This window comes from Podarcis cretensis (genome assembly GCF_951804945.1).
Source record: "Podarcis cretensis genome assembly, chromosome: 18".
Taxonomy (NCBI): Eukaryota; Metazoa; Chordata; class Lepidosauria; order Squamata; family Lacertidae; genus Podarcis; species Podarcis cretensis.
The window spans coordinates 8,630,731-8,753,014 of record NC_137188.1 but is presented as its reverse complement, the minus strand read 5'-3'; the positions used below and the strand labels follow the sequence as shown (position 1 = coordinate 8,753,014).

At 48.8% G+C, this 122,284-nt stretch overlaps 4 protein-coding genes and 1 long non-coding RNA gene across 7 annotated transcripts in view; all 5 read right to left on the bottom strand.

Annotated features, from left to right (window-relative positions):
• Positions 1 to 9,589: 9,589 nt before the first annotated feature.
• On the bottom strand, positions 9,590 to 12,101 carry LOC307207316. Its single transcript, XR_013834638.1, has 3 exons — positions 11,603 to 12,101; positions 10,578 to 10,675; positions 9,590 to 9,836 (listed from the first exon to the last, which is right to left on the bottom strand). It is a non-coding gene; the product is annotated as an uncharacterized lncRNA (long non-coding RNA).
• Positions 12,102 to 12,556: 455 nt separating this feature from the next.
• TIMM44 (translocase of inner mitochondrial membrane 44) lies at positions 12,557 to 41,812 on the bottom strand. The gene is made up of 13 exons (XM_079960776.1): positions 41,706 to 41,812; positions 39,047 to 39,151; positions 38,240 to 38,410; positions 35,637 to 35,717; positions 31,078 to 31,227; positions 28,893 to 29,032; positions 27,358 to 27,443; positions 25,990 to 26,082; positions 23,651 to 23,775; positions 21,596 to 21,646; positions 17,790 to 17,879; positions 15,695 to 15,805; positions 12,557 to 13,420 (listed from the first exon to the last, which is right to left on the bottom strand). Exons 1-13 carry the CDS (start codon positions 41,733 to 41,735, stop codon positions 13,301 to 13,303), a joined length of 1,353 nt encoding a protein of 450 aa, XP_079816902.1. The 5' UTR covers positions 41,736 to 41,812; the 3' UTR covers positions 12,557 to 13,300.
• A 4,357-nt stretch (positions 41,813 to 46,169) lies between these two features.
• HNRNPM (heterogeneous nuclear ribonucleoprotein M) lies at positions 46,170 to 72,844 on the bottom strand. Of its 2 annotated transcripts, XM_079960632.1 has the most exons (15): positions 72,679 to 72,844; positions 70,213 to 70,385; positions 66,704 to 66,756; positions 65,672 to 65,773; positions 64,574 to 64,774; positions 61,350 to 61,503; positions 59,769 to 59,818; positions 58,904 to 58,964; positions 57,343 to 57,444; positions 55,462 to 55,506; positions 54,319 to 54,393; positions 51,532 to 51,630; positions 49,502 to 50,304; positions 48,750 to 48,801; positions 46,170 to 46,856 (listed from the first exon to the last, which is right to left on the bottom strand). In XM_079960632.1, the coding sequence occupies exons 1-15, from the start codon at positions 72,807 to 72,809 to the stop codon at positions 46,693 to 46,695; spliced, it is 2,265 nt and encodes a 754-aa protein (XP_079816758.1). In that variant the 5' UTR covers positions 72,810 to 72,844; the 3' UTR covers positions 46,170 to 46,692. The 2 variants fall into 2 exon arrangements, with proteins under 2 accessions (XP_079816758.1, XP_079816757.1); XM_079960631.1 differs by lacking the exons at positions 66,704 to 66,756; positions 70,213 to 70,385; positions 72,679 to 72,844 and adding an exon at positions 65,881 to 66,386 and having other exon boundaries at positions 65,672 to 65,765.
• Positions 72,845 to 79,252: 6,408 nt separating this feature from the next.
• On the bottom strand, positions 79,253 to 96,276 carry MARCHF2 (membrane associated ring-CH-type finger 2). Of its 2 annotated transcripts, none has more exons than XM_079960947.1 (5): positions 96,066 to 96,276; positions 86,716 to 86,944; positions 81,386 to 81,581; positions 80,334 to 80,543; positions 79,253 to 79,804 (listed from the first exon to the last, which is right to left on the bottom strand). In XM_079960947.1, exons 2-5 carry the CDS (start codon positions 86,889 to 86,891, stop codon positions 79,646 to 79,648), a joined length of 741 nt encoding a protein of 246 aa, XP_079817073.1. In that variant the 5' UTR covers positions 86,892 to 86,944; positions 96,066 to 96,276; the 3' UTR covers positions 79,253 to 79,645. The 2 variants fall into 2 exon arrangements, with proteins under 2 accessions (XP_079817073.1, XP_079817074.1); XM_079960948.1 differs by lacking the exon at positions 96,066 to 96,276 and adding an exon at positions 89,948 to 90,046.
• A 3,633-nt stretch (positions 96,277 to 99,909) lies between these two features.
• RAB11B (RAB11B, member RAS oncogene family) overlaps positions 99,910 to 122,284 on the bottom strand; it is a 29,412-nt gene continuing 7,037 nt past the window's right edge. Inside the window, exons 2-5 of the mRNA XM_079960995.1 lie at positions 117,516 to 117,711; positions 112,438 to 112,631; positions 110,863 to 110,943; positions 99,910 to 104,995 (exon numbers count right to left, since the gene is read on the bottom strand). Of these exons, the coding sequence (XP_079817121.1) occupies positions 104,850 to 104,995; positions 110,863 to 110,943; positions 112,438 to 112,631; positions 117,516 to 117,711 (617 nt within the window). The 3' untranslated portion in view covers positions 99,910 to 104,849. The remainder of the gene's footprint in view (positions 104,996 to 110,862; positions 110,944 to 112,437; positions 112,632 to 117,515; positions 117,712 to 122,284) is intronic.

Genomic DNA, 122,284 nt, shown 5'->3' with positions numbered 1-122,284 from the left:
GTGGGGGTTACTTGCCCCACCCCTCCCCATTTTGTAATTCAAGTTGGCACCCCTGCTGCGTCAGAGTTCGGTCCTGCTCAGAGGTGACCCAGTGAAGTTGGCGGGCGTGGAGAAACTTGTGTCCATCCATAGAAGCCCCCCCAGTAAAATATTGGAAGGGACCAGTTCTCTCCCCCAACCCTCACCCAAGTTGATGGGCACTGCCATTCAAATGTTATGCGTAGGACTGATTCATAGCTGCCAACTTTTCCCTTTTCTTGCGAGGAATCCTATTCGGAATAAGGGAATTTCCCTTTTTTAAAAAAGGGAACAATTGACAGCTATGGACTGATTATGCAGGGCGGGGCTTCATTGTCCGCCCCCCACCTATACACACATGCCAAATCTTTCTTTTTAAAAAAATCTTCATTTTTTAACAAATTGGCCACTAGTTTAAACAAATTTAGCTTCCCTCCGCCGCCGCCCCCCCCCCAAATATTTCATTCAGGTTGCCACCCCTGCGTCCATCAATTCCACTGGGTCTCCCTACATACATTAAGCAAAATAGAAACATCGACACTCGACCCCACCCCATCTCACCCATCGTCCACCCCTCTCGCCCTTTTCTTCCTAATGTCTCAACAAAGGAAACTGATTTGTAAAAATGTTACATGGAAAAAAAACACAAGAGAGAGACATTACGCATACTTCTGCAAATCAGGAAAATCTTTAATAAAAATACAAAAGAATAAATAAATTCCACTGGGTCTACTCTGAGCAAAAACTTGCTCAGCCGCTTCTCTCGCTCAGCCCAGGCTCCCCTGCTCCGACTGGCAGCGTCCCCCTGCTACCTTCCCAAAAACTGGGTGTGCCCGGTGGGGCTGGCACCCGGCACCCCTCTCCCTCTCTTGGCACCCTGCTTGCTGCACCCGCCAGCCCGGACTTGGGTGGTCCCTCTCTGGGGGCGCCTTAGCCAAAGCCACAGAGCATCACCACTCACCTTTCCCTCTTCTTTCCCTCCCGGGAGGCGAGGATGCTGCGTGCGCCCACCTGGGCGCGGAAGGAGCGGGCAGGTGTCTCCGCGAGGCGCATCCCCGGCTCTTCAAGGCGCCCTTGCCGCCGCCGCCGCCCGGCCAGACCGCATCTCCTCCGGCTCCATCATCTGCAGAGGTGCTAGGCAGGATTTTTTTTTTCGCAGGTGCTAGGCAGGATTTTTGAATTCCACCCGGCCTTCCCCATTGGCCGCGGAGTTGCCAGGGGGCAGGGCAGGAAAAGGAGTGATGGAGGGGGGAGAGAGAGAGAGGGGGGAACATTGAGGGCTAGCAACTTGCCGGGAGAATAATAATATTTATTTTATTTATTTACTTACTTACTTACTTACTTACTTACTTACTTACTTACACCCCGCCCGTCTGGCTGGGCTTCCCCAGCCACTCTGGGCAGCTTCCAAAAAAAATTAAAATGCCGGGCAGAATCCGTGACCAGGGGAAGGAGACAGTGGAAGAGGACTGGAAGAAATTTAAAATATACCTTAAAAACTGTTGCAAAATCGAGGAATGCTAAGATGTCAAGGGGTAAGAAACAGAGAATTACAGCTGTAACTAAAAAACTAAAGGGAATTTAATGAAAGGGAATCAGGATAAATTGACCAAAGGGTTGCTAAAGAATTACCAAACAAGGATGCAGGGATGGGGAGGTATGGGGAAGTCGAAGGAAAGAAGGGTATGAAAATACAATTTTGAAGTTATATTTGTTTAAATGTTTTGTATGTTTTTGTTTTGTGTTTTGATTTTCTGTTTTGTGCTTTGTTTTTATTATGTGTTTGAAAAATGAATAAAAATTATTAAAAAAAAAACAAAAAAAATTAAAATGCTATAATACATCAAATATTATAAATGCGCTATCTCCGGACGTGTGGCTGGTTGGTTGATATGCAGATGAATAGAAACATTGAGAGGATTTGCAATCAGTGCCGGATTTACCAATAATAATAATAATAATAAATAATAATAATAATAAATGTATTTATACCCCGCCCTCCCCAGCCAGGGCAGCTAACAAGCAATAATAAAAACAAGTTGAAAGAATACAACTTAAGAACAAGATTAAAATACAACGTTAAAACATCGAAACATTAAAATGCAGCCTAAACAAGCTATAGCTTAGGGGCCCACACTCTTGGGGGCCCCCAAAAAAATTAAAGGGGAAAAAAACACTGAATGTGCATTTCCAAAATATAAGATAACAAATAAAATAAAACCTACAATTATTATTTCGTGTTATAGCACGTTTCAATCTTTGTAAAGTGTGTTTCTAAAGGAACTTTGGTTATTGCCAAATGCCAAGGTGTTTGAATTATTAAGTTTTGTTATGAATAAAAAATCATTTTAAGTTAGAGCTTAATAATGATTTTACTCTTAATATATCGTAAAGATAAAAGGTAAAGGGACCCCTGACCATTAGGTCCAGTCGTGGCCGACTCTGGGGTTGCGGCCCTCATCTCGCTTTATTGGCCGAGGGAGCCGGCGTACAGCTTCCGGGTCATGTGGCCAGCAGGACTAAGCCGCTTCTGGCGAACCAGAGCAGTGCATGGAAACGCCGTTTACCTTCCCGCCTGAGTGGTACCTATTTATCTACTTGCACTTTGATGTGCTTTCAAACTGCTAGGTTGGCAGGAGCTGGGACCGAGCAACGGGAGCTCACCCCGTCGCAGGGATTTGAACCGCCAACCTTAACCTGAAGCACTATTTCTGGATTAGCGGAGTCTGTAACCAGAAGCGCATTTAACCTGAAGTGTATGTAACTCGAGGTACCACTGTATACACCTTCATCAGCTGATTTTTAAGGGGTCGTGTAAGTTTGAAGAATTCGTATAAATGTATCCTGTCATTTTCTACGTTTCTCAGAGATAATAGCTAAGTGTGGGTTGATCAACGTGCATCTTGAGCTTTTCTGTGTGTTTTCTTGATTGCAGACACACAAACGGGTTTGAAATGGAATGTGTGAGAATCTGCCTTTGGTGTCTCTGCAGAGGGGACAGCATTTAGCCTCGCAAGCATAAAGGCTCTTCAATGGAAAGGGAGTAGTAGATCCTTTAGATCAGGGTGGCCAACTCTCAAGAGACTGTGATCTACTTTCAGAATTAAAAACTGGCAGTGATCTACCCCTGTTTTGGGGGGGGGGGTTCAGCTCTTTTTTAGGGAGGGAAAAAACCCTTTTTGTTGCTGTCATTAGACCATGGATAGCCAAACTAAGGCCCGGGGGCCGGATCCAGCCCAATCGCCTTCTAAATCCGGCCCATAGACGGTCCAGGAATCAGCGTGTTTTTACATGAGTAGAATGTGTCCTTTTATTTAAAATGCATCTCTGGGTTATTTGTGGGGCCTGCCTGGTGTTTTTACATGAGTAGAATGTGTCCTTTTATTTAAAACGCATCTCTGGGTTATTTGTGCGGCACAGGAATTCGTTCATTTTTTCCCTTCAAAATATAGTCCGTCCGCCCCCCCCCCCCCACAAGGTCTGAGTGACAGTGGGCCGGCCCCCTGCTTAAAAAGTTTGCTGACCCCTGCCTTAGACGCAAGAGACGTTAGCCCTACTCGGAACGGGACCTCTGAAATGAACGGGCATGACTGACTTAGGTCTACTCTGAGTAAGACAGAGTTGGACACAGCCCAGAAACTCTGTGGGGTTTCCTGACATGCCAATACCATATCTGCTCAAGATGCCAGCCAGCTCTCCTGTAACCCTGGTCCCCTGTGGCTGCCAGTCGCATCCTTATCCGTAGGCACAGCTGATTGGCTGGCCCCTTTGGCCCTGGAGGCGGTTGCCATGGAGACCCTCCTGCAGCATCCTCTGGACTCTGCTCCTAGGTCCATGGAGGAATGCAAAGATCCTCTCAGCTAGAACGCAGACACACCGGGAATTAATATGTAAGGCAACAGGCAAAACGAAACAATATGCTTTTAGGCATGTTTGGTTATTACAATGAGAAGGCAGTCTACTTAGCCAGTTCCCAGCTGAACTGAACTGGGCTGAACTGGGAACCACTGGTGAGCACCCAGGAGATGAAATTTAGGATGTTTGGTGCATGGAATCATAGAATTGCAGAATTGGAAAGCACCCAGCTCTGCAATTCTGTGATTCTATGACAAATATATCCCAGTGCTTAGATTTTTTTCCAAACACAGAATTGAAATCAGGGCCAGGGAACCTTTCTCAGTCCAGTCTGAGGGCCACTGTTCCCTCCAGGGGCCACTTAGCAATGGTGGGCGGGGCCAGTGGCCAAAGTGGGCGGGGCAACGAATGAAAATATGACCATTGTACACACGCCCCTCTCAGTCCTCTGTCCAGACAAGCGAGGGCTATTGCCAGAGTTTGATGGATTTATTTGATTTATCGAACAAAATCGCTATGCTGCTTAACCGAAAGAAAAACCTGTAAGCCGTTTCCAAAAACGTTAACATTATAAGGACAGGCATTTAAGAATGTCTGAAAGATGGTTGCAGTCAACAGTTGCCAAATAAATAAATAAAACACAACTAACCTTAAAATTCTGAGGGTACCTACTGAGAAGATCCATTTAAAAAAGCAACTGTACAAAAAGAAATTATTGAGAAAATAATAAATATTTAAGGGAAGGGTACCAAATTTTGTTTTGCTCATGCTGCCATATCACCAAAGTCTCTCCCAGTACAGATGTTGTGTGGACTTCCTGGTTGTTGTTGTTGATATTATTATTATTATTATTATTATTATTATTATTAATATACTGTCCTTCATCTGCAGATGTCAGGGCTGTTCACAACCAAGAAACACCATATAAAAGCACAAAATACATGATATCAACAGGAACAACAACAATGGGAAAAACCCAAACCAATTTATGGAAAAATGTGTATTTATTTATTTTTTGGTAATGTTTCGGAACATGAAGTTCAGCAGCAATGCCCAACCTTATCGTGCTTCTCTCAGCCTGCTGTGGCTGTGTTTCTTTACACTCCTTCATGTCTGGCTTATTTTGTTGATTCAGAAAATAAATAAAATAAAATATAAAATGCTTGCTTGCTTGCTTATCCCCACCCCCACCCCAAATATTTTTATTTGATTTTACAAGTATAAAATTATAACAATACAACCATATACATGGACATTTAAAGTTTCTTTTGAATATCAGGACTTCCCACCTTCCCCTCTGTGGGTCTTATTGTTAACCTTTTCTACTGCAGCTTTTTCAATAACCCCTATTTCATATAACTCCTTTATCTCCCTAGTACTTGCTACCAGGGCCAGATTTAGGTAAATGGTAATTTATGGACCTAATAGGTATCTAGAGCCATTTGCACCTAGCAAAACATGTATTTTATCAAAGTCATTGTTGAACTGAAATACAATTAAGAAGAAGTATATGAATAGTGAAATACAATTAAGAAGAAGTACGGTATATTAAGAGTGAAATTATTATTAAGCTCTAAGTTAAAACAATTTTTTATTCATAACGAAACTTAATAATGCCAACGCATTGGCATTTGGCAATAACAAAAGTTACTTTTGGGACGGGAGCTCATCCTGTCACGGGGATTCGAACCGCCGACCTTCTGATCGGCAAGTCCTAGGTTCTGTGGTTTAACCCACAGCGCCACCCGTGTACTGTGGTGCCAATAAAGGTGTTTGTTTGTTTGATGGAGGACCCACAAAAGGGAGGAGGGGAAGTCCAGTAAATTTTTCATGTTGCATGTTGGATATGTGAATGTCAGACTGTATTTTGAAAAACCAAATGAATAATTTGCTCTTTTTTTTATAAAAAGGACACAACTCCAGAAATTCACACTACTTGAGACAGCTGCTGCCAGTCAGAGCAGGGGCAATTGCCCCTGTGTCCCATCCACCCACTGCCTCCTGACATACAACTTTAAGCAAATTCCCAGCAAAAGTGCACGCAGCCGTATTTTCCTGGAGATGTCAGAAGGTCGTCTACAATCCACCGCACAAACCGCCTCCTTCTTTTTCAAGGTCGGAGTTGCAGTCCCCAGGGAATCTCTGTCCTCAGAGCTGAAAATTATGCATTTTTTTTTGTTGCTGCTGGTGGTGGTGTTGTTGTGAAGAGCAGAGCTGGGTGGCAGGCAGCCATCTGCCTTGCCAAGGGTTGTGTTTTAATGAGAATAAAAGGAGGGCGAAGTGAGAGACAACACTCTTTGTCGCCACGAAAGCTTTAAAGGGTGGCGGGGGGGGGGGTGGAATGATACATAATGTAAGCGAACTTCTCTGTCGCCTTGCAGGCAGGGACCCGATCCGGGGAAAGCAATGTCCCACCCTCTCTGACCTCACTTTCTTTTTTATACAGTTTTTTTATTGGTTTTACATTTAACATTTTTACTTTTAAACTTTTATCCATTTCAAACAAAATAAAATCTTCTTCCGAAGCTTCAGGCCTCCTTCACCTCCTCCATATTTAAAATAAAATTTTCTGCATTTTTCACCATTATCCATCTGTTATATGTCCATACAATGCTACCTCGGGTTAAGTACTTAATTCGTTCCAGAGGTCTGTTCTTAACCTGAAACTGTTCTTAACCTGAAGCACCACTTTAGCTAATGGGGCCTCCTGCTGCTCCTGCAGCACCGCTGGAGCCCGATTTCTGTTCTTATCCTGAAGCAAAGTTCTTAACCTGAAGCAGTATTTCTGGGTTAGCGGAGTGTGTAACCTGAAGCGTATGTAACCTGAGATACTACTGTACTTAGTTCCACATTACAAGTGTCATTACATTACATTACACTGTCTACAGTGGTCTTTTAAATAAATTAAGAATTTACTCCTGTCTTTTGAAAATGCTTCATCTTCCTGGTTTCTGATCTTCCCCGTCAACTTCGCCATCTCCACATACTCCGTCAGTTTAGTCTGCCATTCTTCTTTTGTTGGTACTTCTCCTTCCCTCCATCTCTAGGCTAGAAGCAACAAAATATTAAAAATACAATAAAACATCAATCATTAAAAACTTCACTGAACAGGGCTGCCTTCAGATGTCTTCTAAAAGTCAAGATAGTTGTTTTTTCCCTTGACATCTGATGGGAGGGTGTTCCACAGGGAGGGCACCACCACCAAGAAGGCCCTCTGTCTGGTTCCCTGTAGCTTCGCTTCTCGCAGGGAGGGAACCACCAGAAGGCCCTCGGCGCTGGACCTCAGCGTCCGGGCAGAATGATGGGGGTGGAGACGCTCCTTCAGGTATACTGGACCGAGGCCATTTAGGGCATGAAAGGTCAGCACCAACACTTTGAATTGTGCCCGGAAATGTCCTGGGAGCCAATGTAGTTCTTTCGTCGGCTACTCCCAGTCCCCAGTCTAGCTGCTGCAATATGGATTAGTTGTAGTTTCTGGGTCACCTTCAAAGGCAGCCCCACGTAGAGCGCATAGCAGTAGTTCAAGCGGGAGATAACCAGAGCATGCACCACTCTGGAGAGACAGTCTGTGGGCAGGTAGGGTCTCAGCCTGTGTACCAGATAGAGCTGGTAGACAGCCACCCTGGACACTGAATGGACCTGCGCCTCCATGGACAGCTGTGAGTCCAAAATGACTCCCAGGCTGCGCACCTGGTCCTTCAGGGGCACAGTTACCCCATTCAGGACCAGGGAGTCCCCCACACCCGCCTGCCCCCTGTGCCCCCAAAACAGCACTCTTTCTTGTCAGGATTCAACCTCAATCTGTTAGCCAGCATCCATCCTCCAACTGCCTCCAAACACTCACACAGGACCTTCACCGCCTTCACCGGTTCTGAGTTGAAAGAGAGGTAGAGCTGGGTATCATCCGCATTCTGATGAACACCCAGCCCTGCCACCTTCAGTTGGTGCTGGGAGAAAAACTCCCACCTGAAATCTTGGAGAGCCAAGTGTAAAAACAGATAAATTCTGCTGGCCGCTATGCAACTCAAAAATAGCTGCTTCCCAAGGTTTTAATCCTCCGACGGCATCCTCCAGAAGCTCTTCCCTCCTGTAAAACTTTGATTCCTGCTATCGATCATGAAATAGCGGTTGTTGATGCCCAGCAAGCCCGGGGGCCCCGCCAAATTGTTTTCTTCTGCAGCTTTGTTGCTCCCCCCCCCCCCCCCGGCTATTAAACACCATCCTTTCTCCACCCAGCCAGCCGAGTCATAAATATGTCAGTAACTTGCTGGACTTATTCTGCTCTCTTTTCCTGCTATCAGCAAAACGGGACACTTTCATGCAGGAAAGCAATTTGCTGAGTGTTTAAGGGACGGCTTCTCCCACTTGCCTGCCTTCCCCCCACCCCGCCCTTCCCCCAAAATCCCAGGCCTAACAGTTTGCCCTGGGAAGACCAGATGTCCTCTTCTGCCAACTTCCTTATTAAATCTTCATTTGATCGTCTGCCAGCTCCTCCGTGACATGCAAGCTGCCATGGCAATAGCTGCCCGCTGCTGGCATAAATTGTATGGACCTGTTACCAGAGAATCCTGGAGCTCATCGTGGGGGGGAAAGAGCATGGGTTCGGTCCAAAGGAGAGCCAAACACAGCTACATCTAGGGAGGGTGATAATCTGGGGGCGCTGACTCAGAGGGGCTGAACTCCTTTGAGGCCCTCAACATTTGCTAGCGGGGGAAGGAGCCTCCACAATGTTCGTCTGGGCATTGCATGTGACGTCGCCATCTTGTTGCGTGCAATGCCCAAGAATGTGGCGGCGCCTTCTCTTGTGAGCTGGAGGCTGCTTCCCTTCCATGGCAGGAGGCTCAGGAGCCACCGGGCATCATGCTCGACGTCGCACAAGACCCATGAATGTGACGTGCAACATCAGTCCCCCCCCCATCTCCCTCCTGAGTCGGCGCACCTAGTGATAATCCCGAGCGAGGGATAGATCATTCCGAAGGAGGGACAGGTGGATAATCCCAGTGTCATAGTGATAATCCCAAGCGAGGGATACATCATTCCGAAGGAGGGACAGGTGAATAATTCCAGTGTCATAGTGATAATCCCGAGTGAGGGATAGATCATTCCGAAGGAGGGACAGGTGGATAATCCCAGTGTCACAGTGATAATCACAAGCGAGGGATAGATCATTCAGAAGGAGGGACAGGTGAATGATTCCAGTGTCATAGTGATAATCCCGAGTGAGGGATACATCATTCAGAAGGAGAGATAGGTGGATAATTCCAGTGTCACAATGATAACCCCGAATGAGGGATAGATGATTCAGAAGGAGGGACAAGTGGATAATTCCAGTGTCATAGTGATAATCTCAAGCGAGGGATAGATCATTCAGAAGGAGGGACAGGTGGATAATTCCAGTGTCTTAAAAGTGAGGGAGAAAAATATTTCAAGATGCCGTGTATCATTTTCTGCTCATCTATCACGTCTCCTTTCTCACACTTTACATGGGGGGGGGGGGGTAAGAAGTGTCTTGCTTTTCTTCAAGAAGCAGATTCCATCTGCATAAAAAAAAACCTTTTTATGATTGTTCATTAAGCCCCTGAAAGACACGATCGCAAAAGAGGTATGATTCATCAGCTCGGAATGGGTGCCTCAGGAATTAATTAACTCCTTCTTTAATGCTCTCTGTATTTTTTCCAGCTGGATTAGGTAAACTACGATCCTGGCATTTTGCACCGATCTGCTGACTTTGTCAAGCTGCACCTTGCTGTTTTCTTAATGTCGCTTGTTAAAAACCTGTAATAATTAAGTGCAATGGGGAAAGAGGAGGGGGAATTTCTGCCTGGAAACTTTTAGTTTTCTGCAAATGTGGAAGACACACCCCAAGACCTTTTGACACCCGAGATGTACATTTTTTAAAGGACCCACCCTATTTTGGTGACTGCAAGTTGTTTTAAACTTTATTTTAGATTGTTGTAAACTACCTCATAGGGACGCAGGTGGCGCTGTGGGTTAAAGCCTCAGCGCCTAGGGCTTGCCGATCGAAAGGTCGGCGGTTCGAATCCCTGCGGCGGGGTGCGCTCCCGCTGCTCGGTCCCAGCGCCTGCCAACCTAGCAGTTCGAAAGCAGCTCCGGGTGCAAGTAGATAAATAGGGACCGCTTACCGGCGGGAAGGTAAACGGCGTTTCCGTGTGCGGCTCTGGCTCGCCAGAGCAGCGATGTCACGCTGGCCACGTGACCCGGAAGTGTCTCCGGACAGCGCTGGCCCCTGGCCTCTTGAGTGAGATGGGCGCACAACCCCAGAGTCTGGCAAGACTGGCCCGTACGGGCAGGGGTACCTTTACCTTTACCTTTAAACTACCTCATAAGGGAGACGGGTGGCGCTGTGGGTTAAAGCACAGAGCCTAGGACTTGCCGATCAGAAGGTCGGCGGTTCGAATCCCCACGACGCGGTGAGCTCCCGTTGCTCGGTCCCTGCTCCTGCCAACCTAGCAGCTCGAAAGCACACCAAAAGTGCAAGTAGATAAATAGGTACCGCTCCGGCAGGAAGGTAGACGGCGTTTCCGTGCGCTGCTCTGGTTCGCCAGAAGCGGCTTAGTCCTGCTGGCCACATGACCCGGAAGCTGTACGCCGGCTCCCTTGGCCAGTAAAGCGAGGTGAGCGCCACAACCCAAGTCGTCCGCGACTGGACCTAATGGTCAGGGGTCCCTTTACCTTTAAGCTACCTTAGGGTGAAGGGAAGGTACTAAAATCGCCATCCTCACCCAGCTCCCTTCTCCCTGTAGCACAGTGTTGCACAGTGGTTAGAGGGTCATGCTAGGACCTGGGAGACCAGTTAAAATCCCCACTTGGTCGTGAAGCTCACTGGCAGACCCTGGGCCTCTCAGGCTGGCCTACCTCAAAGAGTTGTTCTAGGGATTAAATGAGGAGGGGGAGAACCACATCTGCTACCGTTAAAGTCCTTAGAGGGAAAAGTGGGGTGTATATAATAATAAATTTTATTTATATCCCGCCCTCCCCAGCCGAAGCCGGGCTCAGGGCAGCGAACAACAATAAAATAGTACAACATTCTAAAATCATTTCATTCTAAAATTAATTCAAATCAAATTGATGGCAACCATTAGGCTAGAGTTCTGTGAAGATTGCCAAAGGAGGGAGTCGGGCTGTGCCCTGGCCAAAGGCCTGGTGGAACAGCTCTGTCTTGCAGGCCCTGCGGAAAGATGTCAAGTGCCGCAGGGCCCTAGTCTCTTGTGGCAGAGCGTTCCACCAGATCAGGGCCACAGCCAAAAAAGCCCTGGCTCTAGTCGAGGCCAGCCTAACCTCCCTGTGGCCTGGGACCTTCAGGATGTTTTTGTTTGAAGACCGTAAGGTCCTCCGTGGGACATACCAGGAGAGGCGGTCCCGTAGGTACGAGGGTCCTAGGCCGTATAGGGCTTTAAAGGTTAAAACCAGCACCTTAAACCTGATTCTGTACTCCACCGGGAGCCAGTGCAGCTGGTATAGCACCGGGTGAATGTGATCTCGCAGCGAGGACCCCGTAAGGAGTCTCGCTGTGGCATTCTGCACCCGCTGGAGTTTCTGGGTCAGTCTCAAGGGCAGCCCCATGTAGAGCGAGTTACAATAATCCAGTCTGGAGGTGACCGTATATAATTGCAATAAATGAATAAATGGAGGAGAGGAAAGTGAGACCAAGAAATGATAGAAAGGAGAAAGTGAGTGTGCAGGACAGGGGTGGGAAAATCTGAAAAACTTAAGTTTCTCTCCGTTTTCCAGTTTTCCCAACCTTAAGTTGTTTTCTACATTTCCACATCAGTTCGAGATTATTATTTTTTTAAAAAAAGTTTGCATCAAACCCACCATTGTTATTTTTTGCAAATTATTGTACGCAGTTTTGCCAAATTGTACTTTTTTTTTTGCAAAGGCAATCTCCTCTAACGCAAAGCGTCTTTGTATCGCTGGCTCAAATTGTCTGAAAATGGTATCACGATCTGAATGCCGTACTGGCGTCGGACCATTTCTCAGAATATATCACCCGGCTCTAGTCAGCAGAGCACAAGATTCATAGTTCCGGGGCTGTGGGTTTGAGATTCCTGCACTGTACGTCCTTTCCAACTCTACAGTTCTATGAACGTACCCCCACACCACCACCGAAAGAAAAAGCTCCAAAACTTTCAAAACCTCTTGGCAGGACCCCCACCCCGCTTCTAAAACGCCATGCCAGAATTGGGTACTTCTTGCCTGGCTGTAAAAAAAAGGTAAAGGACCCCTGGACGGTTAGGTCCAGTCAAAGGCGACTCTGGGGTTGTGGTGCTCATCTCGCTTTCAGGCCGAGGGAGCCGGCGTTTGTCCGCAGACAGTTTTCCGGGTCATGTGGCCAGCAGGACTAAACCGCTTCTGGCGCAACGGGACACCGTGACGGAAACCAGAGCGCACGGAAATGCCGTTTACCTTCCCGCCAGAGCGGCACCTATTTATCTACTTGCAGTGGTGTGCTTTCGAACTGCTAGGTTCGCTGGGACAGAGCAAGGGGAGCTCACCCCGTCGCGGGGATTCGAACCGCCAACCTTCGGATCGGCAAGCCCAAGAAGCTCAGTGGTTTAGACCGCTGCCTGTATGTGGAGGGAGCCCCATGGCAGGACAGCTGGTCAAGCTGCTCGTTCTGACCCCCCCCCCCAAACGCACAGAGACACTGGGACAAGCAAGCTGGATATACGTATTTAATTTACAGAGGTGGTAGAAGAATCTATTGCCATGATACCACTTGCCCAGATCAGGCCGAATCCGAGTGTTTGGGGCAGGCAGGGTGTGTGTGTGTCTTGGGGCTGAGGGCCGTCACAACCCCTCACAGCCGCAGCCCCCTCCCAACTGCTCCATGTGCCAAGCTTGCAGCGGAAGGACAACTGTGGGGGGGGAACAGGAGCCTCCATTCCCGAGAGCAGCAACCCAGGCTGAAAGACCTTCCCCTGCCCCATAGAGCCATTCCCTTTCCCCGCTCCACAGCCATAGTTCGGGCCTTCAACATCCACCTGCAAAAAACGATGGTATGGCAAACGAGCGTCTCTTTGGTTCTGCTGGCGGGCGGGCACCGCGCAGGCCAGGTTGCCACCTGAAGCGCAGGGGGAATGGGGACAACGAGCCGGGCTGCTCTGGCAAAGTGCACCTCGGACTCCTCAATGCCGCGATCCGAAGCGGGGGTCTTTCCTCGCTTGTCCTCCCCGAGAAACTCCCAAGAGTTTGGCACACGGCTCCAGTGTCAAGGAAACACCCCATGCCCGACTGCTGGCAGGGGGGCCCGCAAGTCGTTCCCCGCTGCCAGCCTTGGAGCCGGAACCCCCGCGTCCTCAGCAAAGCGGCGCCACACCCAAGTTGCCCTCCTGTCCGGCCTCCGTGCGAGGAAAGAAGCGCTCCTCCTGTGTTCTGGCAGAGGCGGGCAGAGGAGACGCCGAGCTCATAAGATCTGCTCAGTGCTTGATGCAGAAATGTCCAGCAGTCTCCAGGCAGCGTAAGGGTTGAGCTCGTCCGGGTCTCTGCAGAGGGCCCAAACGTACAGCATACGTAGAACTTTCTCCTGCAAAGGGGGGACGTTCAGAGTTACAGCCAGTTCACATCACGGCATGGGCACTAGGGTTATAACTTTTTGTCTCCCTCTCCCACCAAAACCCCACAATTTCCTGTATCATAAACACTGGGAAAGGGACTACCGTATTTTTCACTCTAAGGACGCACCAGATAATAGGATAATAGGATAATAGGGGGAGGAAAAAGGAAAAAAAAATTCTGAATCCCAGAAGCCAGAACAGCAAGAGGGATCTGGCTTCTGGGATAGCTGCTGGGATAGCTGGGATAGCTTTGTGCAAAGCCTCCGAGGGCACAGGGAGCCTTCATCCCCGTGCCCTGCAGAGGCTTCTGGGACAGCCTGCGAAACCTCCGGAGGGCAGCAGGATGAAGGACCCCGCTGCCCTGCGGAGGGTTTGCGCCACTAATCCCTAAGCTAGAACAGCGAGACGGAGCACTGCGCAGCGCTCCCTCTCCCTGTTCTGGCTTCTAGGGTAGCCCGTGAAGCCTCCCTCTCCCTGTTCTGGCTTTTGGCTTAGCCACGCAGCCTGCATTCGCTCCATAAGACACACACACACATTTCCCCTTACTTTTTAGGAGGGGAAAAGTGAGTCTTATAGAGCGGAAAATACCGTCATTCTTCTCAGTTGTGATAAAAGTCAATCCGGAATGAAAAGCTGGAATCGCCATGCATATAACTCATAAGTATTTTTTAAAACTTTATGGAACTGTTTAGAACTTTTGCAGCTGTCTGAGACTTCCTAAACCTGTATTGGGAGAATCACCGGAAGCAGGAGCCATCCGAACATTCCCAAGAAGTACAGTGGTGCCTCGCAAGACGAAAAGAATCCCTTCCGCGATTCTCTTCGTCTAGCGTTTTTTTCGTCTTGCGAAGCAAGCCCATTAGCGGCTTAGCGGATTAGCGCTATTAGCGGTTTAGCGGCTTTTAGTGATCAGCTGTTAAGCGGCTTATCAGCGGATCAGCTGATAAGCGGCTTAGCGGCTTAGGAAAAGGGGGGGGAAAGGGGAAAAAACCGGCAGGAACTCGCAAGACATTTTCGTGGTGCCTCGCAAGACGAAATTAATCCGTTCCGTGAGGCTCTTCGTATAGCGGTTTTTCCGTCTTGCGAAGCAAGCCCATTGACGGCTTAGCGGATTAGCGCTATTAGCGGTTTAGCGGCTTTTAGCAGATCAGCTGATAAGCGGCTTAGGGCTTAGGAAAAGGGGGGGAAAGGGAAAAAACCCCGCAGGAACTCGCAAGACATTTTCGTCTTGCAAAGCAAGCCCATAGGGAAATTCGTTTTGCGAAGCGCCTCCAAAACGGAAAACCCTTTCGTCTAGCGGGTTTTCCGTCTTGCGAGGCATTCGTCTTGCGGGGCACCACTGTATTGGCACCTCCTTCCCAAAGCCCGGGAAGCTTGTGCCCAACTCAGGGAGGAAGGTACGATGCTCACACGTGTAACATTGCCCTTGCAAGCTGGTGCCTCTAGCCTTAACTGTTCCCCCTAAAAAACAACAGGTGGGAAAGCGCACCTTGGTTTTGGAACACTTTGGTTTTGGAACAGACTTCCGGAACGGATTAAGTTTGAAAACCAAGGTACCACTGGAATCACACCTCTGTCAGGAGGGTTCTGTCTAGCCTAGCCCAGCAGGTTCATTCCTTTGCTTTTAGGCAAAAGTTCATCTACCTAAGCTGCAGGAACATGAGGCTGTAAAGAGGTTATAATCCTAATGGGCAGCACCCTGCTATTTGATAATACCGTACTTTTCTGTCTATAAGACGCCCCCATGTATAAGACTATTTCGGCGGACTCAAATTTAAGAAAATGGGGGGAGATGGCCCAGGATTGTTGAGCTTTGGGGGGGGCGGCTGCAAAAAATCGCTCACTCACATACGTCATAAAACCCATCTCCCATCTGTCCCATCACCGGCAGAAGCTGCCAATCACCCGCCCAACTGCCAGAGCGTCAACCAGTCAATAACACATACTGACGCAGCAACCAATAACACACACAACAGCCGCTGACAGCCGTGGCAGCAACCAATCAAACGTCCACCCTATGAACTGTCCATGTATAAGACGACCGCCACTTATTAGCATGCTTTTTAAAGAAAAAAACATAGCCTTATACACGGAAAAGTATGGTAATCAGAGTTGCTTTGGGAACCCGTCTGTCAGAAGAGGTCTGTCTAGCCTAGTCCAGCAGTTTGGATGCAACAGAAGGTTAAATAAAGGCAGCTAACAAGACCTGAGTGCGCAAGGCAAGTTGGGCAAATTTTACTCACCGGGTCTCCTTCCACGACTTCCCCTTTCTGGTTTTTGATCACCATGACTAACTGAGCTTGGAAAGTGATGATCAACACAGGTCCCTGCTCCATCATCTTGCCCATCGCAAGCTGCAAAGCGGAGAAAAACTTCAAGTTACTAGTCCATAGCGGTGCTGGGTAGCTCGGTCAATAGAGCGCAAGGCTCTTTTCCCCCCCAAATTTTTTTAATAAATTTTCAAAAATTCAAAACAAACATACAGACAAACAAACATACATACATACATCCCGTAACATTATTGAGTAACTTCCTCAAATCCGCTTGGCTGATTTCATTATATATCATTTGAACAGTTTTCCAAAATCAATTCTCTCAAAAACTTAACTTGATAACTTAACATCTTTCATTCTTTCTAATTTACCGTATTTTTGCTCTATAAGATGCACCTAGTTTTTGGAGGAGGAAAACAAGAAAAAAAATATTCTGAATCCCAGAAGCCAGAACAGCAAGAGGGACCGCTGCTTTCGCTGCACAGCGATCCCTCTTGTTGTTCTGGCTTCTGTGATAGCTGCGCAGCCTGCATTCGCTCCATAAGACGCACACCCATTTCCGCTTACTTTTCAGGAGGGAAAAGGTGAGTCTTATAGAGCAAAAAATACGGTAACTTTAAACATCTGAAATCTTATGCTTACATATTTAAATCCTAAGCCTATCTATTATTTGCAAGCTTTTCCATTTAAGTTATCTTTAACATATTTAGCTAAATAGGTAAAGGTAAAGGGACCCCTGACCATTAGGTCCAGTCGTGGCCGACTCTGGGGTTGCGGTGCTCATCTTGCTTTACTGGCCGTGGGAGCCGGCGTACAGCTTCCGGGTCATGTGGCCAGCAGGACTAGGCCACTTCTGGCAAACCAGAGAAGCACACGGAAACGACCTTTACCTTCCCGCCGGAGTGGTACCTATTTATCTACTTGCACTTTGACGTGCTTTTGAACTGCTAGGTGGGCAGGAGCAGGGACCGAGCAACGGGAGTTCACCCCGTCACTGCGGGGATTCGAACCGCCGACCTTCTGATCGGCAAGTCCTAGGCTCTGTGGTTTAACCCACAGTGCCACCCGCTAGTCAGGGTTAAATAAATAAATAATCTCAGGGTTGTGGGTTCGAGCCCCACATTGGGCAAAAGATTCCTGCATAGCAGGGGGTTCTACCGGACTACTGTTGGGAGCCAGAAGCAAGTGTAGCTCAGCGTATAAGAAAAAGCCATGGCGTCAGTGAAGTTAGCTCTTTATTCAAAGCAGGCAAGACAGTGCAGGCAACTGTTCCCAGTAGGTCTTGGCCGAATAGGTAAAAGGACTCCTGGACAGTTAAGTCCAGTCAAAGGCGACTCTGGGGTTGCAGCGCTCATCTTGCTTTCAGGTTGAGGGAGCAGGCGTTTGTTCGCAGACAGCTTTCCAGGTCATGTGGCCAGCAGGACTAAACCGCTTCTGGCGCAATGGAACACTGTGACAGAAACCAGAGTGCACGGAAACGCCGCTAACCTTCCCGCCGCAGCGGTACCTATTTATCTACTTGCACCGGTGTGCTTTCGAACTGCTAGGTTGGCAGGAGCTGGGACAGAGCAAAGGGAGCTCACCCCATCGCGGGGATTCGAACCGCCGACCTTGCGATCGGCAAGCCCAAGAGGCTCAGTGGTTTAGACGACAGAACCACCAGCATCCTAATGGCCTAATGGGGCAGTTGCGAGGCAAATGCACTCTTCCAGCTCTCCAGGCTCTGCTATTAAAGCTTTGCCGCTGGACAGGAGGGAGCGAAAGAAGAAGAAGAAGAGTTTGGATTTGATATCCTGCTTTATCACTACTCAAAGGAGTCTCAAAGCGGCTAACATTCTCCTTTTCCTTCCTGCCCCACAACAAACACTCTGTGAGGTGAGTGGGGCTGAGAGACTTCAGAGAAGTGCGACTGGCCCAAGGTCACCCAGCAGCTGCAGGTGGAGGAGCAGAGACGCGAACCCTGTTCACCAGATTACGAGTCCACCGCTCTTAACCTCTACACCACACTGGCCCTTTGACTGCCAGATGTTCCAGTCCAGGCCAAGAAAGAGGAGCAAGCACTCACGTCTACATTGTCGACGTCCAAAATCCTGGAGTGGAACTGAAGCCCCATCGCTTTCGCTTGCTGAATCGGGTGTGCCAGCTGGCTGTAAGTCTGAAAGAAGTTATTTCCATGGTATTGTTTATTAAATTTATATATATGACCCTTTCCTTCAAGGACCTCAAGGCGGCGCACTTGGGTCTCTCCCGCCCCCAATTGCCCATCGCTGGGCGATATCAGCTTTTCAACACTGTGGAACAGGCAGCATCAGCCCAGCAGTCACCAGGGCTGGAAAGAGGCAGCTGGTTTTTCCAGATCTACCCCCTTTCGCAATGGTTTCTTCCTGTAATGGCTGCAGCCAACCAACAAAAGGGAGACAACAGGGGAAACTAATTTGCCCGGTCTCTGATGATATCTTGATCTATCTGATCTCGCTCCCTCCTTCCATTGTTTCTGCTCAAAAATGGGTGCCACCAACCAGCAGGGCAGAAACAAGCAAGGAAAAACACGGAAGAAAGCAAATTGACTCTGCGGTGTTTATAGTAAAGTTTGGGGATAGTTCCTTGTGTGCGGATATATGAATTTTCGCGTCCTGAGCAGGAAGAGAGCGGGACCCATGTGCAGTGGTGTAGCCTGGGTTGCCAGTGCCCGGTACAGCGTAGGAGGAAAATGGGACTGAGTATGCATGCACATTTAACGGCCTAACGGCATCTGCGCCACGCAGATCGCGGCTGCAGAGGTTGTCAGTCTGCATTCCTTAGTGCAGAAAGTATTGATCTGATCTTTCCCATTCTACTTAATTCAAGAGGGTTCTGGAAGCTTATGTGAAAGGAACAAGCAGAAGGTTCGTGGTGTTTGGGTTATTCCTTCAGAGAAGCTGAGTACAGCTGGTTTAAACTGGTTCTGTTATCTCTTCTGTCAAGGTCATGCTGACTATGTCAGGCCAGAAGGAGACTGGGTTTCTCTTTCTCTTTCTTCTCCTTCTGGTGTGGTGTTCTGTACATAGGTAAAGGTAAAGGTACCCCTGCCCGTACGGGCCAGTCTTGACAGACTCTGGGGTTGTGCGCCCATCTCACTTAAGAGGCCAAGGGCCAGCACTGTCCGCAGACACTTCCGGGTCACGTGGCCAGCGTGACATCGCTGCTCTGGCCAGAGCCAGAGCCAGAGCCGCACACGGAAACGCCGTTTACCTTCCCGCTGGTAAGCGGTCCCTATTTATCTACTTGCACCCGGAGGTGCTTTCGAACTGCTAGGTTGGCAGGCGCTGGGACCGAGCAGCGGGAGCGCACCCCGCCGCAGGGATTCGAACCGCCGACCTTTCGATCGGCAAGCCCTAGGCGCTGCGGCTTTAACCCACAGCGCCACCTGCGTCCCTTGTTCTGTACATAGTATGCTTAATATTAAGGTTTTAGTCTTATAATAAGTTACTGTAAGTTTAAGTCTACTGCAACTGGATTTCTTATGGACAGGGCCAATCCTGAATGTATTGGATTTGTGACCATTATGGGCCTCGGCCCAGTATACCTGAAGGAGCGTCTCCACCCCCATCATTCTGCCCGGACGCTGAGGTCCAGCGCCGAGGGTTTTCCGGCGGTTCCCTCATTACGAAAAGCAAAGCTACAGGGAACCAGGCAGAGGGCCTTCTCGGTAGTGGCGCCCGCCCTGTGGAACACCCTCCCATCAGATGTCAAAGAGATAAACAACTACCTGACATTCAGAAGACATCTGAAGGCAGCCCTGTTCAGGGAAGTTTTTAATGTGTGACATCTTAGGGTATTTTTGGACTTTGTGGAAGCCGCCCAGTGTGGCTGGGGAAACCCAGCCAGATGGGTGGGGTATAAATAAATTATTATTATTATTATTATTATTATTATTATTATTATTATTATTTTAAATATTTATTAAGATTTTTTAAATACAAAAATGCAAAAGTGATAAACAATATAACATATATCGTAACGTATTATCAAAGCTTCTTTGGACTCCCTCACGTCTCCCGCTCCCACTTGCATCATTACAAAACTTTTTCCAGCAATTTATCAACTTATTTACATTCTTAAGTCTTATTCATTTAATTTAGTCTGATGATTCTGCAAAAGGTTTATATTTTCCTCAGTCTCATTTATCATCCAGATTACGTCTAATTTAGTGGTGCTCAATTGTTTATGATCTGGCATCCTTCTTAACATTCAACCAAATTACAGTGTTTTTGTAAATAAATCCTAAATTTCTTCCAATCTTCTTCAACCTTCTCTTCTCCCAGGTCTCGGATTCTGCCGGTCATCTCGGCTAGTTCCATATAGTCTATCAGTTGCATCTGCCACTCTTCCAGTGTGGGTAGATCTTGAGTTTTCCAGTGCTTAGCGATGAGTTTTCCAGTGCTTAGCGATGAGTATCCTTGCTGCCGTTGTTGCATACATAAAAAATGTTCGGTCCTTCTTTAACACCTTCTGGTCGACAATACCCAAAAGGAAGGCTTCTGGTTTCTTAGGGAAAGTATACTTAAATACCTTTTTCAACTCATTATATATCATTTCCCAGAAGGCCTTCACTCTAGGGCACGTCCACCAGAGGTGAAAGAATGTTCCTTCATTTCCTTTACACTTCCAGCATTTGTTATCAGACAAATGGTATATTTTGGCAAGTTTAACTGGGGTCATGTACCATCTATATATCATTTTCATTACATTTTCCTTCAAAGCATTACATGCAGTGAAGTTCAACCCAGTGGTCCACAACCTTTCCCAGTCCTCAAACATAATGTTATACCCAATATCCTGTGCCCACTTTATCATAGCCGATTTAACCATTTCATCTTGTGTGTTCCATTTTAACAGCAAGTTATACATTCTTGAAAGTACCTTAGTCTTAGGTTCTAACAATTCTGTTTCCAATTTCGATTTCTCCACCTGGAACCCTAACTTTTTGTCATTTTTAAAGACTTCTTTAATCTGAGCGTAATGTAACCAGTCTCGCACTTTATCCTATTATTATTATTATTATTATTATTATTATTATTATTATTATTTGCCTTCAGAGCAGTAAAGCTCTGCTGGGTGAAATACAATTGCCTCTAGTCTATTTTTGGGAATCCTGCACAACGTGTTTTAAGTTTTACTCTGCTAGCTATACGTCGGGGTTCTGCTCTGGATGAATACTGAGTAGAATTCCTTGACAGAGGTAAGAAAAGAAGAGTTGTTCTGTTCTCAGGAGACGTCCCTGGTTCACATGGAGAAGCCGTTTTCAATGGAACTCAGCTGTAAAGAGGCAGCGCCAGGTGTTGAATTTTTGCGCCCCTGACAATTCTGCACCTGAGGCAACTGCCCCGGGGGCCCGCCACCACGCTACGCCACTGCCCATGCACACGAAGTTAAAAAGAGCATCCCTGGATGTAATCTGGCAACCTACCGTATTTTTTGCTCTATAAGACTCACTATTTCCCTCCTAAAAAGTAAGGGGAAATGTATGTGCGTCTTATGGAGCGAATGCAGGCTGCGGAGCTATCCCAGAAGCCAGAACAGCAAGAGGGATTGCTGCTTTCGCTGCGCAGCGATCCCTCTTGCTGTTCTGGCTTCTGAGATTCAGAATATTTTTTTCCCTTGTTTTCCTCCTCCAAAAACTAGGTGCGTCTTGTGGTCTGGTGCGTCTTATAGAGCGAAAAATATGGTGCCTTCTTGTTGAGGCCAGCCAGGAGCCTTTGGGAAGCCTGCGAGAAAGGGGTCAGCTCTCATGTCCTTTTGGGACACTCCTGAATGTCAGGTTCGAAAGATCGCCAATCCCCACGAACCGCACCAGGACCAACCATGCCATCTCCCGGGGCAAACACTCACCGCCTCATAACACCAGTCCTTGAGGATGTCCAGGTCTCCGGTTATAATGGCCTAAAGAAAAGGAGGAGAGACAACAGAGCATCACACACAAGGAGCTGCGATCACAGAGGGACAAGCAGAAGGACAATGGAGAGTACACGAAGGGCCTAAGGGTTTTGTACGCTTGGAGTAGAGGGACTGCTTGGCATATAGAAGTTCCCAGGTTCAACACACACCCCAGAGAGAGCTGTGCCAGTCAGGGTAGACAATATTGAGTCACGTGGACCAATGCACCTGACTCTGTATGAGGCAGGTTCCAATATTCCTAAATCTAAAACTTTCCCCAAACTCTCTTCCTTGCACCCGAGTTCTAATAAAGAATCAGAGAACTGTAGAGTTGGGACACCAAGCCGCTGGGAGAGATCACGGAGGAGCTGGCAGACGATCAAATGAAGATTTAATAAGGAAGTTGGCAGAAGAGGACATCTGGTCTTCCCAGGGCAAACTGTTAGGCCTGGGATTTTTGGGGAAGGGCGGGGTGGGGGGAAGGCAGGCAAGTGGGAGAAGCCGTCCCTTAAACACTCAGCAAATTGCTTTCCTGCGTGAGAGTGTCCCGTTTTGCTGATAGCAGGAAAAGAGAGCAGAATAACTCAAGAGCAACATGGCAAAGTTCAGTAAGTTACTGACATATTTATGACTCGGCTGGCTGGGTGGAGAAAGGATGGTGTTTAATAGCCGGGGGGGGGGGGAGCAACAAAGCTGCAGAAGAAAACAATTTGGTGGGGCCCCCGGGCTTGCTGGGCATCAACAACCGCTATTTCATGATCGATAGCAGGAATCAAAGTTTTACAGGAGGAGCGCATGGAGGGAAGAGCTTCTGGAGGATGCCGTCGGAGGATTAAAACCTTGGGAAGCAGCTATTTTTGAGTTGCATAGCAGCCAGCAGAATTTATCTGTTTTTACACTTGGCTCTCCAAGATTTCAGGTGGGAGTTTTTCTCCCAGCACCAACTGAAGGTGGCAGGGCTGGGTGTTCATCAGAATGCGGATGATACCCAGCTCTACCTCTCTTTCAACTCAGAACCGGTGAAGGCGGTGAAGGTCCTGTGTGAGTTTCTGGAGGCGGTTGGAGGATGGATGGCGGCTAACGGATTGTGGTTGAATCCTGACAAGACAGAAGGACTGTTTTGGGGGGACAGGGGGCAGGCGGGTGTGGGGGACTCCCTGGTCCTGAATGGGGCAACTGTGCCCCTGAAGGACCAGGTGCGCAGCCTGGGAGTCATTTTGGACTCACAGTTGTCCATGGAGGCGCAGGTCAATTCTGTGTCCAGGGCAGCTGTCTACCAGCTCCATCTGGTACGCAGGCTGAGACCCTACCTGCCCACGGACTGTCTCTCCAGAGTGGTGCATGCTCTAGTTATCTCATGCTTGGACAATTCAAAGTGTTGGTGCTGACCTTTAAAGCCCTAAACGGCCTCGGTCCAGTATACCTGAAGGAGCGTCTCCACCCCCATCGTTCAGCCCGGACACTGAGATCTAGCTCCGAGGGCCTTCTGGCGGTTCCCTCATTGCAAGAAGTGAGGTTACAGGGAACCAGGCAGAGGGCCTTCTCGGTGGTGGCGCCCTCCCTGTGGAACGCCCTCCCATCAGATGTGAAGGAAATAAGTAGCTATCCTATCTTTAAAAGACATCTGAAGGCAGCCCTGTTCAGGGAAGTTTTTAATATTTAATGCTATACTGTTTTTAACACTTGATTGGGAGCCGCCCAGAGTGGCTGGGGAAACTCAGCCAGATGGGCGGGGTATAAATAATAAATTATTATTATTATTATTATTGATTCAATAAATAAATAAAAATGAATAGAGAAAGATCCTGCTTCATCCTTTTTCTGGACTTTGACACCTCCCTGAAAGCCATCAGTTGACTCTCTCTCTCTCTCTGCTGTGATGCCAGGGCCACTTCCCACATTGCCGCCTTTAAGCGAGCCACCCCCCCCACCCCCCCCCACCCCGCTGCTTGGGCACACAAGACACCCCCGCACCCCAGCCGCCTCTCCCCACCCGCACCCCAGACCTGCCTCTAGGATGTTGGGGATGATGTCGTCCTCACACTGCTTGAGGAACCGGTCCTTGTCGAAGTTTGGGTCGACGCGGAGGATCTCGGTCAGGACCCCCGACATTTCAGTCTTGGAGAACAGCCCGCCTGCCGATACAATCAGAGGCAACAGAGGGTTGGCATTTGGAGGGGATTCAGAGTGACGCTGGGGGGGGGGGTGAGAAACCCCCGGAGGATCTGACATCCTCGACTTTAAGCAAGGGCTTGGTTCCTGGGGCCAAAGGGATCGGCGAAGATGTTGGGATGCGTCCGGGGAGATGGGGGCATTTAGCAGGCCCCCCGGCTGGCTCCAGCCACTGGCCGGCAGCAGGGCGAACTCCAGTTTTCGGAACAGCATCAATCAACGACACAAGCCTCAGGGACCTTTAGAGACTTGGCATGCTCTTATCAGCAGTGTGAATAAATCTTCACAACGGAAGTGGCGGACAGAGACATGTGTAAGCATTATTTACAGGCGTTTATTCAGCATAAGAAGGGACGTGGGTGGTGCTGTGGGTTAAACCACAGAGCCTAGGACTTGCCGATCAGAAGGTCAGCGATTCGAATCCCTGCGACGGGGTAAGCTCCCGTTGCTTGGTCCCTGCTCCTGCCAACCTACCAGCTCGAAAGCACATCAAAGTGCAAGTAGATAAAAAGGTACCACTCCGGCGGGAAGGTAAACGTCGTTTCCGTGCACTGCTCTGGTTTGCCAGAAGCGGCTTAGTCCTGCTGGCCACATGACCCGGAATCTGTACGCCGGCTCCCTCGGCCAGTAAAGCGAGATGAGCGCCGCAACCCCAGAGTCGGCCACGACTGGACCTAATGGTCAGGGGTCCCTTTACCTTTATTAAGCATAGTTCAGGAACAAGGGAAAAAACATGTCTGCTTCCCTTCGTGTCCAAGCAAACAACCGGATAGCAAAAGCCATATACAAACGGAAGTTCCCAGCAAACTGTGCTGGAAGTGAACAGGCGTGTGACACACAACAGTCATGCCTGTTCCTTCTAAGGTGGAACAGAACTATATCCTAACAGAAGAATCACTCAGCGACCCAAAACTCTCAGCTTTGCTTCCCTATGTTGTGAAAAACCAAGGTGCTAGTCCTTAAGACCATGGGGTGGAGGGGAGAAACCCTGTGTGCAGCATCTGGAAGAAGCCAGAGAGGAGGAGGAGGAGGAGGAGGAGGAGGAGGAGGAGGAGGAGGAGGAGGAGGAGAAGAAGAAGAAGAAGAAGAAGAAGAAGAAGAAGAAGAAGAATTGTTGTTGTTGTTTGGAGTCTCAAAGCGGCTAACCTTCTCCTTTCCCTTCCTCCCCCACAACAAACACTCTGTGAGGTGAGTGAGGTTGAGAGACTTCAAAGAAGTGTGACTAGCCCAAGGTCACCCAGCAGCTGCATGTGGAGGAGCGGGGAAGCGAACCCTGTTCACCAGATTACGAGGCCACCGCTCTTAACCACTACACCACACTGGCTCTTTTGAGAGAGACCCAAGTGGGCTTCTTCCTACAGATGCCTAGACAACACTTCAACCGCTAAACCACAACGCGATACAGGCACCCCTCCACTGCACTTATGAGCAGTCGACCACATATAAGTGCACCACTGGGAAACAGATAAGATAGGTTTGAACCTATCTTAGGGAGAGAGCTCGAGAGTCCTCGTGGCTCACGCAGAGACTCTCCTGGAGTCCGGAGAGGACGTCAGTGAGGGCAGAGGAAGCCCCAAAGGGACTGGAAGCGCCCCAGGGCTTTGTTTACATTGCTCAGCCTCCCCGCCGTCTAGCAGCTGAAACGTGGGGTAGCGCAACAGCCGCGGCCTCCTTTCCACCCATCCGGCGGTCTCCAGTCAGCTCCAGAGCAGAGAGAGGGGGGTGGAGAGCCATTTTACCTTGTGAACCGCACGGAGACCTGAGGGCAAAGGTAAAAGGTAAAGGACCCCTGGACGGTTAAGTCCAGTCAAAGGCGACTCTGGGGTTGTGGCGCTCATCTCGCTTTCGGGCCGAGGGAGCCGGCGTTTGTCCACAGACAGCTTTCCGGGTCATGTGGCCAGCAGGAATAAAACGCTTCTGGCACAACGGGACACGGTGACGGAAACCAGAGAGCATGGAAACACCGTTTGCCTTCCTGCCGCAGCGGTATCTATTGATCTACTAGTTTTCGAACTACTGGTTCGCAAGAGCTGGGATGGAGCAACGGAAGCTCACCTCACCCCATCAAACCGCCGACTTTCCGATCGGCAAGCTCAGGGGTTTAGACCACAGCGCTACCCACGTCCCTATAGGGCCAGCCAGCAGCACTTGAAGGGGAAAGGCAAGGAGAGACTCACCGATGAAGTCTGTCATCTTGTCCGTCACAACGCGAGAGGCCCGGATGATGGCATTGTCGCTCTCGTCGTATTTCATTTTCATTTCAAAGAAACCTGCGGGGAGGGGGACAGAATCAGCAGCGGCCTCAGCCCCATTCCCTCCACACTCCCCCCCCCCAAAAAAATCCACTCTGCATGGGGGCATTCCTCCAGGTGAAGAGGCCCAATGAGGCCTGCCTTACTTGCTTAATTACTTACTTAGTTATTTCACACCCACCTGGCTGGGTTTCCCCAGCCAATCTGGGCAGCTCTCACAGAATATTAAAAACACGGTAAAACTTCCCTAAACTGGGCTGCCTTCAGATGTCTTCTAAAAGTCAGGTAGTTGTTTATTTCCTTGACATCTGATGGGAGGGCATTCCACAGGGCAGGTGCCACCACCGAGAAGGCCCTCTGCCTGGTTCCCTGTTACCTCACTTCTCTCAGGGAGGGAACCGCCAGAAGGCACTCGGAGCTGGACCTCCGTGTCCAGGATGGACAATGGGGGTGGAGACGCTCCTTCAAGTGTACTGGGCCATTTAGGGCTTTCAAGGTCAGCACCAACACTTTGAATTGTGCTGAGAAATGTACTGGGAGCCAATAGAGGCATAGCTGTCAACTTTCAGATTTGAAAACAAGGGATCAGCAGCCTCACCTGTCCCGGGGACAGTTTATGGGATATCTAACAATCCGGGATAGCAGCGGGAAGCAGTGGGAAACGGTGTTGGAACAAGGGAATCTCCCACAGGGAGGGCGCCACCACCGAGAAGGCCCTCTGCCTGGTTCCCTGCAACCTCACTTCTCGCAATGAGGGAACCCCCAGAAGGCCCTCGGTGCTGGACCTCGGTGTCCGGGCAGAACAATGGGGGTGGAGACGCTCCTTTAAGTATACTGGACCGAGGCCATTTTGGGCTTTAAAGGTCAACACCAACACTTTGAATTGTGCTGGGAAACGTACTGGGAGCCAATGTAGGTCTTTCAAGACCGGTGTTATATGGTCTCGGCAGCTGCCCCCAGTCACCAGTCTAGCTGCCGCATTCTGGATTAGTTGTAGTTTCCGGGTCACCTTCAAAGGTAGCCCCACGTAGAGTGCATTGCAGTAGTCCAAGCGGGAGATAACCAGAGCATGCACCACTCTGGAGAGACAGTCCAAGGGCAGGGAGGGTCTCATCCTGCGTACCAGATGGAGCTGGTAGGCAGCCGCCCTGGACACAGAATTAACCTGTGCCTTCATGGACAGCTGTGAGTCCCTCACGCATGGCACTGGGCCCTGCCTAACTCAGCCTGTATTTACAGGACCAGGCAGGGGAGAAGATGTGGGGAGGAGCTTTCCCTGCAGGCGCAGCTTACGGTTGAACACCACGTTGTTGTCCTTGAACTCCTTCCACTGCTGGTACCATTTGGAGTCCTTGTGGAGTACAACGCCCATCGCCTCCCTGGAAGAAAAGGAGGAGCCAATGAAGGGGAGGGAGGAATAAAAAAATAATGTTTTTTTCTTATTTTTAAATTTCCATGCCGCCCTACACCTGCAGGTCTCAGTGCGGTTCGTAGCATAAAAGCACAATGGAAAAACACACCGTGCATAGCAAAAATAAAAAAAAACCAGAGCAACCCAATAATCCCTTCCTTACTCCCAACACATTTTAAAAGGGGTATCGGATGTCAATCAGCCGGGTTAAAAAGGAATGCTTTTGCCTGGTGCCTTAAAGTGTATATCCTGCCAACCTAGCAGTTTGAAAGCACGTCAAAGTGCAAGTAGATAAATAGGTACCGCTCCGGCGGGAAGGTAAACGGCGTTTCCGTGCGCTGCTCTGGTTCGCCAGAAGCGGCTTAGTCCTGCTGGCCACATGACCCGGAAGCTGTACGCGGGCTCCCTCGGCCAGTAAAGCGAGACGAGCGCTTCAACCCCGGAGTTGGTCACGACTGGACCTAATGGTCACGGGTGCCTTTACCTTTATCTTTAAAAGTGTATAATGAGGGCACCAGGTGTGCCTCCCTGAGGAGCGAATTTCACAGACAGGGAGCCACCACATAAAAGACCCTGTTCTTGTGTTGCTGCCCTCCAGACCTCTCAATGAGGAGGCACACGGAGCAGGGCCCCTTACGACGATCGCAGGGTCTGTGTAGGTTCACAATATGTATTTTGTGTTTTAATATTGTGATTTTATGCTGTGAACCTGAGCCAGAGACTGGACCTGGGGCTTTCTCTACGCAAAGCACTTGAGCTTCTCCCCACCCCGAGAGGAGCTGCTTTTCAATAAAATAATAATAATAATAATAATAATAATAATAATAATAATAATAATAATAATTTATTATTTGTACCCCGCCCATCTGGCTGGGTTTCCCCAGCCACTCTGGGCGGCTTCCACAAATACCAAAAATACACTAATTTGTCATACATTAAAAACTTCCCTGAACAGGGCTGCCTTAAGATGTCTTCTGAATGTCAGGTAGTTGTTGTTCTCTTTGACATCTGGTGGGAGGGCGTTCCACAGGGCAGGTGCCACTACCGAGAAGGCCCTCTGCCTGGTTCCCTGTAGCTTTGCTTCTCGCAATGAGGGAACCACCAGAAGGCCCTCGGCGCTGGACCTCAGCGTCCGGGCAGAACGATGGGGGTGGAGACGCTCCTTCAACAAGTCACAGCCCCCGTCCATCTGTTTCAGCCTTGCCTACCACGACCAGCAGCAGCCATAACAGAGGGGCTCCTAGCAAAGACCGTGTCAGAGCGATCCTAGGGACCAGAGCTTGCCCCCGGTTTCCATCTGGGCTCCATCGACCCCCGTCCTCTACTGCACACTGCCGGGCTTCCGCCTTCAGGGAAGAAACTGGCAGCACCCAGACACCCCTGCAAACCGCACCCCCTCCTCCCAGCCATCACTCACTCGTTGGCTTCAAATATCCTCTCTTCCTTCAGCCTCTCGCCAGCAAATTCCGTCCGCTTCCGGAGCCTCTCCGGCCGCTTGTAAGGCCCCGTCTGGCCCAGGACACTCTCGTCGATCTCTTTCTTGACCGTCTCCACACCCTGGAAGAGCAAGAGGCGGTTACAGCGGAGAGGGCAGGAGTCCCGCAGACTCTGAGAGTGACTGGACAGATAACACCTGAGCTGACAAACCCAACCCTGGAGGGTGCATTTGTCCATTCCAACCACAACCGCCCTGGTGTTTCACTGTGTGGCCCGAAAAAGACCTTTTCTGCTTTGGTTGGCTTTAAAAAAATTACAGTGGTGCCTCGCAAGACGAAATTAATCCGTTCCGTGAGGCTCTTCGTATAGCGGTTTTTTTGTCTTGCGAAGCAAGCCCATTGACAGTTTAGCGGATTAGCGCTATTAGCAGTTTAGCGGCTTTTAGCGATCAGCTGTTAAGCGGCTTATCAGCGGATCAGCTGATAAGCGGCTTAGGAAAAGGGGGGGAGCGAAAAAAACCCGCAGGAACTCGCAAGACATTTTCGTCTTGCGATGCAAGTCCACAGGGAAATTCGTTTTGCGAAGCACCTCCAAAACGGAAAACCCTTTCGTCTAGCGGGTTTTCCGTCTTGCGAGGCGTTCGTCTTGCGGGGCACTACTGTAGATAGATCTGCATTTCTTTTCTTCTTCTTTTTAAATGATTGTTATTGATTTTTGCACAAATTTTCCAACTCCAAAACCACATAACAAATCTTTGGCTATCACAGCCTAAGACTTTCTTCAACCCCTTCTACTGGTTTTCTAAATTTCTTTCTAATTTTGCATTTTATTGCTATGCTTATTGCAGTGAACGCTCGGGTTGCAAACGTGATCCGTGCGGGATGCCGAACGCTAAAAAGCAAATATGCCTCTGTGTGATGTCTGCTAAAAGAGCGTTCCGCAGGGGGAAACTGAAGGTACTGTCTGTGGTGTAGGACAGCCAAGCCTCTCTGTAACAAGGGGGACAATTAACTCTGCTCTACAACTAATCCAAAATGCGGCAGCTAGACTGGTGACTTGAGGCAGCCGCCGGGACCACATAAAGGATCTTCGTTGGCTCCCAGTACATTTCAGAGCCCAATTTACAGTGTTGGTGCTGCCCTTTAAAGCCCTAAACGGCCCAGACCCTGTACCTGAAGAAGCGTCTCCACCCCCATCATCCAGCCCGGACACTAAGGTCCACCTCCAAGGGTCTTCTGGTAGTTCCCTCCCTGCGAGAAGCAAGGTTACAGGGAACCAGGCAGAGGGCCTTCTCAGTGGTGGCAACCTCACTGTGGAACACCCTCCCATCAGATGTCAGGGAAATAAACAACTGTCTGACACCTGAAGGCAACCCTGTTTAGGGAAGGTTTTAATGTTTGACGCTTTATCGTATTTTTTATATTCTGTTGGGAGCCATTATTATTCCAGGAGCGATTCTGCAGGCTCCAAGTTTAGGGACAGACATCTGAAGGCAGCACAGTTTAGGGAAGTTTTATCGTGTTTATAATATTCTGTTGAGAGCTGCCCAGAGTGGCTGGGGAAACCCAGCCATATGGGCGGGAAATAAGTAAGTAAGTAAGTAAGTAAGGCCTCTTCACCTGGAGGAATGCCCCCATGCAGAGTGGATATTTTTTGGGAGGTGTGGTTGGAATGGGGCTGAGGCCACTGCTGATTCTGTCCCCCTCCCCGCAGGGTTCTTTGAAATGAAAATGAAAATGAAAGCAGGACCTGCCTAAAAAACGGCCTGCTGTGTGAATGCAGGGAGCAATTTACTGCATTTTTCGCTCCATAAGATGCACCCGACCACAAGACGCACCTAGCTTTTAGAGGAGGAAAACAAGAAAAAAAAATATTCTGAATCAAATGTTGTTGGAAGAGACTTTGCGCGGCTATCGCTGAAGCCAGAACAGCAAGAGGGATTGCTGCACAGCCTGCATTCGCTCCGCAAGACGCACACACATTTCCCCTTACTTTTTAGGAGGGAAAAAGTGTGTCTTATAGAGCGAAAAATACGGTATCTTACAGCACACCTAATCGGCAGTCACGTTACCCATGCACTAAACGAGGGTATCTGTTAACACCAGGTATAGATGGCCTTACTTGGGAGTAAGGTGGCAGCCTGACACAGGGAAAGCTCAGCGTACCTGGGAAATGGCCTTGAACGCTGCTGTCCGTCCCAGCTTCTCTCCTCCTCGGGTGACCGATTCCGCGGACTGCTTCGCAGTTTTGGTGGCTTCTTCCATACCTTCCTTTATCTTCCGGCCGATATCGCTCTTACTGACTTCGTCGAGGCTCTGCAGCCAAAGGGAAAGAAGCCCTTAAACGAGGCATGCCCAAAGAGGGGGGCACAGGGGCACGAGCCCCATCAAACAGCAGCCTTCACCCTACTAATGATGAGCTCCCAAATATATACAGTGGTGCCTCGCAAGACGAAAATAATCCGTTCCGTGAGTCTCTTCGTCTAGCGGTTTTTTCATCTTGCGAAGCATCCCTATTAGCGGCTTAGCGGATTAGAAAAAGAGGGGGAAACAGCGAAAAAAATCGCAAGACTCGCAAGCCTTTTTCATCTTGCGAAGCAAGCCCATAGGGAAATTCGTCTTGCGAAGCGCCTCGAAAAACGGAAAACCCTTTCGTCTAGCGGGTTTTTCGTCTTGCGAGGCATTCGTCTTGCGGGGCACCACTGTATATAATTTTCCATCTTCTATATACTAGTACGCCACTGATATGCAAGACAGAAGAAGAAGAGTTTGGATTTGATATCCCGCTTTATTACCCTAAGGAGTCTCAAAGCAGCTAACAATCTTCTTTCCCTTCCTCCCCCACAACAAACACTCTGTGAGGTGAGTGAGGCTGAGAGACTTCAGAGAAGTGTGACCCAAAGTCACCCAGCAGCTGCATGTGGAGGAGCGGAGACGCGAACCCGGTTCCCCAGATTACGAGACTACCGCTCTTAACCACTACACCACACTGGCCTCTTTGAGAGGGAATCTGCAATGCCCAGGATCATCTGGGGGACATCATGTGCTTTAAATGCTCACTGGATGCACTTTAAATCATAGCATCCTAGAACTGTAGAGTTGTGAGGGACTCCCAAAGTCACACTTTATCACTATCCGAAGGAGTCTCAAAGCGGCTAACATTCTCCTTTCTCTTCCTCCCCCACAACAAACACCCTGTGAGGTGAGTGGGGCTGAGAGACTTCAGAGAAGTGTGACTGGCCCAAGGTCACCCAGCAGCTGCATGTGGAGGAGCGGAGACGCGAACCCGGTTCCCCAGATTACGAGACTACCGCTCTTAACCACTACACCACACAGGTAAGTAATTCCAGAAGCACAGGTTATTCACAGGTGTGCCAGTGACAATCGAGCGTCAACAAAAGCGAACAAATTTCGCCCCCCTGGGTGAACTGAAAAGAATGGCCACAAGTGAAACAGTTGAACCCAAGCATTACAGCAGCACTCAGACAATACATCTTTCTGCAGCTTAAGCATTAATCATAGTCCCAACGTTTGAGAAACGCAGGCGATGTACAGTGTTCCCAAATACACATCACAAAACTAGGCCAGGCAGCATCTGGTTTTCAGCATCGTGATACATCAGCAGCTAAAGATTTCAGATTAAAACTGCAAAATGGAAGGAAAGGAGGAGCTTTTTCTGCCTCCCCACTTCCAGCTACTCTCTGAAGACTGGAGAAGAGACCCTCTCAAGAATATTGGGGGGGGGGTGGGCAGGGGAAGGACTAGGCCAGGGGTCCGCAAACTTTTTCAGCAGGGGGCCGGTCCGCTGTCCCTCAGACCTTGTGGAGGGCCAGACTATATTTTGAAGGAAAAAATGAACGATTTCCTACGCCCCACAAATAACCCAGAGATGCATTTTAAATAAAAGCACACATTCTACTCATGTAAAAACATCAGGTAAAAGGTAAGGTAAAGGTACCCCTGCCCGTACGGGCCAGTCTTGACAGACTCTGGGGTTGTGCGCCCATCTCACTCAAGAGGCCAGGGGCCAGCGCTGTCCGGAGACACTTCCGGGTCACGTGGCCAGCGTGACAAAGCTGCATCTGGCGAGCCAGAGCCGCACACGGAAACGCCGTTTACCTTCCCGCTGGTATCTACCGGAGGTGCTTTCGAACTGCTAGGTTGGCAGGCGCTGGGACCGAGCAGCGGGAGCGCACCCCGCAGCAGGGATTCGAACCGCCGACCTTTCGATCGGCAAGTCCTAGGCGCTGAGGCTTTAACCCACAGCGCCACCTGCGTCCCCCCAAAAAAATCAGGTAGGCCCCGCAAATAACTAAGAGATGCATTTGAAATCAAATGACACATTCTACTCATGTAAAAACACACTGATTCCTGGACCATCCGTGGGCCGGATTTAGAAGGCGATTGGGCCGGACCCAGCGCCCAGGCCTTAGTTTGCCTACCTATGGAGCTAGACGGTGTGAAAAATGAACATAATATTTTAACTGCAGTTCATTCATTTTCAGCTTTGTATTCTTGTTATTAAAAAAGTGCACCTAGATGTTCCGTTGTTGCGCCCATAACCTAGGCTTTAAGGTGCAATTTAGCTCCTAGCTTTCATATATCAGTTTCTAACGCTGCCGCCCGCCTCTCTGCTGAGCAAGGCAATTGCAGCCAGCAATACATCATGGCTTTCCGACTGCTGCCAGCACAGATTGGAGTGAGATACGGTGTCCTTGCAGAAGCCAGGGAGCTGCAACATATCACTAGTTCAGTCTGAAACCAGTACAGTGGTACCTCGGGTTAAGAACTTAATTCGTCCCGGAGGTCCATTCTTAACCTGAAACTGTTCTTAACCTGAAGCACCACTTTAGCTAATGGGGCTTCCTGCTGCCTCCGCGCCACCAAAGCACGATTTCTGTTCTCATCCTGAAGCAAAGTTCTTCACCCAAGGTACTATTTCTGGGTTAGCGGAGTCTGTAACCTGAAGCGTATGTAACCTGAAGTGTATGTAACCTGAAGCATATGTAACCTGAGGTACCACTGTATTGCGGTTTGACCGTCATACCAGTTTCAGGCAATTAATTGCAATACCACCCAGCTCTACACAAAACATATTCTGAGCAGCATATGAAAATCACTTGCTTGTGCTCATTTTACTTCAAACGTCAATTTATTCCTCCTGCAATCTGCCACAGCCTTTACAGCCAGCATCCTCAGCTAGCCAAAAGACTACATCCAAGCACAACAGGGATCCAACACAGTGCTTGAGCAGCGAGTCGATTTAATATTTGTTTCTGCTTTTCCCCCAACAACCAATGCTGGGCTCAAAGCGGCTCACAATAATCACAATACCGCCAAACGAACAACAAAAATGCAGCCGCTGCAATACCAAGCACGACAGCATAGAAATCAAACAAGAAATCCATTGAAACAATTGCTATGGGTCGTGGTTAGCTCAAAAGCATTGCCAGGATAGTGTTGCAGACCCAGATTCAAATCCCCCGCTCTGTCATCAAACTCATGGAGTGATCCTGGGCCAGTTAAATTATCTTAGCCTAACCTACCTCAGAGGGCTATTGTGAGGATAAAATGGGGGGTGAGGAGTGAGGAACTATGAATGCCACCTTGAGCTTCTCAGAGAAAAAGTGAGATTATCAATGCAGTACATTGGTACCTCGGGTTAAGTACTTAATTCGTTCCGGAGGTCCGTTCTTAACCTGAAACTGTTCTTAACCTGAAGCACCACTTTAGCTAATAGGGACTCCCGCTGCTGCTGCACCGCCGGAGCACGATTTCTGTTCTCATCCTAAAGCAAAGTTCTTAACCTGAAGCACTATTTCTGGGTTAGCGGGGTCTGTAACCTGAAGCGTATGTAACCCGAGGTACCACTGTAAATGATTACATAAAACCTGAGGCTTGCTGAATTACCAGGTATACTCGGTCCAGTATACCTGAAGGAGCGTCTCCACCCCCATCGTCCAGCCCAGACACTGAGGTCCAGCGCCGAGGGCCTTCTGGCGGTTCCCTCATTGCGAGAAGCAAAGCTACAGCGAACCAGGCAGAGGGCCTTCTCGGTGGTGGCGCCCGCCTTGTGGAACGCCCTCCCATCAGATGTCAAAGAGATAAACAACTACCTGACATTCAGAAGACATCTGATGGCAGCCCTGCTCAGGGAAGTTTTTAATGTGTGACATCTTAGTGTATTTTTGGTCTTTGTGGAAGCCGCCCAGAGTGGCTGGGGAAACCCAGGCAGATGGGCGGGGTACAAATTATTATTATTATTATTATTATTATTATTATTATTATTATTACCAGAAAAAGTCCATGTGGCTCTAAAACGTTTCAATGAAAACTGAAAATGTAAGCGGCACAGAAATCTGACTAACTGTGGGAGGGACAGGCAAGTGGGAAGGAAGGAAATGGAGAGTAAGCACGGTCACTTCACACTCCCAACGATTTCTTGCAGACACTGCCTGCCTTTTCTCATTCCAGCCCTCCTTGTTATCTCCCTTTGATACTTCCCCTCCCCAATCTCTAGGACAGAGAATACGTAGTGAGAAATGTAAAACAAAACCAGGGGCTGAAGAGCTGTAGCCAACTAAGTCTCGTTCAAAAGCAGACCCGTGGAAATGTATGGACCTCCGTTAGCCATGCCCAATCGTTTCAGTGGGTCTGCTCTGAAATATAAGCAACACCAGACATAACCCTAAATATTGATCCATCATACACGGACACATACTTACGTCTTTGACACTGTCTGTGATTTCTCCAAATTTCTTTTTAAGGACTTCAGAGGTCTTGACTGTCTCAGACTCTATTGTTTTCTGCAGCGGAAGGCAAGACAACAGAAGCAAATCAAACTCTCCCTCTTATTATGATCTATTATTATTTTACCAAAGCATTCTATGGCTGCAATGGGGGATTGCATTGTGTGTATGTTCTTGTAACGACCAATGAGGATGGAGGTCGTCCCTGTCTCCTTTTTAGGAAAGGTAAAGGGACCCCTGACCATGAGGTCCAGTCGTGACCGACTCTGGGGTTGCAGCGCTCATCTCGCTTTATTGGCCGAGGGAGCCGGTGTACAGCTTCCGGGTCAAGTGGCCAGCATGACTAAGCCGCTTCTGGCGAACCAGAGCAGCGCACGGAAACGCCGTTTACCTTCCCACTGGAGCGGTACCTATTTATCTACTTGCACTTTGATGTCCTTTGGAACTGCTAGGTTGGCAGGAGCAGGGACCGAGCAACAGGAGCTCACCCCGTCGCAGGGATTCAAACCGCCGGCCTTCTGGTCGGCAAGTCCTAGGCTCTGTGGTTTAACCCACAGCACCACCCGCGTCCCGTCTCCTTTTTATGTTGTTGTTATTTAATTTGCATTTTGTTTACTTTGAATCATCATCTTTTAGTCATTTCATTTCATTGTATTGGCACTGTTTTGCCGTTAGCTGTCCTGAGCCCCAATGTGGCAGAAAGGCAATTTATTTCTTTCTAAGCCAACAAAACCATGAGGACTTAGAAATCTTCTCTTTCGTAAACGAAGGCTGGAATTCGCTGGACGCAATAGTACAGGCCAATTTACAAGGCTGAGCTAAGATCCCTCAACTCTAATATAAGCCCCTATGACTCAGTGCGAAAGGAGACATTACTTCGAAACAATTTCTCTCCTATCAATCAGAAGCGCCTGTGGAGCTGAGCCACTAGAAAGCTGTGCTGCAAACCAGGAAATCCCTGGTTCCCTGTGAACTTAAGCAGAACTTTGGGTGAGCCCAACACAATACAGGAATTAACACGCTGAAAGATTATAAAAACAGCTAATGTGTAGTGTCTGGACTCCCAAGAAAATTCATGTAGAGCACTGTGACCATTTCAGCTGCTACATATTATTGACGCAGCCCATGTGTCCCTGTGTACTTAAAAAGTAAAGACATCACCTTGCCAACAAAGGTCCGTATAGTTAAAGCTATGATTTTCCCAGTAGCGATGTATGGAAGTGAGAGCTGGACCATCAAGAAGGCTGATCGCCGAAGAATGGATGCGTTTGAATTCTGGGGCTGGAGGAGACTCTTGAGAGTCCCATGGACTGCAAGAAGATCAAACCTCTCCATTCGGAAGGAAATCAGCCCTGAGTGCTCACTGGAAGGACAGATCCTGAAGCTGAGGCTCCAAGACTTTGGCCACCTCATGAGAAGACTCCCTGGAAAAGACCCTGATGCTGGGAAAGATGGAGGGCGCAAGGAGAAGGGGACGACAGAGGACGAGAGGGTGGGACAGTGTTCTCGAAGCTACCAACATGAGTTTGACCAAACTGTGGGAGGCAGTGGAAGACAGGAGTGCCTGGCGTGCTCTGGTCCAGGGAGTCACGAAGAGTCAGACATGACTAAAGGACTAAACAACAACAACAACAAGATGTGTCCCTGGACTAAACTCCCACCCTCTTCCCTGACCACTGGCCAGGCTGACCGCTGAGACTGCTGGGAGCTGAAGCCCAACAGCAACGTCTGCCTCTTCCAAACAGAGACACCAGCTCCTATTTTTTGCAATCGGGGGGGAACGTTGCCTCTTAAAGCAAGGGTTTTAAACCTGCCCACCCCCACTCCGCAGTGTCACTGGGCTACAACTCACATCACTGCTGGGCACTGGGGGCCCAGCAACTTCGGAAGGGGCAGTTTCCCCATCCTGCTCCTCAGTTCCAGTCCTGGGGGCTGGGGCTCCCCCATAAACTACAACTAATCCAGAATGTGGCAGCTAGACTGGTGACTGGGGGCGGCCGCCGAGACCACATAACACCTGTCTTGAAAGACCTACACTGGCTCCCAGTACATTTCCGAGCACAATTCAAAGTGTTGGTGCTGACCTTTAAAGCCCTAAACGGCCTCGGTCCAGTATACCTGAAGGAGCGTCTCCACCCCAGTCGTTCTACCCGGACACTGAGGTCCATCTCCGAGGGCCTTCTGGCGGTTCCCTCCCTGCGAGAAGCGAAGTTACAGGGAACCAGGCAGAGGGCCTTCTTGGTGGTGGAGCCCTCCCTGTGGAACGCCTCCCCACCAGATGTCAAAGAGAACAACTAATACCAGACTTTTAGAAGACATCTGAAGGCAGCCCTGTTTAGGGAACCTTTTAATGTTTGATGTATTACAGTATTTTAATATTTTTTTGGAAGCTGCCCAGAGTGGCTGGGGAAGCACAGCCAGATGGGCGGGGTATAAATATATTATTATTATTATTATTATTATTATTATTATTATTATTATTATTATTTCTCTTTTGCTCTGGTCTGCAACTCCCAGGAAGAGGAAGAGAAACGCACCAGAGATATCAAGCCTCAACTGCATGAAGGAAGCAGACTCACGTATTTCCGCCTCGCTTCCTGCAGGGCCTCCGACTCTTCCAACTTCTTCGCTTCGTCTCTGAACCTTTTAATACTTTCCTTCATCTCCTTGTTTTTGGCCAGCTCCTGCTTAATATTCTCCACAAAGCCGGAGATAAAACCTTTCCGGCCTCCGGAGGAGGAACATCGAGCCTAAAGAGAAGGTTTCTGGAGTTAACAGTGTAAAGCAACTTCCTTTTCAAATTGGCCCTTTTATTCAGAACTACGAGGTCTGGAATCTTACTTTTTTCTAAAGGGAAGGGCCATAGCTCAATGGCAGATCGTCTATCTTGCATGCAACAGGTGCTAGATCCAATATCCAGGTAGGAAAGATCCATTGTTTAAAAACCTAGAGAGATGCTGCCAATCAGAGTACAGTGGTGCCCCGCAAGACGAATGCCTCGCAAGACAAAAAACCCGCTAGACGAAAGGGTTTTCCGTTTTTCGAGGCGCTTCGCAAGACGAATTTCCCTATGGGCTTGCTTCGCAAGACGGAAACGTCTTGAGAGTCTTTTCCCTTTCCCCCCCTTTTTCTAAGCCGCTAATAGCGCTAATCCGCTAAGCCGCTAATAGGGGTGCTTCGCAAGACGAAAAAACCGCTAGACGAAGAGACTCGCGGAACGGATTATTTTCGTCTTGCGAGGCACCGCTGTATTTATTTACTGCTCTTGGGGGAGGGTTCCTCCCTCCCTCCCTCCCAGCCTGGCAGTTCTTGCTCTGCAATGCCCAACTCTCGGCAACTGCCTCCACTACAGTTATGCACAAAAAGGTTTGATTTGCAAAGCATACCTGGTACAGCTCCAATGCAGGTCTGCCAGTTCGATGCACAAGGAAAGCATGGTGCAAGGGGCCTGAGCTTCGTCCGGATACAAGCCATACATTTAAAAGGCATTTCTAGGAGGAGAAAGATAAGGTGCTCTTGTTTAATAGTGCTTGCAAAACAGGCTTGTTGAGGGATGTATAGCAAAGAGGCCAAGCCTCCAAACCTCATTACCATCACCTTTCCCTAACAGAAACAATCAGCCACATGAGACCCAGTAGTTACTTTTTTAAAGGAATAGGTGATGAGGCTGTATTTATATGCACCTCCAATAAAATAACAACAACAACAACAACAACAATTTATAACAACAACAATAATAATTTATTACTTATACCCTGCCCATCTGGCTGGGTTTCCCCAGCCACTCTGGGCGGCTTCCAACAAGAGATTAAAAACTACATTAAAAATATAGAGGGAGAGAGAGTTCTCATCTTTAACACTGGATTGGTGCGTGTGCTTTTTAAAATTAATTTTAAAAAGGCACTCTGAACTCACTCGACGGCATGCTCTTCCTAATGTGTTTTAAATAATACAGACATGTATTACTTTTTAATATGGAAGTATTCGGCAAAAGGGATGAGAGGTCCTCTGCACGTGCTCAGGGGCTATGGGGTTGTGAGTCAAACGAGCACGCGGGACGAAGCAGCAAGGGGGAGCCCCTCTGCACATGCGCAGGGGCACCACCTCCTTCCTTGCGGTGCCTGAGCCTCTCTCTCCTCGGAAGCAGGAACGGTAGAGCCCTCTGCACGTGCTCAGGGGCTATGGGGTTGTGAGTCAAACGAGCAGGGGAGCCCCTCTGCACATGCGCAGGGGCACCACATCCTCCCTCGCGGTGCCCCAGCCTCTCTCTCCTCGGCAGCAGGAACCGTAGGGCCCTCTGCATGTGCTCAGGGGCTATGGGGTTGTGAGTCAAACAAGCAGGGAGCCCCTCTGCACATGCGCAGGGGCACCACCTCCTCCCTCGCGGTGCCCCAGCCTCTCTCTCCTCGGAAGCAGGAATAGTAGAGCCCTCTGCAGGTGCTCAGGGACTATGGGGTTATGAGTCAAACGAGCAGGGGGGGCCCTCTGCACATGCGCAGGGGCAGCTCCCCTCCCCTTTGTCAGGGAGCCAGAAGCAAAATCCTCAAGGAAAAGCAAAGAAAGGGGAACTCAGGGGTCTCTCCTCCCCGCTCCTCATGGGGCCCAAACTTCTCAACTTAAAGTGGGTCTGTTCGTTCCTTAGCAGCACCGTCTCAAGGGAAGGATGGGAGGGCCCTCTGCACGTGCTCAGGGACTATGGGGCTGTGAGTCAAACGAGCAGGGGAGCCCCTCTGCACGTGCTCAGGGACTATGGGGCTGTGAGTCAAACGAGCAGGGGAGCCCCTCTGCACGTGCTCAGGGACTATGGGGCTGTGAGTCAAACGAGCAGGGGAGCCCCTCTGCACGTGCTCAGGGACTATGGGGCTGTGAGTCAAACGAGCAGGGGAGCCCCTCTGCACATGCGCAGGAACTATGGGGTTGTGAGTCAAACGAGCAGGGGAGCCCCTCTGCACGTGCTCAGGGGCTATGGGGCTCAGTCAAACGAGCAGGGGAGCCCCTCTGCACGTGCTCAGGGACTATGGGGCTGTGAGTCAAACGAGCAGGGGAGCCCCTCTGCACGTGCTCAGGGACTATGGGGCTCTGAGTCAAACGAGCAGGGGAGCCCCTCTGCACGTGCTCAGGGACTATGGGGCTCTGAGACAAACGAGCAGGGGAGCCCCTCTGCACGTGCTCAGGGACTATGGGGCTGTGAGTCAAACGAGCAGGGGAGCCCCTCTGCACGTGCTCAGGGACTATGGGGCTGTGAGTCGAACGAGCAGGGGAGCCCCTCTGCACGTGCTCAGGGACTATGGGGCTCTGAGTCGAACGAGCAGGGGAGCCCCTCTGCACGTGCTCAGGGGCTATGGGGCTCTGAGTCAAACGAGCAGGGGAGCCCCTCTGCACGTGCTCAGGGGCTATGGGGCTCTGAGTCGAACGAGCAGGGGAGCCCCTCTGCACGTGCTCAGGGGCTATGGGGCTCTGAGTCAAACGAGCAGGGGAGCCCCTCTGCACGTGCTCAGGGACTATGGGGCTGTGAGTCAAACGAGCAGGGGAGCCCCTCTGCACATGCGCAGGAACTATGGGGTTGTGAGTCAAACGAGCAGGGGAGCCCCTCTGCACGTGCTCAGGGGCTATGGGGCTCTGAGTCAAACGAGCAGGGGAGCCCCTCTGCATGTGCTCAGGGGCTATGGGGCTCTGAGACCAATGAGCAGGGGAGCCCCTCTGCACGTGCTCAGGGACTATGGGGCTCTGAGTCAAACGAGCAGGGGAGCCCCTCTGCACGTGCTCAGGGACTATGGGGCTGTGAGTCAAACGAGCAGGGGAGCCCCTCTGCACATGCGCAGGGGCACCACCTCCTTCCTCACGGTGCCCCAGCCTCTCTTTCCTCGGCAGCAGAACGGTAGAGCCCTCTGCACGTGCTCAGGGGCACGCTTTCCTTCGAAATGGGGCTTGGGTCAAATCACCAGGCCTTGGCTCGGGGAGGTTGGGGAAAGGAACGTGGGGAGCCCCCCCCCCCCAAGACACACACGAACGCGCCCCACCCCCCCTCGCCCCGTCCCCGCTTACCCGGCAACCCCACAGCGCGGCCGCCGCCATCTTTCCAAGGGGGAGGGAAGGAGCTGGTCGACCTTCCCGCCGGCGCCTCCTGATGACGTCAGGGGTTGAAAGCGCCGGGCGTCTCAGAGAGCAGCCGCCGCGCAGGCGCGGAGAGGCCCTCGCTCCCCATTCGTTGTCGCGGTTGCCGCGGCAACGGTCATCCGGGTCTTTCTCGAAACGCTCTTCATTGGCTGCCTTGAGGAGCGTTTACACCCCTCCCCCGCCTGAAGCTCGCGAGGCGGCGCACAGGATGTGACGTCATTTCGGAAGGTTCGCTTTGGACATGCTCAGGGGCTATATGTTTATTCTATTAATTCTATTAATTCTATGATAAATTCTATGATATGATATGATATGATATTATATTACATTATATAATATAATATAATATAATATTATATTATATTATATTATATTATATTATATTATTATTACATTAATAATTATTAATTATATAATTATTATATTTTATAACCATATTATATTATTTATATATTATTATAAATTATTTATTATATAATTAATTGTAATAATAATAATAATATAATATTAATTATATTATGTAAGATTATATTAATTCTATTATTGTCGTAAGAGAATCAGGGTCAGAGAGGGGAATAAAGGAAAATGATCTTACCAATAATCAAATATATAGTATTCTGCTTGAATATCCTACAGGAATATAAACTGTGCCTTGGACTTCCAAAAAATGTATCATCTGAATGTGCGGTTTACTCTTTGTATCTTTCCCATTTGACTTCAAGAATATATCTAAATGTATCTTTGGTCTAAATGGTGTATCTTTTCCCTGAATGTATGGTGTATCTTTTTCCTATATGTATCCTTATCTAAATGTACTCCCCGCCCCCCACTCTCATCGCCTAGAGAATGTACCTTAATGTAACAATCACCTGTTTCAAATGTACTATTGGATGACTTGATTCAAATGTACTTGAGTGTATTCTTTTACGTACCCTCTTGAAGAAGTGTTCTCTTTGTACTAGAAAATGTAGCTAGAGCAAAGTACTTTTCTTTCTTTTCTTTTTTTTAAATAATATTTATTAAGTTTTTAACAAGAAAAGGGTTACAAAACAGTAAACAAAGAACACACAAAAAATACAAAAACCAAAATTTAGTGTAAAAAGAAAAAAGAAAAAAAAAATCCCTCTTTCTAATATCTTACCACTCATTTACTTATTTTCATGACTTCCTCACACCTCCCTTTTTTGTATTCCATTTATCAAAGTACTTTTCTACACCACACTGCTACCTACTGGGTATATATTTTATATTATATTATATTATATTATATTATATTATATTATATTATAACCATGTTATATGTTCATTATTATATTATAATCATTTTATATCTTACCTGGAAGAGGGAACACCTGCTCCTACCATTTGGAACTAAGGACCTGGGTTTTCAGGTCAGAGGCTAGGACATCAGGTCTGGTTTTCACTTCTACTCCTTTCCTTTTTTTCTTGTTGAAAACAGCATCTTCAGGTATTCCAGTTGCTGGTTGTGGTCCTACCCTTTCGTTTATCTCCCCCCCCCCCCTTTAGCACATATATTCTCGCAGGAGGAACCGGCTTCATGAGTCACGGTTATAAGCTGATTTATTACAAAACCGACTTAAGAATTTCTTTTTAAACGAAGATCTCTGCTTGGAATGTAGGGATAAGTAGAGATGCTTTGAAGGTGAAGCAAAACTCAGCATCTGAAGAATGTGTGCATGCACATGAAAGCTCATACCAATAACTGACTTATTTGGCCTCTAAGGTGCTACTGGAAGGAATTATTTTATTTTCGACCACAGCAGACCATCACAGCTACCTACCTGTAACTAAAACTCAGCCGTTCTCCCAGCCCTGAGGCTCATCCGCATGGAGACTAATCCTGTACATAAGATTTACGTTGTCTGCTTCATGTTGCGTTTGTGATGTTCTATTATGTCATTGTTATTTACTGTTTGTATGCTGCTTTGCGATTTGTGCGAACGAAAAGCAACAAAGATATATAATTTCTTGTGCTACAAAACAAAGAAATAAAACGGGGGAAAGTACCGTATTTTTCGCACCATAGGACGCACCGGACAATAGGATGCACCTTGTTTTAGAGGGGGGAGAACAAGAAAAAAAATTTCTCCCCCTCTCTGCCCAGCGCCCCTTCAGCGAAGTGGCAGGAGGTGCTGCGCAGAGAGGGGGAGAATTTTCCCCCTCTTGTTTTCCCGCTCTAAAACAAGGTGCTGTTCAGGCGGCTACCTTGGAAGCCTGGAGAGCAAGAGGGGTCGGTGTGCACCGACCCCTCTCCCTCTCCAGGCTTCAGGTTCCTTTCGACCTGCTCTTTGGGGCTGGCGGGGGAAGCCAGCCACCAGTCCGAAAGAGCAGGTCAGGGAGCAGCGGAAAGGCTCAGCGGAGAGGCTGCCATAGCCGCGTGTCACCTCTCCAGCCGGGAGAGGGTCGCGGGGGCTTCTTTAGCCCCGCGCACATTCTCCCGGCTGGAGAGGTGATGTGTGGCTAGAGGCTCCTTCCATAGCCGCGTGTCACCTCTCCTGCCGTGAGAGGGTTGCGGGGCTATGGCGTCTTTGCTCCATAGGACGCACACACATTTCCCCTTCATTTTTGAAGGGGAAAAAGTGCGTCCTATAGGGCAAAAAATACGGTACATCTTTCACCTCCACTGCTCGACTTACACCGAGTTGCTGGGTCATGTTGGTTAGCTATGCTGGTAAATCTTGTCACATTACTGCCTAAATGGGCAGTAGGCTCTAATGACCACTGGGTCATAAGAGGGCACACAACTGTTTGTATGTTTCTCCTCCTATTTACCGTTAATGAGACGGGAGTAGTGTTCATTTAAGTTATAATGTCCTGGTAAATGGATGTTCAGCCAGCCTAGATCAGAAACAAGCTGGTGTACAAGTGGGGCCCGCAAGTCAATGTTGCAGGGTGCTGTTCGGGGAGCCAGCCAGCAATGCTTTTTTCCTAGGATAATTCCTCCATGGTATTTCCATTTGCCCAGCCACCCCCAGCCTGGTAAACGGATGTCCTGGTAAATGTATGTTCAGCCAGCCTAGATCAGAAACAAGCAGGCGGGTGCCACTACTGAGAAGGCCCTCTGCCTGGTTCCCTGTAACTTGGCTTCTTGCAGGGAGGGAACTGCCAGAAGGCCCTCGGCGCTGGACCTCAGTGTCTGGGCAGAATGATGGAGGTGGAGACACTCCTTCAGGTATACTGGACCGAGGCTGTTTAGGGCTTTAAAGGTCAGCACCAACACTTTGAATTGTGCTCGGAAACATACTGGGAGCCAGTGTAGGTCTTTCAGGACCAGAGTTATATGGTCTCGGCGGCCGCTCCCAGTCCCCAGTCTAGCTGCCGCATTCTGGATTAGTTGTAGTTTCCGGGTCACCTTCAAACGTAGCCCCACATAGAGCGCGAGAGGTAACCAGAGCATGCACCACTCTGGCGAGACAGTCTGCGGGCAGGTAGGGTCTCATCCTGCATACCAGATGGAGCTGATAAACATTGGAGTGACAAAATGCAACTTGAATGCATTTTTGCAAAATGCCTGTGGAAGCGAGCAGAGTTGAGCTGCATTGTGACGCGTCCCCTTTCCGCCCGTCCCGTCCATGTCCCACCCTTGGGGGGACCCTGCCTTGCCTCGTGAGCAGCAGCACATCTTCGAGCGCAGCCACACGCACACACTGAGGGGGGTGACATTCGGCGCACCGCCCCCAACTCCCAAGCCCACCCCAAGCCATCGGGATAAGGGGGCGAGCTGTGCTGCTTTGCCGGCTGCCTTCCCCCCTTCTCCCTTCATTTTGACAGTCCGGGGGAGTCTCCCCAGAGGCTTGCCTTGGGACCATCATTACATGTTTCTTTACAGGGGCCTTTGGCCATTAAATAATCTATGGGAGAGGGGAGAGAGGATTGTTTATTACGATGAACTATTTTACTATTAGGCTGTATGATATTCATTATGCTATCCAGTTACAGTGGTGCCCCGCAAGACGAACGCCTCGCAAGACGGAAAACCCGCTAGACGAAAGGGTTTTCAGTTTTGGAGGCGCTTCGCAAAACAAATTTCCCTATGGGCTTGCTTCGCAAGACGAAAATGTCTTGCGAGTTGCTGCGGGGTTTTTTCCCCCTTTTCCTAAGCCGCTAATCAGCTGATCCGATAAGCCGATAAGGCGCTAAGAGCACTAATCCGCTAAGCTGTCAATGGGCTTGCTTCGCAAGACGAAAAAACCACTAAACGAAGAGACTCGTGGAACGGATTAATTTCATCTTGCGAGGCACCACTGTATTCCCATAACCAGTGGCCAACAGGCAGGTGCAAAATGCGCCTGGCTAATTTCAAATACTGGCATGAAGCTTCTGCCCACAAATCAGTTTTGCAAAATGCACAAGGACAAACCAACATAGGACTCTTTGTCAGCCACAAGAGAACACTTTTAATATAGACATCGACTTCATACAAGACATGTGGTTTTGGTTTTGACTCATGGTCTAGTTGTAGATTTTCCAAAAAAACCCCAACAACCTAAAAAAAACTTTTCATAAATTCACAGAAGTGAATCAGCATGACTTGCGTTCTTCAGAGGGTCTTTCCAAAGAGTTTCTCTAACCAGGGAAAGGGTGGGAACAAGACTTGATAGCCACCCGCCACTGGCGTTTATTTACCAAAGACATAGTGTAATGCGACGCCACTACATAGAACCAGATTGTGCATGTTAAAACACAGTTTCAATTCAAAAACAAAAACCCAGGACAGTAAAATGGGGGAAAAAACAAATCTTATTTTAAAAAAGGAAACTAAAATTACTCCAAAAAACAACTGAGTTGTCTTACCATTTTCACATCCAATTTTTTAAAAAAATCCCAACAAGAAAGTACAATCCCCAAGCGCTCTCCCTTCGTATTTAAAAAGGCCCCTGCCAAAAAACAAAACTTAGGCATTCCTGTCAATCCGCACGTCTATTTCCCTGCCACGAAGCTGGATCCCGTTCATCATACGGCAGGCTCTTTCGGCAACTTCCGGGGATTCAAATCGGACCACGCCACACCCTTTGGACTTGCCGTTCTCCATTTTGATGTCTGCATACATGACGTGGCCTGTGGGAGAAGAAGACTCGCTTTAGCCCAGCTCTGTCCTCCTTGCCCAAACCTTGAGCACTACACTCCTCATCAGTTATAGCTCCGCCTGATCCATTTCTGTACTGCTTCCATGTTATTTTGATACCGCCTCTCGTAGGAACGCCTTGGTTTTAAGTCTGAGAGTTGGACTGGAAGTCTGGAGCAGCAGAGATGCTGGCACGTAGGCCACTCTGCCTTTTATTAGGTAAAGGGGCCCCTGACAATTAGGTCCTGTCGTGGCCAACTCTGGGGTTGCGGTGCTCATCTCGCTTTACTGGCCGAGGGAGCTGGCGTACAGCTTCCGGGTCATGTGGCCAGCAGGACTAAGCCGCTTCTGGCGAAGCAGAGCAGCGCATGGAAACGCCGTTTACCTTCCCGCCGGAGCGGTACCTATTGATCTACTTGCACTTTGACGTGCTTTCGAACTGCTAGGTTGGCAGGAGCTGGGACCGAGCAACGGGAGCTCACCCCGTCGTGGGGATTCGAACCGCCAATCTTCTGATCGGCAAGCCCTAGGCTCTGTGGTTTAACTCACAGCGCCACCCGCGTCCCTTCTGCCTTTTATTAGTGGTACCCAAATTTCCTCAAGCGTTCAAGCTGTACGACTGCAAACCTGAAGCTCAGTGTCATAGCATCTAATGTCTCAGGTCTGATCTCCAGGTAGGGCTCAGAAAGACTTCATGACTCCAAACCCCAGAGAGCCACTGCCAGTCGGTGTAGACCGGGATTTCCCAAACTTGGGTCTCCAGCTGTTTTTGAACTACAATTCCCAACAGGTCTGACCACGGATTCTGCTAGCTACGGATCAGGGGTGTTGTAGTCCCAATGACAGCTGGAGACCCAAGTTTGAGAAACCCTGATGTAGACAATATTGAGACGGGTGGACCCTGTGCAAGGCAGCTTCCTATGTGGACAAACTTAATCAGCAACCCCCATGCAGAGTGAAGTTTTTATCAAAAGTCTAACCCATGGGTAGGCAAACTAAGGCCCGGGGGCCGGATTCGGCCCAATCGCCTTCTAAATCCTGCCCGTGGACGGTCCAGGAACCAGCATGTTTTTACATGAGTGGAATGTGTCTTTTTATTTAAAATGCATCTCTGGGTTATTTGTGGGGGCTGCCTGGTGTTTTTAACTTGAATAGAATGTGTGCTTTTATGTAAAATGCATCTCTGGGTTATTTGTGGGGCGTAGGAATTCGTTCATTCCCCCCCCAAAAAAATAGCCCCCCACAAGGTGTGAGGGACAGTGGACCGGCCCCCTGCTGAAAAAGTTTGCTGACCCCTGGTCTAACCCTTCGCCCCCTTGAAATGAGAGCGCCAAGCCTTCAATGATGGGGGAAAGAAGTGACAAATTCCTCTGGCCCAATCAATGCTATATTATATTAAGGAGAAGATTTACCCTCACTCAGGGGCATCAGGCAACAATCCTGGCCCCAGAAGGCCCCTCCTGGCCCCCGAGTGCCTTCTCCCAACAAGAGAACAGGCGTAGCTACGGGGTTAAGCCTGACCACTGCATCTTTCCCACCTGCTCCATCAGAAGACCCAGCCAAAAGAAAGAGGACTGTCCATCTTCCGGCTGACTGGATGCTTCTCCCGATTTATTAAGTTCAAAATCTCCAAAAATCTCTTCTCAGAGGACAATACGTCTGCCACACAGCCTGCTGTGGGAACTTAGAAGGAAGGAACTGGGAACTGGAGAGGTCTCCCTCCCCACATGGGAGAGGGTCATGCCCGATCTAATCCTGCCTAATAGAGCAACATGGGAAGGACAACTCAGCCCACAAAACGATCCTCTCTCCCCCGCAGGAAAATACACATAGCTCTCCCGTGTCCTTTGGGAATTTCCGGGTCGCTCCTGAATTGAGCTACTCACCACACTCATTGAACTTGTCTTTCAGCATTTTCCATGTGAAATCAAAAGGAAGCTAGGAAGAGAGAGGAAAAAGGAGTCAGAATCATCATCACAGGAGCCCCCAACAACCACCAACCAGAGGTCAGGCACCTCCTGTTAGGATATAGTTCCGTTCCACCTTAAAAGAGTCAGGCATGATTGTTGTGTGTCACATGCCTGTTTACTTCCTGCTCACTGGGAGTTTCTGTTTTGTATATAGCTTTTGTTCTGGCTGTTTTCCTGAGCGTGAATGCAAGCAGTCATGTTTTTCCTTTGTTCTGATTTACGTTGAATAAAGCTGTAAATATGCTCTCCTGGCTGAATCTTACGTTGTGGAAACTCTGCAGCAATGGTGTGCACGAGTCTTGGAATGTGTCTGAGGCTCGTGTCGCTAACTGACTGATACTGTTCCAATGGGAGACCGGGAGATCGTCCAGAGACGACGTGGAGGCCTCCTTGATGGCTTCATCTCCCTGGCAGTATCCCAACACCTCCCCCTTGCTAGGAAACTCAAAATGCTTTCCTACCACGATGCAGAAACCTTCCGCCCAAGACTACATCCAGCCACACAACCTATTGAAGGTTCGAGCCTATGGAAACCTCCCAGCATGCTCAGTTCTGATTTCTCACAGGGGACGGGGTGGGATGTGGGGTACTGGGCAGAGGGAGGAAAATCTACTTGGAGCACCAGCCCAAAGCTCAACCCAACGGCTTGCCATCTTGCCCCCACTCACATTTCTCACAAAAATCTGGCAAGCCTTCCTGGCTACACCGGCGGCGGCAGCAGGTCCTCCGGTCCCGAGGGCGCCGGCAAAGCTTCCGGCGGCAAAGTTCCCCCGGTCCATCTCCATCGTCCTCTCGAAGGTGCCCCCCATGGCGAGCCCCATCCTGTCTAGCCCTGCCCCCATGCCCTGCCCCATCGCGGGCCCCATCCTGTCCATGTTGGTCGCAGCAGCCCCCATGCGGTCGAGCCCCATCCTGTCCATGTTGCTGGCCGCGATGCGGTCCAGTCCCATCCTGTCGATGGAGGCCGCCCCAAGGCGGTCCAGCCCCGCGGGCATCCTGTCCATCACGGGGCCCATCCCTGCGGGCCCCATCCCCGCAGGGACCATGCGGTCCATGCCCAGGCCCATCCTTTCTATGCCGGAGCTCATGCGGTCCACGCCGGCGCCCATGCGGTCCATGGTTGTGCCGACGCGGTCCATGGCGGAGCCCATGCGGTCCATGCCGAACCCTAGCCCTGTGCCCATCCTCTCCATCCCTGTCCCCATTCGGTCTATCCCAGAGCCCATGCGGTCCATGTTGGACGCCAAGTGGTCTATCCCGAGGGGAGCCATCCGGTCGATGCCGGAGCCCATCCTGTCTACGCCGGAGCCCATGCGGTCCAGCACCAGACCCATCCTGTCCATCTCCGAGCCCACTCTTTCTATGCCATGCCCCATGCCCGAGGGGAGCCTATCGATGCCCGTGGCCATGCGGTCAAGGCCGGGGGCCATGCGGTCGATGGTGGGGATGCTGGCCCCGCCTCCGCCGCCACCTGCGAAAGAGAAAGAGGAGAGGAGACACATCAGCAAGGGAAAGGCAGGAACAAGCCCTCTAGAAAGGGGCAACTCAAGAGACAGACCCAAGCACAATTAGTGTAATTTGAATATTGGAATTAATTGGATTAACAGGTTCACCCACAGCCGCTTCCCTCAGCAGAATACGGGCTCTGAGGTTTGCCTCTTACCAGGCCCGGAGCCCCATTCTTTAAATTTTCTATTTTACAATTCAGAATATTCAACCTTAAAGATATCAATGACTTCCCTTCTATTTTCAAGTGTACACAATTTCCCCCCATGTATTCAATAAACAGGGACGTGGGTGGCACTGTGGGTTAAACCACAGAGCCTAGGACTTCCTGATCAGAAGGTCGGCAGTTTGAATCCCCGCAACGGGGTGAGCTCCCGTTGCTCGGTCCCTGCTCCTGCCAACCTAGCAGTTCGAAAGCACGTCAAAGTGCAAGTAGATAAATAGGTACCGCTCCGGCAGGAAGGTAAACGGCGTTTCCGTGCGCTGCTCTGGTTTCGCCAGAAGCAGCTTAAGTCATGCTGGCTACATGACCCGGAAGCTGGACGCCGGCTCCCTCGGCCAATAAAGCGAGATGAGCGCCACAACCCCAGTCGTCCACGACTGGACCTAATGGTCAGGGGTCCCTTTACCTTTATTCAATAAACATTTTCCAATCTTCTTTAAACATGTTTTTTCTTGTTCTCTTATTCTATATGTTAGGTCCGCAAGCTGAGCATATTCCATCAGTTTACGTTGCCATTCTTCTTTAGTTGGGACCTCGCTCGTTTTCCGTTTTTGGGCTAACAAATCATGAGCCACAGTAGTGGCATACACAAATACCCTTTTTTGACACCTGGGGATTTCTGTCTGAATTATCCCCAGCAAAAAGGACTCCACAGCCCCATTTCTCTGCCAGGTTCTGACTTGCTCCACACACTGGTGTGCTCTATCACAAGCTCACATTTTTGAACGAAACTTCAGAATACGGTGGGGTGTGCACTGTGGAGGGTGGCTGGGCAGGGAACTGACCAGGTTATCCTAATCCCCATCTCCTTTCTCTTTGGTTGTCAGGCGAGTAAAGACAACAACCAGAAAACGCCCTTTTCAAAATAGAGGGGGGAGATGGCAGTGGCTGCTTTGCTGAGCACACACAAGATCCAAGCCTAAGAAGGGTTTGTCACAGCTGGGAAGACACAGAACTGGCCACACTTACCTAGCCCCCTGTCCAGGGTGTCCCCAAAGCTACGAGGCATCCCCATTTCGTTCCTCGGGAAGTCTCTTTCAAACCCGCCTCCAATCGCACGGTCCATTTCTGGAAACGAAGAGCAGTTTTTAGTCCTCTGCCAGGAGAGCGGAAAACACAAAGCCAACAGGCAAAGTAAACGAAGCTTTCCAGTCTATACTGACTGGCAGTGGCTTCCCAGAGCTTCTGGCTAAGGACATCCCTAGAGACAGTAGGGATTGTTATCGCCATTGTGATAGGAATTTTGAGGTCTTAGATATATGGCAATGTTCATAACCACACGTACATCGATCAGCACAGGAAGACCGACCTGAAGCCACTTTGATTCCTAAACTGAGCAAATGTTTTCTCTGCAAGGTCAAAGTGGAAAAGCCTCCCCATTGTCTTTTCCTTCACAAATCCTGTCTTAAGGGTATGTCTATGTTTGAATAGGGTGTGAGCCTGTGACATGGCCCAGGAACTAAGTATTTATTTAACTAAGTATTTACCTGCCAGATAGGAGATAAAAAAGGACAAGAGAAAAACAACATTTAAATTTCTGTTTAGACTGCCTTTTCTGTGATGTAGGTATGATGTTTCTGGGGGTGGTCTTGATCTACAGGGTGGCAATTTCAAAAGTCTTTATAAGGCCTTGCACACTATTTTTCTGGGTCCTCCTCCTTTCCTGCGGGTGAGGGGAGCACCTGTTGCAACAGTTCAATAAAGATCAGGCTTACAAGCTGCTTTGCTTCTCAATATTCTCTGGTTGGCCTCTGTTATTTTCTCCTACCAATAGGGAACCTATGTAAGGACTCTATATGGGCTCTTGGATACCCCATAAGGGAAAAGGGCAATTTTTGTTTACAACACCATGCAAAGGGAGCGCTCTTGAATCCTGGAACTCGAGTCAGTAGAGCATGAGTCTCTTGATCTCAACATTGTGGGTTCGAGCTCCATATTGGGTGAAAGACTCCTGCACTGCAGGGGGTTGTGATCCCTTCCAACTCAACAATTCTATGATTCTTCCACTAAGCTATGACCCATCCCCAAAAATGAGCCCAGGGACAACTTGCCTGGTACCAACACTCATCGTTTTGGCACCCTGCAAAGGCATTTCTACTCTCTCAAGCTTTGGGACCCAATTTATCGTTTTGTGCCAGGTAGGTGGGAATTTGCTATCATTTCTATGTTCGGGCATATGTGGGGGAGGGCATTTTTTTTGCATTTGATTATTGTGGACAAGCACTTTTATCAGTTGCATTGCTTTTAAATGATGCATTTGTGGCAGATTTTATTACTGTGTTTTCACACTGCTGTAACTATAAGACGCACCAAACCATAATGGACTGACTGTGACTGAATATCAGTTAAACATCTGGCTAGTTCAGATGACAACCTTCAGCTAGGTATAGAAGAAAAGTAACTTGATCCAGGGACAGTCCACATACCGTATTTTTTGCTCTATAAGACGCACCAGACCACAAGACACACCTAGTTTTTGGAGGAGGAAAACAAGAAAAAAAATATTCTGAATCTCAGAAGCCAGAACAGCAAGAGGGATCGCTGCACAGTGAAAGCAGCAATCCCTCTTGCTGTTCTGGCTTCTGGGATAGCTGCGCAGCCTGCATTCGCTCCATAAGACACACACACACATTTCCCCTTACTTTTTAGAAGGGAAAAGGTGAGTTTTATAGAGCAAAAAATACGGTATATATTGGTATGTTGCATAAACTATCCTGTGGTCCTTGGATGAAGGGCAGCATACAGATTTAGTTAGTTTTCAATAAATAGTAATAAAAGCACCCGACAAAATAGGCCTGCTAGATGGAATTCAAAATCTACCACGGCCAGAGTCATGCTTCCAATGGGCTTTCTCAAGCAAGAGCTCTCCTCTGTTGTCATCTGGCATTCAAGAGCATACAGCTGCACCACCTATCCGCCCCAGTCAATAAATAATAAATTTTATTTATATCCCACCCTCCCCAGCCGAAGCCGGGCTCAGAGCGGCTAACAACAGTAAATGATAAAACATTCTAAAATCATTTCATTATAAAATTAATTCCAATCAGATTAATGGCAACCATTGGACTAGAGTTCTGTGAGGATTGCCAAAGGAGGGGGTCAGGCTGTGCCTTGGCCAAAGACCTGGTGGAACAGCTCTGTCTTGCAGGCCCTGCGGAAAGATGTCAAGTCCTGCAGGGCCCTAGTCTCTTGTGACAGAGCATTCCACCAGATTGAGGCCACAGCTGAAAAAGCCCTGGCTCTGGTTGAGGCCAGCCTAACCTCCCTGTGGCCTGGGACCTTCAAGATATTTTTGTTTGAAGACGGTAAGTTCCTCTGTGGGGCATACCAGGAGAGGCGGTCCCGTAGGTACGAGGGTCCTAGGCCATATAGGGCTTTGAAGGTTAAAGCCAGCACCTTAAACCTGATCCTGTACTCCACCGGGAGCCAGTGCAGCTGGTATAGCACCGGGTGAATGTGATCTTGCAGCGAAGACCCTGTAAGGAGTCTCGCCGCAGCATTCTGCACCCACTGGAGTGCAGAAACTCAATGTCCAGGAATAACACGAGTCACAGCCCATCAGCATTTGGAGGGCCGCCCCCAAAAGGTTTCTCATATCCCTCTCAAGACTAGGTGAAGGAGAGACGATCAGAGTCAAAGGTTTAAAGAACCTCAGAATTGATACTCTGAAAATCTTGTGGGTTTCAGCACCATTCTCCTTCCCAATCCCTATTAAGCGCAAAGCAGTTTTTGAAGATTGGCAATCTTTTGTCTCACCGCTCATCCTGCCCAGGTTCATCCCAGAAGGGAAACGGCCCAGGTTCTCCATTCCGCTGAAAGGCCCTTCCATCCCTGAATAACAACAATAAAAGCAACAATGAGCAAGTTCCCAATCCCTCATGCCTTGCCAGCTAACCCATCTGTGGGATTTGAGAGGGCACCAGGCTCAGATTTCAAGAGCTCCAATGGCTCCTTTATTTTCAGACATTAGCGGTATGTAAGGCTTGGGACGCGGGTGGCACTGTGGGTTAAACCACAGAGCCTAGGACTTGCCGATCAGAAGGTCGGTGGTTCGAATCCCCGCGACAGGGTGAGCTCCTGTTGCTCGGTCCCTGCTCCTGCCAACCTAGCAGTTCGAAATCACATCAAAGTGCAACTAGATAAATAGGTACCACTCTGACAGGAAGGTAAACGGCATTTCCGTGCGCTGCTCTGGTTCACCGGAAGCGGCTTAGTCATGCTGGCCACATGACCCGGAAGCTGTATGCCGGCTCCCTCGGTCAATAAAGCGAGATGAGCACTGCAACCCCAGAGTCGGTCACGACTGAACCTAATGGTCAGGGGTACCTTTACCTTTACCTAAGGCTTGGGACTTTAGAGCTTTCCATCAGGTCAAGCCAACCACGGTCTGACCTACTCTGGAAATGCAGTGTATGAACACATTACAGTGGTGCCTCGCAAGACGAAATTAATCCGTTCCGTGAGGCTCTTCGTATAGCGGTTTTTTTGTCTTGCGAAGCAAGCCCATTGACAGCTTTAGTGGTTTTTAGCGATCAGCTGTTAAGCGGCTTATCAGCGGATCAGCTGATAAGCGACTTAGCGGCTTAGGAAAAGGGGGGGGAAAGGGGAAAAAACCCGCAGGAACTCGCAAGACATTTTCGTCTTGCGAAGCAAGCCCATAGGGAAATTTGTTTTGCGAAGCGCCTCCAAAACGGAAAACCCTTTCGTCTAGCGGGTTTTCCGTCTTGCGAGGCGTTCGTCTTGCGGGGCACCACTGTACATAAAAGTGTTGCAGAGATGGCTCGGGAATATGCACGGCAGGGGAACCTGCTCTGAGGTGAGGGTCGCGTTAAGTATCACCAGCAGCCTGCTGCAATCCTGCCACGGTACTCCAGTTCCGGCCCCCGTTCTCCTACTTACCTCCCATTTTGTTCATTCCAAAGCCCAAGCCTTCTATGCCCATTCCTAAAAGAGAACAGACGAGTGGAAATTAGAACCTATGACAGCGTTAAGATTGAGAGGACTGATCCACCTGAGCTGGCATTGTCTGCCGTGGTTTGGCAGCAGCTTCCCAAGGTTCCAGACACAGAGAACAGTCTTTCCCCGCTGCACAATCCTTTCACTGGAGATATAGGCCAAAAGCCTTCTTCCCTAGTCTAGCATCCCATTTCTCACTGATTATTCTTGGAAAGAGGACATGAGGATTAACAGTCGCTGGGGCAACCCAGTCAGATGGGCGGGGTAAAAATAATAAAATTATTGTTATTAGCGTTGCCAGTGGCTGGTATTCAGGGGCAGACTGCCTTTTGCTCCTGCAGGCTGTATACAGTCACCATGCCAAGCAGTCACAGATAACTGTTCTCCACAATGCATTGGGTCTCCCTTCCCTTTAAAAGGGAAGGGCTATTGCCACTCCCGTGGGAGTGGATTATCTAAGTGCCGTGTGAAGGAAATCAAAATAGTTTCCAGCGTTTTGCCGGACAGCAGGGACGCAGACGGTTGCTTGCTCTCGATTTAGGCTCAGGCACCCTCTTTACTCCTGAGAGATAAAACTTGTTTGGGACAAACAAGGCGGTGCCGACAGTTCGCAAACAAGAGACAGAGCTTTCGGCTCCGTCAGCGTTCTTCCATATCAGATGATGCTGGACGACAACTCCCTTTGTCCCTTTCCACCGGCCGTGCTGGCTAGGTCTGGTAGGAGCTGAGAGTCTAAACACACCTGAAAGGCCAGCTTTCCCGAGGCCCTAAACTGCCTTGGTCCAGTATACCTGAAGGAGCATCTCCACCCCCATCGCTCTGCCTGGATACTGAGGTCCAGTGCCGAGGGCCTTCTGGCGGTTCCCTCATTGCAAGAAGTGAGGTTACAGGGAACCAGGCACAGAGCCTTCTCGGTGGTGGCGCCCTCCCTGTGGAACGCCCTCCCACCAGATGTCAAAAACAACTACCGGACTTTTAGAAGACATCTGAAAGCAGCCCTGTTTAGGGAAGCTTTTAATGTTTAATAGACTATTGCATTTTAATATTTTGTTGGAAGCCACCCAGAGTGGCTGGGGAAACCCAACCAATGGGCGGGGTATAAATGAGTTATTATTATTATTATTATTACAGTGGTGCCCCGCAAGACGAATGCCTTGCAAGACGAAAAACCCGCTAGACGAAAGGGTTTTCCGTTTTGGAGGCGCTTCGCGAAACGAATTTCCTATGGGCTTGCTTCGCAAGACGAAAATGTCTTGCGAGTTTTTCCGACTTTCCCCCCCTTTTTTCTAAGCCGATAAGCCGCTAAAAGCCGCTAAAAGTGCTAATCCGCTAAGCTGTCAATGGGCTTGCTTCGCAAGACAAAAAAACCGCTAGACGAAGAGAATCGCGGAACGGATTCTTTTCGTCTTGCGAGGCACCACTGTATTATTATTATAGCAGATTTAGCTGGATAGGGTGCTATTCAGACGCTGCTGGATTATTGTCCAAAACAAGTTTGAAGCCCATATCGTGATATTGGTTTCATAATCTTTGACCTGGTAATAGACCACAAATCATAAGGCTTGTGTGCTGCAAAAATCACAATGCAGGAGAAACCGTGAAGCCAGCCAGTGCCTCTACACAGCGCCCTCCTTATTTCAGACACTGCGATGTATCAGTGTACTGCGATGTTTAGCTGGCGATATATTACCAAGTTTGAAAACCAGATCCATCCTTATTTCAGACACCGGGATAGACCAGCACAGAAATCATGAGATCCAGAAACGTGGCAGAACGCTAGGGGAGACAGCAAAGTAAAGAGCCCGGCCCCAGTTCCTCGCTCACCTCCGGGTCCCAGGTTGCCCATACCCAAACCCTTGTTCAAATGGTTTGCATCAATAGGTATTCCTCCTGGCCCCAGTCCCATGCCAATGCCTCCGAGTCCATCTGCAAAAGAAGAGAGGTTCAAAAACCAGCCATCAGTATCAGTGTGCATTCACTCCCTCCCTGGAACGAGAAGCCAGGCTAGCTCCCTCCCTGCTGCCCTTCCGTCGGCACATGGAAACCTTGTTCCAACAGGCTTTTGGTAACTGACCGCTTTAAATGAAACGGCTGGTGCTATGCTGTTTTTCTTAAAACTATTAGTGTGTTTTAAACAGTTTTTATACATATATAAAGCTCTAGTTCTCCTTCATGGATGTGCCTTGTCGTTGTGAAGGGGCTTGAATAACTCAGAGAAGCTATGAGCTATGTCATGCTGGGCCACCAAGACGGACAGGTCATAGCCAAGAGTTTAGACTAAATGTGATCCACCTGGAGAAGGAACTGGCAATCCACTCCAGTATTTTGCCAAGAGAACTCCATGGACATAAAAAAGGAGCAGCTTTGAGAGTTTCCAAGGCATGCTCTGGTTCATGGGGTCATGGAGTGGAACACGACTAAGACATCTAGACAACTAAACAACATAGCTGTTATGGGTTAAGGGGCTGCTTGTGCGTAAATGGTTGAGTTCTCAACTCATGCGATCAGTTTCTAAAAACTCTCCCAGACCGCGGAGCCATGGGTGCATGGCTACCTCAATCGCTGGCAGAATCCGTCAGTGGGCGCTTCCGGAATTTACGCCAACATAAGAGTTCCTTAACGGAAACTCTCCTTCTGGATTCTCTGCGTGACAGTTTCCTGCGCGGAGTAGGCGTCCCCAGCGGAGGTCCTGAGACCTCTCCACTGTTCTCACTGGAAGTATCCTGGAGCCATCCCTCCGACTGAGTTTCTGCGGGAACTCTCTCTCTCCCCCTGCTGGTTCCTTCCTCAGCATACGAGGGTCTCCTAGCCTCCTTGAGCCCTTCCACCACCTGACTCTCTGATGGCAGTTCCCTGACAATAGCTTTAGTTGGTTTTTTATTTTTCTACATTTTAAGCCAGTTTCCAGCCACTGCAGGATATGCGTAAGTGGGGTTTTCGCTGAGCTCATGGCAGAAGCTCCTATGTACACGGTGCCAGAAATGGAGGGGAGAGATTAGGAATCTGGAACATGACTGGGAGGCAGCAAGGAGGAGGAAGACTCAAGGAAAAGAGTCATGGGGGGCAGAGAGAGAGAGATGCAGGTAGATACGGTCTGCAAGTTAATTAAAGGACAGCCCCCCCCCCCCCCCGGCCATAACTCAAGTCTCCACAGGCTGCCACGGCACACTGGTTGACAACCAATGTCGCATACTAATTTTAAAGTGCCCCAACAGATTAGCCCACTGAACTTGAGAATTTAACTTTTTACGGTGGAAAACAGCAGGAGAGCAAGCAAATTTCCCCGATGACAAGAACACACTCTTCCACAGGGCAGGTGTGCGAGCTACTTCCCATGTGGTGTAACACAGCCATTTCTTGTGTAACCTTTTCTGGAGATACTTACGAGGAAGCTGCTGCGGACGCTCCGGAGGAAAGAAGTCCCCTTTCGGCAAGGCTCGCTCGTCCTGAAATATCAGATGCAGAGATCGATACAAAGCCGAATGCAGCAGTTGCTTGACTGTAGCATTCGATTTTGTACACAACTGTGGGATGCCCTCCCACCAAATGAAAATCATAAACAGGCTTTTGAAGGCGGCTCTGCATAGGGAAGCTTTTAATGCATGGGTAGGCAAACTAAGGCCCGGAGGCCAGATCCAGCCCAATCGCCTTCTAAATCTGGCCCATGGACGGTCCGGTAACCAGCATGCTTTTACGTATGTAGAATGTGTCCTTTTATTTAAAATGCATCTCTGGGTCATTTGTTGGGCGTAGGGATTCGGTCATTTTTTTTCTTTTCAAAATATAGTGTGTGTGTGTGTCCCCCCAAGGTCTGAGGGACAGTGGAGCAGGCCCCTACTGAAAAAGTTTGCTGACCCCTGCTTTAATGTTTGATGTTTTTCTACTCTGGTGGATTGTAGAGCTGGGCGACACACATCGCCCAAAACCCGTTTGTGAAGTCTGTATCATGATATAGGTTTCATAATTTTTGATCTGGCAATATGCTGCGAATCGTGGGGTGCGCGCGCATGTGCGTGCTAAACACAAATCACGACGCACAAAAAACAACAACATGAAGCCAGCCAATGCCTCTAACAAGTTCCATCCTTATTTCAGACATTGTTATGTATCAATATATTGCGATGCCTAGCTGGTGAAATATTGCAATGTTGAAAGCCGGTATCACCCAGCCCTAGCTGGAAGCTGCTGAGAGTGTCTGGGGCATATACGTTATGTGCATGGCATATAAACATTATTATTGTTCTACTTACCATCTTCACATGCATCGGCCTATCAAACAGCAGCTGCCCATTGAACATGGCTGTGATTTGGGTCAAGGAGCGTACGTCACAGATTAGCCTGACAAAGCCCTGAAGAGATGGCCCCTGCAAGCACCTGACAGCTTTTTGTTTAGTCTGACCAGATCCACCTCCTTCTCCAACCGGCACCTGCCAAAGTGTGACACTCAAACCACGAGTCTATCGGCAGAGGCCATCAACCTTTTGGGACCCATGGGCATATTCAGAGCGCTGAGGTTCTCTAGGCGCTTTTCTCCTACATTCCACACCCCCATCTATACTGCTCCAGGTCTGGGTCAAAGTCAGAGCCACTGGAATCAAAATGAATGCTCTTGAATTTGCATGACGGGGCTCCCAAAAAGCCACCATCCAATTAAAGCTTACACCGGAAGATTGCACTGTTTTTTTAAAAGAAAAACACAGGGTGATGCGTGCCTGCACCCTAAAGTTCCAATTTTGTGGAACTGCCTTCAGGCTGAATTCAGACAGGCCTTCTCCCTAGTGAACTTCAGGTGCCCGGTGGAGACTTAATTTTCTGCAGGTGTTTTAAGGAAGCCTTTCTGGTTAATTTTAAGCCTCTCTTTTGTAACACCACAGCGCATGGCTTAGAAACAATGGTGTTAAGTGGCATGTAGAAATAAATAAACAGAACCACCAATAATCACTGAAGACATCTATGGATACAGAAGTGACCCTTGATTTGTTGGTGATTTTGAGAGCACCTCTTGAAAAATAATAATAGGTATATGTGTCTCGTGTCATGTTTTTGCACCACAACAATAATCTATGATTATGATTATTCAGAGGCATAGAATTTCACGGTGGGGTGGTGTAAAGACTGAAAAATATATGAAATTTTAAATAAATCAGCTTTACAATGTACACACCCAACTCTTCCTCAATACTTCAGCCACAGGTGGAGGGTCACATGGCAAAATCCTGAACCAAGTTTAAAAAGATTCCCTGCATGTAGAAAGCTAGCATGCCGGCGGAGGTTCTAGCCAAGAGATGGAGAACTTGTGGCCTGCCAGGTATTACCAAATTTCAACTCTCATCAGCCTCTAGGGGTCAGGGATGATGGAAGGGTACATCTGGAGGGTTACAGATTCCGCAACCCCATAGCTAACCTCAGCTTCTCATTGACATTAGTTTTTTTCTACATAGAGGAGATTGTGAGGTCCCACCCCATGCACAGGAACAGCGAACAGTGTGAGCCTCAAACAGCCAGTCCAAAAACAGATTCCCACCTCAAATGCTGTTTGTATGAACTAGCCCTTAGATCAGGGCTTCCCAAACTACAACTCTGGACTACAACTCCCAGCATCCCTAGCTAGCAGGACCAGTGGTCAAGAATGGTGGGAGCTGTGGTCCAAAAACAGCTGGGAACCCAAGTTTGAAAAACCCAGCTTGGTTAAGGTTGGGACACAGAGGTGAACCACCAGCATCTCCACCAAAAAGCCCATAGATTATTCCCTGGGTGTACGTGCAGGAATTCTGCAACTTGTGCCCTCTTCGGCTATCACCCTTCCCACCCCCAGCCCCAGAGAAAGATACAAATGGCCTGAACAGCTTCAATAGCCTGCTCAAAAGTCACTGTGCCGATGCCCCGGCTCTTCCCGTCTTTGTCTTCCAGGATGTCGGCCCGGACCACTACGCCAGCCATGCTGAACACCTCCTTCAGCTTCTTCCAGCCAACTTTGTAATCCAGCTGAAGGAGGAGAGGGAGAACGGTTAGTACAGTAGTGCCTCGCAAGACGAAATTAATTCGTTCCTAAAGTTTTTTCTTCTTGCGAGTTTTTCGTCTTGCGAAGCACGGTTTCCCATAGGAATGCATTGAAAATCAATGAATGCGTTCCTATGGAGACCGCTTGCCAGGCTGGCGGTGCGGAGAAGGGCTTTTCTCCCCACCGCAAGCCTTCAGGACAGGTACGGGAACAGAGGGGAAGGCGCGCAGCGCTTCTCCTCTGTTCCCGGGGCTTGCGGTGGGAGGAGGGTTTTTCCTCCCCACGCCAACATTCAGAACAGCATTCTGAAAGTTGGCGGTGGGAAGGAAAACCCTCCTCCCACCGCAAGTCTTCAGGACAGCCATCCCAAGGCTGGCAGCGGGAGGAGGTCTCTCCGCCCCACCGCCAGCCTTCGGAGCAGCCTTCGGAGGAGGTCTGAGGAAAGTGCGGAAGACGCGCTGCGCTTCCCCGCTGTCCCGGAGATTTCCCTATGGGCTTTCATCTTGCGAAGCAAGCCCATAGGGAAATTCGTTTTGCGAAGCGCCTCCAAAACGGAAAACCCTTTCGTCTAGCGGGTTTTCTGTCTTGCGAGGCGTTCGTCTTGCAGGGCACCACTGTATTTGTACGAAAATGTATTTTACAAAGAACAGATTACATCGGGCGAAAAGGAAACCTATGTACAGTCATGCCTCAGGTTGAAGGTGCTTCAGGTTGAGCGCGTTCGTGTTGTGCTCCAGAAGTAACGGAGTGTGTTACTTCCAGGTTTCGCCGCATGCACAGGCGCTCAAAATGATGTCACGCGCATGCACGGAAGCAGTAAAACGCAACCTACGCACACACAGTCGTGCCTTACGTTCTATTCAGGATGTGAACGGGGCTCTGGAACAGATCCCATTCGCATCCCGAGGTACCACTGTAATGTAATGTAACAACTGCAAATCTTGCGACTCCAATGAAAGTCACAGAAATGCTGAATCCATTGCCTTGACCATTTGTCAACTACCTGTTAAAGTGAGCATCTATGTCTCTCGGGTAGTGATAAGGGTGGGGGCTGGCTGGCTTTTTTTGCCGTTGTTTTGTTGAGCATGAAGACACTGTGTCCGGAAGGAACTGGTGAGGACAGAGAAGCTATAATTTATGCAAAACAAAATAAAAGAAAAAAATTCCTTCCAGTAGCACCTTAAAGACCAACTAAGTTAGTTCTAGGTATGAGCTTTCGTGTGCATGCACACTTCTTCAGATACTTCAGATACAGTGTATCTGAAGAAGTGTGCATGCACACGAAAGCTCATACCTAGAACTAACTTAGTTGGTCTTTAAGGTGCTACTGGAAGGATTTTTTTTTCTTTTATTTTGTTTTGACTATGGCAGACCAACACGGCTACCTATCTGTAACTGGAACTATAATTTATGTACTGCTTCAATGGAGTTTTAGAAGAAGCAAGAAGACCCTCTCTTGGGCTCAAGGGAGAGAAACACATTGTACAGTGGTACCTCCGGCTGCGAACGGGATCCGTTCCAGAGGTCCGGCCGCATCCTGAGGAATTTGCAACCGGTGGTGCCGCTTCTGCGCATGCGCGCGGTGCGTAGAGCACTTCTGCGCAAGTTGCAAAACCCGGAATTTGCCGCGTTCACATCCTGAAAGATACGCAACCAGAGGTGTGCGTATCTAGAGCTACCACTGTATTAGACTCGATATGCATAAATACTACTGCTCGTTAATAGTCGCCATCCTACAAGCAAAACGTCATCCTCAGAGTCTTGCGTGTGGCGTCTACTTCATTGTTAGGGCTTTGAGGGTGAAACCGCTGCATCGCTCTGCACGACTCAGAAGAATAGCTAACAAGAACACAGTGCTTAAGCAACAGAAGAGTAACCTTTAAGGTGAAAAGCCAACAAAGCACAGATAGGACTAAAAGTTAGCCTGAGGGGCGGCTTGTATCTCAGTATCATTCAGAAATATCTCTGAGCAGAATCAACCACAACACAGCATACAAATGAAGCTCAGCTGTGTTAAAACCACCCACAAGACCTGTTTCACATAAAGCAGGCATAGGCAAACTCTGATCCTCCAGATGTTTGGGACTACAATTCCCATCATCCCTGACCATCAGTCCTGTTAGCTAGGGATGATGGGGATTGTAGTCCCAAACATGTGGAGGGCCAGAGTTTGCCTATGCCTGACATAAAGGAACAGCTCTCAAGCAGCATTTTTACTGCATTAAGAGCTGACCAAGCTAAAAATTAACCCGTTAGCTGGAAGAGCCCTCTGGGCACAAAATTAAGACACACCTTCCCACACCTCACCCTTCCTTTTATATGGAGTGGACAATGGTGCTTTTGAGAATCAGAAGAGCTCTCTGTTGCCACACTTTGTTGTGGTGAGATATTATTGTTAACAAGGGGACCCTGATGTGTCCCTTTCCAACATACTCCATTCTTTCCCCCCAGTCAGTCAGAATGCCATTAGGTTTCTCTCTCTCTCCCCCTCTGATCTGTTTTCCCTAAAGGCATTTTCTACTTTGCAAAGCCAGGGATCTCAAACAGTGGATGGTGCTGTTTTGGAGACATAAGGATCCAAACGTGAAAAAGGAAAAAAGAAGACGACTGTGTAGGATTAAATAGTTCGCTTGCTTTTTCCTCTATCCTCTCATCTCTATCAGGGAGGGGTAGGGATCGCCATGCTCCCACATCTCTGTTCATCACTTTGCAAATACTAGATGCTTTTTTTTAAAAAAAAAAAACTATCAGTAGGGGTGGGGAGGTTCAGTGCAAGACCTCTTCCGCCCCTCACCATCACACTGCCTTTTGGGCAAGAAAGAAAGCAGAGGACGGATAAGAAAATACACTCAAAATATCCACACTCAAAATATCCTGCTTCATAAAGGCAAAAGGCATGTTAAGATGTTCTGCTGCCCTGACGCCAGTGGTAGAACCTTCCCAGGCAAATGCAAGATGCAAAAATTTCAAGAAGCTGCGAAACCACCAGGCTCCTTAAGGGACAACACAGATGACACAGCGCCCGAGCAAAGGCAAGACAAAGGGGCCACTCACATTGGCCACAAAGACCGTGCTCCCAAGCCTGCCTGCCTGCAGGGCATGAATGATCTCGTTGGGGATGTTTGGGTTATTGAGGATGCTGGGAGGGATGTTGATCATCCCGGGGCCGCCGGGACCGGGGCCGATCCCCATCCCGCCACCAGATGCAGCCATGGCCTTCTGTACGGCTCTCCTCACATGCTCTCCATCAGGATCCTAGGACAGAAAGGGGGGAGGGGGTTAGGCAAGCTCTCACCCTGCAGAGCAGCCGGAAAGCCAGCTGTCTAAGAAAGCTAGAGATCAGGGAAGCATTCGTGCTCAACCTTCATGCTGGTAGGATGACTTCCGATGTAGGCAAGAGCAGTGAATCATGTGAGACCTGGAAGGGGAAATTGATACAGCCCAGACACAGGTTGCTCAGCCCTGTGGTATAGTGGTTAAGAGCAGTACAGTGGTGCCTCGCAAGACGAAATTAATCCATTCTGTGAGGCTCTTCGTATAGCGGTTTTTTTGTCTTGCGAAGCAAGCCCATTGACGGATTAGCGGATTAGCGCTGTTAGCGGTTTAGCGGCTTTTAGCTGATCAGCTGATAAGCAGCTTAGGGCTTAGGAAAGGGGGGGGGAAAGGGGGAAAACCCCGCAGGAACTTGCAAGACATTTTCGACTTGCGAAGCAAGCCCATAGGGAAATTCGTTTTGCGAAGCGCCTCCAAAATGGAAAACCCTTTCGTCTAGCGGGTTTTCCGTCTTGCGAGGCGTTCGTCTTGCGGGGCACCACTGTAGACTCGTAATCTGGGGAACCGGGTTCGTGTCTCCGTTCCTCCACCTGCAGCTGCTGGGTGACCTTGGGCCAGTCACACTTCTCTGAAGTCTCTCAGCCCCACTCACCTCACAGAGTGTTTGTTGTGGGGGAGGAAGGGAAAGGAGAATGTTAGCCGCTTTGAGACTCCTTCGGATAGTGATAAAGAGGGATATCAAATCCAAACTCTTCTTCTTCCTTATGAGAACTATCCTGTGGCACTGGAATTCTTGGGGGGGGGGCTCCACTACATTGTCTTATGCAAGCGAGACAGGGCAGGGGGAGAGACAGGCAGCTGCAGCCTCCATAGGCTCACCTCTTTCACTTTCAAGGGCCGCCCGCTGAGGCTGTGCTTGTTGAGAACCTCCACAGCCTTCTTCATGCTCTCTTCCATCTTGAACTCGACAACACTGCAGGGGGGGAAGAAAAAAAGAAACCCAAACAGAATCACAAAGGACTCCCGGATGTCACCCGTGCCCCCTGTTCCATGCCCAGTTGCTACAATAAGGTAGTTCAGCTACTTACGCACATCCCTTTCGACGTGGAAATTTCATGGCAGGCAGAGAGGAGCAGAGTACAGAGCAGGAAGGAAAAGGAACAGGTCAGTAAAGAGCCAGATGAGCTTAAGATATTTAAAAAGGATACTTGTTTGTCTTTACAGTCGTTAAGGTCAAGATTTTGCTGTTTTAACAAGCGGCAGAACTATTTACCTGCATCCTAGAAGCTACATGGCTAGGGCTGACGCAAAAGGAGTAATGATATGCGGACAAGACTCCCAACTTCTCTCAGAGACGTCACTCTTCGAGCTCCTACTTGCCTCTAGGACATCCAACCTCTAGCCACTCTACCCCCAAAAGAAATCAGCCTTCAGGGAAGAGTCTGAAACTACCTTCCACTGAACTGAAAAGCAATGGACGCCTGCAACAGCTATCTTCATTTTTTACATTTAGACACAGACTGCCATGGAGTTCTGACATTTATGCAACCTCTCTCTTCCACACCGAGCTTACAAAGGCAGCAACGAGAACCACGAGAAACATTTAGGCTAAGGATTTGGACGTTCATGTACCAGTAAAGAAAGTACACAAGGACCCATGCGTAAGTCATACAGCCAAACACCAAAGGAGGGCAGCAGAGGGTTGCTGCTGCGTCTAACATGCCCCATGTCCACCTCCTCCCACCCCACACCAAGCAGCTCTGGGGCAGCGCCGACGATAAAACCATACACACTACGCATCCCAAGTTCATTTGGTTCCACACCATTAACAGTTACATTATTTATTTTTTTATCATTATTTTTTTGGTCATGTAGTAAAAATCCACGGAAGAAATTCTCTCGGAGACTTACCCTTGACTTTCCTTCAGCGTCCATTAAGAGCTCCACGTATGTTACCTCACCAACTACAAATGAGATTCCAGACGGTACATAGACCAAGGGAGAAAGCCAAGAAAACAAGGGGGATTTAGAACAATCGTCAACAACCTTATATGGAGCCTTTGCCTTATTAAAAGCCCAGGAACACTCCACATTTGCTAGTCCACCGCAACTTGGCGTTACAGGTCTGTGATACGTATCAAACCAGAGTCGAACACATAGCCTTGATTTCCTCGCACTAGGTTACCATGGCTTTCAAGTTTCCCTCAGGCTTTGATGCCCGTTCATCTCTGGGGACCGAGACAAGAGATGGAAACCTCGCATGGGCTATTGTCACCCTCTTTAGCCAAACCCTTGAAACTAATTAACACTTAAGAATATTAAGAAGGGACCTGCTGGATCTAGTCCAGCAGCCTGTTCCCAGGGAGGCCAACCAGACAGATGCCTATGGGAGGCACACAAACAGAGCCACTCTCCCCACAATAGTGGAGGCAGCCTTCAGGGTTTTCGTACCTGTTGGCAGCCTGATCCTCTGTTAACTTGTCTAATCCTCTTTTAAAGGCACCCAAGTCGGTGGCGATCGCTGCCTCTTGCAGGAGGAAATTTAATAGCTTAACCATGTGTGAGGAAGCCCTTTCTTTTGTCTGTCCTGCAATCGTCCCACATTAAGCTTCACTGGATTACTCCTAGTTTTAGTGCTATGAGACAAGGAGAAAACATTTTCTCTATCCAATGCATCATTTTAGATCTTATCTTACCTTGCCCCCTTACTTGCCTTTTCTCTATACTGGAAAACCCCTTCCTCATAGGGGAGTTTAGAGTCTATTTAACAGAAGACCAGGTTGGTTTTTTCTACTCCCAAGTTGCCCCTGAATTCAGGATTCTATTTATGCCATGTGGCTAAATCTTGAATTTACAGGCATCTCCTACTTTTCCTCAAAGGAGCTACAGATAGTGCAAAAGGGTTTGCACTTCAACCTGACTCCTCTCATCCAACTAGTACAACACACTAGCCCTTTCCACTTCCACATTTCTTTCTCCACAGTGACCACATGTGAGTTTTCCAATACAGATTTTGCTTTGCGCTGCTTTTCAGCAATCGAAAAACCTGCAATTCTGGTTTCCGCCATTTGCTGCTGCTCCCCAAGTCTGGGTTAAAATAAGCGTCATGGGGGGGGCGGAGGGAAATATTACACTTTACGTGAGAAAGCATGTGATCTACTTAAATTATTGGGCTGAACTTCACAGCCCAAAACCCATTCCTCCCAAACACTGTCCTAAGAGAGAGGCTTGAAACAGGTCCCATCCCACAAGGGGTCTAAGTCCAGACCACATCACTTTACCAAAGCTCTTCTGAGTCAACACTGGGTCGGCGTTTGAAAGCAGCCAGGCGACAGTCGCATTTTGCAACTGGCAACGGGCCTTCTGCGACTGAGTGGAGATGTCCAGGCACCACTTTTGAAATCTAGCATCTCTACCTGCCTGTCCCAGTGAATAATCCAGTTCCCAGGAGCCACATGGCTCCTAGATTTTGTATCCCATTGCTCTGTGTACTGATTTAGGTGGAGGAATATCAAGAACACTGGCATAAAGTTAAATAATAATAAAAAAGGATAACGTACCACACACCTGTAACGTTAAGTTTCACCAACAAGTGATAAAACTGAAATGACTTCACCGAGAGGAGGACACCATTAAAAACATTTCAAAGAGAGGCATCCAAAACACACCAGGTGAGATCTGAACAGACCACAACACTTAAAAGTCTTCTAAACCATACTTACTGGCACCAAAGATGCCTCTGGGGTTACTATTATAAATCCCATGGTTGTTGAGTGATGGAGCAGCAGTCTGTCACCTCAGTTTAGCTGCTGCTCCTAAACCTGAACCTGGGGGCCCTGTAATTCTTACATACAAAAACCCAGAATGCTAACCGTTTTTAAAGCCACATTCCTAGTTCTTGGAACTATGGTGACTTGCATCGAGAGTAATTAATTTGGACTGCCTTAAGCAATCGTTTTTGGTGAATGGGGCTGGGGGGGAAAGCAGCTTTAAGCGATGCCAGATTAATCAACTCTGGGCTGCAGTCACAAAACCCAAGAACGCTCTCATCTGTACATAACACACTAAGCTATCTGCAGAGAGAACGAAGAGGATTTCTCTTTTTTTCCTCCCGGGATCACCTGCCAGGATAAGCAGCTGAGCAGAGCAACAAGAGGAAAAGCGGTCCCACGTTAAGATTTTGGCATCCACGCGAGCTGAAGGAAAGGCCGAAACACACAAGCTCAGCGCAGGGCTTGCAGTGGGACACAGCTATGAACACACACGTTCCTATTCGCCAATATTTCACGCACGGCGTAGATCAGTAACTGTCACGTTCCAAAGCGGCGTTCCATTCAATGTAACGAAACCATAGCTGGAAGGAGGACCGGACAGTTAGCCTGTGAATCCACCATCTGCTGAAAGCTACTGAGATCTCTGGGGCTACCAACACGCACCACACTGAGTGTTGACATGTTACGTGTGAATGGGCCACACATCCCTTAACGGGGTTGTGCGTGTAATCCCCATTTGCCTCAAGGGAACCTTCCCTGCACTTCCTTAGGCTCCTAAGCACGTTAGCCATCGTTCTCCACTTTAAGCCACGGGGACCCTACGTTTCAAAGCACGTGACCCAAATTTATTTCCCAATTTATAATGCGTTTCCAGAGATGCCCTCCAGGAGGATGGATTCCCTCCCCCCCCCTTATTTCCCCCCTAAATATTTGCTCTGTAGCTCATTATTCAGCTATGAACAGATTATAGTTTGGTTCCAATTCTGTGTTGACTTTTTGGATGAAAAATGTGTCTGTGGGGGGAGTTCTTTATTTGAAACGTGGTGGAATCGCTTCTTTTGGCCAAATTTCCCTCGGAACTGTAAATCTTTGTAAGGATTTAGGACAAAGCTATGACCAGAATGGAGGAGCCAATCAAGTCACCCTTTTGCAAGACGAAAAGGGAAAGGTGGGGGAAGGCAACCCATCCTCCTTTGGAGTTCACTCTTAAACGGTCCTGGATATTCAACAACGAAAGCAAGATTGCATCAACCAGGAGGAAGGCTGCTCTCCTTCTCCTCAGCAGCAAAACGTGTCCGGACCCATGAAAGGCTTCAAAAGCATTTCCAGTATTTGAAAAAAAAAAAGCTCACACCAGGCCCCGATGATAGAAGTCTCGCCTCTTCCAAGGGACTGCAAAGACTCTTTTGCTCTGAAGCCTTCTAGACAATGCCAAACACCTGCACACACAGGACGCATCCTGTGAGGGCACAGCAGCTAGCATGCACCATCGGGAGAGCCTGTCCTCAAAAAAACCTTGCTTCTTCAACATAGCTACAGCTACCCAGAATCACCTCTGGCACGCTCCCAGCTTCAGAAGAAGAAAAAAAATTAACGCCACGGGGAAGGGCGCAACGTTGCAGCTCAGGCATACGCAGAACTGTTTACCTTTCTCTTTGACTAGATCTTTGAGGTACTGCCACTTCACATCGAAGGGTATGTTGGTAATGAAGGCTCGGTATCTTTTCGAAGGGCTGGCATAGGGCTCAAAGCGACTCCCTCCTCCACGCTTGGCACTTTTCTCCTTCCTTTTCTCGTTCTGGGTTGGCCGCTCGCCTTCACTGCAAAGAAAGAAAAGAGGCCTACGGTTAAGGTATTTTAGAAGTTACCCAGCTCAAACCCTTCCAGCATTCAGCATCCAAAGCAAAAAAAAGGGGGGAGGGGTATATACACACTCTCTCTTGGTATATTAGTACAGTTGTGCCCCGCAAGACGAATGCCTCGCAAGACGAAAAACTCGCTAGACGAAAGAGTTTTCCATCTTTTGAGGTGCTTCGCAAGACGAATTTCCCTATGGACTTGCTTCGCAAGACGAAACGTCTTGCAAGTTCTTTTCTTTTTTTTTTTCCTTTTTCTAAGCTGCTAAGAGCGCTAATCCGCTAATAGCCGTGCTTCGCAAGACGAAAAAACCGCAAGACGAAGAGACTCGCGGAACGAATTAATTTCGTCTTGCCAGGCACCACTGTCTGGTTGCAAATGGGATCCGTTCCGGAAGTCCAGCTGGGTCCCAAGGTTTTCGCAACCCGAGAAGAAGCAGTACAGCGCTTCTCTGCATGCACGCATGGCGGTAGATTGCTTCTGCGCATGTGGCAAAACACTTCCGGGTTTGTTGCTTTTGCAACCTGAAATTTACATTACCCGAGGTGCTACTGTATATATATTAATGTTAGCTGTGAGTCCTGGAAAATGTGCTCCCTGCCTTGCAGGACTTTTCCCCCCAGGCCAGGGAGGAGAGGGCTAGGCTACAAAAGCTGAGGGTGCTGAACAGACTCTTAGACTGAGGTGTTGTTTAATATTAGTAACAGCAGCAAAAACGCCCAATTTTTTCTGGTATCTTCAGTTTTTAAAAAGATTTTCTCGAAAATTCTAAGCTACGCAGACATAAAACTCTTTGCAATGTAGCCATGAATCTCATCACTTCCGCATGCTGCTGGAAACTCTGCTGAATAGAATGCACCTTGGAGCCTCATCAAAGGCTTGAGATCGTTAATTATTCGCCGGAGGCGATTTTGAAGGCTCGGCCGGAAGATGGAGCTTTATCAGCTTGGCCGAGTGGACAGTAAGCCCCAGTCAAAAGACAACTGCAAAAAGCTTTTTCCAATTCCTTCCTCCTTGCAGAGAGATATTTGAGGTCAATTTGAGAATAGTCAAAATGGCTTCAGGATTGCTCTCCTGTACTATTTCAGGCACGTGGTTTATATACTTATGTATGTGTTTGCCTTGTACATGTATGAACATTCAGTGGTACCTCGGGTTAAGTACTTAATTCGTTCCGGAAGTCCGCACTTAACCTGAAACTGTTCTTAACCTGAAGCACCACTTTAGCTAATGGGGCCTCCTGCTGCCGCCGCGCCGCCGGAGAACGATTTCTGTTCTCATCCTGAAGGAAAGTTCTTAACCTGAAGCACTATTTCTGGCTTAGTGGAGTGTGTAACCTGAAGCGTATGTAACCCGAGGTACCACTGTATTTTATATATATATGTGTGTGTGTACATATAGATATATACACATACATACATGTCTCTTTCTATATATGTGTGTGTGTGTATATGTGTATATGTGTATATGTGTATATATATAAACCTCAGAATTCCTATAACCATATTTATATATATATATACCTCAGAATTCCTATAACCATATTATATATATATATATATATATATATATATATATACACCTCAGAATTCCTATAACCATATATATATATATGTATATATATATATATATATATCTCAGAATTCCTATAACCATATTATATATATATACCTCAGAATTCCCATAACCAACCATATTATATATATATATATATATATATATATACACACACCTCAGAATTCCTATAACCATATTATATATATATATATATATATACACCTCAGAATTCCTATAACCATATTATATATATATATACACACACCTCAGAATTCCTATAACCATATTATATTTATATATATATATATACACCTCAGAATTCCTATAACCATATTATATATATATATACACACCTCAGAATTCCTATAACCATATTATTTTTTAACGGAAAAACTCAACGACTTCTCTGCTAAGCCCCATCCCTCTTGGCCTCCCTTCCCCCCCCCCCAATTTCTCTCTCCTTTTCGTTTCGCGGATTTGGCGGGCGAAACCAAGCCGGGCCTTCCCTTCCCGGCGGGCTCGACTAGATGTCCCTCAGGACCCCCCTTACGGTTCCACTTCAGCCGAGTTAACAAGAGAATTGGGGGGAATTTCTCCCTTCCCGGCTGTGGCGCGTCCACCCCGCGAGGAAACGCAAATGCCTCTTTTTTTTTCCCCTCCTTCTTCTCCTCGACCGGCTTCCTCCTTCTCCCCACGTACCTCTTGGGGACGCCCTCCCCGACGCCGTTGCCAGCCCCGTTGGCCGCCGCCATCCCTCCTCCGGCCAAGGCCCCGGCCTCCGCCATCTTGGCGCCGCCTTCCGAAACCGCCGCCGCCACAGCCGCCGCCATTTTGTGCTCCTTCTCAGCCCGCCGCCCGCGCGAACGAGTGCGCATGCGTCGCCTCCGCGACGTCACGCCCTCTCTCTCTTTTTTCCCCCCCTCCTCCCGCCGCCGCTCCGCCTCAGCCAATAAGTAGCGACGCCCCGGGGAAACACGCCCCCTCGGTTCATGGTCCTGGCGGGAGCCACGCCCCCTTTTCCCTCCTCCCGAAAGCCACGCCCCCTCTCCTCCTCCCTCTCCTCACATTTCTCGAGATAACCACGCCCCTCCTCCCGTGGGCCACGCCCCTTCTTATTCTCAGTCCTCGAGAGAGAGCCACGCCCCCTCTCCAGAAACATTTCCCCCGGACTGCTGCTTCGCTATTTGCAGTGGAAGGACAGTAGAGATAAGGAAATGATAGAGCGGCAACGTAGCCCGGACTTCCGGTATTCGCTTTCCGTTGAAAAACTTCAATACCCGTCGTGCTTGACCGTCGGTCTCCCTCTCTAGGGATGACGGGAGTTGTAGTTCATGAAATATCCCGCCTACGATAACTCTCTTCGACGCAAGGCGGCCAGCCTCGATGATTGATGTGGGGTACGGAGTCGGAATCCAGGAAGGGGCGGGCCTTTCCCCCGCAAATCTCTATGAGAAGTGAGAGGAGGCCGCTTTGCCGGCAGGGTCTCCATGGCAACGCGGGGGGAGGAGCCAGAAGAGGGCCGCTCTGCTCCTCCAGTCTCTATGCTGCCCTTTGACCACAGCTGCCAAAAGAGTTTGAACTTTAGGCGCTCTCCCTATATTGAAAGGAAGAATGTGCCATAAATAATTTCAAAATAAAATAAAATTTCAAAATAACAAAATAAAATAAAATTTTAAAATGACAAAATAAAATAAAATTTCAAAATAAAATAATAAAATAATTTCTAAATAAAATAAAATTTCTAAATAAAATAAAATAATTTTAAAATATAATAAAATTTCACAATAAAATAAAAAAATAATTTCAAAATCAAAAAAATCAGCAAACTTAAAGGGTGCAGTTCTTTTTACTTCTTCACTTTCTCCCTTTGTTCATTTGTGAAAAAATATTATTATACTTCATTTACAAATATTTTTCTAACTTGGCTGCAGGGGGTTTGGGCTAGATGACCCTTGGGACCCGTTCCAACCCGTTCCAACTCTACAATTGTTCAGGAGATTGATTTTTGGCACCCTAGAGAACCAGAAACCTAAAATTTTTTTTAAAATTCCCTGGATGATACTGTGATAGGAATTTTGAGGTCTTAGATATATGGTAATGTTCATAAGCGTACCAACCGAGCACGTACACAGATCAGCACAGGAAGGCCAATCTGGAACCATTTTGATTCCTAAACTGAGCAAATGTTTTCTCTGCAAGGTCAAAGTGGGAAACCTACCCATTGTCTTTTCCTTCACAAATCCTGCCTTAAGGGCAGATTTAAGATATGAATAGGGTGTGAGCCTGTGACCTGGCCCAGGAACTAAGTATTTATCACTACAAAAGACTGGCCAGGCTCCCCAGGCAATCCAATCAAGTAACCTGCCAGACAGGAGATAAACAAGGACAGGAGAAAAACAACATTCAAATTTTCTGTTTTAGACCGCCTTTTCTGTGATGTAGGTGTGATGTTTCTGGGGGTGGTCTTAGGTTACACCTCTTCTGTGATGCATGTATAATGTATGGAGGGGTGGTCTTGATCTACAGGATGGGAATTTCAAAAGTCTTTATAAGGCCATATGTGCCATTTTTCTGGGTTCCTTCTCTACTGCGTTTGAGGGGAGCACCCTGTTGCAACAGATCAATAAAGATCAAGCTTACTAGCTGCTTTGCTTCTCAATATTCTCTGGTTGGCCTCTGTTATTCTCTCCTACCAATAGGGAATCTACGTAAGGACTCTATATGGGCTCTTGGATACCCCATAAGGGAAAAGGGCAATTTTTGTTTACAACAATACATTTTTTCTTTCCTCCACCCTTCCCAAGACATCTCTCCCCAGTTCATCAGAAAGCACCTGCATGAACGTCATGCAAAAAGGCTTTTCTCTCCCTTTAGCATCGAGAAAGCTTCCCTTTGCAAAAGTGGCTCTCCTCAATTGGCAGAAGGAGGGAGATAATGCAGGCAGGCCATCCATTCATTTATTATTATTTCATTTAAAAAACCACCTTTATCTTCCAAGGATCTCGAGGTGGTGTCCATGGTTCTCCTCGTCCCTGTGAGGTAGGTTAGGCAACTGACTCCAAAGTCAGCCAGTGAGCTTCATGGCTGAGTGGGGATTCGAACCCCAGGTCTCCCAGGGCGTAGTCCAACACTAGCCATATCTCACTTCGGGATACTAAGGAAATCAGAGCACAGGGTATGTATAAATCCCTTGCGGGTTCAAACTCCAGGAATCCACAGCTGCTCTGTATTATTACCCGTATTTTTCACTCTATAAGACGCACCAGACCACAAGACGCACCTAGTTTTTGGAGGAGGAAAACAAGAAAAGAAAATATTCTGAATCTCAGAAGCCAGAACAGAAAGAGGGATCGCTGCGCAGTGAAAGTAGCAATCCCTCTTGCTGTTCTGGCTTCTGGGATAGCTGCGCAGCCTACATTCGCTCCATAAGACGCACACACATTTCACCTTACTTTTCAGGAGGGAAAAATAGAGCAAAAAATAGAGCAAAAAATACGGTATATGTCAAAAAATCATACCTGTGTCTCCTACCTTTAGGGTGCCAGGAAACCCAAACGCATCTGGATGATGTGGAATAGCAAAACGGATTATTACGTAGGAATGGCGATGTGAAATTGACAGGAGGCTGAATCAATCCTCTGGAAAGCTACTCAGCCTCCATATTTCCTCGCCTTTAGAAATTCAAGTGCTTGGCCACACATCCCTTTTGTGAATGAAATGGTTTCTAAATAGCGTCTTTTCTGAACCGGATGATCAGGTGTGTTTTCTGAATTAATTCCAGAAATGTTCTTAGGTGCATCTCTTTGCATTTAAGAGCTAAACATCATGAGTCAATAGGACAATAGTTTATGTTTGTTAATCAATTTAATTTGTTTTACTGGTGATTTGTTAATCACTCTGTATGACTTATGTGGGTGGTGCTGTGGGTTAAACCACAGAGCCTAGGGCTTGCCAATCAGAAGGTTGGCAGTTCTAATCCCTGCAACGGGGTGAGCTCCCGTTGCTCGGTCCCTGCTCCTGCCAACCTAGCGGTTTGAAAGCACGTCAGAGTGCAAGTAGATAAATAGGTACCACTCCTGTGGGAAGGTAAACGGCATTTCTGTGCGCTGCTCTGGTTCGCCAGAAGCAGCTTAGTCCTGCTGGCCACATGACCAGGAAGCTGTACGCCAGCTCCCTCGGCCAATAAAGCAAGATGAGCGTCGCAACCCCAGAGTCGGACACGACTGGACCTATTGGACCTATTGGACCTTTACCTTTATTATGTTCTCTAACATGTTATTCTTATTTATTGTTTGTAAGCTGGTCTGGGGTTCATTTCACTGAAAAGCAGCATGGAAAGATAAAAAATCAAATCTAAATCAAAGTAGCGGTTGATGGTTTTAGAAATTAACATGTAATTAAAGCCAAGGAACCATGTTACCTTTTCTTTTCTGTAAGATTGGCCCTGCTGCAGCAATATTAAAGATACCCTTCTCTTTTCCTCAAGGGATTTTTGTCTGAAATGGTCTATGTCCTTTTATTCTGGTATTTCCCACCTGGAAAACAGACCTTGAGAAGTGAATTTTTTAATGACTTTTAAAATATACAGTGGTACCTCGGGTTAAGAACTTAATTCGTTCCGGAGGTCCGTTCTTAACCTGAAACTGTTCTTAACCTGAAGCACCACTTTAGCTAATGGGGCCTCCTGCTGCTGCCACACCGCCACTGCACGATTTCTGTTCTCACCCTGATGCAAAGTTCTTAACCCAAGATACTATTTCTGGGTTAGCGGAGTCTGTAACCTGAAGTGTATGTAACCTGAAGCGTCTGTAACCCGAGGTACCACTGTATATATATTTGTCAGGTGCACCCTAAATATAGTTCCACAAAAAACCGCACACTAAAATTCCTACACGGTTAACCTGATTTCTGCTTTTAACATTTAAAACAGGGTTTTTATTGTATGCACCAGTTGCTGTAAACTGCTCTGTTTTTTTAAAAAATGAATTAGCTTATGTAGACTCACCACTATTAATGAAACTTAAGTTAGGCATGTTCACTCATTTACACGTGTCTGCTTTTGGACTAAACCCTGCTCGGATACAGCCCAAGTCTTAGGACATGTGTCACTATAACCCTTGATAAAAAGATGCCATAACAGGTCATGGGTAGGCAAACTAAGGCCCGGGGGCCGGATCCGACCCAATCGCCTTCTCAATCCGGCCCGCGGACGGTCCGGGAATCAGCATGTTTTTATATGAGTAGAATGTGTTCTTTTATTTAAAATGCACCTCTGGGTTATTTGTGGGGCATAGGAATTTGTTCATATTTTTTCCCCAAAATATAGTCCGGCCCCCCACAGGGTTCTGAGAGACAGTGGACCAGCCCCCTGCTGAAAAAGTTTGCTGACCCCTGCAAGTGATTTATGTTTTTATAATAATGATAATATACAAGTAAGCATAATTTCTTAAAAAACACGGCAAAAGTTGCCTCAAACTTAACTACAAAGTACAAGGCAGGCTGCGGACTGGATCAAGACTGGCCAGTTCAAGAGGTAAGCCATTCTTTTAAGTCTGCAAAGCTCCTTTGCTTCCGAGTCTCCCATGAACCCCAAACATGCCCCTAGTTCTGAACACTGGAGACCTGCTTCAGTAGAACTGCCCTTTTCCTAGCGGAACTCAGCCGACTGTCATAACGGTCAGCCGAACTGCAAAAGTGCCTTTACATCCACCCCACTGAAGACACTATTCTATGTGCCGTTTTTTTAACTGATGGGATTTTTCAAGATGCAGAAAAAATATGTGCAGTCAGGAAAGAAGAGAGCGGACCCAGACTATGGAGGCAGCAATCCGTCCTGGGCTCTGTGCAACACAGATGTGTCAAGAGAGGGAGCTATGTGTCGTGTGGGTTTTTTTAAGGTTGTAAGGCTGGGGGTAATGGGTTTCACTGCACTCAACTCTTGTGTTTGATTGCAGTCCCTACATTTACCATTTTTAACTCTCTGAAAGTGACTTTGCTGTTTAAGCTTAAAGACTGGAAGAAAGTAAATATTGCGATTTAAGCTTAAAGACCGTAATTGCTGGGGGGGGGGGGAGTAAATAAATCAGCTGTTCCTATTACTGTACACGGCGTGTGTTTTGATGGTTTTTTCTTTTCTTTTCAGTTTCCAAAGTGTCTTTTATACTTTAGCAGAGCTGATTGTAAAATTCCGAAGATAAGCAGGGCAGCGGAGACTGAGGACCAACCACGTGGATGAATTGTGAATTGAACTGTGCATTGAACAGGGACCGAACTGGTTCCCTTTTCGGAACGGGTGAACGTGAAGCAATTCCTCTTTAAAATGAACTTTCCATATGCTCTTCACGGATCAAGTGCTCAGAAACTTTTAGCCCTTTCCCCAGCGTGGACAGACCTTTCCTTCCACGCCAGAGAGTGTCGCACAGATTATTACAGCAACGAGCTGCCAAGACTTCTCAAAAACTACCACTCAGTCAGTCGCAACCTTCTTTTTTTTAAAAAAAGAAAAACTTCTCCAGTCCCAACATTGGTTCAATTTTTTTTCTTTTTTTACTCCTCCTGGGATTATTATTATTATACTTCAAATCCATTCTCAAACGCACAGAATCCTCTGGCCAGGGAGAGAAACATCACTGACAAAGAAACAAGAGGGAGGGGGGACGAGGGAGGGGGCTCGGCGCTCCCCCACCCAAAAAATCTATGTAGTGCAAAAACAGGAAAGGGGGCTTGGAGAGACCCCGAGGAAAGAAGGGCGCAAAAGGAGAAGAAACTTCCCTCCCACCCTCCGGTTCTTCGGAAGAGCACCAATTCATTCCCAAATGCGATCAGATGACAAGCAGATCTGCACATTGCTTTTCCCCCCGCTTAGAAAGTCATTGCAAGTTCTTGAAAATATGCCCGGTGTGTTTCACAGGGTGGATATTTATTGCAGAGGTGCCCTCAGACATTTCCCAGCTGCTACCCACAGGGACAGCAGGTATTAAACCACTGGGGGTTAAGGACTCATCGATACTTGAGCCTTCCCCGAAATGCGACATCCGCAGCAGTTGCCGCATAGGAGAAGTCGGGCGGCGGCGAGAAACCTCCGCAGCAAATGCTCCACCGAGCGAAACCGACAAAGCGCAACAGCCTTGAGGTGAGCGGGGGGGGGGCGTCGAAGCAGCAGCAACGGGCAGGTCGCCTCTCCGCCTCTCTCGCGGGGACGTTTGTCAGGACGACATAAAAAAAGGGGCCTGGACACAAACAGCAACAGCAGCAACAGCGACAACACCAGGCATGGAAATTAAGAAGAGTGATAAAATTATAATAATAACAACAATAATTATGGTAATATAATATAGATATATGGATATAGGGAGAGGCTCTCTTTCTCCTCTGCTAGGTTTCGTCTCGAAGACGGAGTCTGGCCGGCGGGCGCTCAGGGCCCACCGCCAGCCAAGCTCATTGCACACACCCCTGCGGGGCTCGGTTGTCGTTCTGTGTTCTCGCCGCAGCGGAACGGGGCAAGTGGCAAGATTCCCCCTTTGGTCGGGCTGATTGTTTAGGCGAGTCTTTAGCCGCTGTGGGCGGGAGAAAGTGCTATCCCGCTCTCCTCTCTCTCTCCCTCCTCCCCGCCCCCCGCCCCCCGCGAGGGGAGGGCCCCCCTCGCCTACGGAGGGCCGCTCCTGGCTCATACGGTCGTCTCGTCGGCCTTCTTCTTCAGGAGCTTGGCGGAGAGCAGCGAGTGCGAGACAGGGTGCGGGTTCCTCGAGTCCGGGATCATCAGGCGGACTTTCTGATTGGTCCGTCGCCACTCGGAGTACAGCTGGCAATGGTAGCGGAATGAAACCTGGCCGGCAGGGTGGGAGGGGGGTCACAAGCGGCGTGGGGAAGGAGAGCAAGAATAATCAGGGTTAGGTTTGGAAGTGCCCAAGGTAAAGACAAAGGGACCCCTGACCAATAGGTCCAGTTGTGGCCGACTCTGGGATTGCAGTGCTCATCTCGCTTTATTGGCCGAGGGAGCCGGCGTACAGCTTCCGGGTCATGTGGCCAGCAGGACTAAGCCGCTTCTGGCGAACCAGAGCAGCACACGGAAACGCCGTTTACCTTCCTGCCTATTTATCTACTTGCACTTTGATGTGCTTTCAAACTGCTAGGTTGGCAGGAGCTGGGACCAAGCAATGGGAGCTCACCCCGTCGTGGGGATTCGAACCGCCGACCTTCTGATTGGCAAGTCCTAGGCTCTGTGGTTTAACCCCCAGCGCCACCCGCATCCCTATCACTGACCCATAACCTGCCCCCAATAATAGTAAGGCGGAGGAATAGACAAATTTAGTGTAAGAAGAACCCCGAGAAGGAAAGCGGGCGTGACCACTCACCAGTGTCCAAAGGACATAGATGGTAAAAAGTGCTATGGTCAGGGCAATCAGGCCGATGGCCTCCAGGCGGCTATTGAACTGCAGGTGGTCTTGGGCACCGCGGAGGCAAAGCCAGCCAGAGATGGCAGCCAGCGGGGTGATGAAAAGGAAACACACCATGTCGCAGAACAGCGTCCGTTTCTCGTTGCGTGGGCCGGGGTCCTTCAGCCACTGGAGAGAAGGAAGGAAGCGGCAGAGGGGGATTAATTTGTCAGAATGAAGGGGAAAGAATCGCACGCTGAAAATGCTGTCTATGAGAATAAAAGAAAATTATTGTAAATTAGTTTGGAGATGGTATTTAACGCCAGTCAGATTAAATAAAAACAAGAACGCTGATGGAGCTGAAAGCTCTGTCTGTTGTTTGAGAACTCTCAGAGCCACCTTGTTAGTCCCAAACAAGTTTTATCTCCCGGGAGTAAAGAGGGTGCCTGAGCCTAAATAGAGAGCAAGCAACTGTCCAGCAACACGCTGGAAATGATTTTGGAGGTGGGGGAAAGGGTGCTTAAGGAGATAACAGAAATCACTGACCGACAGTCCAGAGGTAGCATTATTATCCATTTACGGTAGGGTGGAAGGTTCACAGGCTATGAAGGAGTTGCTCACAAATTTATTTGACAGCTGCCATTTGTGAGCCTCGAAGTATGTGTATCTGCCTATCCTATCGGTGTTTCTCATCAACTACCAGCAAGGGAAGACTGCTCCCACCATGGCTGAGATAACTCCAGCCGCCCAGCCCCACTCCCTTGCCTCAGAGGACCTTAGAGAGAACCTCTGATGTGCAGAGGGCAGGGAGCGCTGCCTGATCTATTCCGGTTCCATGGAGAGATCATGCCTTCCTGTTCCTTTTATAACACCTGAGCACAATTTCATTTTGAGAATCTTTTGCAAGGCACCGCCCAGGGACAAAGCAGAATGCAAGTGTTCCAAAGAAAAAGATTTGTCATTCTCTTTCCCACTCAAAACCTCTAGCCTGGAGATCGTGCCCTGCGGCAAGCGAGGGAGGCGCAACCCACCTCAATCAGCGGCCTGGGCCGCCGTTCCACGACAAACTCGGTGTGGCACAGTTCGCAGTAGCTCGTGTTCGAGGAGGAAAGCCACTTCTCCAGGCAACTCTTGTGGACGGTCCCCAAGGTGCCCGTGCAGTCGCAGGGCGAGAGCAGGCCTTCTCCGCTTCCGCCTTCGTGGCAGATTCGACAGATTGGGCCATCGCTGCGAGGAGAAGGCAAAAGAGAAGGGGGCTTCAGCCACTTTCAGAAGACCAGGGTGGGGAAAGTGTGTATGGGCAAGCTATCCAGAAGAAAAATTGTATTTCAAGGAGTTAGTGATCTGACATGGTTATCCTTCCTGCCTCTGTTCCGGTTAGGCTCGTTCTACTCGTGTGTAGGACTCTGGCAGAGACACATGCCCAACTGGCATGTTCTCTCCCTCCTGGTCGATCGTTCGGGAGCTTCAAAAGCTTTCTTCAGCCCGAACATCACAGCGACTGATACCTAGAGGCATCAGAACACTTACAATCCTGCAGTATTGGCAGTTTGCGTAACAGAACTCAGTAGCACAGCATTTTGGCTAATCTACTTTTATTTACATATAATACACTCGGAGCATTCTGACTTAGCTCTTTCCTCTTTCTCATCAGACAGCAAAGAGAAAAGGAACAAAGGACAATAGTCCCACTTCACAGAACACAGTAATACCAAAACATCCTGTCTCCGTCACTTCGCACGCTGTGGAATGAAAACAGACACTGTCATGTGATAGACAACAATCCCATGACTGCAAACACGGAGCAAAAATCCTAACAGTTCCTTCCGCCTCCCCTTGTCTCTTGTTAAGTTCTTTGATGGCATGGAGAACAGCCTTTATTGTCCTAATCAGTTGGGAGGAAGTGATAGTGCTGGGTACCTTCCTGATGTTGGACGCTGTTTTGAAAAAGTGAGGCATTGGGAATGGGTGGCCAATGAATGATCAGCACATAGCCAGTCAGACAAGCCAAACAGCCTACTAACTATAAATCGGATGGTTGTGGGCAGAGTTTTTGAGAAGCTCATGCACGGACTGATCTACCACGGGGCCGTGCAAACTGAGGCTGCCTGGGGGACTCACTTCGCAGTTTCTTGAGGCTTACAAGTGGCAGATTGAAGTGCTTGCTTGGTATGTATATACTGCTTGCTGTTTAGAATAAAACCTTTCGCCTTCTCGCCCACTGGCGTTTTGTATTACCGTATTTTTTGCACCACAACATTCACTTTTTTCCTCCTAGATAGTAAGGGGAAATATCTGTGCGTGCTATGGAGGGAATGCCTACGGGTGGCGGGGGGGATCTGCTGCAGTCGTGAGCAGAGGATCCATGGTTCCCCTTCCTTCCCTCCTCCGTGGCTCGCTTTGAAACAGCAAAGTGGGAGAAGAGCCGCTGAGTGGGGAGGAGAGAGGGACAGAGAGTCTGCTTCTTTAAAGGAGCAAAGTGGTTGGTTCCTTTAAAGCAAGCAGGCTCTCTGTCCCTCTCTCCTCCCCATTCAGCTTGCTACATAGCAGCAAAGTTTTTCAGCTCGCTAAGCTGGGGATGAGCGGGGAGGAGGAAGAAAAGCAGAGCCTGCTTGCTTTAAAGGAGCAAAGTGGGAGAGGAGAGGAGCCTTCTCCCCTTATACCCCTCTTCTTCATTATTAGCAGCATCCTTCTCCACCCACCCCACAAGTGTTCCTTGTCCCTTGAGTGCTTTTCCTTCCGTCCCAACTTAAAACGTGGTTACAAAGCACGGATCCACATGGATCCTCAGGATTTTTGCATTGGGCTACTCCAAACTCACTGTCAGATCACATGTCTGTGGCCACAACATGAACCACAAAAATCATACATTCACTCTTTCGTTTAGAATATTTTTTTTTTCTTGTTTTCCTCCTCTAAAAACTACGTGCGTGTTATGGTCAGGTGCGTGTTATAGAGCGAAAAATACGGTACTTCTGAATCTCATTTTGAAAGAACCACCTTGCCTTTGGCAAGACAAAGGCCTGATGTCTTTGATGGCTGTGACCCGAAAACACCTCTGCTGCCTTTCGGGTTTCTAGGACCGTTGTATCTGCTAACCAAAAAAGATTCTGAACTTGTGCATGATGGAGAATTTCCATCATGAAGAGCCATCATCATACTGAGAGCCAGTATGGTGTAGTGGTTAAGAGCGGTAGTCTCGTAATCTGGGGAACCGGGTTCGATTCCCCGCTCCTCCACATGCAGCTGCTGGGTGACCTTGGGCCAGTCACACTTCTCTGAAGTCTCTCAGCCCCACTCACCTCACAGAGTGTTTCTTGTGGGGGAGGAAGGGAAAGGAGAACGTTAGCTGCTTTGAGACTCCTTCAGGTAGTGATAAAGCGGGATATCAAATCCAAACTCTTCTTCCGGCCAAGGGGTTAATTGGCCATTTCTCCAAGACCACACCCACCTGTCAATCAACTCGTCGCCGTGTGATGTTGGATGATGATGGACAGGTGATGGGGCTCAAATCTATGCTGGCTGTGACCCCCAGTTCCCCACAGAGACCTGGCACACAGCTGAAACAGCAGGATAACGCCCACTGATCAGCTGGTGAGCAGACCCCAGAGAGTTTAGGATTGAACTCTCCTCCCACCAGCTGATGACAGAGTTCAATCCTGCTGGGTGCTGCTCTGGCAATACAGTGGTACCTCGGGTTAAGTACTTAATTCGTCCCGGAGGTCCGTACTTAACCTGAAACTGTTCTTAACCTGAAGCACCACTTTAGCTAATGGGGCCTCCTGCTGCTGCCATGCCACCGAAGCCCGCTTTCTGTTCTCATCCTGAAGCAAAGTTCTTAACCTGAAGCACTATTTCTGGGTTAGCGAAGTCTTTAACCTGAAGCGTACGTAACCTGAAGCGAATGTAACCTGAGGTACCATGGACTGCAAGAAGATCAAACCTATCCATTCTGAAGGAAATCAGCCCTGAGTGCTCACTGGAAGGACAGATCCTGAAGCTGAGGCTCCAATATTTTGGCCACCTCATGAGAAGAGAAGACTCCCTGGAAAAGACCCTGATGTTGGGAAAGATGGAGGGCACAAGGAGAAGGGGACGACAGAGGACGAGATGGTTGGACAGTGTTCTCGAAACTACCAGCATGAGTTTGACCAAATTGCGGGAGACAGTGGAAGACAGGAGTGCCTGGCGTGCTCTGGTCCAGGGGGTCACGAAGAGTCGGACACGACTAAGCGACTAAACAACAGCAACATGTTGCTTTGGGAGACGATAATCAAGCATAGCCCAGTTCTGTGAAGCTTGGAGGTGGGATGTGAGGCATCTGGGCTTTAGCAGTGCAGTAGTACCTTGGGTTAAGAACTTAATTCATTCTGGAGGTCCGCTCTTAACCTGAAACTGTTCTTAACCTGAAGCACCACTTTAGCTAATGGGGCCTCCCGCTGCTACCGCGCCGCCGGAGCCCGATTTCTGTTCTCATCCTGAAGCAAAGTTCTTAACCTGAAGCACTATTTCTGGGTTAGCGGAGTCTTTAACCTGAAGCATATGTAACCTGAAGTGAATGTAACCTGAGGTACCACTGTATGTAGGGAGCGCCCCCCCCCCCGGTCAACTTGGACAGATGGGCAGTCCTGCTCACCAATCAATCACCAGAAATCCTTGTGACATCAGATGATTGGCAGACGGGCGCCCCCGTCCACCAGTTAAAGTTGGCCTGCAGGGGCAGGGAGATAAAGATCCGGCCTGCCAGGCCAAAAACACCCCCCTTCCCTGATTGACAGCCTTGAAGGGGCTTGCTTTTTCTCAGCCCTCGTACGAAGACCGAGGGCACGGACAGGAGCAGGTGGGAAGGACGACTGTGTCTGCCTGCATCCTGTGAAAACAAATGCATTCCGCTTTGTGTGTTCTACCTGAGAATGTGAGATAAATTCCAGCAGGCAGCAGCCGAAGCATCACAAAGGGTGTCTGGAGAGATTGTGTGCAGGGGGCGAGTGAGTCGGACTAACAGGAAAGAGCCACAGATAAGTCGCTCCAGCAGAGGAAGAAACACAGGAAGTTGCAGAGTCAGACCTTTGGTCTGTCTAGCTACACTGTAGCTCGCCCCGCAGGGTTCTAGACAGGGAGATTCTCCCCACCGTACGTGGAGACGCTGGGAACTCAACCCAAGTGCTTCTGAACACAACGTCCGAGTTGCATCCTTTCTTCCTCAAACCCCAGTGCTAGAAATTCCCCACTCGCCAGGCATGTTCTGCCCTGGTGCGGGTCCAATCGTGACCACGTAGAGATCTCTGAGTGCCAGGCTGGCGGCTGACATCTCTATCTGGCTGGCCCCTCCAGCTTACTTAAGCAGGTCAGCAGAAGGGTTTGTTTACTAGAGCACTTCGGCTATGGGGCAGCTCTTTAGATTGAGTGGGTAAAAAGGTATGGGGGGAAAGCAAAATGTCCCTTAGAGAAGGATCTGAAACATTTCCCTTTAAGCTTGATTTTGTTTTATTCTGCGTTGTTTTACTTGATATTTTAAACTGCTTTGCCCTATTTTCTCGTCCAGCTGGTAAGGTAAAGGTAAAGGGACCCCTGACCATTAGGTCCAGTTGTGGCCGACTCTGGGGTTGCGGCGCTGATCTCGCTTTATTGGCCGAGGGAGCCGGTGTACAGCTTCCGGATCATGTAGCCAGCATGACTAAGCCGCTTCTGGCGAACCAGAGCAGCGCACGGAAACGCCGTTTACCTTCCCGCCGGAGCGCTACCTATTTATCTACTTGCACTTCATGTTTTTGAACTGCTAGGTTGGCAGGGGCAGGGACCGGGCAACAGGAGCTCACCCTGTCGCAGGGATTCGAACCACCGACCCTCTGATCGGCAAGCCCTAGGCTCTGTAGTTTAACCCACAGCGCCACCCGCATCCCTTACAATGCGGTATAGAAATGAAATTAATTCTTCTTCTTCTTCACTGGGGGAAAAAATAGTACCTAGACATTCCATTGTGGCAACCGCAACCTAGGTTTAAGGTGCCATTTGGCGGTTAGGTAATATATCTGAGTTTCTAACACTGCTCAAACTACGTAGGATTCCAGTCCTCTGAATAAAAGGCTGTTTTAAGTGGGTAACAGGAGGAGGCACAGACTTGCGTATCATTATGTTTTTGCAGGTGTCCTTCCAACTCTGAACCTCCTAATAATAATAATAATAATAATAATAGTAATATCTTCATTGTCTATCCCCCAGCCATGACTAAAAGGCTTTCTGCTTCTTTGACTCTAAACTGAACTCGGCCCTTCAGGGTCAAAGGACGCCCCTCTTGCCGGCTAACCAGGCTCACATCCCCGGACCAATCCATCACAAGCCCGGGGCGCCTCGGCCTCACCTCTGCGTCCCCAGGGCTTTGATGACAGTCGAGAGCAGCCGTCCGTCCTTGGCCGTGACTTGGGTGACATACTGAGGACGCCCAAAGTCGGAATCTTCCACCGACTTGGACAATGCGGCGCTGCCCGGACAGTCACACAGCGAGCCCGGGAGGTGGCAGCAGTCGCCCGTTGTCATGGCAACCGAGGATGCGCTGGCATCAGCAGCCGGAGAGCAGAATCATGGTAGGCCTGAGGAAGAGACAGAAAGCGCTGGTCAAAGTCGGGCCCGATACAACTCGCGGCTTGTCGCTTTGCTGCTCAGTTGCCAATTTTCTGTTTTACAATCAAAAGTACCCAATTTTACATCCTTAAGATATCAGTGACTTCCCTTCTTCTCTTCCCATGGTTCATTTTACATATCATAAATCCCTACATATTTTACAAAAACTAATCCGTTCAGTATTCAATTATTACATCCATCAAAGCTTATTTACACTGTTGAATTTATCTGAATGCTGCCAGCGTTTTCAGCTGTATATATATATTTCCTATATATTCAATAAACATTTCCCAGTCTTCTCTAAATGTATGTTCTTCTTGTTCTCTTATTCTTATTCTATTCTATTCTATGTTCTCTTAGTCTGCAAGCTGCACATATTCTGTCAACTTAAGTTGCCATTCTTCTTTGATTGGGACCTCGCTCGTTTTCCATTTTGGGACCAACGAAACACGGGCCACAGTAGTAACATACATTTTTTGACCCCTGGGAATTTGAGTCTGAATTATGCCCAACAGAAGAGACTGATTTTGGGAGGGAAAGTACTTTTAAACATTTTTTTCTCAATTCATTATGGATCATTTCCCAGTACTCTTTTACCCTTTTACAGGTCCGCCACATATGGAAGAACATTCCCTCAACCTCTTTGCACCTCCAGCACTAATCTGATTCAGTCTTATACATCTCAGCACGCCTAAAAGGTAAAGGTAAAGGTACCCCTGCCCGTACGGGCCAGTCTTGACAGACTCTGGGGTTGTGCGCCCATCTCACTTAAGAGGCCAGGGGCCAGCGCTGTCCGGAGACACTTCCGGGTCACGTGGCCAGCGTGACATCGCTGCTCTGGCGAGCCAGAGCCGCACACGGAAACGCCGTTTACCTTCCCGCTGGTAAGCGGTCCCTATTTATCTACTTGCACCCGGAGGTGCTTTCGAACTGCTAGGTTGGCAGGCGCTGGGACCGAGCAGCGGGAGCGCACCCCGCCGCAGGGATTCGAACCGCCGACCTTTCGATCGGCAAGTCCTAGGCGCTGAGGCTTTAACCCACAGCGCCACCTGCATCCCTCTCAGCACGCCTACTCAGAGTTAAATACCATCTGTGAATCATCCCTGCTGCGATTACTTACAACTGAGTGTAAAATAGCAGCGTTAAAGGTCAGGAGCAGGCATAAGCAAACCTGGCCCTCCAGATGTTTTGGGACTACAACTCCCATCATCCCTAGCTAACAGGTCCATTGGTCAGGGATGATGGGAATTGTAGTCTCAAAACATCTGGACGGCTGAGTTTGCATATCCCTGGTCAAGAGACTATATGGCATCAATGCTCCTTTTAAGAGTTGCTGGCTCAGATGGGTCTTGATTGACAGGTAACATGGTCCATCTAATCACAATGCAGTCAGGTCAGTGGGAGGACGCCTGGGGACCAGAGGCTGAGATGCTCTGTGAATGGGTCATCCAGGAGACAAAAAGGAGACTTTCTTCAGCTTCCGTGTCTCATTCATCAAGGCAAAATGGAGAAAGAGAGACACTGGCAATCTCAAAATGACGAATGACCATAAGTGAGGCCTGTATAAACTATCAAAAAGAATCATAGAGCTGAAAGGAAGGATAACAGCGGTACCTTGGTTTTCGAACAGAATGTGTTCCACGAGTCCGTTTGACTCCTGGAACCATTCAAAAACCAAAGCGCGGCTTCCGATTGGCAGCAGGAGAACACTCCCTGGTTTCGATCGTTCAGGAACTGATTTGTTCGGGAGCCAATGCATTTGGCTTCCAAGGTACCTCATGTTACGTTTGCTTCATGTTAATTTTTTCTGGTTGCGTCCAGCGGTGACCCGGAAGTACCAGAAAGGGTTACTTCCGGGTTTCGCCTCTCGTGCATGCGCAGAAGTGCTAAATCGCGCTGCGCACCTGCGCAAATACAGAGCTTCAGGTTACACGCCTTTCATGTTGCGAACGGGCCTCCGGAACGGATCCCGTTCACAACCAGAGGTACCACTGTACAAGGATATGCAGAGCTCTGTCCTTTTTAGGGATCGAACCTGCAGCCTTGGCGTTATCGGCACCATGCTCTAACGTCTAACCAACCGAGCTATCCAAGCATGTTAAGGGAAATCACACGCATCCTATTCTGCATTTGCGCAGGCCCTAGATTCTCACAAACATGACATATTAGCAACAACACGGTTTCGAAGAAGGTGAAGGAATGCAATGTGTGTGTGGCGCAGGGGAGGAGACGGACAACATACTCAGCATTTATGTATTTATGTCTTAGTTAATTAAAGAATAAAAAGGCGGGGGAACATCTCCCAAGAGGATCCCCATTGTTCAAGAAATGCATGTGTCCTGCATCGGTCAGCAAATGTCCAGGAAGGAAGGACTGTTCCTGGAAAAATGAGCTGCCTTTGTGGTCTTCATCATTCTGAAAAGCAGTCGCTTGGATAATAAAACAGGGAACAGCTCCTCCCTTTTCATTTGGTTGATTTCTAAGCACCCGACCCAAGGAAGGCAACATCCCTTAAAACTTAGCCAGCGTGAAACTGGTCCCACAACCAGCTGAGCGCAAGCTCTTCTCAGGAGTGAGGGAGAACAACTTTGCCTATGCATTCTCAAAACGCACACCCTGAAGTTTTCTTTTCCTCTTAAGATGTGTGCTGCACAGCCCCAAGGGAAAAGCAGCGAAGAATATTGTGGCACCTTAAAGACTTTTACCAGTTTATTGTGCCATGGACTTCTGTAGACCGCAGGCTACTTCACCAAGGGTTATCCTAAAGTAGCGGGTATGGGGGGGGTGGAACTGTGAATTGTGTAGCATATCCTTCTAATGCAAATAGCAGCTTCAAAGGAGCTGGTTGCACAGCAAGGGAGTAAAGGGTTAACTCCCACCCTACACTTCTGCCTGCTCCAATCCAGTTAATTATCAGCACCCACTTTCCATTGGGTCCTATTCATATTTTAAAAACAAAAAACAAAACATGCATTTTAAGACTACTTGGGTCTGTAAACATAATTAAGCTTTCCCACAAATTCCACTGAGCTTCATGACGGGAGTGGAGATTCGAACCCCGATCTCCCAGGCCCTTGTCCGTCACTCTAACCATTACCTACACTGCCCTTTAGAGTACTTCCGCTATGGGACAAGCTCTATAAATTAAGCAATAGGTAAAAAAAAATACGGGGAAAGCGAAATGTCACTTAGAGAAGTATCTGAAATATTTTCCCAGAAGCTTGGATTCATTTCATTCTGGGCTGTTTCGTTTGATGCTCTAATGGGCTGTAAACAGTTTTGAGATACCGCGCCCCGCCCCCCCGCTTTAAAATACAATGTGGTATAGAATAGAAATTAATAATAATAACTGCCACAACACATCCCATTTTGGGGGAAATGGCACCTAAACTGTAGGTTTAAGGTGCCATTCGGCGATCAGCTTATATATCTGAGTACCTAATGCTTCTGCCATCTTCAAGTCACCCGGACACCTGCAATCCGCCTTTCTACCCTCCCTCGGGTCTTTGCTTCGCAGCCTGCACTGGAGAAATCCCAGGTTCCTGGCTACTCCTGGAACAACGGCAGAGGCAGGGAGTGCCTACTGGTTCCAAAACGTTTTCCACCTCATCGTTTTAAACATGCAAAATCCAGAACGCTTCTCCTGCCTCTCTCTCTCGCTCAGGCCATTCCCTCGCCAGCACACAAAAATGGCATGGGGCAAAGGTCCCCGAATGCAGATCTGTTGTCACCGCCTGGTGAAGTCGCCCGCAGCAATGAGGAGGTGGTTAACTGGACTGTTTCAAATGCCTGCAAGAGCCCATGCACAAAGCAAACCCAACTCTCAGGCGAGCAGGGGCTGGCTCTTGCAGTATTTAAAGGTAAAGGGACCCCTGACCATTAGGTCCAGTCGTGGCCGACTCTGGGGTTGCGGCGCTCATCTTGCTTTATTGGCCGAGGGAGCCGGCATACAGCTTCCGGGTCTTGTGGCCAGCAGGACTAAGCTGCTTCTGGCGAACCAGAGCAGCACACGGAAACGCCATTTACCTTCCCGCCGGAGCGGTACCTATTTATCTACTTGCACTTTGACGTGCTTTCGAACAGCTAGGTTGGCAGGAGCAGGGAGCGAGCAATGGGAGCTCACCCCGTCACGGGGATTCGAACTGCCAACCTTCTGATCGGTAAGTCCTAGGCTCTGTGGTTTAACCCACAGCGCCACCCGCATCCCCTTGCAGTATTTAGAGAACTCCAATTCACACTGCCATGGATAAAAACTAACTGATAGCAGAATTAATGTCTTAGGGACATTTTGGTCATAAAAAGCTGTTGAGGAACAGCAAGGGAAAGATCTTTTCACTGCACAAATAGGGCTGCCAGTGGCATAGCGCGGGGGGTGCAGGGGGGGCCGGCGGCACCGGGTGCAACATCGGGGGGGGGGGGCGCTCGCCACCTCCGGAGTCGCCGAAGAGCCTCGGGCGCAGGCTGTAGCAGAGCCCCATGTCTCACGGAACCAACGAGCTGTGCACGCATCCGGGCTGAAGGCGTCCGGCAGGCAGCGGCTCTCAGCGCTCGCCGCGGAGGGCACGCCAGGCAGCTCCTCCTCACAGCCCCGCCGCCACCACTGCTGCTACTGCTGCTGCTGCTGCTGGGCCATGTTGCATTTTCCTCGCCTCTCTGCCCTCCTCCTTCTCCGGGCAAGTGGCGTCGTTTGGGCGGCAGCGCCAGTGGCAACTTGCCTCAGATCACCTGACACGGACCCGCCGCTGCCGCCGTGGCTACCTTACCATAAATACCCCAGCCCAGGCAGCAGCAAGAAGAAGCTGGCAGCGGCGGCAGGTTAGGGGCGCAAATTACTTGCCTTGCCCCGGGTACTGACAACCCACGCTACGCTGCTGAGGGCTGCCGTACGTGTATATCAGAAGTATTTATTCTGTTTGCTGAATTTCCGGGAAAATAGCTAAGAAACATGCAGGGGGGGGGGAATCAACAACTTTTGTGTCCGGATTTTCACCTCTTGAAATATGGCAACCCTAAATTACAGTCATATCCTCCTTACAGTTCAGCCACAGCACACATCTAAAGGATGGTTAAAACACTTTAACTTTAACAACGGCTTTTCCCAAATAATTCTGAGAACTGTAGTTACAATTCCCAAAGTTCCTGGGAAGAGGGCCTGCTAAACCACTCTAGGAATTGTAGCTCTGTGAGAGGACAGGGGGTGGGGGGCGGTTTCTTTCCTAACCACTCTCAGCATCCTTAGCAAACTACAGTTCCCAGGGTTCTTTAGGGAGAAGCCACGGCTGTTAAAAGTGCTACACTAGCACTTCCACGGGTGGTGCTGTGGGTTAAACCACAGAGCCTAGGGCTTGCCGATCAGAAGGTCGGCAGTTTGAATCCCCGCAATGACGGGGTGAGTTCCCATTGCTCGGTCCCTGCTCCTGCCAACCTAGCAGTTCAAAAGCACGTCAAAGTGCAAGTAGATAAATAGGTACCACTCCGGCGGGAAGGTAAACGGCATTTCCGTGCACTACTTTGGTTCGCCAAAAGCGGCTTAGTCCTGCTGGCCGCATACCCGGAAGCTGTAAGCCGGCTCCCTCGGCCAATAAAGTGAGATGAGTGCCGCAACCCCAGAGTCAGTCACGACTGGACCCAATGGTCAGGGGCCCCTTTACCTTTAGCGCTTCCTCTATGGAACTGACAGTGTCGCCCATGGTTCTTCCCCAACCCTGGGAGGCAGGTCTGAGAGACAGCAACTGCCCCAAAGTCGACCAGTGAACTAACTGAGAATTTGAACTAGACTGAGGTCTCCCAATCTCAATCTAGACTAGGGCACTAACTAGTACACCACACCGGTACTACACAATTTTCTCACAGCCATTGGGAGAGTTCATAGATCAGAGAGTTGGAAGGGACCGTGTCGGTCATCTAGTCCAACCCCCTCCAATGCAGGAATATGCACCCATAAGGGGATCAGGCCCATGCCCTGGATGTTGTCAGCACCAGGCTCTAACCAAGTCAATGCATGTGCAAAATCAGGATCAGAGCAACCGGCCAACTTAACAAGCCCAAGCAATGCTCTTACTTCACAGACTTGAAAGTTATTAAATGAATAACAAAATTCTTAAGCTTTCCAGCAATCCATTTTACAAGAAAAGAATTGGGATGCTTCTTCCATGATACAGACGAGTATTCAAGAAGCCTTCCAGATATATATTGATTGAAAATGTATCATACTGTAAATGTACTGCAGCTTTTGAATCCAGTGGTACCTCGGGTTAAGTACTTAATTCGTTCCGGAGGTCCGTGCTTAACCTGAAAGTGTTCTTAACCTTAAGCACCACTTTAGCTAATGGGGCCTCCGGCTGCCGCCGCACCGCCGGAGCACAATTTCTGTTCTCATCCTGAAACAAAGTCCTTAACCTGAAGCACTATTTCTGGGTTAGCGGACATTATATATATATATATATCATGTCAACATCAACACTTGCCATTTGGCCCACAACCACAAGCAATCTCTGGGCTCTCAGATGGATATCAAAGATGGACCAATAGCCTAACTCACTCTAAGGCAATTTCCAGTGTTCCTAAGCAGTGCACACAAAGTTTGGGGGTCATTCCCTCCCTAAAAACAGCCCCAAAGGCATAAGGGCAGTCTTTTATCTATTTAATCTACATCCTGCCCTTCCTCCCAAAGGAGTCCAAGGTGGTTTCTGGTACCACCGGCTGAGACCAAGATGAAGATCAGTGAGGCTCCAGCAGTGTTTGAAATTAGCCAGGCGCCAGGCGCAATTTTGCACCCAACTGTCAGCTACTTGCAACCAAGTGAAGATGCCTGGGCACCAGGATGGAGCCTGACACCATGTGAAGACGCATGCGTGGGGATTCTTGGATCTGGACTGTTTCCACACACTCATGCCCCATCCTATAGAATTGTATCCGTTATATCTGCACAATCAGAATGGATTTCAGGAACCAAAACGCTTTTTCTGCGCAGCCTGGGCAGGACCAGTGAACAACGTCATAGCTAATTGTTGTCGCCTGTCTTCACTTACCCCACCCAACCGCCCTGCTCACAGTTTCTTAAGTTATTCTTAAGTTATGAATGGTCCGCGTCCCTACTATTAAGAAAAAGAGGTCAGGATAGGCCAATATATACCGTATTTGTTGCTCTATAAGACTCACTTTTTCCCTCCTAAAAAGTAAGGGGAAATGTGTGTGCGTCTTATGGAGCGAATGCAAGCTGCGCAGCTATGCCAGAAGCCAGAACAGCAAGAGGGATTGCTGCTTTCACTGCGCAGCGATCCCTCTTGCTGTTCTGGCTTCTGAGATTCAGAATATTTTTTTTCTTGTTTTCCTCCTCCAAAAACTAGGTGCGTCTTGTGATCTGGTGCGTCTTATAGAGCAAAAAATACGGTATGTGGACTGTCCCTGGATCAAGTGACTTTTCTTCTATACCTAGCTGAAGGTTGTCATCTGAACTAGCCAGATGTTTAACTGATATTCAGTCACAAGTCAGTCCATAATTCGAAAAAGACCTAAGAGCTGTCTTGTCAAAAAAATGACAAGTATATATTCTGTTTTGTCAACTGTAACCTTGGTTTAAGAAGCCATTTGGCACCTAGCTTATACACCTGAGTTTCTAACACAGCTCAGGACTCCCAACCATCTTCTTCCTTGGCTAAAGCATCCCCCTCGCCCCCCCTTACTTCACACAATGTTAAAGTAATGCAGAGCATTCACTGCTACAGGAGGTATAGGGGACCTTTAGTCTTTGAGGTGTTGCTGAACTGCAGCTGCCATCACACCCACCAACCTTGACCCTATGCCCAGAGTCGGCCACGACTGGACCTAATGGCCAGGGGTCCCTTTACCTTTACCAGTGCTCACACACCAACTGTTGAATTGCCTGGACCTTTCCTGTTATGGGTGACGAGTTCACTGGCTGGTCTTCCCCTCCCCCCTTTTTTCAAGACGAAGGGACCTCCTTTCGGTTGATAAGATCCTTTCAACAGTGGGAGGGTCTCCCCCGGGGGTGTGGTGGCCTCTCCCTTCTTTTCCCAGCAGAGGAAATCCCTGTCACGGATGCCTTTAGCTGAGATTCCTTCATGGCGGGGGGGGGGGGGGGTTGGACTAGATCAGTGTTTCCCAACCTTGTGCCTCCAGCTGTTTTTGAACTACAACTCCCATCATCCCTGACTAGCAAGACCAGTGGCAAGGGATGATGGGAATTGTAGTCCAAAAACAGCTGGAGGCCCAAGGTTGGGAAACACTGGTCTAAACCACCAAGCCTCTTGGGCTTGCCGATCGGAAGGTCGGTGGTTCGAATCCCCACAACGGGGTGAGCTCCCGTTGCTCTCTTCCAGCTCCTGCCAACCTCGCAGTTCGAAAGAACGCAAGTGCAAGTAGATAAATAGGCATCACTGTGGCAGGAAGGTAAATGGCGTTTCCGTGCACTGCTCTGGTTTCCGTCACGGTGGCCCGTTGCACCAGAAGCGGTTTTTCTCCTGCTGGCCGCATGACCCGGAATGCCGTCTGCAGACAAACACCGGCTCCCTCGGCCCGAAAGGGAGATGAGCGCCTCCAGCTGTTTTTGAACTACAACTCCCATCATCCCTGACTAGCAAGACCAGTGGCAAGGGATGATGGGTTTTGTAGTCCAAAAACAGCTGGAAGCCCAAGGTTGGGAAACACTGGTCTAAACCACCAAGCCTCTTGGGCTTGCCGATCGGAAGGTCGGTGGTTCGAATCCCCACAACATGACCCGGAATGCCGTCTGCAGACAAACGCCAGCTCCCTCGGCCTGAAAGTGAGATGAGCGCCTCCAGCTGTTTTTGAACTACAACTCCCATCATCCCTGACTAGCAAGACCAGTGGCAAGGGATGATGGGAATTGTAGTCCAAAAACAGCTGGAGGCCCAAGGTTGGGAAACACTGGTCCCTTCCCATGGAGCCTGCATACCCAGAAGCAGTGTACCTGGGGTGGGGATTTGGGAGCAGGGTTCTGGGTTAGGCCGGCCTGTTCTGAGGCGGGGAGCGGGGAGGCAAAGCCCCTCCAGAGACCCCCTTCCTGGAGCGCCTGTCACTCAACCCCAAGCCCCGCCCCCTCCTTACCTGCGCCCCGCCCCTTCCGCCAGAGCCCCGCCCTTCCGCCGGCCCGTTCCTTGCCGCCTTCCCCTCAGGGCCGAGGCTCCGGCCGCCCCATCTCCCCAGGCTGGCGGGTGCTGGGGAAGAAGAAGCGCGGGAGGAGGAGGAGGAGGAGGCGGCCGCCTCCGCCTGCCTCTGTCAGCGGCGTCCGCACCTGACTGGAAGCGCCCGCCACGCCCCCTGTCCCACTCCTCTCAGCCAATCAGCGGCGGCGGCTTCGGGAAGCAGCCAATGGCGCGGCCTCGAGCCCAGCGGAGCCCGCCCCCTGCGAGGGGCCGCTGGCGCACGCGCAGTCGGGCGGCGCAGCGCGAGGCGTAACGGTCACGGCCCAGGCGGCCAATCAATCCGCTGCTGCTGTCCGGGGTTGGCGGGGGGAAGAGGAGAGAGAGAAGGGGCGGGGCCTCCTACGACGCCCAGCCACGCCTCCTGGTTGGATCTTTGGCAAACCAAAGGGGAAAGGCGAGAGATTGGCAGACGTTGATTTCAGGTTCCCATTCGAACAAGGATGCGGTCCCTCATTAGGTGGAGAAATACAGAGGGTGAAAAATACCATCAAAATTGATTAGTTTTTTTTCTATCTTTCCGACTTTTAATGACGAATAAACTTCCTTTAAATAGCACTTTTAAAAAAATCCCAAAAGCAAACATTTAAGTGAAACTTAGCCTGCCCAACTGAGTGGGCATTTAAAAAATAATAATAATGCAAAAAGGACATAAAGGTAAAGGGACCCCTGGCCATTAGGTCCAGTCGTGGCCGACTCTGGGGTTGCGGCGCTCATCTCGCTTTATTGGCCGAGGGAGCCGGCGTACAGCTTCCGGGTCATGTGGCCAGCAGGACTAAGCCGCTTCTGGCGAACCAAAGTAGTGCACGGAAATGCAGTTTACCTTCCCGCCGGAGTGGTACCTATTTATCTACTTGCATTTTGACGTGCTTTCGAACTGCTAGGTGGGCAGGAGCAGGGACTGAGCGACGGGAGCTCACCCCGTCATTGCGGGAATTTGAACCGCCGACCTTCTGATCAGCAAGTCCAAGAGGCTCAGTGGTTTAGACCACAGCGCCACCCGCGTCCCTTCACAAAAAGGACATACCGATCTTTAAAAAAATAAACTGATAGATCCTGCTGCATCTGTAGGAACAGACTGTACTGGCACTTTGGAGGGGAGGGTGGCCAACCCCTGCTCTCCCCCCCCCAAAAAAAAAACCCAGGCTGCTGGTCTACTAAAGTTTCCATAATACATACTGATCTGGCTAATGGGACCTGGAGTCCTTCAAAATCTGAAGGAGGAAACACGTCACCCACCCCCTTGGGTATCTTGAGATGCACGCAGGGATCCCGGGAAGAAAACTAGTGATGGACAGAGATGCGATTGCACGTTTCAGCTGTGGGGAAGCTTGCTCCATGGGCTCAGCAGTGACAGGCCAGCCCCACTAAACCTCTCCCCTCAACCACCCCATCAGGCTGGCCCAGTAGGAGAGATGGGAAGCAGTAAGGCTCATTTCACCAGCTTTGCTCTGCCAGACGCCTCCTGCCCCTGAACTGTGCCAGCTGGGCAGCACAGGAACAGCCATTTAGAAATTGGTGTTTTGATTTTCCTCTTCCCTCCCTGTAGCGTGTTTGCTTTTGACTGTAATCCTGCAGTTAGGGACTGTCTTGTTTTAATTTATTGGTTTGTAAGCCACTCTGGCGAGGGGACACAGGTGGCGCTGTGGGTTAAAGCCTCAGCGCCTAGGACTTGCCAATCGAAAGGTCGGCGGTTTGAATCCCTGCGGCGGGGTGCGCTCCCGCTGCTCGGTCCCAGCGCCTGCCAACCTAGCAGTTCGAAAGCACCTCCGGGTGCAAGTAGATAAATAGGGACCGCTTACCGGCGGGAAGGTAAACGGCGTTTCCGTGTGCGGCTCTGGCTCGCCAGAGCAGCGATGTCACGCTGGCCACGTGACCCGGAAGTGTCTCCGGACAGCGCTGGCCCCTGGCCTCTTAAGTGAGATAGGCGCACAACCCCAGAGTCTGTCAAGACTGGCCCATACGGGCAGGGGTACCTTTACCTTTACCTTAAGCCACTCTGGCAGCCTTTTGGGCGAACAAGCAGGGTAAAAAGATAAAGGACCCCTGACAGTTAAGTCCAGTCGCAGACAACTATGGGGTGGTGGCGCTCATCTCGCTTTACAGGTCGAGGGAACCGGCGTTTGTTCGCAGACAGTTTTTCCGGGTCATGTGGCCGGCAGGACTAAGCCGCTTCTGGCGAAACCAGAGCAGCGCACGGAAACGCCGTTTACCTTCCCGCCGGAGCGGTACCTATGTATCTACTTGCACTTTTTGGCGTGCTTTTGAACTGCTAGGTTGGCAGGAGCAGGGATTGAGCAACGGGAGCTCACCCCGTCGCGGGGATTCAAACCGCCAACCTTCTGATCGGCAAGTCCTAGGCTCTGTGGTTTAACCCACAGCGCCACCCGCGTCCCCTAAACAAGCAGGGTATAAATGCTCAAAACCAGGGTTCCGCAAACTTGGGTCTCCAGCTGTTTTTGGACTACAGTTCCCATCATCTCTGTCCACTGGTCCTGCAAGCTAAGGATGATGGGAGTTGTAGTCCAGAAACAGCTGGAGACCCACATTTGGGGAACACTGCTCTGATTAAATAGCAGATAAACAACTCTTCCTGCTTCCTGCAGAAGTCAGCCGATTGCCACATCCCCTTCCAACCCTTCCACTCCACAGTAGACATTGTTATGTGCTTTTTTAAAATTGATGAGATTTTTTAATATGCCTATTAAACGTGTAATCCGAATGTCAGGCTTTGAGGGGGAGAGAGCCGACCCAAACCATGGAGGTGGCGATCCATCCTGGACTCTGTGCAACATGGATGTGTCAGTAGAGGGAGGGAGGTCAGGGGATGGCTGGACACTGAGGAGTGGGCAGAAACAGGGTTGGAGGTTAACTTGGAAGAAGGGATCTGTGATCTGGGGGAGCCTGTAACAGCTGGGAGAGGATAGTCAGAGGCAGGAGAAGCTGCAGGACTGGAGAGTGAAGAACAGGTGAAGGAGGAGGCATAGATAGTTCAGGCTGGCGGAGAGCAAAGGGCTTCCTCATCTCCTCCTGCTGCCCCACTGTCTCCCAGGACCAGGAGAGGACTGAAGTGAGAGGAGCAGAAGCAGCAGGTTATACACAGGCAGAGTCTCTGCCTGCTTGCAAGTGGGGGAGATACATAAGGTGAAGTCGGTGGGGGGGCCAAGTGAGCCAGCTTGCCCTCACGATTAAGGGAGCCAAAGTGATTGCCAAAGTTTTTGTTTTTTTCCTGGATGCCCAGCCCCTTTCCACCCCGTCTATTTATTCATTTACCGTATTTTTTGCTCTATAAGACTCACTTTTTCCCTCCTAAAAAGTAAGGGGAAATGTGTGTGCGTCTTATGGAGCGAATGCAGGCTGCGCAGCTATCCCAGAAGCCAGAACAGCAAGAGGGATTGCTGCTTTCACTGCGCAGCGATCCCTCTTGCTGTTCTGGCTTCTGAGATTCAGAATATTTTTTTTCTTGTTTTCCTCCTCCAAAAACTAGGTGCGTCTTGTGGTCTGGTATTTTGCCAAATGTGTAAAGATAAATGCACACGTTGAACACGCTTAAGTCACGAGTTACCTGTATACTATTGATGTTTACGACATCCCACGGTAACTCATTCGGTTCAGCGTGCGACGGCAGACTTACAGAAAGTTCTACAATATTTGGTTGTTTAGCCCCCAATCCCTTTTAGCCATCTGTATGATTCCCTTTATGGGACAAGTAAAAAATGACTGAAATAATAAGGTGCCCACTCATTCAATTTCTTTGTTATTTCTTTATTGCCCCCTCCGTAATCATGCTTCCAAATAAACATATAGGATCACACTACATTCCACTGTGTTCAATGGGGCTTAAAAGATCCCAGGTACATATGCATGGTATTGCAGCCTTTCCTGGATCCTGGGAAATATCCAAATTAGGAGACTTTTAAACATAGCAGAACAGCTGATGCCAGGCTCAGACTTTCGTGGGGGTTTTTAATGTGATGAGGCTTTGCAAAGATTGCTTGGGAAAACAGACTAATTTTATCAACCATGAGCATGGTAAAGGGCTCTCTCTAAGTTTGCAGCACAGCGGCAGAGAGGTCACATTGCACCACACACTAAAAGTCCTGTTGTAAACGCAGAATTCTTTCGCCAGAGACTTGTAACCGGTAACTCTAAGAGAGCCTGTCAACAGAGCTCAGAAAGCTCGAAGAGACGTATCAAAAGCCAGAAAATCAAGGCTATGTTCACAGCAAGGGAATGGGTATGCAAAAAAAAAAGGACTGTTGTGCAGTTGAGAATCATAAACACGGCATTGTGGCGGTGCAGGGGAGAGGGCAAAGGTAATGTTATTCCACAAGCACCAGGTTTTAGAAAATTTGTGTAGATCTCTAGCTTAGTTTCCAGCCGAGGTGGGAACAACGCTGTCAAATGACACAGCATTTTCGCTACTGCCTTTCTGTTCCTGGGAGCTCAATCTACGAGTACAGTCCAAGACACACTTATGTTTCACAACTCGCTTGGTAACTGGTAGATTACCAGAATTCCATGCAGCAAGACTTCTCCAGCTGCCGCTATGGCTTCTCACTAGACTGTATGCACATACTTTCAAAAGTATCTTCCTTGCCATGAGGACTAGAATCTTGCTTCCCCCCCCCCCCAAAAAAAAAGAAAAGCAAGCAAGGCAAGATTTCCAGGAAGCCGAATTCTGTTCCTTTTAACTCTGCGCCAGTGTTAAAAACAAACAAAACAAATGCATCATTTGGTTTGGCAATCTTTATATATCCACAATACATAATAACCATGCACAAAAAAAAAAATCAAAATCAAATGAGTATTTACAAAGGGAATTGCACTTTTTAAACAGAAGAGTCACCAGGAAGCAAATGAAAGGAACCTCGCCTGTTTCCTCCCTTAGTCCAAAGCGAGCTAAAGGGTTGACTTGTGAGAGCAAGTTTCAGAAACCTTTCTAGAATTCTTGCTAGTATCCTGCCACCTATTCCAAGACTTTTTGTGGTGCCCCTTGTTGTATTCCCTAAGCAAAGGACAATTGCACTGGCCTCTTTATGGTGCTCCCCATCCCACCCCAAAGAGCATTGCCAGAGAGATCTTGCTTGCCACCCAATGAGCCCTGGCATGTATCTCAAAGGGGGTTGGTTTCCTGCTGCCAAACACCACTAATACTTCAACTGGCCCTAGTCCCTCAGAGAAACCAAGACATGCTGGAGTGGAAAGGATTGCTCCGCACAAGAGAAAAAGGAGCAGGGAGATGAGAGTCTACAGAGATCCTTTCTCCCACCTCAAGCGAGCTTTGAAAGAAGCGCGATGCGGAAATAGGGAGGTGATCCTTCCGCACAGCTTGGCTGCTTAACTGTTTGACTACAGCCTCTATCCTCTGTGTAGAGGGAGAAGGCCGCTGAATTAGCTTTCACTTCCCTAGGTCTGGAGGCTCCACCACCAAGGATAGCAACAGTGCAGTAGGCTGCAGAGAGTTCGGCAGGTGTCTCTCAAGGAAGCGTCCAGGGCAGGGAGCGCCCCAGGTGAAGACAGAGAGGTGCATTGAGAAGTGCAGGTCCTCAAAGCCTTCTGCTGCTCGTGGAAGTGGGACAAGCTGCAATCAAATTGCCATTTTTAAAAATAATTCAGAACGTAGCGCTGGCAAGCAGCCCGGCTTGTTCTCCTTCCACCCTCTTCCCTTCTCTCCCAACACTACGTAATGCAATTCTAGATCCCTAAAAAATGAAGGGGTGCCCGTAGCTTCTATTACAGCAGGTGTGGGACGGCTTTGGCCATGCAGAGGTTGCTGAGATACAACTCGTACGACGAGCCACGTTCATCAGAGCTGACAAGGAGTTGCTGTTCAGCAACAAGTGGAGGCCAAGCAGTTAGCTTTGGAGCATCTTGGAATCGTTCCTGAACAGCGTGGTGCTCTCCGAAAGCCCAGCCGTCAAATGACTTACGGGGGTCAGTTGTGATCTTTTCCCCACCACGGAAAGAAGCAAAACCCAAAGCTGGCTCAAAATTCGGCTTGAACTGGAGCTCAGTGCCTAATAAACGTGAACACTTTAATCCCACAGAGAATGCCTCTCTCTTCCTTCAACAAGAACTCTCAAGAAATCAGACCCAGGTTTTGTAGCCTCTCTGGGAGAGGCTAAACCGTAACTCTGATTTTTAACCTGGGAAGTCCTCTCAAAAGCCATTGCAGATGCCTGTTCTCTTAAGGCGTGGGTGGACAATTGTTGTACATCTAACCAGAAACGCACATTTCCCTCATCTGTGACAGTGTAGCTTCCTAAGCTGCACAATATCGCCTGTGTTTGCACTGAGGGCAAATCCCTCACCTCATGGTGGAAACAGAGAGAAAGTGCTGAGACAATAGCAAGGGCCCTTAGCCCCCCCCTTTTTTTTTTGCAAGCTGGACACATCTCATGCAACAGAGGAGGCCTGCCCCAGGAGACATCTCCATAGAGATGACCACAAAAGCCAGAGCAACTCAGATCCACGCTAGTTTTATCAAAAGCAACGGGCCACACAATTCCCAGCCCATGATCAGCTTTAGTATTATTGACACCTGGGGTGGAAAACCATATAGTCAATAGGTTGGATCCAGCAATGAACCACCTGGCCTCCTTCCAGAATCCACTCTTGATCATTTTAAGATTCTACACCCACAGAAAAGGGAAAGAAGCAGTCAGGGAGCCTCCAAAAATGCCCTCTTCATTTCTCTCGTGCATTGCGACTCAGCAGCTACATCCTCAAGAACTGGCCTCAAATCCCAGGGAGAGACCGCGTCTTTGTCTGAGCTCAGTCATCAGTAAGCCATCAGTTTTGTTCCCCCTCACACGGGCGCCAAGGGGTGCTCTAGAGTGGATGGAAGGTTTAAAAGCTCCCTGCTAGACAGAGCTGTTGCCTTTAACTTGGTCAACCTTGCTCCGTATGAGAATCTATGCAAGGGGTTAGAGATTGGCTGCTAAAGCGTTTTTAACCTGATTGGGAAAGCCTCAGCAATGGCAGGCAACACCCATCTCCACCTATTGGACCAGGCAGGATCCAGGATATTTCACAATCACTGCACGGTTGCTGCAAGACGGCCAATAAGCACAATCTCTCTTCCGCCTGCCGAACCTATCTGGTGGCCCCACCCTTCAATGCAACATTCGCCCTTGCTTCAGAAACCCCCAAAACCCCAACAGCACAAGAACAGTCGGAAGGTGAGGAAAGCAACAGCCAATGAGGACTTCTCAAGCTAGCACAGGGTGGTATCAGGGAGACAAACGCTTTTCCAGCTAACTTTTTGAAGTTTGGGTGGTGTTTAGCCCTGCCAGTGGAGTGTAATCATTGACCAAAACAGAAACCTTCAAACCTCAAGGGAGCAGGACAAGAGAAGCGAGGCGGCGGCAGCATTTGGGGCGGGATGGGGGGCTGCAGTGCAAGGAGGTCGGAACTGAAAGCAAGTGAGCCACCGAGAGATAAGAAAAAAAACCCAAGATGCTATGGTTATGCTCAAGTATTACAAAAAGGAGGAGTTATCAAGTATCTGGTTGTCTACAACTAACCATTCAAATAACCTTAACAGTGCGAGTTATGTACATAGCATGAAAAATATTGCTTCACACTCACACCAGGGTGTGTTTTTTTTTGTGCATGGAGCGGAAGGAGAAGGGAATCGGGAGAAGAGAAAGTTCAGGTGGGGATTGGGAGAGAGAGAGAAAGAGAGAGAGAGCGCGCAACATGCAGAGAGAGAATCTCGGATACAGTTGAGAAAGAAGGATTCCAGGTACGAGTGAAGATGTGTGATTTCTACAGATCACAAAAAAGGCTCTAATAAAGCCATTAGGCTGGCACTTCATTGTACATTAGACTGATTAACAGAAAGCCAGAAATAAATCACTATTAGAAGCCACTTCATATAGCCGGCACACAGCCGTGCTGGCAGCTTGGGAGGGGGGAGAGAGGAATGCAGTGCACAGACATACTTCATTGTTCCCAAACTGAATTGGAATATATATATATATATATATGTATTGAGAAGAAAAGACTTCCCAGGGCAGAAAGCAGTGGAAACTACACAGCCAGGTCAACTCAGCATTAAAACGGGAAAGGGAAGAAGAAAGAACAAGCAACGGGGGAAAGGTTATCTTCAACGGACTAACAGCGTCTGCACGCACAAGGGTAAGACCACCGCCACCATTTCCGACAAGCCCAAAGTGAGTGTTTTCTTAGTTTAGAATTTCTCTTGTGCCTGGAGAATGGCCTGAGAGGAAACAAAGAGTAACACTCATCCTGTGCTCCCCAAATGCAGCTATTTCTTCTATTAGAACAACAACAACAACAACAACAACCTCTGCATCCTTCCCGCTCTCACACATGCACACAAAAACCAAACAAAGAGAAGTTTAACAAGTGTCTCGGGGCAACGGACCTCCGGTAGGTGTTCTGTCTCTCTTTCTCACGCACAAACCCACCTGTCTGCTAAATGCTTCTATTTAAAACCCCCCCAAATAAATCACATTCGAAAGGATTTGGAGGAAAGGGAATGTAAGCTCTAAGAGAAATCCTCTAAGGTGTAAGGGGCAGGGGAGGGCAGTGAGAGAGAGAGAGAGAGAGAGAGAGAGAGAGAGAGTCACTGAATGGAGTTGCTGTGAGGAGAAGGTGCACACGAGTTTTCCCTCTGAAGCACAGGCCAAGGGAGGGGCAGGTGGCAGCCCCAGGGAGGTCACAGGTTCTGGCAACACTGGAGTTTGTTCGATTTCTGTCCGTCGGTGGTGGGGGGCACGCTGATGTCCACCACGTTGTTGCCGGGAGACTCGTCGTGGGCGGACCGGTCCGCAATCTGCTTCTGCGACACAATGCGGTAGATTTCTGCGAAAAGGAGAGCAGAAGAGGGGGCTCAGATACAAGCACACGTTTTCTCTGGGGGGGAAAGAAGCCACTACCCACAGCAAAGAGTCCAAAGAAGAGAGCCGTTTGGGTCCTGGACTTTTGCCCTGCCAACACACTGCGATTCCCAGCTGCTGCGCATTGCGGGGCCGCCATCCTGTCAAGCATCCTTGCCATTACTAAGGAGCAAGAGAATTCCGCAGAACACACCTTGAAAACTTTCTATGGTTTAGTCCACAGAAAGAACCAAAGGCACGTCTTGCCTACAGCCCTCTGCACTGAGCAGCCTGAGGAAATGATGAGAGCCAAAGGCATTCAGTCTGTATACAGTGGCGCCTCGCAAGACGAAAAGAATCCATTCCGCGATTCTCTTCGTCTAGCGGTTTTTTCGTCTTGCACAGCAAGCCCATTGACAGCTTAGCGGATTAGCGCTATTAGCGGCTTAGCGCGGCTTTTAGCGGCTTATCGGCTTATCAGATAAGCGGCTTAGGAAAAGGGGGGGGGAGGGGAAAAAACCCGCAGGAACTCGCAAGACATTTTCGTCTTGCGAAGCAAGCCCATAGGGAAATTCGTTTTGCGAAGTGCCTCCAAAACGGAAAACCGTTTCGTCTAGCGGGTTTTCCGTCTTGCGAGGCATTCGTCTTGCGGGGCACCACTGTACTGTGTGCCCTTGCAGAGTAGAAGCCCCTTTCCTCCCTTTTTCTTGACTGTGGACCCACACCAAGGAAGCCACCACATGTAACACAGGGCACACGTGGTTGTATTCATTATGCATTTTGTTATATCTGTAGTCCACCTTTCTCCCACCATGGAACCCAAGGTGGCATACATGTGGGGTTTTAAGCAGACACGGACCAGATCCAGACCCACTTACCTTTGCAATTCTCACATGTTACAGGGAATGCCCCAAGTACATGCACGGGTACCCCAGCCCTGCTCCACTTGCAGTAGCAAGACTGATGGTATTATCATGATCATCGTCATAATTAAATTTGCATACTTGCCCTATACCCACAGGTCTCAGGGCGGTTCACACCATAAAATTGCAATACAGTGGTGCCCCGCAAGACGAACGCCTTGCAAGACAGAAAACCCGCTAGACGAAAGGGTTTTCCATTTTGGAGGCGCTTTGCAAAACGAATTTCCCTATGGGCTTGCTTCGCAAGACGAAAATGTCTTGCGAGTTCCTGCGGGGTATTTTCCCTTTTCCCCCCTTTTCCTAAGCCGCTTATCAGCTGATCCGCTGATAAGCCGCTTAACAGCTGATCGCTAAAGGTAAAGGTAAAGGTACCCCTGCCCGTACGGGCCAGTCTTGACAGACTCTGGGGTTGTGCGCCCATCTCACTTAAGAGGCCAGGGGCCAGCGCTGTCCGGAGACACTTCCGGGTCACGTGGCCAGCGTGACATCGCTGCTCTGGCCAGAGCCAGAGCCAGAGCCAGAGCCGCACACGGAAACGCCGTTTACCTTCCCGCTGGTAAGCGGTCCCTATTTATCTACTTGCACCCGGAGGTGCTTTCGAGCTGCTAGGTTGGCAGGCGCTGGGACCGAGCAGCGGGAGCGCACCCCGCCGCAGGGATTCGAACCGCCGACCTTTCGATCGGCAAGCCCTAGGCGCTGAGGCTTTAACCCACAGCGCCACCAAAAGCCGCTAAACCGCTAATAGCGCTAATCCGCTAAGCTGTCAATGGGCTTGCTTCGCAAGACGAAAAAAACGCTATACGAAGAGCCTCACAGAACGGATTAATTTCGTCTTGCGAGGCACCACTGTACATGATCAAAATAAAAACAAGAACAACCCAATAACCCCCTCCCTTCCACAACAAATTTTTAAGGGGCATGGGATGTCAATCAAAGGCCGAGTTAAAGGGGATTGTTTTCACCTGGCACCTAAAAGTGTACACTGAAGGTGCCAGGTGGGACTCCCTGGGAAGAGCATTCCACAAGCGTGGAGCCACTGCAGAAAAGGCCCCGTTCTCATGTTATCAGCCTCCAGACCTCACATGGGGGAGGCAGATGGGCTTCAGACGATGATCTCAGGGTCTGGGTAGGTTCAGTTACTGTTGGTGGAAAGAAGCCCATCATCAACAATGGCTCTTGGCATTTAACTTGCCAAGAATGCTCAGTCCCAAGTACAGTGGACCCTCTGGATATTAATTAAATTCATTCTGGGAGTTGGTCCGCAACCCGAAAAGACCGTAGGCAGAGGCGCCGCTTCTATGCAGGCACGCGGCGCAATTGAGCACTTCTGCACATGTGCACAGCACGATTGGGCGCTTCTGCGCATGCATGAAGTGCGCAGAGCACTTCTGTAAATGCGCGCATGACGAAACCCAGAAGTATATACTTCCGGGTTTGCCGAAAGGTACGTATCCTGAGCTGTACATAACTAGAGGGTCCACTGTAAAGCCTTCCTGTACACACACAGAGAGATACAAACAGAGACCTGCCTTTTTCCCCTATCCAGGAAGGCAGTCACGCAGAAGTGATCAGCAAAATCATTGGAGCAATCCATTATCTCCAGCAATCTGGGAGCAACTTACATGCACCTTGAGAAACCACCCTAAATGCAAATGTGCTAGGCTGACGGTAAACATTTCAAGGCTCAAAGAGCTGTTAAGGGATGCCAACCACACGCACTGATGGTGGCCCAGGAGTGCCAACTTTAGCCCCGCAACTGTGGGTGCCCGGGGCCGTGGATGCCATGCAGCGTGCATGGCCCTGGCACTGAAATTAGTGGGTGCCTGGTGCCTTCACTGGGAATTTTGTGGGTGCTCGGGCACCCAGGGCCACAGGGAGTGGGCACCTACGTAGTGACCACAGATCATTGATTGATTGGTTTATTACGGCCATTGGCCCATATCTAAAAACAATACATCAAAATTTATCCATAAACAATACAATTTAAACAGTTCCAAGTTAAAACACCCCTATAAAACCAATTTTACTTCAATTAAGTAAACTATACACAATAAGCTCCCTCTATGTCAACCGCAATTCAAATCCCTCAGATTTTGGGGGATATGCGTCTTAGTTCTGGCACTTATTGATGGTTCTTAAGTTTGGCTAAGCTGTCAGAGTCATACAGTGATCCATTTCTCCTCTTATGAAATAAGACATTAATCAGGTATCTAGCGACTGCAAGGGATCTACTTGAGTCTTCGTCGTTTAATAAGTATATTATTTGGGCTTCCTGAGGTCTGTCAGCTATTCTCGATAAATATGGGGCCAGAAACTTGGACCGCGAAGCCGAATGTATAGGACAACAGAAGATTATATGATATAACGATTCTATAGATCCACTTTTACAGTCACAGAGGAGTGAGATCTGTCCGTTGGAGAGTCTGTTACCCAACACATTTGATGGGAAAACATTGAATCTAGCCTTTATAAAGGCATACCTGTGCATCACCACAGATAAGGTAGTTAAATAAGATGGAAGCTTCGTTGGTGGTGTTAAGCCAAGGTTTATTGGCGAACAGGTGCCACCACCTGTCGCAATATTAAATTGTAAATCCATCTCCTCTAATTTGTGAGTTATAATTCTCTTGGCAGAAATTAAATCCAATTTTAGTAGTTCAGATGGAGATAGTCCTAAGGACACAAGTTTCCCATGTATTATTTTTGCCCAAGGGCTAGGGAAGTCGTCTCTCCAGAGACACTGTATCAAGTGGAGATTTGGAAGTTTATGCCATAATGCCAACCAGTAACAGAGGATGCATTTCCATAATGTGGTTTCTAGAGCTGTAACATTTAGTTCGAGACGTATAGCAGTATTGCTTACACACCTGGGTAATTTTAGCAACCTTCTTAGCAGCTGGTTTTGGATTACCTCCAATTGGGTTAGATTAACAAAGGACCCCCATATTGGGATTGCATATGCTATTGTTGCAATCACCTTTGCCTTGAAAACTTTTAACACTGATGGAATATGGAAAGCCCCATCTGAAAAGAAAAAACGCAGTAGCGCAAAGGAAAGGGCTTTAGCTCTATTTAATACATATGCCAGATGGACCTTCCAGCCCATGTTGTGTTGGAGAAGGACTCCCAAGTATTGAAATTTAAAGACTTGGTCAATGGCTTTTCCGTCTATTCTCCAATTATAGGTTTTTCGACTCTTGGTGAAAATTAGAACTTTGGACTTGGCATGATTAATTGTAAGAAAATTTGATTTGCAGTAAGCATCAAAAATTTTCAGTGCCCTCCTAAGGCCTACTCTTGAGAAAGATAGGATCACTGCATCATCTGCGTAGAGTAGAAGGGGGCAACGATATTGGGCAAGGCGGGGGGCATGGATCGTTTCTTGAGAATCTATCAGAGGCGCCCTCATATCACTTATAAATAGATTAAAAAGGGTCGGAGCAAGGATACATCCTTGACGGACACCTCTATTGATGGTTACTGAATTTGAGAGGTCGCCGGCCGGAGTGATTCTCACCCTTACGGCTGATCCGTCATGCAATTTAGTTATTAGCCACAAAAGTCTTTTGTCTATTCCCCATCGTGCTAGTTTTCCCCAAAGTAATCCCCTGGGGATGCTGTCAAAAGCGGCCTTTAAATCAATAAAGGCCGCACAAAGTTGGCCTCTATTTGGGGCGGAATATTTCCGGGCAAGGTGGTATAAAACTAAGACATGATCAACCGCTGACTGATTCGGTCTAAAACCAGCCTGTTCAGGCCCAATCAGGTTGTTCTCTTCGGCCCACTTAGTAAGCTTAGTTAACAAGAACCGTGCATATATTTTCCCAGTTATTGACAATAAACTGATATTCCTGTAGTTTCCCGGGTCATCTGTCGAGCCCTTTTTATGAATTGGAATAATAATCGCATCCTTCCAAATTCTTGGAACCTTCCCACTGTTGTTTACGGCATCAAAAGTAACGGCCAAGATTTTCGCCCACCAGTGTGCATGAAGTTTTATCGCTTCCGCCGGGACTAGGTCGGGACCGGGGGCTTTACCAACTTTGAGATTGGAAATGAGTCCGTGGATTTCTTCCGGGTCAGTGGGTGGCCAAAGAGGGAGCTGCTCATAGAATCCATCGATTGTATTAATATTAAGGTCTGGTAAGGCAAAATAGTTCCTTAGAAATGATTCCCAAACTGGGGCAGGAATAACGGTTAGTGGGTAACTTTTAGATTTTCTGTTAACCAACAGCCAGAATTTTCGGGAGTTACGGGTATTTGAGGCAGCTATAAGTGCATGCCAGCGGTTCAGTTGCCATTCCTGTTTGGCCTTTTTTTGCACATATTTGTAAGCTGATTTTGCCTGATAGTACTCCTTGGGAAGCATAGTCGCCCCTGAGGATTTGTAATCATTATAAATAGCACAAAGATGTTGTTTGGCTTGTTTGCAATTATGGTTAAACCACAGTGCACCTGTCTTGGAGTGGGCCCGATTTACCTGGTGGGTTGGGACAGTAAAGAATGACGTGAGGTCATTCAACAAATTGGCAAATAGATTAATAGTTTGATCGAGTTCATATGAGGTTATGTCAAGGGCTGAATAGGTTTGTATGATCTCCTGCTGAAAAAATTGAGAATATTTTTGAGCCTGCGTTACAGACCACTTTATACCCTTCACTCGTAATGCCGTATTAATGCCCTCTACCAGGTTTTCTGTGTTAGTGTCTAATTGAGTTGGATGACTGTACTCGTCCCCGTGCCAGTCTAGGTCAAACATAGCAGCAAGTGGAAGGTGGTCACTGAACTGAATATTGTCAATCTTAAAAGAGAGAGCTTTCGGCATCAGATCACTCGAGGCTAAAGGCTCAAATCCAGGCGTGTGTTTCCTTTCCATTGCCCCACATGCCCTTTACACATCAGGAAAGATAATCTAAACGGAAATCCTTACCGGTAAGGATGTTCTTGAAGGCTTCTTCTACATTTGTTGAGTCGAGTGCTGAAGTTTCAATGAATGACAGGTTGTTTTTTTCTGCATGGGCAGGGGAGGAAATCGATGCAGTTATTTTCATGTACAGATGGCACTCTCCTCAAAGTCAAGCAATTGGAAGAAAGATAATTTTCTTCCCACCCCTTAAAGAATTCAAAAGCAGATTAGATAACTGAATTCTGGAGACTAGGAGAAATGTTGGCGTAGTTAGCACGCCTAATCACATTATGAGGCTATGATTCCTGCATTGCAAATGGGTTAGGCTAATGACCCCTGGGGTCTCTTCCCATCCTATAATTCTATGAAAAGTTACCCCGGTCCCAATCTCCTATTCCAGCACAGCGAAAAGTTCAGAAGCTTCCACTTTTGTTTTAGATTAACCACAGTTCAGTAATGAACCCAGTAGCCAATCTTGGCTGTGCACAGTGAAAACAATTCAGATTTGCAAACTAGCATAAATAAGACAGATATTTTAGTGTCACAAGTTACGAATCAGAAGTACCAGTCACGATCTAATTTGAAAACTGCAGCAACCTCGTTTCTCACTATCAGTTGTCTGCATCCCCAAATTTGTAAAATGGGGATGAATACTGGCTTACTTTTGTTATCAAATAAAATCCCTAGTTTTAAGTTATACTTCCTCTGAGTTTGGTGTGCCCTTGTGCATTCCCCACCCTATACTCAGACACATACAATTTTATCCTCGCATCAAACGTAGGAGGTAAATTGAGAGTGAGTCAGTTTACTCTCACTCCAATTTCATATTTGAATTTTACAGCTGATCAGACATTAAAGCCCAGGTCTCCTTGATCCAAGTCCAACACTACAACCAGTGAGTCCCACAGGCTCTTACAAGAGTAACCAAAGTACAGTGGTGCCCCGCAAGACGAATGCCTCGCAAGACGAAAAACCCGCTAGACGAAAGGGTTTTCCATTTTTCGAGGCGCTTCGCAAGACGAATTTCCCTATGGGCTTGCTTCGCAAGACGGAAACGTCTTGCGAGTCTTGCGAGTTTTTCCCCTCCCCCCCCTTTTTCTAAGCCGCTAATAGCCGCTTAGCCGTTAAGCCGCTAAGCCGTTAATAGCGCTAATCCGCTAAGCCGCTAATAGGGATGCTTTGCAAGACGAAAAAACCGCTAGACGAAGAGACTCGCGGAACGGATTATTTTCGTCTTGCGAGGCACCACTGTAATGTATGTACTTTGAGCAATTTCTTTAAAAAAGAACTATATTTATATTAAATATTTTAGTGATGATCACCACACTGCTTCTACCTAAGCCTTTTCAAAACCTTGTAACCTGAGATTCTCTGTTGTCCACCACACTGGGGGCCTCTTTCAGCCAAGGAATTGACTTCACTGCACTAAGCACACCACTGCTGCTTTGTAAATTCACAACCTCTCAGAAGCTTTATACCACCTCTTCCAGGTGGCCAATTTGCAAACTCCATCGGCACTTCAAAGGGAGCATGGCCATTGCTGCCACAAGAGCCAGGCAGCTAAAGAGCATCAACATCCAGAGTTTGTAACAACCCAACCTGCAAAAGCGCGGGCCTCGTCTGTAGGCACAGCCCTCAGGTGACGCAGATCGCTCTTGTTCCCCACCAGCATGATGACGATGTTGTTATCTGCATGATCCCGGAGCTCCTTCAGCCAACGCTCCACGTTCTCGTATGTCAAGTGTTTTGCGATGTCGTAAACCAGGAGCGCTCCAACGGCACCACGGTAATAGCTGAAAGAGTTATTTAGACAGGTGTTACTCAGCCTGCGGAAGGGTCTCTGGACACAGAGGTTGCTGAAGAACACTGACAAACCGGACGGAAAAGCGGATTATGTTTATATGGGAAAAGAGAAGACAGGGGCACGATAGTGGTCTTATCTGAAGGGCAGTCACACAGAAGACGGATCAGGCAGAGTTCCACCAGTCTAGACAGTGGAATTTGCTGCCAAGGAGTGTGGTGGAGTCTCCTTCTTTGGAGGTCTTTAAGCAGAGGCTTGACAACCATATGTCAGGAGTGCTCTGATGGTGTTTTCTGCTTGGCAGGGGGTTGGACTCGATGGCCCTTGTGGTCTCTTCCAACTCTATGATTCTATTCTAGAGGCTAACTGGACACAAGCTGCCCACACAAACAAAAATGAATGCCAAGATTTTCAGGATTTGCACCAGGCACACAAATGTTTGCAGAACTCAGTTAAGTTACAGACTGCCAAAATTCTGCAAGTACAAGCCAGGCTTATCTTCCATCCTGTGTGAAAAGGACAGCGTAAAGTTCAGAATGATTAACACTTTGCTGATGGACCCTGTGAGGAGGGGTACAGGGCATCAGAACAGCAACTCACGCAAGTAAGCAAACAATTTCTGCTTTTAAATGAAACTAACACCGGGTATTAAATTAAGCAAATTTATTACGATACTTCATGTTTATTCAGCTGCTTAATGGATTTTTTATAGCAGCACTTGAGCAGTTGTTTACTTGCACAACTCGCTTTTCTTTTTTTTAAAAAAACACCTACATTCTTGCAGCAGCTAGACTGGTGCCTGGGAGGGGCCGTCAAGACCATATAACACCGGTCCTGAAAGACCTACATTGGCTCCCAGTACATTTCTGAGCACAATTCAAAGTGTTGGTGCTGATCTTTAAAGCTGTAAACGGCCTCGGTCCAGCATACCTGAAGGAGCATCTCCACCCCCATCGTCCACTGAGGTCCAGCTCCGAGGGCCTTCTGGCGGTTCCCTCCCTGCGAGAAGTCAAGTTACAGGGAACCAGGCAGAGGGCCTTCTCGGTGGTGGCACCCGCCTTGTGGAACGCCCTCCCACAAGATGTCAAAGGCAACAACAACTACCAGACTTTTAGAAGACATCTGAAGGCAGCCCTGCTTAGGGAATCTTTCAATGTCTGATAAAGCCTCATAAAACCTTTTAGCCTCTAAAAATTCTTAGGAGCCTGTTGGGGTGGAGAAGAAGGGAAGGAGGGATGGAGATCCCCCCCCCCCGAATTTCTATGCTGGGTGCAGATGAAGGGGCTTCTCCCCCGTACCCCCGTCAGTGCTACGTATAGGGGAAACAGACACTTCCCCTCTGTTGGCTCACTTACTTTCCTGCATGCAATTATTTGTTGCCAAGAGCTGCCAGGCAAGGGCTTCATTGAATCCCCGGTTCAATCCCCCAGGGGCATCTCTGAGGAGGGCTGTGAAAGCCTTCTCCAGGCATAGGCAAACTCGGCCCTCCAGATGTTTTTGGGACTACAACTCCCATCATCCCTAGCTAACAGGACCAGTGGTCAGGGATGATGGGAGTTGTAGTCCTAATAATAATAATAATAATAATAATAATAATAATAATAATAAATTTATTATTTATACCCCGCCCATCTGGCTGGGTTTCCCCAGCCACTCTGGGCGACTTTCAATAAAACACCAAAATACAATAACAAAATAAAAGCTTCCCTAAACAGGGCTGCCTTCAGATGTCTTCTAAAAGTTTGGTGGTTGTTTTTCTCTTTGACATCTGGTGGGAGGGCGTTCCACAGGGAGGGCACCACTACCAAGAAGGCCCTCTGCCTGTCTCCCTGTAACTTGGCTTCTCACAGCGATGGAACCGCCAGAAGGCCCTCGGCGCTGGACCTCAGCGTCCGGGTAGATCTGGAGGGCCGAGTTTGCCTATGCCTGGGGCCCTTCTCTCTAAAACCCTGCACAGAACAATTGCCAATCAGTGTACGCAATATTGAGCTAGGTGGACCAATGGTCTGACTCTGTATATAGAAGCTTCCCGTGTCACGGGATGTTCAAACAAACATTGGCTTCTCTGGGAAATTCGTGAGCAACTATGAAGGGGTCTGGGAGGGCAGGTTCAGGTTTCTCTCCCATTCCAATAAACAAAGGATAGGGGGAATAATAATAATAATAATAATAATAATAATAATAATAATAATAATAATATTTTTATACCCTGCCCTCCCCAGCCGAAGCCGGGCTCAGGGCGGCTAACAACAATAAAAGAATACATTCTAAAAATCATTTAATTATAAAATTAATTCAAATCAAATTGATGGCAACCACTGGGCTAGAGTTCTGTGAAGATTGCCAAAGTGGCGAGTCAGGCTGTGCCCTGGCCAAAGGCTTGGTGGAACAGCTCTGTCTTGCAGGCCCCGTGGAAAGATGTCAAGTGCCGCAGGGCCCTAGTCTCTTGTGGCAGAGCGTTCCACCAGATCGGAGCCACAGCCGAAAAAGCCCTGGCTCTAGTTGAGGCCGGCCTAACCTCCCTGTGGTCTGGGACCTCCAAGATGTTTTTGTTTGCAGACCATAAGTTCCTCTGTGGGACATACCAGGAGAGACAGTCCCATAGGTACGAGGGTCCTAGGCCATATAGGGCTTTAAAGGTTAAAACCAGCACCTTAAACCTGATCCTGAATATTAGGTCAGGCAAGCTAAATCAGAAGCACACAGAAACTTGGTCCAGAAGAGAAGGATATCTGAGCACTGACTCAATTCAGGCTTATGACACGACTCGCAATCTTCCGCCACCTCAGCCTGAATTCCTTTATCCTGGAATGCGCCGATTTGCTGTTTCCCCCTCAACACACATACACACACAAACCCAGAGTGCCGGCAAGGCACTTTTAAGAAATCAAATTTCAGAAGAAGATTGCATAGCCAGGATGTGAGAGTTGGCTAATCTGCATTCAGGGATCCCAAGTGTGTGCTCTTGCATAAGAAATGCCTCGTAGGCCGAGTAAGACAGAGGTCTACGGAGTCCAGCACGCTTTGCAACAGTCTCAGAAGACATTTGTCAACCCTCTAGAAATCAATCGCTGCGAGTGGAAAGGGCCCCTTGTCCCATCCTTAGGACCCCGTGGGAAACTCAACAAACCTGCTGTACTGGGTGTGGAGGGGGCAGCTTAATAATAATAATAATAATAATAATAATAATAATAATAATAATAATAATTTATTATTTATACCCCGCCCATCTGGCTGGGTTTCCCCAGCCACTCTGGGCGGCTTCCAACTGAATATTAAAAACAGTACAGCATCAGACATTAAAAACTTCCCTAAAGAGGGCTTCCTTCAGTTGTCTTTTAAAAGTAAAATAGTTGTTTATTGCTTTGACGTCTGCTGGGAGGGCGTTCCACAGGGCAGGCGCCACTACCGAGAAGGCCCTCTGCCTGGTTCCCTGCAACCTCACTTCTCGCAATGAGGGAACCACCAGAAGGCCCTCGGCGCTGGATCTCAGTGTCCGGGCTGGACGATGGGGGTGGAGATGCTCCTTCAGGGATACTGGGCCATTTAGGGCTTGAAAGGTCAGCACCAACACTTTGAATTGTGCTCGGAAACGTACTGGGAGCCAATGCAGATCTCTCAGAACCGGTGTTATGTGGTTCCGGCGGCCACTCCCAGTCACCAGTCTAGCTGCCACATTCTGGATTAATTGCAGTTTCCGGGTCACCTTCAAAGGTAGCCCCACATAGAGCGCATTGCAGTAGTCCAAGCGGGAGATAACCAGAGCATGCACCACTCTGGCAAGACAGTCCGCGGGCAGGGAGGGTCTTAGCCTGCGTACCAGGTGGAGCTGGTAGACAGCCACCCTGGACACAGAATTGACCTGTGCCTCCATGGACGGCTGTGAGTCCAAAATGACTCCCAGGCTGCGCACCTGGTCCTTCAGGGGCACAGTGACCCCATTCAGGACCAGGGAATAAATGGGACACAGCTGCAGGCAGACTGAGGAAGTGTCATCTACCTTGGGCCTGTCCATAAAAAGCAAGTCTAAAGAGAGAGACTAAGGTGATGTTCGCTCTTTCTGGCAACTCTTTTCGTTGCGAATCATTTGTGGGTGAGCAGAGAGTTTGCCTGAACCCTGGTCAAGAACACGGAGGCTGAGAGGGAGTGTGTGTCAGGAGGAAAATGGACTGATATTGATTTATATATATTAGTAACTTTGCATTAATGTAACATTTTTACATGCAACTGTGGGTTTGTTTTTTTTGTAATGTTTTGTTTAAGTTGTCTGTTGCTGCTTCAGTTTTTTGTACACCACTTAGGGGTACAGTGGTACTTTGGTTCTCAAACTTAATCCGTTCCAGAAGTCCATTACAGAACTAAAGCGTTCCAAAACCAAGGCACGCTTCCCCATAGAAAGTAATGCAAAACGGATTAATCCATTCCAGACTTTTAAAAAGAAGCCCTAAAACAGCTATTGAACATGAATTTTACTATCTAACGAGACCACTGATCCATAAAATCAAAGCAATAAACAATGTACTGCAGTCAAACAACTGGGTTCCACAAAGTCACAGAAACAAAACAAAAAAACCCTCAAAAATGCAAAATAAATAGCAAAAACAGACAGACCTCAGCATAACACTGAAAAACGGAAGTGTGGCACTCAAATTGGAAGAGTAGCACTCTAATCAGAAGAGTAACACTCAAATCGGAAGTGTAACACTCAAAACGGAGGATGTTCGGCTTCCGAAAAAAGTTCACAAACCGGAACACTTACTTCCAGGTTTGCAATGTTCAGGTTCCAAGTTGTTTGAGTACCAAGGCACCACTGTATTTTTTTATTATATCAAATTAAATAATCAATCCATGAATCAGAGCAGCTTTTGAGGCTTACGCGGAGGTGATAGCACGATATCGCTCCTGGCCAGCCGTGTCCCAGATCTGTGCCTTTATCGTCTTGCCATCCACCTGGATGCTTCTGGTGGCAAACTCCACACCGATAGTGCTTTTGCTCTCCAGGTTGAACTCATTGCGTGTGAAGCGGGACAGGAGATTACTCTTCCCCACCCCGGAGTCTCCAATCAGCACAACTGGGGAGGGTAGAAAGAGAAAAGACAATACAGCGCTGTCAGCATTCATTTGTCAGACTGGGATTTATAAACACAGGGCAAAGTGATGGTAAAGGCAAAGCATTGCAGAGAATGGTGCTCTCTCCCCATAGCAAACAGCCAGTGCTCCCCCCTCACCATGAAGTTGTTACAGTAAGTGCCACAGGTTTAACATTTTTGGGGGGGGGGAGAGAAAGCTGCTGCTGCTACTGTGTACCCTTGAGTAATCCCCCCCCAAAATGCTGCAAAACCAGTGGTGTGTAGTCAGTGAACTAGGGGGACTAAGCTAGTTCCCTAAATGCTCTCTTCCAGCCCTGTTTAGGGAAGCTTTTAATGTTTGATGCATTACTGTATTTTAATATTTTGTTGGAAGCCGCCCAGAGTGGTTGGGGAAGCCCAGCCAGATGGGCGGGGTATAAATAATAAATTATTATTATTATTACAGTGGTGCCTCGCAAGACGAAATTAATCCGTTCCGTGAGGCTCTTCGTATAGTGGTTTTTTCGTCTTGCAAAGCAAGCCCATTGACGGCTTAGCGGATTAGCGCTATTAGCAGTTTAGCGGCTTTTAGCGGATCAGCTGATAAGCGGCTTAGGGCTTAGGAAAAGGGGGGGGAGGGGAAAAAACCCCGCAGGAACTCGCAAGACATTTTCGTCTTGCGAAGCAAGCCCATAGGGAAATTCGTTTTGCGAAGCGCCTCCAAAACGGAAAACCCTTTCGTCTAGCGGGTTTTCCATCTTGCAAGGCGTTCGTCTTGTGGGGCGCCACTGTATTGGCACCTCCTTCCCAAAGCCCGGGAAGCTTGTGCCCAACTCAGGGAGGAAGGTACGATGCTCACACGTGTAACATTGCCCTTGCAAGCTGTGCCTCAAGCCTTAACTGTTCCCCCTAAAAAACAACAACTGCTGCACGCCACTGCTGCAAACAGCCCTGTGTGTGGCCAGCACCCTACAGCCGACGCAGGGCTTCTCAACAGAACCTGGATGTGACCTCGCAGGGCAGTCTGGAGTGACGCAGGCTGCAACTCCAGAGCCAAGAGCTGCCCCCCAAAATTTCCAGCTTCTTGAAACGGACACTCAGTTCTTGTTGCTATCATTTTTACAGCTACTGACACCTCCTACGCTAGCTCTCTTCCAGTCGTTTGCATCATGCTTCTCCTCATATTGCCCAAGCCAACATAAAGGTAAAGGTAAAGGTACCCCTGCCCGTACGGGCCAGTCTTGACAGACTCTGGGGTTGTGCGCCCATCTCACTTAAGAGGCCAGGGGCCAGCGCTGTCCGGAGACACTTCCGAGTCACGTGGCCAGCGTGACATCGCTGCTCTGGCGAGCCAGAGCCGCACACGGAAACGCCGTTTACCTTCCCGCTGGTAAGCGGTCCCTATTTATCTACTTGCACCCGGAGGTGCTTTCGAACTGCTAGGTTGGCAGGCGCTGGGACCGAGCAGCGGGAGCGCACCCCGCCGCAGGGATTCGAACCGCCGACCTTTTGATCGGCAAGCCCTAGGCGCTGAGGCTTTAACCCACAGCGCCACCTGCGTCCCTTAAGCCAACATCCATCCCCGCAAAAAAAAACCCTTTCCTTCTCTGGCCTCTTCCAAGTGTCCACTGGAAAATCTGCTGGAGTAGAACCTTTCCTCCTTATTTCCCAAAGCCCAGCCTGGGTCCTCAAAGATGCTCTTGCCAGACACCTGTAGGTGAAGCTACTGATCGGCTTCCTCCGGGACTCCCTGAAGTTAAGCAAAGCTCCTCATCCGGCACTGAATGCATCAGGGCAGCCAAGGGGGCAGGCTGGAGGGAGGGAGGTCACACAACAATGCACCACGAATTCACTTGCTCCAAAACTGCTCCAAACCATTCAATCAGAAGTCTTCCTTTGTACATGGGCATTGTTCCTCCCACATCAGAATCAACAGGGTCAACAAGCAACAGGATGCCGGGAGAGGGACAACTGTGCAAAAAGGTCAAGCAAATTATTCGTTAGGGCCGAAGGGCTGACTCGCAGGAGTTGGTCTTTGGGAAGCTTTTGTTGTTGTTGTTGTTTAGTCATTTAGTCGTGTCCGACTCTCCGTGACCCCATGGACCAGAGAACGCCAGGCACTCCTGTCCTTCACTGCCCCCCGCAGCTTGGTCAGACTCATGCTGGTAACCTCGAAAACACTATCCAACCATCTCGTCCTCTGTCGCCCCCTTCTCCTTGTGCCCTCCATCTTAGCATGTTGGACGCCTTCCGACCTGAGGGGCTCATCTTCCAGCGTCATAACTTTTATATGCCTGTTGTCTTTGTCCATGGAGTTTTCTTGGCAGGGATACTGGAGTGGCTTGCCGGTTCCTCCTCCAGGTGGATCACGTTTGGTCAAAACTCTCCACTATGACCTGTTCATCTTGGGTGCCCTGCTCGGCATAGTTCATAGCTTCTCTGAGTTCTTCAAGCCCCTTCGCCACGGCAAGGCAGTGATCCATGAAGGGGATTGGGCAGCTTTTAGTTTTATTTAAAAACAGGTGAAGGGGAGGGGGATATGAGAGAGGTGCATAAAATTACCGTATTTTTCGCTCTATAGGACACACTTTTCCCCCTCCAAAAATGAAGGGGAAATGTGTGCGCGTCCTATGGAGCAAATGCAGGCTCCTTGGCTTCAGCGATAGAAACGCGAAGCTTCCGAAGCACAGAGGGAGCGCTCCCTCCACGCTCCGGAGGCTTCACATTGCTTTCGCTGAAGCCTGGAGAGCGAGAGGGGTCGGTGCGCACCGACCCCTCTCACTCTCCAGGCTTCAGGCAGCTATCCGCAAGCCTTAGGAGCTCAGCGGGAGTTCCCGCCGCGCTCTGAAGGCTTGCGGATAGCAGCCTGCAGCCTGAACCTCCGGGAGTTCCCGCTGTGCTCCGAAGGCTTGCGGATAGCTGCCTGAAGCCCCGGATAGCCGCCTGAAGCCTGGAGAGTGAGAGGGGTCGCTGCACACCGATCCCTCTTGCTCTCCATGCTTAGCTTCGCTGGAGAGCTGCTGCACAGTTTTCCCTCTCTGCGCAGTGCCCCTTCAGCAAAGCGGGAGAAGAAATGGAAGGGGCTCCATTTCTCCTACCGCTTCGCTGAAGGGGCGCTGAGCAGAGAGGGGGAGAATTTTTTTTCCCTGTTCTCCCCCTCCTATGGTCCGGTGCGTCCTATGATCCAGTGCATCCTATAGAGCGGAAAATACGGTATGCAGTGTGTGGGGAGAAAGTGGATAGGCCAGGGGTCAGCAACCTGTGGCCCATGAGCCACAAGTGGCCCACGGGGGTCATTTAACCGGCCCCTCATTTCGCATCCGAACTGAGCCACTCGCTTGGCGAGCCCCCGCACACTGCGCTAAACCGGCGCAGTGTGGCGCAGGGAGTCGCTTCTGCGGCGCCAGAAATCGTGTCTGTGCAGACGGCGGAAATCACAGGTGCGTGTGCACAATCCAGGAGGGATCTCCGCTGGAGTGAACCGGCCCAGGCAAGGTAAACCTTGCCGACCCCTGGGATAGGCAGAAGTTTGTCCCCCTCTCATAAAAGCAACCCAACCGAATGAAGAAGAGATTCACACAAGCACATGGTTAAACTCTGAACTGGCTTCCACAAGTGGATCAAACAAATCTGGGGGGTGGGACTCTATGCTTGTCCAGATGGCTGCATGATCCCCTCCAGGATCAAAAGTGGCATGCCTCTGAATTTCAGTGCAATAGCAAGAGAAGGTGTTTGCCCTCATGCCCCGTTTGTGGGCTTCCCAGAGGAGGCATATAACAACTGCGAGAAGAAAACTGCTGAACTAGATGGACCTTTGATCTGACAAAGTAGGAAGCAAGCAAGGCCTTTACATTCAAATTGGCTCTGGCTGGATAGCGATATGGAGGGATGGTAATAGAATGGGGAGATTGTGCTATAAAGGGCTTGAGATGCAACATAATAAGCCGTTGTTCCTTCATTACACCTCCCTTTCATGCGGTGAGCTGCTCATCTAAAATAGCCCCTCATATAAAAAGTCTGCCCCTCCCACCGCCACCAGAAACTAGTGTGTGGGCAAGGAAAACAAAGGAAACCCTGCTTTAATATTTGGATTGGGGAATTTTCCAGCAGGACTGGCAAGTAGTATAAGTGTACCTTAATCCAGTGTTTCCCAACCTTGGGCCTCCAGCTGCTTTTTTGGACTACAACTCCCATCATCCCTAGCTAGCAAGACCAGTGGTCAGGGATGATGGGAATTGTAGTTCAAAAACAGCTGGAGACCCAAGGTTGGGAAACACTGCCTTAATCGGTTTACGAAGGCCCCAGACTTTGGTTCTACTCTCACCTTACCCTTTGATCTATTACACCTTGATCTTTCTTGTACACACAACCTTGGACCACAGAAATATGCACAGAGACTCTGTATGTGGAGGGGTTAATCCATAAGGCATTATTTGAAAGACCCTGCCTTCGGCTAAGGAAAGCAGACTAGAACATTGCCTTCTAGCCTCAGCCCAGCAATTCTTACCTGTGGAAGGTTTGTTTACTTCCAAGAAGCACAGGTGTGTGTAACTTTATGTCAGCAACCTAATTATAT

Excerpts from the sequence above, each read along its gene's own strand:
- TIMM44 (XM_079960776.1), bottom strand. The coding sequence starts at position 41,735 with ATGGCGGCGGCCGCGCTGTGGGGTTGCCGG. Across the intron at positions 31,228-35,636 it reads TCACAGACAGTGTCAAAGAC|AGCCTCGACGAAGTCAGTAA; the intron begins GTAAGTATGTGT and ends CTTTGGCTGCAG. Across the intron at positions 23,776-25,989 it reads CAAGATGACAGACTTCATCG|GCGGGCTGTTCTCCAAGACT; the intron begins GTGAGTCTCTCC and ends TTGTATCGGCAG.
- HNRNPM (XM_079960632.1), bottom strand. The coding sequence starts at position 72,809 with ATGGCGGCGGCTGTGGCGGCGGCGGTTTCGGAAGGCGGCGCCAAGATG. Across the intron at positions 70,386-72,678 it reads GGGGAGGGCGTCCCCAAGAG|TGAAGGCGAGCGGCCAACCC; the intron begins GTACGTGGGGAG and ends CTTTCTTTGCAG. Across the intron at positions 64,775-65,671 it reads GGCCCTTGAAAGTGAAAGAG|GATCCTGATGGAGAGCATGT; the intron begins GTGAGCCTATGG and ends TTTCTGTCCTAG.
- MARCHF2 (XM_079960947.1), bottom strand. The coding sequence starts at position 86,891 with ATGACAACGGGCGACTGCTGCCACCTCCCGGGCTCGCTGTGTGACTGT. Across the intron at positions 81,582-86,715 it reads AAAGCCCTGGGGACGCAGAG|CGATGGCCCAATCTGTCGAA; the intron begins GTGAGGCCGAGG and ends TTCTCCTCGCAG. Across the intron at positions 80,544-81,385 it reads GGCCCAGGCCGCTGATTGAG|TGGCTGAAGGACCCCGGCCC; the intron begins GTGGGTTGCGCC and ends CCTTCTCTCCAG.